General features: G+C 44.9%; 7 protein-coding genes, 1 long non-coding RNA gene and 2 pseudogenes across 9 annotated transcripts; 6 read left to right on the forward strand and 4 right to left on the reverse strand.

The window, feature by feature from the left end:
• Positions 1-869: 869 nt before the first annotated feature.
• LOC132897429 (zinc finger protein 503-like) lies at positions 870-4,164 on the reverse strand. Its single transcript, XM_060938703.1, has 2 exons — positions 3,992-4,164; positions 870-2,860 (listed from the first exon to the last, which is right to left on the reverse strand). Exons 1-2 carry the CDS (start codon positions 4,076-4,078, stop codon positions 1,946-1,948), a joined length of 1,002 nt encoding a protein of 333 aa, XP_060794686.1. The 5' UTR covers positions 4,079-4,164; the 3' UTR covers positions 870-1,945.
• A 35,132-nt stretch (positions 4,165-39,296) lies between these two features.
• Positions 39,297-44,974, forward strand: LOC132897882 (catechol O-methyltransferase domain-containing protein 1-like). Its single transcript, XM_060939142.1, has 7 exons — positions 39,297-39,990; positions 41,731-41,861; positions 41,993-42,098; positions 42,511-42,629; positions 42,755-42,809; positions 42,961-43,094; positions 44,275-44,974. Exons 1-7 carry the CDS (start codon positions 39,957-39,959, stop codon positions 44,425-44,427), a joined length of 732 nt encoding a protein of 243 aa, XP_060795125.1. The 5' UTR covers positions 39,297-39,956; the 3' UTR covers positions 44,428-44,974.
• Positions 44,975-55,863, reverse strand: LOC132897881 (voltage-dependent anion-selective channel protein 2-like). Its single transcript, XM_060939141.1, has 9 exons — positions 55,759-55,863; positions 52,642-52,712; positions 52,488-52,537; positions 48,270-48,422; positions 48,096-48,148; positions 47,719-47,946; positions 47,484-47,634; positions 47,341-47,398; positions 44,975-45,648 (listed from the first exon to the last, which is right to left on the reverse strand). Exons 2-9 carry the CDS (start codon positions 52,706-52,708, stop codon positions 45,557-45,559), a joined length of 852 nt encoding a protein of 283 aa, XP_060795124.1. The 5' UTR covers positions 52,709-52,712; positions 55,759-55,863; the 3' UTR covers positions 44,975-45,556.
• A 4,986-nt stretch (positions 55,864-60,849) lies between these two features.
• On the reverse strand, positions 60,850-76,733 carry samd8 (sterile alpha motif domain containing 8). 2 transcript variants are annotated; one of them, XM_060939144.1, is made up of 7 exons: positions 76,174-76,733; positions 74,379-74,678; positions 69,522-69,780; positions 69,183-69,278; positions 65,316-65,433; positions 65,029-65,179; positions 60,850-64,530 (listed from the first exon to the last, which is right to left on the reverse strand). In XM_060939144.1, exons 2-7 carry the CDS (start codon positions 74,662-74,664, stop codon positions 64,226-64,228), a joined length of 1,215 nt encoding a protein of 404 aa, XP_060795127.1. In that variant the 5' UTR covers positions 74,665-74,678; positions 76,174-76,733; the 3' UTR covers positions 60,850-64,225. The 2 variants fall into 2 exon arrangements, with proteins under 2 accessions (XP_060795127.1, XP_060795126.1); XM_060939143.1 differs by having other exon boundaries at positions 76,169-76,732.
• Positions 76,734-78,686: 1,953 nt separating this feature from the next.
• On the forward strand, positions 78,687-79,840 carry LOC132897431 (dual specificity protein phosphatase 13A-like). The gene is made up of 3 exons (XM_060938705.1): positions 78,687-78,848; positions 79,098-79,315; positions 79,632-79,840. The coding sequence occupies exons 1-3, from the start codon at positions 78,733-78,735 to the stop codon at positions 79,838-79,840; spliced, it is 543 nt and encodes a 180-aa protein (XP_060794688.1). The 5' UTR covers positions 78,687-78,732.
• Positions 79,841-79,876: 36 nt separating this feature from the next.
• Positions 79,877-82,289, forward strand: LOC132897430 (dual specificity protein phosphatase 13A-like). Its single transcript, XM_060938704.1, has 4 exons — positions 79,877-79,968; positions 80,141-80,383; positions 80,889-81,106; positions 81,945-82,289. The coding sequence occupies exons 1-4, from the start codon at positions 79,877-79,879 to the stop codon at positions 82,154-82,156; spliced, it is 765 nt and encodes a 254-aa protein (XP_060794687.1). The 3' UTR covers positions 82,157-82,289.
• A 3,992-nt stretch (positions 82,290-86,281) lies between these two features.
• LOC132898651 (uncharacterized) lies at positions 86,282-87,226 on the forward strand (annotated as a pseudogene).
• Positions 87,227-87,421: 195 nt separating this feature from the next.
• On the reverse strand, positions 87,422-95,926 carry LOC132897888 (uncharacterized). The gene is made up of 3 exons (XR_009656398.1): positions 95,584-95,926; positions 95,099-95,178; positions 87,422-89,280 (listed from the first exon to the last, which is right to left on the reverse strand). It is a non-coding gene; the product is annotated as an uncharacterized LOC132897888 (long non-coding RNA).
• On the forward strand, positions 91,927-99,565 carry LOC132897885 (dual specificity protein phosphatase 13B-like). Its single transcript, XM_060939146.1, has 4 exons — positions 91,927-92,022; positions 97,799-97,955; positions 98,158-98,378; positions 98,775-99,565. The coding sequence occupies exons 2-4, from the start codon at positions 97,801-97,803 to the stop codon at positions 98,978-98,980; spliced, it is 582 nt and encodes a 193-aa protein (XP_060795129.1). The 5' UTR covers positions 91,927-92,022; positions 97,799-97,800; the 3' UTR covers positions 98,981-99,565.
• A 2,435-nt stretch (positions 99,566-102,000) lies between these two features.
• LOC132897887 (dual specificity phosphatase 29-like) lies at positions 102,001-105,289 on the forward strand (annotated as a pseudogene).
• Positions 105,290-125,305: the final 20,016 nt, after the last annotated feature.

A 125,305-nucleotide genomic window follows, 5' to 3' on the forward strand; every position in this document is an offset into this window, starting at 1 on the left:
GCTCGAACCCAGGACCTTCTTGCTGTGAGGCGACAGCGCTAACCACTACACCACCGTGCCGCCCTCATCATGGTTGTAAAGAGTGATTATATGAGTTGCTATATAAGTCCTTCCTGGCAGCTCGCGCCATTCTGTCCATTTCCCTCTGACCCTCTCTTATCAACAAGGCGTTTGTTTCCACCCACAGAACTGTCGCTCACTCACTCAGTGTTTTTTGTTTTCTGCACCATTCTGTGTAAACTCTAGAGACTGTTGTGTGTGAAAACCCCAGGAGGAGATCAGCAGCTTCTGAAATACTCAAACCTCACACTCATCTGGCTCAAACCAACACCCATACCACAGTGAAAGAAAGAAAGAAAGTCACACTTCACTGTGAGATCACAATGTTTCCCATTCGGATGTTTGAACATTGTGAACATTAACTGAAGCTCCTGATTTGTATCTGCGGGATTTGATGTTGAGTGAGCAGCTGATTTAGAGAACTGCACAAAACAGAACAGCAGGAGGATGGATATTTAATACACACACACACACACCGGTATTCCTAATAAAGTGGCCAGTGCGTGTATAAAACATGATTCGAATGCCTTGTGATGCTTTTGGACTTTAATTGTGAAAAATAAAAGTCTTTATTTCCTTTTCCCCTCCGACATGCTGCTGAAGGAGCTCATTAGTTTGTTAATTAATGATGTTGCAATGTTGTAATAAATGTACAATATTTGATCAGACATGAAACGTACACACACACACACACACACACACACACACACACTTTTATAACTCAGATTTTTGATCTGAATTAACTATTGATGAACTTAGATCTCACCTTAAGACCTTTAGGATCTACAGTAACTGCATCTAAAACTCGTGTTGTTGTTTGTACATCATGTGTTTTACACTGAAGGGGATTTACAGTTTGTACAATTTCGTATTTTCATGTGATTGTTTGTTTTAGATTCCTGTATCAGTGTTCCACTGCGATGTCGATGCGTCTTTTTAATCCGAATCCGCTCCTCTGTACAGAACGTCAGTCGGCTTCAGCTGGTTTAAATGTGTTCTAGAAATGAGTTGAATTAAATTGAATTGAAGTGAAGATACCACAATACTTTACAAATCAAACATCTTCATAAAAACCTGCGTTCCTTTTGAGGGGGTGTTTTTAGTACAAAATACAATCATATATAAATAAAAACAGGCGATTAACCACAATAACACCATAAAGAGGAAGTCATTTCATCTCGAGCACACTGCGACGTGTAACTGCGACAGCATCGGGCAGTTAGTGTTTTATAAAAATGTAATATTGGCAAATTATCCCAGTTTATAAAAAGGAACCGATCACTCAGGATCGACTCTGGGTTTTGTTTTTTGTTTGTGATTCATTTCTAACTTCCTGTTTGTCCTGATCGTCCCTCGGGTCTCAGGTGAAGCTTTGATCCCATATCCAGATCTGGTCTCCTTTCTGTCCCTCATTTTTTTGTCCTCAAATCAGTGCCAATTTTCCCAAAAGCATCGTAGCACAAAGATCATCGTTAAGTGGTCGAGCGAGCAGCACAATTAACCCTCTCTCTCTCTCTCTCTCTCTCTCCTACTTAAGATGCTCTTAGCGTTAAGAGGCTTTTGGGAAACCCAGCCCAGTTTGATGCAGAACAGAAGACAAAAATTAAGCAGCTGGACTTTTAGGTGCCTTTAGAAGGTTTATTGCTGGAGCTGAAACAGAGTTTAAACGTTGCCATGATGAGGTTACGCTTTTTCTTTCTGGGTTCCACAGGAGAGTATTATATTTTATTATATTACACTTTATATAATGATATATAAAATGTAAATAATAATTGTGTACATTTTTTATTTTAAAAATTCTTTCTCAGTGGTTTAACTTCCTGTAAATACAATAAGTGAACACCGTCTGTTGTCAGGTTCTACACAGAACCTATAACGTTCCCCTTTAAGGTGCCAGATGGAGCCTTTGTCCATAAAGTCCATGTAGAGAATAATATGAATTTGAAGGTGTTGGGAAAGGGCTTCTGAAGTACGGATGATACCGAGTGCCGAGTCCGAGTGTGTGATGTGGGTTCCTGAGAGTCGGCACTGCGTGTGCATGAGAACCCACTGAGGAAGAAAGACTGGACTCAGAGGAAGAATGAGCTGAAATGCTGTTAAAAACCCAGGACTGGAGCTCATGAGGATGCATCAGCGTTTGTGGAAACATCGTAAATGGAGACATGGAGGAAGAAGGCAGTGAGTGAGAAGGATACAGAAGAGGGAATGTTGATTTCAGAGACGCAGCGCAGCGATAGCCGAGGCAGTACGGGTCTGCACATGGAACTGTGGAAACAATGGAGGTCTCTGGTTTATTGTTCAAAACTGGCTGAGGGAAACTCACACAGCTTCTCAGAAATGGTGGAAGAGGAAGCACAGAAAATGGTGGAACACACAATCCGAGTCCAGAAGAAGTGGAAAACATCTCTGAAGTCTCAGAGCATGAGATGTTTCTTTCAGATTCATGTCTCCTTTTGGTGTCAAGGTCTGAATTTCCATTTCTGATCTCCTCAGAGGTTTCACATGAACCTTTTTGGCCATCTCTGTCTTTCTTCATCATCTCATCTTCATCCTGAACTGTAGAACATACAGCAAATGGTCTGCAGGTGGCGCTCTGTGTCCTCAAAACACCCTGAGCATCAGCTGAAGGTTCAGGATCTTTCTTCTCTGCTGATTTGGAATAAAAGCTGATGTTGCTGATCTTCAGACATCCAGAGTCTTTCAAGTCGTTCGATGAACTGGTGGAAGAAAACGAGTCCGATTTTCCGATTTGCGAACATGTTTGTGCCAGGAGAGCCAGGGGACTCTTCGTGGCATCCAGCTGGAAAAAACAAACAAACAAACAACAAAACCAGAGTGACACAGAGTCTGACATCGAGGTTTTTGTTCAGTAAAGAACATAATGGTAATGTTTCCTAAACTCTACACTGTTTAATTAAACCAGCAAATTCTCTTCTGGGTAAAGAACGAGCATCGAGGAGAAGCTTTTCAATCAGCAGTCAGAAGTTCATCAGACATTAACCTCGATATAACACGTCTTTAGAACACTGTTAATGTAGAACACACCTCTATAAACCTGGTGTTTAACAATTTATCCTCAGGGTTAACAAGATTTTATCTTTCTACAGAGTAATAAAATATCACCAAAATAATTTATACAAATCTTTAGTGTTATATTTCTAACAAAATTTGAACTGTGTGTGTGATATTAGAGAACTCTCTTTCCAACAGGATTTAACTCAGACCCTGAGTGTGTTTAAGGGTTTATTGTTGTGGGGTTTTCCAAGCTAAAGATGATCTTTCTGTAAGAAATAAAATGTTATAAGAGACACAGCTGGACGGCAAATTTATTCTCAGCTCATCACAATCACACAACACTGACTTCAATAACATCTCTGCATTTTTTTATTTACATTTTGCCGAGATAAAATCTTGGATCAGTGTACATTTGTTAGGGAAGAATTAAAGGTTCTATAGAGAACCTCACAACAACAACAACAGAGGGTCTCCTTTACAGAACATCAGAACAGCTTCAGGTTAGAACCCCTTTAGAAAGCTAAAACCTTTAAAGAACCGGTCCGACCCGCTCCACTTTCACACAGTGATCAGAGAAGAAAGGTTTAGGATATTTAGGTGAAAAATTCCATGATGTACATATGTTATGTGTTTATTTACATACAGGAGGATATAAAGAAAATATAAATACCTAAATATAAAACAATAAAAGATTATTAAGTAATGCAGTACATATTTTTTCTTTCCTTCCATTTTGTCAACGCTGTCATTTAAAGATTTTATCATTCTGTCCACTTTATATTTTTTGTCTCCTTTTTTAATGAAAAGAACTTTGAGCTGCAGTTTCTGTACGGAAAAATGCTATATAAATTATTATTATTATTATTATTATTATTATTATTATTATTATGAAAGCATCTCTGAAGATGGACTTTACCTCAATATGGCTGAGAGACGCAGATGGAGTCAGTGGCTGGAGAGAATCCAGGTGGAGAAAATGTTGTCCGCTGTGTGCCGTGATCATTTTCACACTTAAATTAGTGATAAATAAGCGACTGGATTGTTCAGGACTCGTCGTGCGGTTTGGTGAAGCAGGTCCCGGAGACGAGGAGCTCCTGAGCTGCTTCTCATTTAATCCACGGGAAACTCTTTTATAACCCACAGGAAGAAAACACATCATCTCTCCAGAGCCGTGTGTGTGTGTGTGTGTGTGTGTGTGTGTGTGTGTGTGTGTGTGCGCGCTACACCATTAAATTTAAACATGTGGCTGCACAGGTGCCAGGATTAAAAAGTCCCTGCTTTACCATCAAAAGCCAAAAGGGACGAATGGAGTCATGTTAAAGTGCAGTGGGATGTGATTTGACTTTTAAACAATATTTCATTCTTTAAAAAAGTGAACTTTTGTTTCCTGAGATTGCACTTCAACATTAATTTCTTTCTACATCTCATTCATTTTAATATACACTCACTGGCCACTTTATTAGGAACACCCCTCCATCTGTTTTCTGCAGTTCTGTAATCAGCCGAGCCCTCGACAGCAGAAAATCACGATGCATCAAATCCCGCAGATACAAATCAGGAGCTTCAGTTAATGTTCACGATGTTCAAACATCCGAATGGGAAAAATTGTGATCTCACAGTGAAGTGTGATTTTCTTTCTTTCTTTCACTGTGGTATGGGTGTTGGTTTGAGCCAGATGAGTATTTTTGGTTTGAGTATTTCAGAAACTGCTGATCTCCTCCTGGGATTTTCACACACAACAGTCTCTAGAGTTTACACAGAATGGTGCGGAAAACAAAAATCACTGAGTGAGTGAGCGACAGTTCTGTGGGTGGAAACAAAACAAACGCCTTGTTGATAAGAGAGGGTCAGAGGGAAATGGACAGATTGGTTTGAGCTTTTTTGCCAGGAAGGATATAGTAACTCATATAATCACTCTTTACAACCGTGGTGAGCAGAAAAGCATCTCAGCATGCAACAGCAGAACAGAAGAACACACTGGGTTCCACTCCTGCAGCCAAGAACAGGGATCTTAGAACCAACAACACGTTCCTATTAAAGTGGCCGGTGTGTGTAAGTGACGAAGGACAAATTTTATAAAACCCAAACATAAATTGTATTAATCAGGTGATGAGCTGCCACAGCAGCTTCAGTGCTTGGAAGAGACCACGCCCATCAGGATAAAGGTTCTTCATTGTTGGGGATTAGTCAGAAGACCACTGTATTGATTTACAGTGACGTTTCTCTCAATGGGGACAAGTGGACCCAAACCATGACCGCAAAATGCCGTGTTCTGTTCAGCTTAAACACCATTGTGACTTTTAGCTGTACTATCAATCAAGGCAGTACGAGGTTGAGCACCACTCTTCACCTGCGACTCTCTCCATTCATGATTGCCCTCACTGAAAGAACGCCTTCATCTGCCTGGGCTATACCATGGGGCAGTGAAGGCACTTTTGAGATGTTGTATGTCCAGAGGAGTGGCATCTGCCCTGTGAAGTGTTAGCCCATGTTTGTGAAAGGTCTGGTGAGATTCCAAGTCAACCCATTCCCCAGTGTGGTTCTCCATTACAGAACTGGACAGGACTGTTGTGTACCACTACTAATCTTCCCAACAGTACAAGATTCAACAAAATCAGCCCTTATCCTGCTTGAATCTTGGTTCCCACACTCTGGAACACCCTGTGCTCACAGGTACCTCCTTGAACAGGATCATTTGGCACCAAGATTTGGCAACCCTCCAGGAAACATTTCTAAACATAAGCACACCTTCAAGTGGAAGATGTTCTGCAAGCGGTGTTCACTTCAATGCATTGCTCAATTCCCAAGACCCTGACTTTCCTTCAGGAACTGCTATGCAGTGACACGTCCTCATCTTACCTTTTTAAGGTTTTGTCACATGAACCTTATTCCAGCTAATGTATTGGGATCAAAGCACAGGGCCAGCCATGATGCGGTGCCCCTGGAACATGGATGGTTAAGGACCCAACAAAGGCAGCGTGACAGTGCTGGGGATTGAACCCCAGCCTTCTGATCCATAACCCCTCTGCTGACCAGCCTAGTGCTACTACTGGGGGGCTTTTCTTCTTACCTCTGGACTGTGAGTGGCATCTCTTTATGGACTCTTGGGTATATTATTACCTTTCCACCAAAGGAACCTAAACCCACCATGTCCTCTATAAGCCCCGGATGGGATCTTGTGTAGGAATAAACCTATACAGGGTGATAACTTCAAATGGGTATATTTGACAACTGCCCTTTTGCTAACATCTACTTAAGCTGCCTGCTCTGGCCATAAACTGACCTTGCATACATTGAAAGTCAAATGACTCGGAAGTGACGTTGTTAAATCCTGGAACGTGTGGCTCTTTTGAGGATGAGTCTGCAGAAAATTACCTACTATGAACAAAACACATGAGGGCTCTCTTTTGTGGAAGTTGAGGATACTGTTGCTCACTGGGATCACCACTGTGGCCTGTAGATGGGTGGATGGGATAGGACGAGTAGGGTGCATCAGTTGCCCCCTAAAAATGAAAAGTTCCTCCGATCATGATGCATTTTTGTTTTTATGTTCCTTTTGGTAAGAAAACACACTGGGTGAAATATTTTGACAAAATTCAAAAGTTTAATGGCGGCACCAGGAGCTCAAAGTTATGGAAAAAGCTGCTATTTTACGACTTTTATGACAAAATTTTGATCACTTTTCATGAAACATTATGGCACCTTATAGAGCCCCCATACTCAAATAGCGGCCCCCGGGCCATTTTAGGCCCCCGGGGGGTCTATTTCTGGCCCGCGAGCTGTTCTGTGTTTTCTTTTTTTTAATTCGTTTTTTTTTTCAATCGCGCTGTCCGCTCTTATTTTGAAAGAGCGCCCCTCGCTCTGCGACGAGATGTGAGGATTGCCTCCATGGCAACGATAAACAAATAGCAAGGCTAATCTAAGCCCTCGCAAAACTCCAGACAGTCAGTTTACCGGCCGTAGCCACAATGGCATGCTCGAAGTTTGCACCAAAAATAAAACTGGACAGCGAGAACCGCCAATTCCAACCAGAATGGACAGAAAGGTTTGCGTTCTTTCTTCCACCGTCCAGCACTCGACCTTTGTGTTTAATCTGCCAAGAAAGTGTCGCGGCAATAAAAATGTAAAAATAAAATAAAAATGCGGTATTGCAACCGGCTCACTAATGAACATACACATCAGTGTGTCTCCCTGGCTATCACACCATTCAAACCAAGGTTCCAAACATTGGCCAAAGACACACGAGGCCATTTCTCCCATTAAGCAATATTGAGACAGGGATGTGATTTTTCCGCGAATTCGCGGAATTCCGCTTTTTTCACCTCAAAACTTGAAGAAATTTTTTTTCCGATTTTTCCCTCATCCACATTCGTATCCTATTCGTTCCGACTTTGTTTGAAAGATGGCAGCCTCGGATTTACATCTTTACGCTCGATCATGGAGGCTGCCATCTTTCAACTCTTTGTTTGAAGCGAGCTTACGTACAGCTATCTAACAAGCGCATTCACTGGTTGTTACAGAGCGATGAGCCAATCACGTACCTCGTTTCATCTCAATGACATAATTGCGTAAATGATGTAATTACGTCAATGAGATGAAACGAGGTACGTGATTGGCTCATCGCTCTGTAACAACCAATGAACGCACTTGTTAGATAGCTGTACGTAACTCGCTTCAAACAGAGTTGAAAGATGGCAGCCTCCGTGATCGAGGCGTAAAGATGCAAATCGAGTTAAAGAAATCGACAGAATAATGAAAAAAAGTTCCGCTGGGAATGGTTGGAGAAAAACCGCGGCTTGCCTCGGGGCGATTTACGTCACAAGGCGCAGGGCTAGCGGGCCCTGCTCGCGCTGGTTCTTTGGGGTGTGTGTGTGTGTGTGTGTGTGTGTGTGTGTGTGTGTGTGTGAGAGAGAGAGAGAGAGAGAGAGAGAGTGTGAGTGAGTGAGCGAGCGAGAGTGTGTGTGTGAGTGAGAGTGAGAGAGTGTGTGTGAGCGAGAGTGAGAGAGTGTGTGAGAGTGAGCGAGAGTGTGTGTGTGTCAGAGTTGCATGTTGACCATTAAATTGGCTTGAATTTGTTAATCATGACAAGTTTTTTCTTGTGTGTTTGCTTGCCATTTTAGTACAATTTTTAAGTCAGAAAACGCCAGAACCCAGGAGCTTCGGGGGGCTTCCCCCCTTGTCCCCCCACCAGGCCGCTGCCCTGGACCAGCTGGGGGCCTGCGGCCCCCAGCCCCCCGGCTAAAATTTTCAGATAATTTCACCAGCCCCAAATCACATCCCTGTTGAGAGTGTGAGTTAGTTCTTGAGTTTGTTAACCAAAGCACAGAAAATGGGCAGCTTGAAGGGTATTTGTTTTGGATTATTAACAGGGTAATGTTTTATTCAGTTATTTATTTGTTTTATTTATTTTATTCAGTTATTTATGCCCAAATGAAAAATATATTTTTATTTTAGGTAGGCCCTAATACTGTTGTGTTCAATGACAAGGAAATGTTAAAATAAATGCGTTACATTATTATGGCATGTATCATACACATTCTCAATAAATGGCCCTTTGAGTAAATGGAAAAAAAAAATGTGGCCCCTCATCATTTCTATTTGAGTACCCCTGTTATAGAGTATACCAAATATCTTAGATACACATTTTTAGTCCATATTCTAAATATATTATCAAGCACAGTTTGAGTTTTAGCTGCTCATTGAATCATTGTTCAACTACTTTTAAACAATACAAATGTATTATGAATCACATTAACGCTTCTCAATCCCTTGCAAAGGTTCTTAACATCATCTCTGGCTCACAAGAAATCAATAAATGGAGTCCAACATTGTGATTCAAACCTTACGCGAAAACATAAAATAAGCGTTTTTTGGCAAAAAATGAACCTCGTGGTGCCACCATTAGACTTTTGAATATGGTCAAAACATTTTACAGGATGTCTTTATTGGTGAAAAGGAACACCCAAACAAAAACGCATCAGATTTTATGAAAGTGAGGGCAACTGATGCACCCTAAGGACGAGCCCCGACCCTTTCCACCTCATGGACCAGGAAGTCTGTACTGCTGCTGCTCGGGCATCACCTTATGCTTGTTTGTTTGTTTGTTTGTTTGTTTGTTCGTTCCAGGTTCTACAAGATTAGCAGTGGCATTCATCTCTGAGTCCTCTTGTGGTCTTCATTATCCAGGTGTTCCACACCATACCTGCTGGTTAGGAGGGTAAGTAGTATTATGTATTTTTACCCAAACAGAACAGTTTCCAAGAATTTCAGAGTCCCTGTCAGACGGAAAAGCTTTAACAGAGAACACTTACCTCCATAATCTCACTCACAAGACATGAGTTCCTGACGTTCTTGCGTGTGTTGAATAAAAAAATGGAGCTGGCATGCAGCAGATGATCCACTATGAAACATGCAGTGGAGTTTCATGACAGAGCGAAGTTGGGTTTGACGGCTTGCTAATGTTGTCTGTGATGGGCGTGTGTGTCTGTAAATGTGAGAGTTTAACACAAAGCTGGTAGAACGTTTCAGCTTGAAGGACAGGAAGTGTCAGTTGTGGAGAAATCTGAGACAACGATTCGGCCGAACAGTGTCAGAAAACCTTAGCGTTAATACTTAGCACTCAGATATTTAGCATCAAGTGCACTTCAAGGTTTTTTTTCCTAAATATTTTTAATTTGCCACGTCTTCTGTCTCATGATTTATTCCTACAGAACATTTAGTCATCTTTACGCCTTCTTTATGTTTCCGAACAAACTTATTTCTCACACACTCTTAGTCTAATGCTGCTCTCAGGAAACTTTTAGCAGTTGAGAGAAATTATAGCCAGAGTGATAAAAGTGGTGTTTAAAATTATTCCTAAGCTCCTTCAGACAGGTGCTAAACTGATCAAACTCGAGCGAATGTCAGAGAATTATCTCACAGATGTGCAGTAGTTCAGGGAGTTTAGCGATGTTAGCGTGGGCTAATCTGCCTAAAGCTGGGACAGTTAGAAAGCATGAAGTGCAGTTAGTAGTCTTTTAGCAGTACTTGCTAACACTCATGACAATATTACAGCGACAATTTAGCATCAAAGTTTTTCAAAAGCTGACACATTACTGTTTAATTGGACAAAACGTGTGTGAAAGGTGAAGCATGAACGGCAAACATTTAGCGGGCGAATAATTTCAGCATGTAACTGACATCAAGATGGGAAAATAGTAACACAGCATGTGTGTGTGTGTGTGTGTGTGTGTGTGTGTGTGTGTGTGTGTGTGTGTAGCAAATAAGTGCCTGCAACTTTGTGTAGATATGCTATGGTTGTAATTTCTCTGACAGCTTGAGCATCATCAAGTCCATGCTAACATTCCTCAGAACTTTTGGCAGTTTGGAAAAAAGACAGCCATACTGTAAAAAAAAAAGGGAATACTGGTGCTTTCTTAGCATTCGTGATTTCACCTACAGGGTCATTTTTAACGCTAACATTGTGCTTGTAATTTCTTTTGACACTATTAGCATGATGCTAACATCATTAGACTTTGGTACAGCGCAGGATGAGCAGCGAGAGAGAGAGAGAGAGAGAGAGAGCGCTGAAAGCTTATCCGCCAATTTCTTCTTGTTCATGGTGTCTCAGTAATTAGCTAAACCTGTGGGTTGCTGCACCTCAGGATATTAATCAGGGCTGAGGATTATGGGACGATTTAACCTTAAGAACTAAAGGATGACGTTCTCCTTCCTGACAGCTGCTATGATTTTGTGTGTAGAAGTTTCTGGAAGCTGATGATATGCTGAGATGCTGAGATACCTGTCTCTTTCTCTAACCGTCTTACAGAGGATCATGGAGCTGTTACAGGAAACTGCAGGTGATTTTCAGATTCTGAGGACACGTACAGGCAAAGTAATCGAGGTCAAAAACGATTAGTCTTGCAAAGCCTGATATTCCGAGCATCTGCTCAGGATTCTGTGAGGTTCTTTCACAGAAAGAGACCATTTTAGTTCACATCGTTTTGTCAAACTGCAGCAAAAACAGCGAATCTATGATTCTCAGAACACTCACTCCCGTGTGATACTGGGCGTTACAGTGGTGCTGCTGTATAGTAACTCAATTCATATAATCACTCTTTACAACCGTGGTGAGCAGAAAAGCATCAACAACACATTCCTTTTAAAGTGGCCGGTCAGAGAGTGTCTCAACATGAGCTACAGTAGTTGGACAGGACTAAAAAACATCTCTGACCAATCAAAGGACATCTACATATCCCCCACACCCCAGATAGCCACGCCCATCTCCAGGCTCAAACACACTGTCATTAGCATATTAATGAGCTAATTTAAATGAATTGGGTTGTTTAAAGTGTTTGACCTGTAACAGAGCAAGACTAAGAGCTTTTTACTTCCCACAGCTCCGTGAGGTGTGTGTGTGTGTGTGTGTGTGTGTGTGTGTGTGTGTGTGTGTGTGTGTGTGTGTGTGCTCACTGATGATGGAGTGTGTGAAACAGGATTAGTGTCAGAGGAGTGACTCGTCCCGTCTCAGTGTGTCAGAGTGAATAGTGTACGAGTGCGTTAGGGATTTAGCTGCTGGGGCGTGTCCATCAGGATCATGGCGACGCCCTGCAGGTGGGGAAGAAACTCTCTCTGCTTCACTCAAATCAACGTCAGAAATTATTATTATAAATGTTATATTTTTATAACAAAGATGATGTTCAGGTCATTTTAAGCATGCACACAGGGGGTTAATACGTGTGTGTGTTAGTAAATGTGAAGGTGAAAAATAATAGTACCCCGGATCACTTCATTACGATCATCACTTCACTCAGACCTGCTACCGTTTACACATTTCACACACAAACTCCACATTAACATCATTTTTCTTCATAAAAACAACAATCAACATATGAATCTGAAATGACTGACAATTCCGTAGGTGTTTTAAAATATCCAATATTAACTGACACCCTGGAAGCCCCGCCCCCTTCCCCCATCTCACATTAGTAATGTTTGTGTGGTAAACGGAGAATGTTTTGAGTTCGTTAATGTTAAATAAAATCTAGCAGTGTGTGTTCTACATCCGTGAGATTTATTAGGGAAGTTTCTGGAAAGTTTCTTCTCTGAGGGGTCAAAAAAACAGCACAGCGGAAAACGCAGGAAGCCACAACATTCTGACTGAAAAAGGATTAAACAGTCCTGTGAGATGTGTAAGGTGTAACAGTTTATATATTCCATCCATCCATCCTCTGTAGCTGCTTATCCTGTACAGGGTCGCAGGCAAGCTGGAGCCTATCCCAGCTGACTACGGGCGAAAGGCGGGGTTCACCCTGGACAAGTCGCCAGGTCATCACAGGGCTGACACATAGACACAGACAACCATTCACACTCACATTCACACCTACGCTCAATTTAGAGTCACCAGTTAACCTAACCTGCATGTCTTTGGACTGTGGGGGAAACCGGAGCACCCGGAGGAAACCCACGCGGACACGGGGAGAACATGCAAACTCCGCACAGAAAGGCCCTCGCCGGCCACGGGGCTCGAACCCGGACCTTCTTGCTGTGAGGTGACAGCGCTAACCACTACACCACCGTACCACCCTCAGTTTATATTTTTTAGCGTTTTAATGGAAATGAGAATTAGAAAGTGGTTTAAAACAATTAAAATATTTCAAGCAGCAGATTGATGTGAAAACATTCGACGTTTTCAACAAGAGGCACTGGACCAGTGATACAAAGAGGAATAAACTGAGAGGGTTGAACTGATCACCGGCGCTCTGAGGATGGGTTTCATTTTCAGTCTGATTCCTCTCGAGATTTCTTCCTCATTTCATCACAGGGACTGAGGGTTCTGACTCGATCACTGGGGACAAATTCAAATGGAGCAACTTTTCATTCACATTCAGATGTTTTGTGTTTAACATTCTCAAGACCGGCAAGCTGAGAGAGAGACCAGAGAGAGAGAGAGATAGAGAGAGAGAGAGAGAGAGAGAGAGAGAGAGAGAGAGCGGAGAGAGACCAGAGAGAGAGAGGAGAGAGACCAGAGAGAGGAGAGAGATCAGAGAGAGAGAGAGAGAGAGAGACCAGAGAAAGAGAGAGAGAGAGGGACCAGAGAGAGAGGAGAAAGATCAGAGAGAGAGAGAGAGAGAGAGAGAGACCAGAGAGAGAGGAGAAAGATCAGAGAGAGAGAGAGAGAGAGAGAGAGAGACCAGAGAGAGAGAGGAGAGAGAGCAGAGAGACCAGAGAGAGAGAGAGATCAGAGAGAGACCAGAGAGAGAGAGAGAGAGAGAGAGAGACAGAGAGGAGAGAGAGACCAGAGAGAGAGAGGAGAGAGACCAGAGAGAGGAGAGAGATCAGAGAGAGAGAGACCAGAGAGAGAGGAGAGAGACCAGAGAGAGAAAGAGAGAGAGAGACCAGAGAGAAGAGAGAGATCAGAGAGAGAGGAGAGAGACCAGAGAGAGAAAGAGAGAGAGAGACCAGAGAGAGAGAGAGGAGAGAGACCAGAGAGAGAGAGAGAGAGAGAGAGAGAGACCAGAGAGAAGAGAGAGATCAGAGAGAGAGAGACCAGAGAGAGAGACCAGAGAGAGAGGAGAGAGACCAGAGAGGGAAAGAAAGAGAGAGAGACCAGAGAGAGAGAGAGAGGAGAGAGACCAGAGAGGGAGAGAGAGACTAGAAAGAGAGGAGAGAGACCAGAGAGAGAGAGAGAGAGAGAGAGAGAGAGAGACCAGAGAGAGGAGAGAGATCAGAGAGAGAGAGACCAGAGAGAGAGACCAGAGAGAGAGGAGAGAGACCAGAGAGAGAGAGAGAGAGAGAGACCAGAGAGAGAGAGAGACAGAGAGGAGAGAGAGACCAGAGAGAGAGAGGAGAGACTAGAAAGAGAGGAGAGAGACTAGAGAGAGAGAGAGAGAGAGAGAGAGACACCAGAGAGAGAGAGAGAGGAGAGAGAGAGACCAGAGAGAGGAGAGAGACCAGAGAGGGAGAGAGAGACTAGAAAGAGAGGAGAGAGACCAGAGAGAGAGAGAGAGAGAGACCAGAGAGAGAGAAAGAGGGAGAGAGAGAGAGAGAGCAAGAGGGAGAGAGAGACACCAGAGAGAGAGAGAGAGAGACAGCAAGAGGGAGAGACAGGGAGAGGGAGAGAGAGACACCAGAGAGAGAGGGAGGGAGAGAGACACCAGAGAGAGAGAGAGAGAGAGAGAGACACCAGAGAGAGAGAGGGAGACACCAGAGGGAGAGAGAGAGAGAGACAAGAGAGAGAGACAGCAAGAGGGAGAGACAGGGAGAGAGAGAGAGGTTTTAATGAAGGACAGACGCTGAGAGTTCAGGAGAATAAAGCCGTCACACTACACTTTATTTCCAAAAAAGCTCTCGGAGAAAAAAAATCTCATGTTTTTAGTGAAAGCTGTAAAAGCTGTTGTGAAAGCTGATGGTGTAAGCGTGCGAAAACTCTTTACACCAGGAACTGTCTGCATTTGTAAAGGAAGCGCACTAGATACACTTAACAGAACCAGAACCTACAGTGCGGTTCTGTGTGGTGCAGTTTTCCCGTCTCTCGAAGATGATGTCACTCAGCTGAGTGTGTTCCAGTCAGTAACCTGTGTGTGTGTGTGTGAGAGAGAGAGAGAGTGTTCAATATTAAAGTGTCCCTGTGTGAGTAACTCGATGCTAAATATGGCTCGAACTGAAGATCAGAAACGGGTTGTTATGACCCGAACAGAACAGACGACCTTAACACGTGTTCTTCTCAGAACTCACGCTATTGTTCACGTCTGCACCTGAGCTGCTCTTGCTGCCAAATCAGATTTTCCCACAAACGCTTTGCCAAATAACACGTCAGAGGTCACACACTGCACTTCCTCTCTGCACAGGAAGTACGAGAAGGGCTTTAAAAAAGAAAATGGCCTTCAGAAATAGATCTAAGAAAAGGCAGAGATGTGAGAAACGGTGTGAGAAACGGTGCTTAAGTTTGGCTCGCGTGTGTTTCCATGGACTTGATGTTTTTATAGCAATCTGAGCAAAATGAATTAAAACTTCTAGAAAAAAGGGTTAATGTTACAAATCTGGTGTCTGAATAAAGAAAGACGTGATAATATTTGCTGCTGATCTCCTGATGTTTTCACACACAACAGTCTGTAGAGTTTACACAGAGTGGTGCGGAAAACAAAAAACACTGAGTGAGTGAGCAACTCAAAGAACTCATGCCTTGTTGATAAGAGAGCTCAGAGGAACATGGACAGACTCAAGGCGGTGTTTGATCGTGTTTGATTAACAGACGCTGTTTGTGGTGAAAAGTGTAAATGCGAACAGGATTGTAGAGTGGTTTTTTTTTTTGAGTGTGAAGGATTGGTTTAAGATTTTTTTTTCTTTTTAATGCCAGAATCAGACTTCTTAAATTTTCTTCTTCTTTCGGCTGTTCCCGTTAGGGGTCTCCACAGCGGATAATGTCCCTCCATCTTCCCCTGTCCTCTGTATCTTCTTCTGTCACACCAACTGTCCTCATGTCCTCCTTCACCACATCCATAAATCTCATTTTTGCTCTTCCTTATTTCCTTCTACCTGCAACTCCATCTCCGTCTCCATCTCCAGTGTTCTTTTCCAATATCCCCCTGGATCTCTCCTCTGTACGTGTCCAAACCATCTCAATCTCTCCTCTCTCACTTTGTCTCCAAGCCGCCCTACACGTCCCTCTGTCCCTCTAATATTCTCATTTCTAATCCTGTCCACCTTTGTCTCTCCCAGTGAACATCTCAACATCTTCAGCTCTGCTCCGTCCAGTTCAGCCTCCTGTCTTTTTGTCTCCAAACCGAACACCATCGCTGCTCTGACTGCTGTCTTCTACACTTTCACTCTTCTGTCACAGATCACTCCTGACGCTTTCCTCCATCCATCCCAACCTGCTCTCACTCGCACTCTTCTTCACTTCTTCTTTACATTTGCCATCACTTTCTACAGATTTCTTCAATACTGAAAGTAAAATGTTAAACAGGGTTTAAATGGAGCATCTGATGTTTCAGAAACTCTGGGGTTCAGTGCCACAGAGGAGCATCACATGCTGCATGATGTAAATGTAATATGTTGATCTTTACATCAGTTTTAAATCAATTTAAATAATTAGAAGTCAGATTTAAACTGGGCAGCACGGTGGTGTAGTGGTTAGCGCTGTCACCTCACAGCAAGAAGGTTCTGGGTTCAAGCCCAGCGGCCAGCGAGGGCCTTTCTGTGCGGAGTTTGCATGTTCTCCCCGTGTCTGCGTGGGTTTCCTCCGGGTGCTCCGGTTTCCCCCACAGTCCAAAGACATGCGGTTAGGTTAATATGGGACGACCTTGGGCTGAGGTGCCCTTGAGCGAGGCACCGAACTCCCGACTGCTCCCCGGGCACTGTTAGCATGGCTGCCCACTGCTCTGGGTGTGTGTGTGTGTGTGTGTGCGTGTGTGTGTGTTTACTGCTTCAGATGGGTTAAATGCAGAAAGGAATTTCACAAGTGTGCGATGAATAAAGTTGTGCTTTTAAACGTGTGTGTTTTAGATAAGAGTCAGTGGCGTGTGTTAATTTCTGTTTCCTGCTGTATGACCTCCGGTAACCCCAGATATAACCTGAAGAACTCTTTCACAACTTCTCTGGATTAATCATTTTAATCATTTATTGGTTACTTCCTGTGTCGCTAATTTATTTAACACACACACACGCACGCACACACGCATGTCCATATGAGTTTCGTGAACAATAACAGAGTCTAATCTATATAATCTCTGGCTCTGGCTCACACAGCATAGCTCAGGAGAACACTCCATAAACACACACACACACACACCTGCAAGAACAATACCTAAAACACACACACCAGGTGGAAACCTTTTAATCAGCTCTAATTAGATTTGCAGACAGCGTACTGGGGTGTGTAAGGATTTGTGCGAGTGTGTGAGAGATGAAAGAGTGTGTTTTTAAACCTCACTGGGAGTACTGTGTGTGTGTGTGTGTGTGTGTGTGTGTGTGTGTGTGTGTGTGTGTGTGTGTGTGTGTAGGTTGGGGGTTAACAGGACCCAGGAGAGATCAGTCAGGAGGTCACGACATGAATCTATTCTTTTCTTCACATTGAGCAGCTGCTGCTTTTCCAATTAACCCGTTAGCGCTGCAGCAGAGCCTCAGTGGAGACACACCGGGACCAGAGGGGTGTTAGTTCTCATTCACACAACAACAATGTTAAAGCTACTGTATGCGGTGCTACAGATACACTCACTCACACTCTTCTGGAGCATTCGACTCGTGTTGGAGACAAGACCACGTTAACCGAGACCGAGTCATGACCGAGACCAAGGCAGGGCGAGACCGAGTCAAGACCAGGACCGGTGTGTGTGAAGGGGTGATGGCCGTTAACAGGAAGAAAAGTTTCGAATTAGCACTGAATCACGTTACTGGTTTCATTTGAAGCAGGAAGTTTTACATCCAATCACAGTAACAATGTTCACAAATAAATCAGACAATACACAGGCAGTTTAGTGAAAGCTGTGGTCTCGACCGGTCATGAAATAAAATCCAGAGTCCTCTACGTCCGAGACCATCATAAAGTGGTCCTGAGACCAGACTCGAGTTCTGCAGCACTAGGTTCAACATGAACAGCCGACTCTTGTGGTTTTAATAACTTCAGGACTATTTTATGAATTGTGGCTCGTTGTTTTCTGTGCGTCTGTCTGAGATTCTCGATGACGTGATCTCTCAAGTGTCTGAGTGTCTGTAGGATCGATACAGAATTATCATTTTACCCAGAAGATGAACTGATTAGATTGTTGAATTGATCCAAACAAGGTCAAGGTCTGAAATCACAGGGAAGTAACGATCTAATGGTTAGAGAAGCAGGTTTGGGACCAAAAGGTCACCGGTTCAATTCCCTGGACCAGCATGGAATAAGAGTACCGAACCCCCACCCACTCCCCAGGCTGCTCTGGGTTTACTGTACATCCCTCTGGAAAAGAGAATCTGCTAAACATCTGAAAAGCTTTTCTTCAACAGCTTCCTTCCTGTTTTTCATGCAAAGATTTGTACAGATTAATGTTCGAGAGCAGGAGCTCAAAGCCCATGTTCTGGTGATCTCAGATCTCTTCTGTCACAGTTAAATGGTTAAACGTCAGATTCATACAGAATCATCAATGCTACCATCAGATGAAGTGTGTTCCTGCTCCACACACACTCACGGTGTAGTTTAGAGGTGCAGCATTTCAGCCAGATAAATTAATAACCATCATCACTCGACCTGTTGGAGGCAGAGGAACCACCCCGAGCACCATCACTGTCACCTTCTACTTAGTCCAGCTGTTGTCGTCCAAATTGTTCATTTTGATGATAAAAGCATGAAACTTTGCATGATTACTAAGTTTGCCGAGGTGAATAATTCTAGATATGGAGCCAACCAAATTTCGCACTCGGGGCTGAGTTATGAGCATGCTCAAAATCCCCAAGCATGAAAATGAGGCTCTCCATAAAAAAACTTGTAAACCACCTGATTTGTAGCATTTTGGACAAAAAACTGCACAGAATTAATTTTCCAGTTAGGGTTAGGGTTAATCTAACCCTAACCCTAACCCTAGCTAGAGCAAAAAGAGGTTGGTCAAGCGCTATAACAGGAACTTGTGTCGGGTTCACATGTTTGACTGCTGATTGTATGACTTTCATTGAGTGTTGAATCATCGCTAGGGAGTGAGCATTTTCAGTAAACATTGGAAGGAGTGAAATAATAGCGGGTTGATAGCTTGTCAGTGTAGAATGAGATGCCCGATAAGCAGCCCATGAGATCCATTCATCTTCAGCTCTTCCTTTGAAAAAAGTTGATTAGTATTCTCTAGCCAATCTGCTTCAGTATCATGTTCTTGACTTGACTGAGTAAACTCTGCAGTAGTGGCATTTGCAGGAGCAGGAAAGATGTCTTTCGGGGGCTCAGCCACTGGATGTACCTCACTGTAGAAAGAAGGAAGGTGATTTAGCTTTTTGGATCCAGTTTGCAAATTTGGATCGAACGTGTCAACAGGTCTTTCTTGACCCATTTTTGCATTGGTTGGGTGCTGCACTAAGGAAATTGCAGTTCCATGAAAGGAATCTCGAGCACAAGTGGAGCTGGTATTGTGGTCAACATTGTCGACAGCACCAGTAGTAAACAAACCATTTTTGAGTTTGGCAGGACAGACTGTCTTTTCTCTTTCATATCTTTCTATTACACTGTTCGCCGTTTCGGTGGTAATGGAAAGAACTCTGTCATACGAGATACAAAGTCCTAGTCTGTAAAAAGCCTCGGTTAAAGATTTATCCCTAGTTGCACCATGGATTTTTAAAGCAGTATACAGAGGAAGTGGACATTCTCTGAACTTCACTTGATGGGTACTTCCTTTGGACTCAGCTCGCTGACCTCGATATTTTGTAACACAGTTGAAAAGGATAAGTTGTGAAACTGTAACGCATGCTTGGCTGTCATTCGGATCAAACTCGGTGGTTGGACCTTTCAAAAGCAAGCCAACAAGGGTTTTCAACGACGCTGGTACAGAATCTTTTTGACAATCTTCAGCAAATGTTCCATTAAATGAATTCTTGGTTTTTAACATGTCCTTCCTTATAATGTTTGCCGCTTTAGCTAGATGCCATGCATGTGAATCTTTTCTCTTTGCTTCCTTCAAGACCCCAGCTATTTCATGTTTCAATGCAAACAAGACTTGTCTTCCTTCTGTATGCGCTGTCAAGTCTGGAAATACCTCTAAAATTCACTCCTTCAGTCTTTTGTTGACTGTTGCTTGTTCCATACCAAGCTCCTGTTATTTCAGACAATAAAAGCTGGCTAGATCAGCAAGTTTTAGAATAGCCAGTTCCTCAGACTCGAGAAAATCATCAATATATGCAATTAGCTCAGCAAAAGCAAGTTCTTCAAGCTCTATGTCTGTTGCTGAATTATCATCCATATGTTTAGTTGTAGACAATTTCACTTTTCTTGCTTTATTGTATAGACTGACGAGGCACTTGGCATGATATATTGCTTCAATAGCTATCATATTACCTTCAGACAGTTTAGCTATAAGTTTGTTGTCTTTCAAAAGACTTGTACATTCACGAACTTTTTGATCAACTTCAAATGTGGAAGCAGCATGAAGACTTGATGCGGTGTCAGACTGTTCGCAAAAGAACCAATAGTACTCTGCTATTGACACTTCTCTGGCAATAATGGAACTGCGGCGAGACTTCATAGGGCTAAACGTTGCTTTATCCTGGGAAGCAGAATTTTCACTAGCATTATCCTGATCTACTTCATTGAATTTCCTTTTCTTGGCTCGTTCAAGCTTACTATTGCCGAAAAGCAATCTACACGATTTATGCCACATAGCCTTGTTACTGTACAATGTCTCCACAATTCCACTTCCATCATCCAATAGGGAAATTTCAAGACCACCAGGAAGTTTCCCAAGCTTTTGGAACTCCTCTACATTGGAGGCAAACGAAGAATAACCAGCACCAACATCTTTCCTCTTCGTGTTTGCTGGACATTGTAGTTCGTCTTTTGAGTCTTTCTGACAAATAATACACAGTCTCCAGTCCATAATTAGAAAAGTGTATACTAACAAAACTAGCAAACTATACATTTAACAATTTTCTTTGAAAAAATTATCACAAATTGTAAATAAGTCACTCTTTTCACACACTGCAAGTCTTCAACATGTAAGCAGCCATATTGAAAACCGTGGAGGCCTGGGCTCTAACCTTGGAGAATATATTAGTTTTATTAACATTTCTGCCTAAATTACAAATATTTTGAGTAAATATCATGAGAATAATATCTATTAACAATGTCATTTTCATTTCTTTTCTTTCCAGGCACAAATATAAAACTTTTGGTTGAAAAATTAACACATTTGTAATTTTTGACACAGGAAGCCCACAAATTTAAAATAAACTTGCATTTAATGTACTACATTGTAAATTAGAAGTCCCAATCAATAACATAGAAACACTGTTGTGCAGTTTTTTGTCCAAAATGCTACAAATCAGGTGGTTTACAAGTTTTTTTTATGGAGAGCCTCGTTTTCATGCTTGGGGATTTTGAGCATGCTCATAACTCAGCCCCGAGTGCGAAATTTGGTTGGCTCCATATCTAGAATTATTCACCTCGGCAAACTTAGTAATCATGCAAAGTTTCGTGCTTTTATCATCAAAATGAACAATTCAGCATATTTTTGGACGATAACAGCTGGACTAACTGGGTTCTATTAACACATGGAATTTGTTCAGCCGTCGATTCTCAGTATATTTACTGTTTAATTTAGATTGTTCATCATAAATAGTGATATTTCTTTCCCATTAGTTCAGTCTCACTACTATTCTCACTACACTCACTGGCCACTTTATTAGGAACACCCCTACATCCACCTGCTGTTCTGTTTTGTGCAGTTCTCTAATCAGCCGCTCACTCGACGTCAGATCACGCAGATACAAATCCAGAGCTTCAGTTAATGTTCACAATGTTCAAACATCCGAATGGGAAAACTGATCTCACAGTGAAGTGTGACTTTCTTTCTCTCACTGTGGTATGGGTGTTGGTTTGAGCCAGACGGACTGGTGTGTGTGTAAAATTAACCTTTCTGAATAAAATCACATTAAATGTAATGTACATTGCGTTTTCATCTTCAGCTGAGTGGCCAAATACAGACTTAAACACTACCGAAGTTACGTAAAAGTTACACATGTGGGGGCGGAGTTTAGCTAAAACAGAGGCGTGTCTCAGTTACACTCGATCCTGATCCTGATCCATGTTTCTTACACGCTCTTGGCTCCAGGGAGAAGCAGTTTGAGAGAGTCTGAGTTCAGTCTGAGAGAGTCTGAGAGAGTCGGCGTTCAGTCTGAGAGAGTCTGAGCTCAGTCTGAGAGAGTCTGAGCTCAGTCTGAGAGAGTCTGAGAGAGTCTGAGCTCAGTCTGAGATTGTCTGAGAGAGTCTGAGCTCAGTCTGAGAGAGTCTGAGCTCAGTCTGAGAGAGTCTGAGATTGTCTGAGCTCAGTCTGAGAGAGTCTGAGCTCAGTCTGAGAGAGTCTGAGAGAGTCTGAGCTCAGTCTGAGAGAGTCTGAGCTCAGTCTGAGAGAGTCTGAGATTGTCTGAGAGAGTCTGAGCTCAGTCTGAGAGAGTCTGAGAGAGTCTGAGAGAGTCTGAGCTCAATCTGAGAGAGTCTGAGATTGAGAGAGTCTGAGCTCAGTCTGAGAGAGTCTGAGAGAGTCTGAGAGAGTCTGAGCTCAGTCTGAGAGAGTCTGAGATTGTCTGAGCTCAGTCTGAGAGAGTCTGAGCTCAGTCTGAGAGAGTCTGAGCTCAGTCTGAGAGAGTCTGAGAGAGTCTGATCTCAGTCTGAGAGAGTCTGAGATTGTCTGAGAGAGTCTGATCTCAGTCTGAGAGAGTCTGAGAGAGTCTGAGCTCAGTCTGAGAGAGTCTGAGATTGTCTGAGAGAGTCTGATCTCAGTCTGAGAGAGTCTGAGATTGTCTGAGCTCAGTCTGAGAGAGTCTGAGAGAGTCTGAGCTCAGTCTGAGAGAGTCCTTCACCACAGACACCAGAGATGCATCGATTTAACACTGGAATTATTTTACTACTGGAATTAGATTCAATTTAGAGAATTACAAGTGTGATTTTTTAAATCTCTCTCTCACACACACACACACACACACACACACACACACACACACACACACACACTATGATTTCATGACCTTGATTTAGTATCATGTGACTTCATTAAGTTGTTGCGCATGAGTAACTATCTGAGTGTGGTACAGAAAAATAAATACATACACAGTTCTCTTATTAACCTGCAGAGAACACACACACACACACACACACACACACACACACACACACACACACACACACACACACACACACACACAGCATTATGTTCACACAAACAATTAGTGTAATAAAGGGCAGGAGATAATTACACTGAACACAACAACTCATCAGGATGGATTTCCAGATGTGTGTGTGTGTGTGTGTGTGTGTGTGTCCTCAAACTACTAGTAAAAAAATAAATCAGCACCTGCAGATAGAAATGAGCCACTCGTACACATGGTGGGACCAAAATATTCAAAGCTGATTCAGTAATTAATAGTAATCATTTTTTAAAGTGCATCACAGTGAAAACAACAACAACAAACAGACAAATAAGACTCAGGTTCTTCTGAACAACAAGAGAAGGTAATTATTATCTCATTCTCATCTCATTATCTGTAGCCGCTTTATCCTTCTACAGGGTCGCAGGCGAGCTGGATCCTATCCCAGCTGACTACGGGCGAAAGGCGGGGTTCACCCTGGACAAGTCGCCAGGTCATCACAGGGCTGACACATAGACACAGACAACCATTCACACTCACATTCACACCTACGCTCAATTTAGAGTCACCAGTTAACCTAACCTGCATGTCTTTGGACTGTGGGGGAAACCGGAGCACCCGGAGGAAACCCACGCGGACACGGGGAGAACATGCAAACTCCGCACAGAAAGGCCCTCGCCGGCCACGGGGCTTGAACCCGGACCTTCTTGCTGTGAGGCGACAGCGCTAACCACTACACCACCGTGCCACCGGTAATTATTATATTATATGCTAATTTAAGCACTGGGTTCTGTCAGTAAAGTCAGAATCCAGAAGAACTCGGACATTTCCAGATCGATCTTCCTGAGCTCTGATCTAAAAGTGTTCCATTACTTTAGCTCAGAAAAACAGATGTCCTGAACAAGGTCATATTTTTACGGACGGTCTCTGTAGAGCTACTTGAAGTATTTCTGCAGGAGTAATGAAGAGAACTGTTCGGTTTCGATTGTAAACATGAGGTCACACTGGGCTTACTGGGCCAGTACACTCTGGACTTATTGGGCCAGTACACTGGGCTTATGGGGCCAGTACACTCTGGGCTTATTGGGCCAGTACACTGGGCTTATGGGGCCACTACACTGGGCTTACTGGGCCAGTACACTCTGGACTTACTGGGCCAGTACACTGGGCTTATGGGGCCAGCACACTGGCTTACTGGGCCAGTACACTCTGGACTTATTGGTCCAGTACACTGGGCTTACTGGGCCAGTACACTCTGGGCTTCTGGGACCAGTACACTGGGCTTATGGGGCCAGCACACTCTGGGCTTACTGGGCCAGCACACTCTGGGCTTATGGGGCCAGCACACTCTGGGCTTATGGGGCCAGCACACTCTGGGCTTATGGGGCCAGCACACTCTGGGCTTATGGGGCCAGTACACTGGGCTTATGGGGCCAGCACACTCTGGGCTTATGGGGCCAGCACACTCTGGGCTTATGGGGCCAGCACACTCTGGGCTTATGGGGCCAGCACACTCTGGGCTTATGGGGCCAGTACACTCTGGGCTTATGGGGCCAGTACACTCTGGGTTTATGGGGCCAGTACACTGGGCTTATGGGGCCAGCACACTCTGGGCTTATGGGGCCAGCACACTCTGGGCTTATGGGGCCAGTACACTCTGGACTTATGGGACCAGTACACTCTGGGCTTATGGGGCCAGCACACTCTGGGCTTATGGGGCCAGTACACTCTGGGCTTATGGGGCCAGCACACTCTGGGCTTATGGGGCCAGTACACTCTGGGCTTATGGGGCCAGTACACTCTGGGCTTATGGGGCCAGCACACTCTGGGCTTATGGGGCCAGTACACTCTGGGCTTATGGGGCCAGCACACTCTGGGCTTATGGGGCCAGTACACTCTGGGCTTATGGGGCCAGCACACTCTGGGCTTATGGGGCCAGTACACTCTGGGCTTATGGGGCCAGCACACTCTGGGCTTATGGGGCCAGTACACTCTGGGCTTATGGGGCCAGTACACTCTGGGCTTATGGGGCCAGCACACTCTGGGCTGAAGTCAACAGAATTACAAATTTACAAATCTGAACTTCTTACAAAAAAAAAAACAATTTTTCACAACACAATGTGTTGGGTTTTTTTTAATGTTGGAAATGACGTGAACATGTTTTTCCATCCAAGATGGCGCCGCAGATGGCTGCCACGGGACTTTACTCTCTCGTACTTTCTATGTTTTTTTTTTCCTATACTTTTTTCTGTCTGTACTATGAAAGCTAAGTCGAACCGGAGTAAAATTCCTCGTGTGTGTAACATACCTGGCAATAAAGTGCTTCTGATTCTGATGTTGACAGTTGACTGTGTATCCGCTGCCATGTTGTTTTGATGTTTTGTGTGTTTGTGTCAGTGAACTGGTGCTGCGTGGAGGCGTTTGTGTCAGTGAACTGGCGCTGCGTGGACGAGTTTGTGTCAGTGAACTGGCGCTGCGTGGACGCGTTTGTGTCAGTGAACTGGCGCTGCGTGGACGCGTTTGTGTCAGTGAACTGGCGCTGCGTGGACGCGTTTGTGTCAGTGAACTGGCGCTGCGTGGACGCGTTTGTGTCAGTGAACTGGCGCTGCGTGGACGCGTTTGTGTCAGTGAACTGGCGCTGCGTGGACGCGTTTGTGTCAGTGAACTGGCGCTGCGTGGACGCGTTTGTGTCAGTGAACTGGCGCTGCGTGGACGCGTTTGTGTCAGTGAACTGGCGCTGCGTGGACGCGTTTGTGTCAGTGAACTGGCGCTGCGTGGACGCGTTTGTGTCAGTGAACTGGCGCTGCGTGGACGCGTTTGTGTCAGTGAACTGGCGCTGCGTGGACGCGTTTGTGTCAGTGAACTTGTGCTGCGTGGACGCGTTTGTGTCAGTGAACTGGTGCTGCGTGGACGCGTTTGTGTCAGTGAACTGGTGCTGCGTGGACGCGTTTGTGTCAGTGAACTGGTGCTGCGTGGACGCGTTTGTGTCAGTGAACTGGTGCTGCGTGGACGCGTTTGTGTCAGTGAACTGGTGCTGCGTGGACGCGTTTGTGTCAGTGAACTGGTGCTGCGTGGACGCGTTTGTGTCAGTGAACTGGTGCTGCGTGGACGCGTTTGTGTCAGTGAACTGGTGCTGCATGGACGCGTTTGTGTCAGTGAACTGGTGCTGCGTGGACGCGTTTGTGTCAGTGAACTGGTGCTGCGTGGACGCGTTTGTGTCAGTGAACTTGTGCTGCGTGGACGCGTTTGTGTCAGTGAACTGGAGCTGCGTGGACGCGTTTGTGTCAGTGAACTGGCGCTGCGTGGACGCGTTTGTGTCAGTGAACTGGCGCTGCGTGGAGGCGTTTGTGTCAGTGAACTGGCGCTGCGTGGAAGCGTTTGTGTCAGTGAACTGGTGCTGCGTGGACGCGTTTGTGTCAGTGAACTGGTGCTGCGTGGACGCGTTTGTGTCAGTGAACTGGCGCTGCGTGGACGCGTTTGTGTCAGTGAACTTGTGCTGCGTGGACGCGTTTGTGTCAGTGAACTGGCGCTGCGTGGAGGCGTTTGTGTCAGTGAACTGGTGCTGCATGGACGCGTTTGTGTCAGTGAACTGGTGCTGCGTGGACGCGTTTGTGTCAGTGAACTGGTGCTGCGTGGACGCGTTTGTGTCAGTGAACTGGTGCTGCGTGGAGGCGTTTGTGTCAGTGAACTGGTGCTGCGTGGAGGCGTTTGTGTCAGTGAACTGGTGCTGCGTGGACGCGTTTGTGTCAGTGAACTGGCGCTGCGTGGAGGCGTTTGTGTCAGTGAACTGGTGCTGCGTGGAGGCGTTTGTGTCAGTGAACTGGTGCTGCGTGGAGGCGTTTGTGTCAGTGAACTGGTGCTGCGTGGACGCGTTTGTGTCAGTGAACTGGTGCTGCGTGGACGCGTTTGTGTCAGTGAACTGGTGCTGCGTGGACGCGTTTGTGTCAGTGAACTGGTGCTGCGTGGACGCGTTTGTGTCAGTGAACTGGTGCTGCGTGGACGCGTTTGTGTCAGTGAACTGGTGCTGCGTGGACGCGTTTGTGTCAGTGAACTGGTGCTGCGTGGACGCGTTTGTGTCAGTGAACTTGTGCTGCGTGGACGCGTTTGTGTCAGTGAACTCGTGCTGCGTGGATGTTCCTGAGTCCTGAGTGACGCTCCATCGCCCGTCTGTTCCGAGTCCACTTGACTGCACAATCACACCTTGATTCATTAAAGATTTAGAAACAGACACTGTGTGGAAATCAGTCTCATTGAAGGGCAGGGAATACATGTGCAAAAAAAAAAAAACTTTTTCTGTTAATCAAAGACAGAATTATATAGTTTATAAGTTGAGTGTAATTACGTCAAATGAAAATGATTTGGTTTTTATTTGATATTCACCACATGTTAAAAAATAAATACATGAATTAGTGCTGATATTCTCATGCCCATTCCTACTGTTTATATATTTATGATGTTGATTTGTGTGGAATTGCAGCGCCCTCTTCTGGCTGAACGACAGTATTACACACTCCAGATCACCACTGATTCAGGAAAACACTCAGCAAATTCTTTATTCATCTCATCTCATCTCATCTCATCTCATTATCTGTAGCCGCTTTATCCTGTTCTACAGGGTCGCAGGCAAGCTGGAGCCTATCCCAGCTGACTATGGGCGAAATATTCATTCATTTTAGTTTTATTAATAATAATAATAATAATAATGTCACTTTACACCTGATGTGTGACACAAGGCCACTGTATGTTTACACACTCACAGGCCACTTTATTAGGAACACCCATCCATCCCCCTGCTGGTTGGTGCAGTTCTGTCATCAGTAGGCCATCAGACCTTCATCTGAGTTTCCAAACCTGTCATTGCTTAACTCTTGAATATTTTCTCATCTCGTCTCGATCCGCTTATCCGGGGCCGGGTCGCAGAGGCAGCAGTCTGAGCATGGAAGCCCAAACTTCCCTTTCCCCAGACACCTCGGCCAGCTCCTCGGGAAGAACACCGAGGCGTTCCCAGGCCAGCCGAGAGACATAGTCCCTCCAGCGTGTCCTGGGTCTTCCCCAGGGCCTCCTCCCAGGGGGACATGCCTGGAACACCTCCCCAGGGAGGCGTCCAGGAGGCATCCGAAAGAGATGCCTGAGCCACCTCAGCTGATTCCTCTCGATGTGGAGGAGCAGCAGCTCTACTCCGAGCTCCTCCCGAGTGACTGTGCTTCTCACCCTATCTCTAAGGGAGCGCCCAGCCACCCTGCGAAGGAAACTCATTTCAGCCGCTTGTATCCGCGATCTTGTTCTTACCCAAAGCTCATGACCATAGCTGAGAGTCGGAACGTAGATCAACCAGTAAATTGAGAGCTTCACCTTTTGGCTCAGCTCCTTCTTCACCATGACGGACCGGTAAAGCGACCGCATCACTGCGGAAGCCGCACCAATCCGCCTGTCGATCTCACGCTCTATCCTTCCCTCACTTGTGAACAAGATCCTGAGACACTTAAACTCCTCCACTTGAGGCAGGACTTCTCCACCAACCTGGAGAGGGCAAGCCACCCTTTTCCGGTCGAGAACCATGGCCTCGGACTTGGAGGTGCTGATTCTCATCCCAGCCGCTTCACACTCGACTGCAAACTGCCCCAGTGCATGCTGAAGGTCCTGGTTTGAAGAAGCCAACAGGACAACATCATCTGCAAAAAGCAAAGATGAAATCCTGTGGTTCCCAAACAGGATTCCTTCCGGCCCCTGGCTGCGCCTAGAAATTCTGTCCATAAAAATTATGAACAGAACCGGTGACAAAGGGCAGCCCTGCTGGAGTCCAACATGCACTGGGAACAGGTCTGACTTACTGCCGGCAATGCGAACCAGACTCCTGCTCCATTCGTACAGAGACCGGACAGCCCTTAGCAAAGAGCCCCGAACCCCATACTCCCGAAGCACCCCCCACAGAATACCATGAGGGACACGGTCGAATGCCTTCTCCAAATCCACAAAGCACATGTGGACTGGTTGGGCAAACTCCCGTGAACCCTCGAGCACCCTATGAAGGGTATAGAGCTGATCCAGTGTTCCGCGACCAGGACAAAAACCGCATTGTTCCTCCTGGATCCGAGGTTCGACTATTGGCCGAATTCTCCTCTCCAGTACCCTGGAGTAAACCTTCCCAGGGAGGCTGAGAAGTGTGATTCCACTATAATTGGAGCACACTCTCCAGTCCCCTTTCTTAAAAAGAGGGACCACCACCCCAGTCTGCCACTCCAGAGGCACTATCCCCGACCGCCATGCAATGTTGCAGAGGTGTGTCAGCCAAGACAGCCCCACAACATCCAGAGACTTGAGATACTCAGGGTGGATCTCATCCACCCCCGGTGTCTTGCCACCGAGGAGCTTGCAAACCACCTCAGTGACTTTGGCTTGGGTAATGGACGAGTCCACCTCTGAGTCATCAGTCTCCGCTTCCTCAATGGAAGATGTGACGGTGGGATTGAGGAGATCCTCGAAGTATTCCTTCCACCGCCCGACAATGTCCCCAGTCGAGGTCAACAGCTCCCCACCCGCACTGTAAACAGTGATGGCAGAGTACTGCTTCCAACTCCTGAGGTGCTGGACAGTTTGCCAGAATTTCTTTGAGGCCGACCGATAGTCCTCCTCCATGGCCTCACCGAACTCCTCCCAGTTCCGAGTTTTTGCCTCCGCAACTGCCCGAGCTGCGGCATGCCTGGCCTGCTGATACCTGTCAGCTGCCTCAGGAGTCCCAGAGGCCAACATGGCCCAATAGGACTCCTTCTTCAGCTTGACGGCATCCCTTACTTCCGGTGTCCACCACCGGATTCGGGGATTGCCGCCACAACAGGCACCAGAGACCTTGCGGCCACAGCTCTGAACAGCCACGTATACAACGGAGGTAGAGAACATGGTCCACTCAGACTCAATGTCCCCTGCCTCCCTCGGAAGCTGGGAGAAGCTCTCACGGAGGGGGGAGTTAAAGACCTCCCCGACAGAGTGCTTGGCCAGACGTTTCCAGCAGACCCTCACCATACGTTTGGGCCTGCCAGGTCTGTCTGGCTTCCTCCTCCGCCAGCGGATCCAACTCACCACCAGGTGGTGATCAGTTGACAGCTCAGCTCCTCTCTTCACCCGAGTGCCCAAGACATAGGGCCGGAGATACGATGAAACAACAACAAAGTCGGTCATCGACCTCCGACCTAAGGTGTCCTGGTGCCACGTGCACTTATGGACACCCCTATGCTCGAACATGGTGTTCATTATGGACAAACTGTGACTAGCACAGAAGTCCAATAACAAAACACCACTTGGTTTCAGATCGGGGAGGCCGTTCCTCCCAATCACGCCCCTCCAGGTGTCACTGTCGTCACCCACGTGAGCGTTGAAGTCCCCCAGTAGAACAGTGGAGTCCCCAGTCTGAGCACCTCTCAGTACCTCTCCCAGGGACTCCAAGAAGGCCCTGCTATTCGGCTCATAGGCACAAATAACAGCAAGAGCCCTATCCCTGATCCGACGGCGCAGAGAGGCGACCCTCTCGTTCACTGGGGTAAACTCCAACACATGGTGGCTGAGCTGGGGAGCTATAAGCAAGCCCACACCAGCCTGCCACCGCTCACCATGGACGACTCCAGAGAAGTGGAGAGTCCAGCCCCTCTCGAGGATTTTGGTTCCGGAGCCCAAGCTGTGCATGGAGGTGAGCCCAACTATCTCTAGCCGGTACCTTTCAACCTCCCACACAAGCTCAGGCTCTTTCCCCCCCAGTGAAGTGACATTCCATGTCCCAACAGCTAGCCGCTGTGTTCGGGGATCAGGTCGTCGAGGCCCCTGCCTTTGACTGCCACCCAATCCACACTGCACCGGCCCCCTACGGCTACCTCTGTGGGTGGTGAACCCACAGGAGGTCGGGCCCACGTCACTGCTTCGGGCTGAGCCCGGCCGGGCCCCGTGGGCAAAGGCCCGGCTACCAAGCGCTCGCATACGAGCCCCAACCCCGGGCCTGGTTCCAGGGTGGGGCCCTGGCTGCGCCATACTGGGCGACGTCACAGTCCTTGATCGATTATTATCCATAAGGGGTTTGGTGAACTGATCTTGGTCTGGCCTGTCACCTAGGACCTGTCTGCCTTGGGAGACCCTAACAGGGGCGTAATGCCCCTGACAGCATAGCTCCTAGGATCATTCAAGCACACAAACCCCTCCACCACAATAAGGTGGCAGTTCTAGGAGGAGTGAATATTTGAATATTTTCTATCATGAATAATCTCATTAAAAAGCTTATAATCTCTGATTACTCGTCAATATCAATCAGATCACTTTTATAAGGATGTTCTCTCACTGTTTCTGATGAAGGATTCAGCAAAATTTTCCCTCTGATAATTTTGATGTTCTGATTCACAGGAGACTTTGAAGTGAGTTTTCAGAGCTTTACTTACTTGTTTTTTCAAATCAAATTGATTCCTGTAAATAAATAACTATTTTAGAATATAATTGGAGTTGTTTTGATAAAAAAAATATTGAGGTCTTAGTGGTCAGAATGAGATTTAAAAAAAAAAAAACTGAAGTCAGAAACATGAGTGTGGATTTCAGTTGAGTTAATGTGAATTGTTTATTGGATGTGGATCAGACAGTTTTTTCGAGGTTCGCCTTGAAAGCTGTGAATATTAATAGAAATAATCATTTATATTCTGTCATAAAAACACTGCTCAGCTCTACTGAGAAATACAAAGGCCTACAGAGCACAAAGAGGGGATTAGAAATAATCTTTTATTCCTTTTTTATTTGGATAGAGAATGGTAGATGTGAGACATTCAGTGTTTATTTGTGTATACACTAAAACCTTTCAGTGTGAATTCACAGTAATTAACTGGCAGCAGCTTCACCTACAAAGTCCTGTGTTGTTGTTGTTTACAGTTCTTTACTGTATTTTAGACTCACAGTGTTTTACTAGAAACAAATGTACAGTTCTTTACTGTATTCCTGTACATTTACAGCACAATACTGGTCACAGTTTTGTCAGTAAATTACTGTGGATTTACAGGACGTAAGCTGTATTTGAATCTACTGTAAATACACAATAATTTACTGACAAAACTATCAGTAAATGTATAATAATAATAATAATAATAATAATAATAATAATAATAATAATAATAATGACGCAGCTCCTTCTCAAATGTTTACTGGGGGGAAAAAGCCCAGTGCAATAAGCGATACCTGAATAAACCTGAACTTCCTGCCTGTTATCTTTTTTGTTTGCTTTATTCTTTTAAAATATTTACAATTTTTTATCTAAATGACAGTGCATATAATATTTGGTAACTCACAGTGACATTTTTTTTTCAACATTAAACTAGCTGTTTTTAATTAACCTGCTGCAGAACAGCAGTGGTCCAGTCTGCATGAGTGTTACAGCTGGGACGTGAACACAAAACAATCACACGGTTTGGGATGTAAAACTAGACCTCCAACAATCTGAATAAGAAAAGACACTGGGTTTAGTCACTGAATGAGTGGGTGAGAGAGTAAATAAGTGAACACATGGCTGGGTGAAACTCTCTCTCTCTCTCTCTCTCTGTGTGTGTGTGTGTGTGTGTGTGGTGAAGATCATATCAAGTTCAATTTAAAGTCACTGAGGTGGTGTTTACATTAGACCGTATCCGTATCGTTGTCGTTGCGGATGCACTGCCTGTGCACATTAAAACGCCGGGAAACAACTCCACAGGCGGAACAGTTTGAATCCGCCAGGGCCCACGTATTCAACCCAGTACGTATCTGATCCGGTGCTGTGTAAACATTGAGGAACGAGGATACGCAGTGCTGAGCTCTAGCTGACGTCGTCATTGGACAACGTCACTGTGACATCCACCTTCCTGATTCGCTGGCGTTGGTCATGCCACGTTGGTCATGTGACGCGACTGCTGAAAAACCTTCTCCTCTTTAGTCCCAATGACACGGCGTCCCTGATTTCCATAAAGAACTTCAAATTTTGATTCTTATGCTCTCTCACACTCTTTTGTTCACTTGCTCTCTCTTTCTTTCTCTCTCACACTCTCTTGCTCACTCTCTCTCTCTCACTCGCTCACTCAATCTCTCACACACTTTATGTGCTTGCAAGTGGTGAGTGACTTGCGCATGCCCGATATGCACTGGGATCATGTGACGTGCCGTCTAATTAGTCATGTGATTAGCGTATCCGTGTATTGGCGTTGCTGTGTGCACGGGGAACAGTTTTGTTGTGGGCACAGAAATTTTGTGTGTGTACGCGAATCGTTTTAAAAACGTTAATCTGATGATCCGCTGATTCGAAATAATGTAAACAGGGCCTGAGCTTCTTGATAAGTTTGCAGACGTGTGGATTCACTGATGTTGCCTTCTTTGACTCTCTTCCTGAATGTGGTATAACAGTAAACTTTACTGTAAACAGCTGGGCATCTGGGAAAGGTGAAAGAAAAGTGCGGGATCAAAAAAAATGGCATAAGATCTTTTTGTTTCCTTGTAAAAGGTGGTTTTGCAGCCTGTGTTGATTTCAGTCTTGGAGCTCAGCCAGTTTCCGTCACCACAAAGCCACTGCCGCACCACAACCTGCTCAGCTTTCTCTCACAGACGCCCAGAGCTGCACGGGCCCCTCAGCCTCCTGTCAGTAAGTCACTATTTTTATTTTTTATTTTTGCCATCATCCTTATCATTGATGCAAAAAATAATTGTGACTTTCTCCAATTTAATTTTCTGTTATTTAGAACCCTGTTATCACACAGCCGCTGAAAAGCTTCGTATTTGCAGCGTTCTCACTAAATTTAGCACGTCGGTCTCAGTTTACAACATTAAAACAACTCTGTTGCTTTTGCTGGAAGATAGTTTTATCAATCTGATTAACGTGGTGAGTCGAGTGCTTTGTGTTTTTCAGATTAGCAAAAAGAATTATCTAACATTAAAATTAGCTCAGTAAGTTAGCGTTAACTAAAATGAGTTCATGTTAGCATTCTGTCTCAGTTTACATTAATGTTAAAACCACACTGTTTGTTTTGCTAGAAGATAACCGTAATGTATCGAGGCAGTACAGCTAAGTGTTTTATCTTCCACAATTGCCAATCAGAGCCAGACAGAACATTTTTTTCTCTGACCTTTCTCCAACCATGCTCTAATTATTGTACTATTTCTGTTCTTTGTGCCTCTGTTGCAGACAGTTAGCTAATGTTAACTTTATTATAAAGTACATTACAGTTATCACCAAGTCAGGTTTGTTGGCCACATAATTTCTTCCCCAAAAAAGGAAAAAAGTTTTTACTGTTATATATCCTACAATTGGCGGCATGGTGGTGTAGTGGTTAGTGCTGTTGCCTCACAGCAAGAAGGTTCTGGGTTCGAGCCCCGTGGCCGGCGAGGGCCTTTCTGTGTGGAGTTTGCATGTTCTCGCCGTGTCCGCGTGGGTTTCCTCCGGGTGCTCCGGTTTCCCCCACAGTCCAAAGACATGCAGGTTAGGTTAACTGGTGACTCTAAATTGAGCGTAGGTGTGAATGTGAGTGTGAATGGTTGTCTGTGTCTATGTGTCAGCCCTGTGATGACCTGGCGACTTGTCCAGGGTGTACCCCGCCTTCCGCCCATAGTCAGCTGGGATAGGATCCAGCTTGCCTGCGACCCTGTAGAACAGGATAAAGCAGCTAGAGATAATGAGATGAGATGAATTAATGAATTTATCTCCATGTGGCCCTAAATTCTCCACTATTTTTTCCTGCTTCCCCATGACCCAATACAAGATACTAAGTCATGCATCATGTGATCTTTCCCTGTTCATGCAAGGCATTGTGGGATACAAGTTTGAAACAGGAGAGAAAAATGGAGGACGTGAGTGTGCGAATGAAACGTGAAAGAGCGACTACAGTAACGGAAAGAAAGCGAGAAGAAAAGACGTTGTGTTCTATACGAAGGAAAGGAAACGCAGGACCAGACTAATAAATATGGGTGCTCAGCGAGCACCTCGGAGTGATCAGCTGTTCGTTTAGTGACAGAATGTAATGAGATAATCAATGTTATTCACTTCTTCACCTCTCAGTGGGTTTAATGTTATGGCTGATTACGTGTGAAAGTTATGAAGGTTCATCATCAAAAAGCTGATCGTGTTTCATTTCACACTCCCTCTCACACTCTCTCTCACACACACTCTGTAAGAGCCATTCTTTTCATTTTAGTGTTATTATAAGAGCTCCTGAAAATCTGTGTTACTTTAGATTTGGATTAGACTTTGTGTTTCAAACTGACATTACAACACATTGTGTATGGTGTGAGGGTGTTGTTGTGATTGTCCCCTGTAGGTGGCGGTAATACTTTCTCTGTAAGCCGGTGTGGTGACGCGGCCTGGAGGCGTGCACGCGCAACAGTCGGTGAGCGTGACCGAGCGCGCGCCTGTGCGGCGGCCTGTTGCGTCATGCCGCTCAGTGAAACGCACGCCGCGCTTCCCTGCTTTAGAGTTTTACACGTTTCTGTTGCCCCTCTTTACTTTAATAAACAACTCATCGTAAAGGAAAACCGTATCCTCATCCGTCCACGCGTCACACTCCTGCACCCTTTACAAACAAGGAAGTGAACACAAGGGGAAGAGTTTAAAGATCTCTGGGAACAAAGGAAAATGGAAAACTTCACCTGTTTTAATCACTACACTCTCTCTCACACACACACACTCTCTCTCACACACACACACACACACAGAGGCAGGGAAAGTTATTCACAAACATTGTGGGGGATCATGTGACTGCCACGCCCTGTGTGTAAGGGAGCAGTGTGTGTGAGTCTCCCCGGTGAGCGGCTCAGTGTCGGGGTTGTTGGGGTTATAGCCGGTGTGTGTGTGTGAGTCTCTTCGGTGAGCGGCTCAGTGTCGGGGTTGTTGGGGTTATAGCCGGTGTGTGTGTGTGAGTCTCTTCGGTGAGCGGCTCAGTGTCGGGGTTGTTGGGCCGGTGAGTGTGTGAGTCTCCCCGGTGAGCGGCTCAGTGTCGGGGTTGTTGGGCCGGTGAGTGTGTGAGTCTCCCCGGTGAGCGGCTCAGTGTCGGGGTTGTTGGGTTTACAGCCGCTTGTTACTCCGGTAAGTGACAGTAAACAAAACCCTTCCTGTCTTTAAAAACATCCGCCAAAAGACTGTTTCAGCGGGTTAATAAACTCCACTGCGCAGCTCGCATTATTCAGGTTTTATATTCATTAATCACGCTGTTTCTGTTTAAATCTACATATTTTCATGTTGTAGCCGTTTCTGAGGAAGTTTATTCGGCGGTTAGAAAACCTCACTCCCCCTCACCCACTGCCTCACAGGATAATGCTAATGCTAGCCCACTTAAAGCTAACTGTTTATAACACGCTCTACTTTATTATTATTATTATTATTATTAAGCCTGTTATTTTTACCTATGAAATTGCTAACTGTCGGAATTTAATCGAAACACAGAGCTGAGCTAATTCGCTAACTAAGAAGCTGTTCTATTAGCCAGCGGGCCGTGCAGCGTGAGTTCCCGGATGTGAAGCTGATCTCTGATTGGTCAGGATTACTTCCGCGTTGATCGCCTTTCATTTCCTCTCTCTCTCACACCCACTCTCTCACTCACCCACCCACACTCTCTCACTCCCACCCACCCACTCTCACACACTCCCACTCACCCACCCACTCACACACACACTCACCCCCACACTCACTCACTCACCCACCCACACACACTCACCCCCACACTCTCACTCACTCACCCACCCACACACACTCACCCACCCACTCCCACTCTCACCCACACTCTCACACCCACACACTCTCACACACTCGCCCACACCCACCCACCCACACACACACTCGCCCACACCCACCCACCCACTCGCCCACACCCACCCACCCACTCGCCCACACCCACCCACCCACACTCTCACACACACACTCGCCCACACCCACCCACCCACACTCTCACACACCCACCCACCCACACTCTCTCTCTCTCACACACCCACCCACCCACACTCTCACACACACACACTCTCACACCCACCCACCCACTCACACTCTCTCACACCCACCCACCTACTCACACTCTCTCACACCCACTCACCCACTCACACTCTCTCACACCCACTCACCCACCCACCCACTCACACTCTCTCTCACCCACACACTCTCACCCCACACACCCACACACTCTCTCTCACTCACACACACCCCCACACACTCTCACCCCCACTCACCCACACACACTCACTCACCCACACACACACACACACTCACTCTCACACCCACCCACCCGCCCACACACTCACACACCCACCCGCCCGCCCACACACCCACCCACCCGCCCGCCCACACACTCACACATCCACCCACCCGCCCGCCCACACACTCACACATCCACCCACCCGCCCGCCCACACACTCACACATCCACCCACCCGCCCGCCCACACACTCACACATCCACCCACCCGCCCGCCCACACACTCACACATCCACCCACCCGCCCGCCCACACACTCACACATCCACCCGCCCGCCCACACACTCACACATCCACCCACCCGCCCACACACTCACACATCCACCCACACACTCACACCCACTCACACCCGCCCACACACACACACACTCTCACTCACACACAATCACACACTCACCCACACACAATCACACACTCACCCACACACTCACTCACTCACTCACCCACACACACCCACACACTCTCGCCCACACTCACACACACACACTCTCACACCCACCCACACACACTCCCACCCACCCACACACACTCTCACCCACCCACACTCTCTCACACACTCACCCACCCACACTCTCTCACTCACACACACACACTCACCCACCCACTCTCACACCCACCCACCCACACAAACACACTCTCACACCCACTCACACCCACCCACTCTCACACCCACCCACACACACACCCACCCACACACAAACACACTCTCACACCCACTCACACACACAAACACACTCTCACACCCACTCACACCCACCCACCCATCCACTCACACTCTCTCTCACCCACACACACACTCACTCACACTCTCTCACCCACACACTCTCTCACCCACACACACACACTCACCCACCCACTCTCACACCCACCCACACACACACACACACACACACTCTCACACCCACCCACCCACTCACCCACTCACACACACTCACCCACCCACTCACACCACCCACACACACTCTCTCACTCCCACCCACCCACTCTCACTCCCACCCACCCACTCTCACTCCCACTCTCACTCCCACACACACACACCCACACACTCTCACTCCCACCCACCCACACACTCTCACACACACACACCCACTCACCCACACACACACTCACCCACACACTCTCACCCACACACACACTCACCCACCTACTCTCACACCCACCCCCACACACACACTCTCACACTCACCCACCCACTCACACCACCCACACACACTCTCTCACTCCCACCCACCCACCCACTCTCACTCCCACCCACACACACACACACACACACCCACACACACTCCCACACACACACACACACACACTCCCACCCACACACACACACACACACACACACTCACTCACACACTCCCACCCACACACACACACACACACACACACACACTCCCACCCACACACACACACACACACACACACACTCACTCACACACTCCCACCCACACACACACACACTCACTCACACACTCCCACCCACACACACACACACTCACTCACACACTCCCACCCACACACACACACACACACACACCCACACACTCACTCACCCACACACTCTCACCCACACTCACCCACACACACACTCTCACACCCACCCACACTCTCTCACACCCACCCACACACACTCTCACCCACACACCCTCTCGCGCACACTCTCTCACTCCCACCCACTCACCCACACTCACCCACTCACACTCTCACCCACACACACGCTCGCTCACTCACTCTCACTCACTCACTCACACCCACCCACACTCTCACTCACTCACTCACGCACACACACTCTCACACTCACCCACCCACACTCTCACTCACACTCTCACTCACTCACCCACACACACACTCACTCACCCACACACACTCTCACACTCACCCTCTCACACTCTCACACCCACCCACCCACCCACACTCTCACACTCACCCACCCACACACACTCTCACACTCACCCACCCACCCACCCACACTCTCACTCACTCACTCACTCACTCACTCACTCACACACACACTCACACTCACCCTCTCACCCACACACACACACACCCACACACTCACACCCACCCACACTCTCACTCACCCACACACACACTCTCACACCCACCCACACACTCTCACGGCGTGACAGGTAGGAGATGGAGATGTTTATGTTTGGGAGATGTTTGGGTGAGGTTTGGAGCTGTTTGGGAGATGTTTGGGTGAGACGGCTGTGGAGTTCCTAACAAGATTGTTTTTGTTTGTTTGTTTAATAAGATCCTAGAGAATGAGAAGATGCCAAATGAATGGAGAAAGAGTGTGCTCGTCCCAATATACAAGAATAAGGGAGATGTGCAGAGCCGCAGTAATTACAGAGGAATGAAACTGATGAGCCACACCATGAAGCTATGGGAAAGGGTATTGGAGGCGAGATTGAGAAGAGAGGTAGCAATCTGTGAACAGCAGTACGGGTTTATGCCAAGGAAGAGCACGTCGGATGCAATTTTTGCTTTAAGAACGTTAATGGAGACGTACAGGGAAGACCAGAGTAAGCTACATTGTGTGTTTGTAGACCTGGAGAAGGCATACGATAGAGTGCCGAGAGATGAGTTATGGTATTGTATGAGAAAGAGTGGAGTGAATGAGAAGTATATCAGAGTGGTGCAGGACATGTATGAGAACAGTGAAACAGCAGTGAGGTGTGCAGCTGGAACGACTGAATGGTTCAAGGTGAAGGTGGGACTCCATCAAGGATCTGCTTTGAGTCCTTTCTTGTTTGCCATAGTGATGGATAGCTTGACGGATGAAGTGAGGCAAGAGTCACCATGGAACATGATGTTTGCGGATGATGTTGTGATATGTGGTGAAAGTAGAAAGGAGGTTGAGTTGGGTTTGGAGAGATGGAGGGATGCATTGGAACGAAGAGGAATGAAGGTGAGCAGGAGCAAAACAGAATACATGTGCATCAGTGAGAATGGGGATGAGTGTACTGAAGATGCAAGGAGCAGACGTAAAGAAAGTTCAGGGATCAAAACGGGCGGTCGCCCACTCGCCAGTGTGAGTTGGAAAGGGTACGGGCGACTAGTGACAACATGTACTCGACCGAGTGGGCGACTGGCTCGCCACGCTATATATATCAAACTACTCACTGCCTCGATGATTTCTATCAACGATTCTCGCCCATTTTAAGCAGAACTTGGTCTATTTTACCGTTTTTTACGATAATTTCAATAGATTTTGTGAGACATTTGTCAAGTTGGCATAGACGCGGGCGCCGCCATATTGTTTATGTGCACAGTATACACCGCTACATGCAGCATGGCTGCGTGAAGTTTCGTTTCTTCCCGTTCATTTTCGTTGCTGCCCGTGAAGACAAATGTAACTTGAACCGCTATTGGTCAGATAGATTAGACCCCCACGAAGTTTAAAAGTCCTCGGCTTGACGTTTCTGACAGCTGTCAAAACAAACGGATATCGCTCAACAAGTCTGATGAGGCAGAGCAGCCTGCAGGTGAGGAGAGGGAGTATGTGGCAGGAGATGTCGAGCCCCAGGAGAGACAGAATGAGGAGGTGGAAGATGACGAGGAGGCGCAGCATGATGTGGTGTATGACCCGATAGACGATGATGATCTGGATGAGGGTTTCGAAGATTGTGATGATAATGAGATGACTGAGGAAGAAGTTTATAGACAGTTGAAATTGATCACTCATGTATAATATGGTTGTATTATATGAATAAATATATAAAATCGGCTTGAAATTTGTAATTATAAATACGGACCAGTGCTACTCCATTTGGACCAGTGCTCCCAAATTCCCATTTCGATCCCTGAAGTTGGTGAATTCAAGTCCCTGGGGTCAACTGTGCAGGAAAATGTGGGCTGCGATAGTGAGGTGAGAAAGAGTGCAGGCAGGGTGGAGCAGGTGGAGAAGGATTTCGGGAGTCATTTGTGATAGGAAAGTCCCAGCAGAAGTGAAAGGTAAGCTGTATAAGACAGTGAGACCAGCTGTGATGTACAGTATGGATTGGAGACCGTACCCTTAACGAAGAGACAGGAGGCAAAGTTGGAGGTGGCGGAGTTGAGGATGTTAAGGTTTGTGATGGGAGTGACGAGGTTGGACAGGATAAGGAACGAGCACATCAGAGGGACATCACATGTGGAGAGCTTGGGAATGAAGCTAAGAGAGATGAGACTGAGATGGTACGGGCACATCCTGAGAAGAGATGCAGAGCATGTGGGAAGGAGAATGTTGAGGATGGAGCTGCCAGGCAAACGAAAATGAGGAAGGCCAAAGAGGAGATACATGGATGTGGTGAGAGAGGACATGAAAGTGGTAGAGAAGGATGCGGAAGACAGGGAGCAACGGAGACTAAAGATCTGCTGTGGCGGCCGCTAATCGGGAGCAGCCAAAAGAAGAAGACTTCCGCATTGATCTGACGGATTTCACGAAAATATAATAATTTTTATTTGCTTTTTTAATTACTTTTTAATTTTTTTTGCCAAAAACTAATCGGATATATACGCATGACGACAAATTGCATAAATAATATTCTTAATATATTTTTGTGTTCTGTATAATTAGTGTGTGTATGTTTTAAAATGGCCAGGGTTAACCCATTGAATGGATTAATTTTAAACGTAATATTTGTGTAAATGTTTTCTCTCTGTGAAGGTAAACGCCGGAGCAGGCGGGTCAGAATGAGTAACTTGAAGAGCCATGTGGCGGGGAAGGACGACCCTCTGATACAGTACATCCTCGAGCACTCGCTGAGGGAACACCCGGCTCTGAAGAAGCTCCGACTCGTAATCACACCGTTTCCTTTTTATCAGCACACACACACACTCACCTCACACACCACGATTTCACCGCCCGCCTGGGTGCAATCAGCTGCACTGCCAGTGTTTAATACTCGTCTGGTGTGTGTGTTGTGCAGAAAACCATGGAGCACAAGTGGAGCGTAATGATGGTGGCGTGTGAACAGTCTCAGTTCATGGCAAACCTGGTGAGACTCATCAAAGCCAAGAAGGCCATCGAGATCGGTGCGACACACACACACACACACACTGGGCCTCATTTATCAGTCTTTCAGTAAAGCTGTGTGTAAATGTTTGTGTAAGCTACACTTAACCAAAAACTTTCCTCAAGATGTACAAAAGTTTCATAAACGCTGATTTCTGTTGTGTGTTGATGAACCATAAAGTGCAGAGCACGTTCCTCAGACGGCTCATTTGCATGTAGTGACGCCCACGAAACTCCATAAAAGGTCGAGTGCACAGACCGCTGGATAGCACGACACAAACGTTTCACAGAATGTCGAGGATTTCCATGAATATCAGAGATCCTGTGTAACGTTTTCGACAAGAGATTTCTGAATCAATCTGTTCGTATCCAGGTTGATAAATGAGGTCCACTGTACAGCGCATCAGACTGTGTGTGTGTGTGTGTGTGTAGGTGTGTATACAGGCTATAACACCCTGAGCATTGCGCTGGCGTTACCTGGCGATGGTACGGTGGTGGCGTGTGATGTGAGTGAAGAATACACCAACATCGGAAAGCCCTTCTGGAAAGAGGTGAGAGACTCGTGTGGAGCTGCGTGCTAACGCTTGTTTGTGTGTCTTTTCTGCTCCAACACACCTGACGCAAGGTCATCTGCGATACCTGATGACGCAAGGTCATTTCCTTCTCCGTGTTCTAGGCCGGCGTTGAACAAAAAATCGACCTGCGCTTGCAGCCGGCGCTCAAAACTCTGGGTACGAACTCCGTTCAGAATGCTGATGTCACTTCCTGTGCATCATCACAGCAAATGTTTCTCATGATTCTCTAAAACACACACCTCCACATCTAAACAACAGAGTACGCTCATGAATTCTCTCTCAGAAATGTGTGTGTGTGTGTGCTCAGATGATCTCTTGGCTGCAGGAGAGGCTGAAACGTTTGACTTTGTGTTTATTGATGCCGATAAGGAAAATTACGACAATTATTACGAGAAATCACTGCAGCTGTTGAGGAAAGGAGGAATCATCGCCATCGACAACGTGAGTATCAGCATCACGGTCTGTAGCAGCGTCCACTCGGGTGGGGCTGTGGGTTAACGTCACACATCTGATATCGTATTAAAATAAACAAGGCTTGGGCTCGTTATCTTAAAAAGGTAAATAAGTTCGGTCATGTGACCAGCTTTATCTGAACCAGGAAAAAAGGTAACACAAGTTAAAGGCGCTGACTGCAGTGTCATCTGAAATTTTTCTTTATTGTGCGTGGCGGTTTCCTCCGTCCCACAAGAACAGCATCATGCGGATGAATGGGATGTGATCGTTCTGAGATCCTGAGGGTCGCTTTCCTCCCTCCTGAGGTGAACAGTACGACCCGACAGAAACGAGTTGCTGTAACTAATTGGCGTAACTCTGGAACTGCGTCACACCAAGACGGCGACGCGCAGAAAACACGGTGACTCCGCATCGACCCTCGGAGAGTTCTGAGTCGCAGGGATTTGTGGTTGATGTTTGCGAATAGATCCGTGAAACAAAAGATGAATATTTTCTCTGTTCCTGCTTTTTGTGTTCTCGTTTCTTTCTGTGTAAGATCAGGACATTAGGTGTGTAACCCCGTACTCGCTACCGTGGAGTCGAGCCCATGGGTTCTAATACTAAGATAGCTAAGCGCTAGCTAGAATGATTTAGTTTTCTGTCCAGAAAAATGACACGTCATCTCTCTAACCTCGCTCTGTCTCGCAGTAACACTCACTAGACAGCTTTCCTTTTCCGCTGGAGGGAGAGCCGAGTCCGCCGTGTTCGCCCGCACTGACTTGGTTTGGTTAAAAGTAGCTCAGACACGCCCCCACGGTGGTCACGTGACATCGTTGCTCGCTTGCTTCAGTGATCTCCGGAATCGTAGAACACAGGACACTTATCTCGCCAAAACGTTTACACGCAGGATACAGTGTGTGGAGCAGTGAAACATCTCCAAACTCCAACAGAAACGCAACATTTTACCCAGAATTCAACTCTGCACTCAACGCCTTTAACACTCGTGTCACATGACCTGTACGCCGACTCAAGGCTTCAAACTGAACTGTTTGTTACCCAGCATGCTTCACTCTGGAAGACGTTCAGGGTCACAATCACGCGTTCTGTTAAAACCGCTCATAAGCGCTGAATAAGACTTTCGGTGTTCCTGTTGTCGCAGGATGTTATGGTTAATGACCTTTGACCCCAGGTGCTGTGGAGCGGGAAGGTGCTGAGTCCTGCAGAAGGCGACGCGGAGACGCAGAGCATCGCGGCGCTGAACAAGAAGCTGCACAGAGACGCGCGAGTGGACCTGAGCATGCTGATGATGGGGGACGGAGTCTCACTCGCCTTTAAACTGTAACACGCTGCAGCTTCAGGCGGAGACACGCTAACGTACGTGTGTGTGTGTGTGTGTGCGTGTCCTGCTCTGAACACACCTGACACAAGGTCATGAGTGAAGGAGCACAGCTTATACAAACTACGCCCCAACTATTGCTTACCCATAATGCATCAGTGACCTGCAGGTCTCTTACTTAATTCTGTACCCTTAGAGGCGGGGCTTCATTTATTTCTTGATCGCAGTCTCAGGACTGACACAATGAGGCATCAGTTAAAATAATTTAAAAGCCGGCACCGACGTCCTGTGTTCTCGAGGTGTGTTAGAGCGGACTGAGAAGCGTTAGCGTGTCTCTCATGACCATCAGCTGTGTTTTAACGATAGAAAGACGAGGAAAGGGCCTGATGTTTAAATAAGAAACACTCGTGTACCGTGGTGTCGCTTTTTAGATCACATCAGGCCCTCAGATTAAAAAAATCGCCACTAACAGGTTTAGCGTTGCGTAAATGGCACGTGGAGCCGCTGTATGTCAGTCATACGTGACTAAATAAAGAGACAGGAAGCAGCAGAATACCAGCTTCAGTGTGATTTATTCAGTAACTCAGTATTCAGTCACAAGAGCTTAGTGTTTACCGTATTCTCCAGACTATAAGTGTAAAAATAGTTTGGTGTCTTATTTCAGAAAAAAGTGCTTCAGCGCCCCCTACTGCCGCAGCACAGTTTAGTGTTTGTCCTGTTAGTGTTGCCTGTTCCTTATTCGGTCTTTAAGAATTACAATAACGCTAATCATCACAGCGACATGTTAACACAAAGCTAATAAATAGGACGATCAGGCTAGCGAACCAGCCGTGCACTTTAACGCAACGACTTCATAATTTCAACATCTGAGAAGCACATAAAGGCAGAGAACTACCGTAATTCCTGGAGCAGCAGGGCTACTGTAAACACCAGCACACAGGCATGTCGGAGAAATATCACATTCGGAGGAGGAAAAAAACATTTTATACTCGGGAGAATATGGTAAAGATGAACCCAGGTCCTGTGTGTGTGAAGGAAATAAATAAATATAGGAGGAATAACTAAAGTGCTGAGAGGAATGATGGCGTGTGTGTGTGAGGATGTTCTGCTTCTGCATAGTACACACAGAGGACATTTAAGCCTCCAGTTCGAAACCCAGGCCCAGTTTATGACCTCCAGCGTTGACGCTCTTCCCATCAACCAGCGCAGAGAGAATCAGCTTCACCCCTACACACACACACGCATTACTGATAACATAAAGCTCACATACAGTGGGGCAAAAAAGTATTTAGTCAGCCACCAATTGTGCAAGTTCTCCCACTTAAAAAGATGAGAGAGGCCTGTAATTTTCATCATAGGTACACTTCAACTATGAGAGACAGAATGGGGGGAAAGAATCCAGGAAATCACATTGTAGGATTTTTAATGAATTAATTGGTAAATTCCTCGGTAAAATAAGTATTTGGTCACCTACAAACAAGCAAGATTTCTGGCTCTCACAGACCTGTAACAACTTCTTTAAGAGGCTCCTCTGTCCTCCACTCATTACCTGTATTAATGGCACCTGTTTGAACTCGTTATCAGTATAAATGACACCTGTCCACAGTCACACTCCAAACTCCACTATGGCCAAGACCAAAGAGCTGTCAAAGGACACCAGAAACAAAATTGTAGACCTGCACCAGGCTGGGAAGACTGAATCTGCAATAGGTAAGCAGCTTGGTGTGAAGAAATCAACTGTGGGAGCAATTATTAGAAAATGGAAGACATACAAGACCACTGATAATCTCCCTCGATCTGGGGCTCCACGCAAGATCTCACCCCGTGGGGTCAAAATGATCACAAGAACGGTGAGCAAAAATCCCAGAACCACACGGGGGGACCTAGTGAATGACCTGCAGAGAGCTGGGACCAAAGTAACAAAGGCTACCATCAGTAACGCACTACGCCGCCAGGGACTCAAATCCTGCAGTGCCAGACGTGTCCCCCTGCTTAAGCCAGTACATGTCCAGGCCCGTCTGAAGTCTGCTAGAGAGCATTTGGATGATCCAGAAGAGGATTGGGAGAATGTCATATGGTCAGATGAAACCAAAATAGAACTTTTTGGTAAAAACTCAACTTGTCGTGTTTGGAGGAGAAAGAATGCTGAGTTGCATCCAAAGAACACCATACCTACTGTGAAGCATGGGGGTGGAAACATCATGCTTTGGGGCTGTTTTTCTGCAAAGGGACCAGGACGACTGATCCGTGTAAAGGAAAGAATGAATGGGGCCATGGATCGTGAGATTTTGAGTGAAAACCTCCTTCCATCAGCAAGGGCATTGAAGATGAAACGTGGCTGGGTCTTTCAGCATGACAATGATCCCAAACACACCGCCCGGACAACGAAGGAGTGGCTTCGTAAGAAGCGTTTCAAGGTCCTGGAGTGGCCTAGCCAGTCTCCAGATCTCAACCCCATAGAAAATCTTTGGAGGGAGTTGAAAGTCCGTGTTGCCCAGCGACAGCCCCAAAACATCACTGCTCTAGAGGAGATCTGCATGGAGGAATGGGCCAAAATACCAGCAACAGTGTGTGAAAACCTTGCGAAGACTTACAGAAAACGTTTAACCTCTGTCATTGCCAACAAAGGGTATATAACAAAGTATTGAGATGAACTTTTGTTATTGACCAAATACTTATTTTCCACCATAATTTGCAAATAAATTCTTTAAAAATCAGACAATGTGATTTTCTGGATTTTTTTTCTCTCATTCTGTCTCTCATAGTTGAAGTGTATCTATGATGAAAATTACAGGCCTCTCTCATCTTTTTAAGTGGGAGAACTTGCACAATTGGTGACTGACTAAATACTTTTTTGCCCCACTGTACCTTTAACGATTAGCTGTAGTAATATAAACATGTAGAGAAACCCACACACACCTGGTCTGAGAGTCTGTGTGTATCCCACTCCAACCAGACTGGAGTTATTCACCTTAACCTGAGGACAAAACCATCACAGTGTTAAGGGTTTACTACGTGACCCAGTGCTAATCAGGTGGTGTGTGCGCGCGTTTCTGACTCACGTTGACAGAAGAGTTGGAGTCGAGTGTGTACTTGGCGGCGATGCCAAAGCGCGTGTTGGTGCTCCCGGCTGTCCAGGCCAGATTCACCGCCGTCTCCAGATTATCACTCAGCTTCTGATACACAGAGCCTCCAAACTCAGAGCCGTCGTTTCTACACACACACACACACACACGTGATTAAAGAACTAAGACCTGAGTGAGGGAGGAGTGTGCTGTAGATTATAAACACACTCACACGTGCGTGTGTAACTGGAAGTCTCGCGCCCGGTATCCGATGGCAAAGTTGTTGCGGGTGATTTTGGACTTGGTGGGGTCAAAGGTCGCCTGGAAGCCGGCGAGCCAGGAGTCGTAGCCCAGAACAGCGGCGGCATTAACCACCGCACCGGAGAAATCGAAATCCACATCGCAGCCCATGTTGACGTACTCGCACTTATACGCCGTCTGCACTTTCCCGCTCTTCTTCCTGCACACAGAGGGGGAAGGGGGCGGGGCTTACATAATAAATATGTACTCGTATACTTACTGACCCAGACAGAGAATATTCAAACCATAATAAAATATGATATGAGAAATTATTATTATTATTGAGGAGAAAAGAATTGAGTTTCTCACCCTGTGTTTGGAGAGAACGACGTGTCGAACATCACCTTCAGTCCTTTAACGATCTGTAAAACCACATCACACACCGACCAATCAGAACACTAGCACACCTGCCCCACTCCCACACTCTACATCACAGTTACTACCTTACTATAACACCACCTGTGTGTGTGTGTGTGTGTGTACCTGGTCCTCGACGCTGATCTCAGTCCCGAGTGTGTTGTTCGTGCTCCATTTCTCAGTGAAGGTCACTCCGTATTCGTCCCATTTGTACTTGGTCTCCAGATTTGCACTCACTTTTCCTGTCTCGGTGTTGGACGAGCCGCTCGTCTTGAACTCCTGAACACACAGATTGCACTCAGATATGATCCATCAGTTTTCACTAATTTCTTCATTAAATCATCGACTTGTGTACTGGATCCCTCACCTGCACATCTCTTCAAACAGATAATACCAGAAGCGATTGAACCTCTTCTAAAAATAATCAATTCTTCCCTTAACTAGCAGTTATCAAACCCCTGATTAAAAACCTGACCTTGATCCCTGTCAGCTGTCCAGTTATCGGCCAATATCAAACCTCCCCTTTATCTCCAAGATCCTTGAAAAAGCTGTGGCACAGCAGTTATGCTCATATTTACACAGGAATAACATCCATGAAATGCATCAGTCAGGATTTAGACCTCATCATAGCACAGAGACAGCTCTGGTTAAAGTAGTAAACGACCTACTACACTGGGATATAAAGGAGGTCTTTCCAAAGCCATTTTTTCAATATTCTGATCTTAAAATGAGAAAATAAGCTTGTTTTGTCAGCAGTTACATACATAAATATATTTATGTGATAATTGTTATTATAACATGTTTGTTTCTGGACATTTTCTTTAGGCCTTTATAGCAGGGCTCAAAATTCATTTTTTTTTTTTTCACCAGCCAGCCGGACTAGTTCCCTTCCAAAGTAACTCGCCAAACAGAAAATCAACTCGCCAAAATTTGTTCATGTATGAATTTTACTTCTGTCAAAAATAACGCAAAAGAGAGTAGTTACCATTGTTCATGACTAATGTGCATTTATTTCAAGACCCGAGTATTTTGATACTGCTTTTTTTTTTTTTGCACACTTTACAAACTGGCATTTGCTGTTCCACGTCCTCCTCGCGATATCCAAAAAAATGCCAGATGACTGACCCCTTACTAGTTCTTTTAGGAACCGATTCGTCCACTTCCATTTTTAATTTGTCACTGAAATTGACAGAGCTTACACTGTAGCCTATGCAACACCAGCGATTGCACGAACCGAGTCAGCGCTGTAAACCGAAACTAGGAAATCTTCCCGCCGGCAGTGTTGCCAGATACTGCTGATGTTTTCCGGCCCAAAATGTGTTCAAAACCCGCCAAAATGCACTTAAAACCACCCAATCTGGCAACACTGCCCGCAAGTTCCTTTCAGCACCGAGATGTCGCCCGGGATTGGTTGGCGAGTGCGTGACGTTATTGTTTTTTTACCCTTAGGCAGCCTCTCACATTACTGCCTGAGGGACAGGGAGAAAACCACCGGGAAAGGTTTTAAACAAACATGAAACAAACGCAAGTCGGCAGATGACCATAAAATACTCGATAGTTACGATATAATAATTTTATGTATCTCACACAGAATTATCAGAGATATATCGAGTATATTCGATATATCGCACAGCCCTAGTCTGAATCTTTGCTTCATATATATTTATTTTCAACTAGCCAGCCGGGCTGCCTAGTGACAGGAATTACCCGCCAAATGACAAATTAAGTCGCCTCGGGTGACCGGACCACCGCCAATTTCAAGCCCTGATATATATATATATATATATATACACACATACACACACACACACAGTTAGGTCCATAAATATTTGGACAGAGACAACATTTTTCTAATTTTGGTTCTGTACATTACCACAATGAATTTTGAACAAAACAATTCAGATGCAGTTGAAGTTCAGACTTTCAGCTTTAATTCAGTGGGTTGAACAAAATGATTGCATAAAAATGTGAGGAACTAAAGCATTTTTTAACACAATTCCTTCATTTCAGGGGCTCAGAAGTAACTGGACAAATTAAATAATTGTAAATAAAATGTTCATTTCTAATACTTGGTTGAAAACCCTTTGTTGGCAATGACTGCCTGAAGTCTTGAACTCATGGACATCACCAGACGCTGTGTTTCCTCCTTTTTAATGCTCTGCCAGGCCTTTACTGCAGAGCAATTCCAGCGTTATGGACGTGACACTTGAACTCAAAATGGCAACAAATGACCCAGTGCATGTTTTATTGTCTCCCAGTATTTAAACAGGTGTTGCATATTTTAAGGCTGTACCATACTGGAGAAGTGATAGAACAAGAACAATTCCCATAGTACATCTAGGGCATGCCAGAAAACGCCAATAAAAGATGCGTTATGGATGTGACAGAAAAAGTATCACTTTTCTTGGGTGACTGTACATTTTTATCAAACTCTGTGAAATTGTAAACCTAATGTCGAAATGGAGAGATCCATTTGATAGAGGGGTCCAAGGTGAATATTAAAAAATCTTTGTTTAAAATATTTTGTATTTCATGCAGAGTTTCAGAAGGAAAAGTCAGCGTTATGGATGTGACGAAATTCCGTTATGGATGTGACACGTCTGAAATAGACATGGCGTATGTTTAGAAAATCAGCAATTTAACCACCATAACCCTTTGAAAAACTCTCTAAATATCAGGTAAAACTATCAAAGTTCTTAAATAATATTTAGGATGGCTATTGTTTTGCTGTTTTGTGGATTTTAGCATACATTTCTGTGGCTTGTGGCAATAATATAGAATTGTACATGATCAAAGTTGATTTTAGCTTGGGGTTTACATTATAAGAAAGAAAGACTGACAGTGACATATTAGGTTGGTTACAAATTGGTTCAGCTTATTTACATCTGTAAAATACAGGCCTAGGTGAGATCTCTGGGAGTGGTTTTGATGTATTACATGTTGCTTTATTTTTGCATGGTGAGGTTGACATTTACATGGAATTGCCCTGCAGCGGTTTTCAGTTGCTGTTTGTTTGTGGGCCTTTCTGTCTGAAGTTTAGTCTTTAACAAGTGAAATGCTGCTCAATTGGGTTGAGATCAGGTGACTGACTTGGCCATTCAAGAATATTCCACTTCTTTGCTTTAATAAACTCCTGGGTTGCTTTGGCTTTATGTTTTGGGTCATTGTCCATCTGTATTATGAAACTCCGACCAATCAGTTTGGCTGCATTTGAGCACACAGTATGTCTCTGAATACCTCAGAATTCATCCGGCTGCTTCTGTCCTGTGTCACATCATCAATAAACACTAGTGACCCAGTGCCACTGGCAGCCATGCATGCCCAAGCCATCACACTGCCTCTGCCATGTTTTACAGATGTGGTGGTATGCTTTGGATCATGAGCTGTACCACGCCTTCGCCATACTTTTTTCTTTCCATCATTCTGGTAGAGGTTGATCTTGGTTTCATCTGTCCAAAGAATGTTCTTCCAGAACTGTGCTGGCTTTTTAGATGTTTTTAGCAAAGTCCAATCTAGCCTTTTTATTCTTGAGGCTTATGAGTGGCTTGCACCGTGCAGTGAACCCTCTGTATTTACTTTCATGCAGTCTTCTCTTTATGGTAGATTTGGATATTGATATGCCTACCTCCTGGAGAGTGTTGTTCACTTGGTTGGCTGTTGTGAAGGGGTTTCTCTTCACCATGGAAATTATTCTGCCATCATCCACCACTGTTGTCTTCTGTGGGCGTCCAGGTCTTTTTGCATTGATGAGTTCACCAGTGCTTTCTTTCTTTCTCAGGATGGACCAAACTGTAGAGTTTGCCACTCCTAATATTGTAGCAATTTCTCGGATGGTTTTTTTCTGTTTTCGCAGCTTAAGGATGGCTTGTTTCACCTGCATGGAGAGCTCCTTTGACCGCATGTTTTCTTCACAGCAAAATCTTCCAAATGCAAGCACCACACCTCAAATCAACTCCAGGCCTTTTATCTGCTTAATTGAGAATGACATAACGAAGGAATTGCCCACACCTGCCCATGAAATAGCCTTTGAGTCAATTGTCCAATTACTTTTGGTCCCTTTAAAAACAGGGTGGCACATGTTAAGGAGCTGAAACTCCTAAACCCTTCATCCAATTTTAATGTGGATCCCCTCAAATGAAAGCTGAAAGTCTGGACTTTATGTCCATTATATAACTATAACTTGAATATGTTTCAGTAAACAGGTAAAAAAACAAAATGTGTGTCAGTGTCCAAATATATATGGACCTAACTGTATATATAATGAGAGAGAGATCATGAGAATTGGCCAGGACTGAACGGGGGAGGAAAAGAAAAGTTTGTGTTGACAAAACAAAAGGTACATACCACACCATTGGCTGACTTGGTCTTCAGATCTAGCTTCACCAGCCCAAACCCTGACACACACACACACACACACACACAGGATTACAGAACTGGAAAAGGCACTGCATTTGTACTGAAAATGTGTTAACAGAGAGACAGACTCTGTGTGTCTCACCGTATCCCTTGTTAAAGACGTCCTTCGCTGCTTTGCCGAGATCAGCATATGATGGAGGGGCGGCCATATTTCTGCAGGAGAGATCAAGTCATAACTAAATATGCTCTGAACTCATAACCCATAATCACACACACCATCATTAGTGCTGTGGGACATCTAAAAATAATCATAATTCTATCCTGTTCTAAAAACAACAACAACAGAAGACAGAATAACTGATTACATCATCCCACATCCATGTGCAAGTCTGTTTACAGCAGCGTTGTCATGGTAACCTGTTTCTCACAGAATACACTGGATTTCTGTCCCACACACATTTTATAAGTTAAAATGTTAAGCACTATTTTTGAACTTTTAAAGACAAGCCCACTGATCTTCCCGCCTGTGGGGGGCGTCGTGGTCTCTCACACACACAGGAGGAAGACGATGTACGGTGAAGGGCACAGCTATGAGCTACGTGTTTGCATTTTGTCTGATTTTCTACATCAAAACATCTGAATTGGGGATGATCTCAGGGATGTAAACAGGTTTCAGAGAGAGAGGAAACCTGCCGGGGGCGGGGTGTGTGTGTGTTATAGCTCTGGGTGCAAGTTAAGGTCAGAAATATCTCATCTCATCATCTCTCGCCGCTTTATCCTGTTCTACAGGGTCGCAGGGGTCAGAAATATTTTCACTGCAAACTTTTAAAGCCAGTTCATCATCATCATCATGTAGTGTATTTGAAGACCCTCAGGCCTGTTACTGTACAGTGACCTCACCATAAAGATCTAACCCTCACATTGATTACTGTATTATTAACAACAGAACCATTTAACATTCAATTAAATGGCTGCAATCCAGCTGCAATTAGCTCTGACCAGGTCTAACATGAGTGAATACTAATCATGTTAATATTAATCTGGGATGTTAATGTTAGATTAGATCGAGTCCAACATGTTAACGTTAGTTTAAGATTTTCTGTAGATCTATATCTCCAGTCTCGATCGATCAGTCCTGACTTCTGATCAAATTTATTTCGCCCTCAACGTCTCGATCTCCTGAAGTTCTAACAGACAGAGACGCTCGCTTCTGCGAGCCGCTTACCGATTTACCCTTTCTCTCCTCTTTCACACATTTACCAACATCACAGCGTTTCAAACGCTCCTCACTACACCCACTCATTACTGTAATGAGAGACAGGGAGGGAGAGAGAGAGACAGACAGAGACAGACTGAGAGTGATACAGACAGAGTGAGAGAGAGAGACAGGGAGAGATAGACAGACAGGGGAGAGATAGACAGAGACACAAACAGATGGGGAAAGAGAGACAGACAGAGAGAGAGAGTGAGAGAGACAGACAGACAGAGAGTGAGAGACAGACAGAGAGTGAGAGCTGCATTCCCCGGTGTGTGTGTGAAGTCACTGAAAAGTGAAAGTAAAAAGAGAAATAAAACGCACCTTAAACTGTGATGCCCGTCTCCCAGACCCTCATTACATACCGTTAACCAGTTTTTTAAATTATTTTAGTTATTTAAATGATTGTGTGCTTTAATTTATTTTTATTCTGATATTGGACAGCGGGTGAAGTGCGTTCTCGTTGCAGTTTCAGTGTGTTTGGAGCGAACGGGAGACAGAAATAAAAACCGTCTTCTAGAGCGTCATCAACCTTCATTTCGTGCTTCAGGTATCGGTTCAGGAAGTGTTTCAGCGCCGGTACCAGAAAAAACCCAAACGATACCCGGCCCTATTCATCACTCACTAACAGAAAAAACACCAGAACCACCTGTACATCCAATTTAACAAAGATCAAACTGATTTCATTGGCTTTTCCATTCAGGTTTCATCATAAATTTGCATAACGATCAATCTGATAAAAGGTTGACAGCAGACTTTTGAGCGACCAACGAAAAACCCAAACACTCAAAAAATAAAATAAAACAAATATAACCGAGTTCCATTTTACAGTATTTATTAAAGGAAAGCGTAACTTCCCGTTTCTGAGCATCTGAAACTTCAAAATGCTCCATTTTTAAATAATTCACGGTCACACGATCACACCGGCACAGTGACCGCACGTCATAAAGCGTTACGTCAAACGCCTCAAGAACATCACTGAGAGAAGACTGAAAAGCGCCGGGCCCCGGAGCGGTGCGTCTCCAATCAGCCCGTCTCCTCCGGGTGAAGGTTTCATCACAACACAACGTCAAATTAAAGCGACAAAAGAAACTACACAGCGCAGAGTAACGACTTGATTGGCCGCCGAGTCTGAGCACGCTCATAACACAAACACACGTGACGGGCGTGACGTTTACGCGCCGCTTTACGCCGTTATGATTTTTCACGTCCAGGGTGGAAATTTCAAAACCCTTCCGAGTGTTTTGACTCTAATCTTCTGATGTTTCTTTCCGGTGGAGATCAGGTCCTTGTGGACAAATCGCAGAGGGAAAAGATCTACATTTTCAATAATATAGCTGTGTTCATGTGGGCGGAGCCTCAGACACAAAGTAATGTGCTCATTAATATTAACGCTTGGAAATTCTGTCCCTGTTTATACAGCATACAGTGTAGAGATCTCCAGCCCAGTGTAATAACAGCTGGAGATACAAACATTTATACACTGGACAGTAAACATCTGCATTTAAAACTTTATTATTATAATATTTTATAAAATAATAATAATAATAATGTCTGCAAACAAATCTCCCAATCAGAGCACCTATTAAGCAGCTACATAATGCTGTGTGGGTGATGAAGCACTCAAAAATAAATAAAATATCTACAATTATAAAGAGTTTATTGAAAGTGCTGTCGAGTCTGACCCGGGCCTCAGCTCCACTTCCGGCCTGCAGCTCCACTTCCGGCCTGCTCATTACATCACTGCACTCTTTACACTCTCCACAGCATCAATATGTAATATTCATCACAACAAAGATATATTTTTCCAAAATATTAATCCTTTAATCCTGTTTTAAACAGAGAGGCTCGGCAGCTGAGAGGAGCTTCATGCTAACACGACAGCTAGCTTCATGCTAACTGCAACAAAACCTGTTCATCCGACACTGCAACTGAAATATAAAGCTATTAAGCACGATATAAAGATATTTATTAATAAAATAAAGATTATTAAAAAGGTTTTACCTCAGTACTCCGGGCTGCCGGTTTGACCGCAGAGACAGAAGGAGACTAGGAGGGGAGAGTCAGCAGTGTGGAAGGCCAAAGGGCTCACAAAGCCGAACCCAGCCTCTCATATGGAAATCGAAAAGGGTCATAAAGCAACGGGACACGTGATACAGAGGAACCACATACAGTGGGGCAAAAGAGTATTTAGTCAGTCACCAATTGTGCAAGTTCTCCCACTTAAAAAGATGAGAGAGGCCTGCAATTTTCATCATAGGTACACTTCAACTATGAGAGACAGAATGAGAAAAAAATCCAGAAAATCACATTGTCTGATTTTTAAAGAATTTATTTGCAAATTATGGTGGAAAATAAGTATTTGGTCAATAACAAAAGTTCATGTCAGTACTTTGTTATATACCCTTTGTTGGCAATGACAGAGGTCAAACGTTTTCTGTAAGTCTTCACAAGGTTTTCACACACTGTTGCTGGTATTTTGGCCCATTCCTCCATGCAGATCTCCTCTAGAGCAGTGATGTTTTGGGGCTGTCGCTGGGCAACACGGACTTTCAACTCCCTCCAAAGATTTTCTATGGGGTTGAGATCAGGAGACTGGCTAGGCTACTCCAGGACCTTGAAATGCTTCTTACGAAGCCACTCCTTCGTTGCCCGGGCGGTGTGTTTGGGATCATTGTCATGCTGAAAGACCCAGCCACGTTTCATCTTCAATGCCCTTGTTGATGGAAGGTTTTCACTCAAAATCTCACGATACATGGCCCCATTCATTCTTTCCTTTACACGGATCAGTCGTCCTGGTCCCTTTGCAGAAAAACAGCTCCAAAGCATGATGTTTCCACCCCCATGCTTCACAGTAGGTATGGTGTTCTTTGGATGCAACTCAGCATTCTTTCTCCTCCAAACACGACAAGTTGAGTTTTTACCAAAAAGTTCTATTTTGGTTTCATCTGACCATATGACATTCTCCCAATCCTCTTCTGGATCATCCAAACGCTCTCTAGCAAACTTCAGACGGGCCTGGACATGTACTGGCTTAAGCAGGGGGACACGTCTGGCACTGCAGGATTTGAGTCCCTGGCGGCGTAGTGTGTTACTGATGGTAGCCTTTGTTACTTTGGTCCCAGCTCTCTGCAGGTCATTCACTAGGTCCCCCCGTGTGGTTCTGGGATTTTTGCTCACCGTTCTTGTGATCATTTTGACCCCACGGGGTGAGATCTTGCGTGGAGCCCCAGATCGAGGGAGATTATCAGTGGTCTTGTATGTCTTACATTTTCTAACAGTTGCTCCCACAGTTGATTTCTTCACACCAAGCTGCTTACCTATTGCAGATTCAGTCTTCCCAGCCTGGTGCAGGTCTACAATTTTGTTTCTGGTGTCTTTTGACAGCTCTTTGGTCTTGGCCATAGTGGAGTTTGGAGTGTGACTGTCTGAGGTTGTGGACAGGTGTCTTTTATACTGATAACGAGTTCAAACAGGTGCCATTAATACAGGTAACGAGTGGAGGACAGAGGAGCCTCTTAAAGAAGTTGTTACAGGTCTGTGAGAGCCAGAAATCTTGCTCGTTTGTAGGTGACCAAATACTTATTTTACCGAGGAATTTACCAATTAATTCATTAAAAATCCTACAATGTGATTTCCTGGATTCTTTCCCCCCATTTTGTCTCTCATAGTTGAAGTGTACCTATGATGAAAATTACAGGCCTCTCTCATCTTTTTAAGTGGGAGAACTTGCACAATTGGTGGCTGACTAAATACTTTTTTGCCCCACTGTACTTGCCAACCCCCACAGAATGAAAACAAGAGGTTGATCAGATTGCGTAACACACACCTGCTCCTCAGGACAATTTTGGAAGAAAAAAAATGAAATGGTGCATCGTCTTGCATTCTGAATGCCATATTTGAAGAAACTTGATCGGGAAATCAACATACTTCACAAAATTACATTACATTAATGGTGTTTAGCAGATGCTCTTATCCAGAGCGACCTGGAGAGCAGTTGGGGGTTAGGTGCCTTGCTCAAGGGCACTTTGAATTACATGTCAATCCTGGGATCAAGAAGTTGAACCTCTTCTGCTCCTCGGACCTGCCTGATCCATCCTGGTGCCCTGTGTCTGGTTGGAGTCTCATCGCATCGCTCCTGTGGAGGACGGCCCCATGAGGACAGTTGAAAGTCACACCTGGAAGACGCTCTGGACTCTTATGGCCCTTTTCCACTACCCTTTTTCAGCTCACTTCAGCCCGACACGGCTCGCGTTTCGACTATCTCAGAGCAGCACGACTCAGCTCGCTTCAGCCCTGCTTAGCACCCAAAACTCGCACGGTTTTGGAGTGGGGCTGAAGCGAGCCAAACCGAGCCGAGTGGGGCTAGGGGCGTGAGGAGACACTCCCCTGTGCACTGATTGGTGAGGAGGAGTGTCCTCACATGCCCACGCACGCCCTGCGAGCACACTGGGATCTGTAAACCCGGAAGAAGAATTACGAATTACGAGAATTATGAAGCCTTATGTGCCTCGCCTCATCTATACGCTCTTGCCAGTATCTGTTGGCGTTGTTGGTGACAACAAGCCACAGCACCAAGACCAGCAACACTAACGACTCCATGTCCTCCATGTTTATTGTTTACTATCCGGGTCATGAGACTACCGCTTAAAAGATCACTGATGTCACTGTTTGCGCCGCCTAACGACTTCACGTGATGTCCACCCACTTTCGCTAACTCCACCCAATGTGTCCACCCACTTCCAGCCAGCACGGTTCAGCGCGGTTGTAGTCGAAATGCAACTCCAACAGCCCCGCTCAGCTCGACTCAGCACGGCACGGCTCAGCCCGACTCAGCCGCGTTTGTAGTGGAAAAGCAGCATTACAGTAAAGCTTTTATGGCTGAGGACTACAGTTGACTTGCTAACTTTAGGACTGCAGTTGTCATGAACAGTTTTGCACTCAAGTTTCCATCAATGAAGAGTTTATAACATCAACGAAACTGTATTCATGTTAAAACTGTTAATGTTATAGTCATGCTGTCTGTTGTTGCCCAAATGAGGATGGGTTCCCTTTTGAGTCTGGTTCCTCTCGAGGTTTCTTCCTCATGTCGTCTGAGGGAGTTTTTCCTTGCCACCGTCGCCACAGCCTTCATCATTGGGGATAGATTAGGGATAAAATTAGCTCATGTTTTAAGTCGTCAAAATTCTGTAAAGCTGCTTTGCAACAATGTTTATTGTTAAAAGCGCTTTACAAATAAACTTGACTTGACACTTCAGCTATTCCTGCTGGTCCAGGGACTCAAACCAGATGGTCCTGAATCTGCTTCTCTAACCATTAAGCCACGGCTTCCGCATGGATTCCCCAAAATGCTGCTTCTCACCTCACCTTGACGCTTTGATGCTGGACAACCAAGTCGCCTTGAACTTCTTGTCATAACAAATCTTTCTTTCTCCGGCGTTTTCATTGTTCGTGATCTCCAGAGTGTGTTCAGTTTTTACAAACACTTGCACAATTTGTTGTAATGCGAGCTAGAACCATAACAAGAACCAATGGAACAGTGCGATAGGCCAATACAATTTAAATTCAATATCATTATCATTATTGCGCCATTCCATTGGCTCTGGGCTTCACTTAATATGACTATTTGACGCTGTATACTTGTATCCTCTCTCCCGAAAACAGCTGAAGTGAGATCAGAAGAGCGAATCCAACAGTGTTCACGGGTTATTTTGTAACGTAGTAGTTTTTAGAACTAAAATCAGTAGGCGGTATTCGCCTGTCAGAATCAGTAGAGTAGGTATGGAGGAGTACAGAACTGGGGCTTGTTTCATGGTCACAAACACACCATTTTGACAGGTGTGTATCAGATTAAGCGGAGGATGTGTGATGCTTTAAAACTCTCTGAAAGAACAGAAAATTGTTCAGAGGTTTGGCCAAAAGCTGGTGATGGCAAAATGCTTTCCGAAGCTTCATGTTCAAGTCTGTCGAAGAACAGTTCACGACTCAGAGCGTTTAGAAATGAACATGAGTGACACCTGGCGGTCAAACAAGTAAAAAGCGGTTCATTTTGACGGGGTGAGTTTGATACAAGAATCCATGCGAATAAACTTACAGGCAAAAATACACGTGGTCTTTAGCCTTTAGCGTGATGATGAACATGACTGTACTGGTTATGTTGGACGGAGCAAGTGCTTGTAGACTGTGCAGCCTTTGAATTAACTGGGAAAGGGCAGTTGTGTAACTAAAGAGGAGCCATTTATGTTACGTGTTCAATAGTTTGTGTTCTGCAACATAATCGGCCATTTGCAGGAATTGGTCACGTGTCAGTTTTCCCCATAGCAACAAGCCTGTGGTGGACAAGCTAACTTGACATTCCTTGACAACCATAAGAGTTTGACTGGCGATGCGAAGCAATCCATTTCTATAATGGTGGTCTTTACCTTTTCTACTGTCTTTTTTGACCCGAATTTTCATGTGTACTTGGAAAAAGTTTATGGTTTTAACTTCTGTCGTAAGTTAAAGCGAATCATTGGCCATAAAAGAGAGTTTTTTGGACTCAAGTTGGTCGCCGCTGAAAGAAATTCACGTGCGAAATGGCAGATTTCTCAGGTATGTTTATAACTTATAATTTCTCCTTTTCTACCTTTATCATTCACTTAATGTGTGAAGATTCTTGAAAATAAATACAGATATATCCGCCATTTTGCACATGAATTTCTTTCGGCGGCGACCAGCTTGAATCCAAAAAACTCTCTTTTACGGCCAATGATTCGCTTTAACTTACGACAGAAGTTAAAACCATAAACTTTTTCCAAGTACACATGAAAATTCGGGTCAAAAAAGACAGTAGAAAAGGTAAAGACCACCATTATAGAAATGGATTGCTTCGCATCGCCAGTCAAACTCTTATGGTTGTCAAGGAATGTCAAGTTAGCTTGTCCACCACAGGCTTGTTGCTATGGGGAAAATTGACACGTGACCAATTCCTGCAAATGGCCGATTGACCGAAGCTTGTGTGGAACGAAGCTTGTGACGTCGCTGATCATGTTTAAGATGAAAAAGCTTGAGACGTCAGTGATGATGTGTTTAAGAATGAAGACGCAAGCCTGGACGTTGTGCTTCAGAATACAGTATGTTGTTTTATTTGCCACATATCCCTCAGAGATTCAGCTTCACGCTTAACATCACTACCAGAAACAAAACACAGGTGGAGCTGGTCAAACTGGGAGACCATCTTTACCAGCTCTAAATAAACGATGGATAAATGATTGTCCCGTCATCCCTGGATCACAAACACTCCTTATAAATAATACAGATTGTTAATACATAGAAACCCTTGATCTCTTTAATCATTATTAAAAAACCCTAGTTAATACTTAGCAGTGGCTGCTTATTTATTTTTATGACAATTATTTGATCATTACGTACATATTTACAAGCACAGAAAAGACTCATGCAGGACAAAAGTGTCAGATGAACAAGATTTGGCGAATGAAACCAAATTAATTACTACAAACACATCACTTATTAAGTTCTAGGATCAGAACCACATTGTAAAAAGCTACCATTTTACTGAAAAAGGTGCGAAAGTAAAGACACCCAGGCTGAATCACTGCGAAAGATGGCGTGCTGTGGAACTGAAACTCAACCGTTCTGTTCGTTATAAACAATGAGAACTGTGAGGGGACGATGGCACGTTATCGCAAGACATGATGACGAGATTAATTACTTCCTGAAAACAACTTGAACAATAAAGATATTGAGAGCGAGATATTTAGTCAAGATGTAAACATTAGTAAACTCTATGAAATAAACACAACCATAAGTATTCACATAACGTTTTAAACATGAAATAGCGCGCTATGGGCACCTGCGATGAAAATTTAGACAAAAATTCACCTCTCTTTTTCCCACATTTTGGCAAATTTTCATTTTCACCCAAGTTTGATGACAGCAAAGCGAGAAAATGTATATAAATTAAAAAAAAAAAAAAAGACATGCAATACTATTAGTTTACATACATTTGGTCACCCAGCTTTAAAAAAAAAAGAAAAAAGAAAGAAAAAAGGAAAAATTCATAATAAACACCAAAGAGCATTTTTGGTCTGTGTATGTTGCCTGAATACATTTTGCATTTTTAAGAATTAAAAATAATAATTAATTCTACTTGAAAATGAGATGTTGAACACAGTCCCGGCTCTAAAACTACAAATATCAGCAAAGAAAGCATTCATCTATCTATCTATCTATCTATCTATCTATCTATCTATCTATCTATCTATCTATCTATCTATGTTTGTTTCTCATCGTGTCAGATTTATTTCTGAGGCTCTGTTTGTGCTGAAGTGTTCTGACGTGGCAGTTTCTGCCGATGTGAACTCAGGAAAATCATTCACGAGTCACGATTTTATCATCAATCGAAGGTGAATTTAGTATTTTTGTAACCAAGAAAAAAAAATAAACAAAAACCTTTCTGCGACTTTAAAATGAAAAAACGAACACTGCTGTGGTGGTTTTTTTTTGCACAAATGACACGCATGGCAATAAAAACGACCCTCAGCCGAGTGTGAAAGTGTAAACTAGTCGAGGAAGCATTGTTTCATATTGCTTTAGGAAGTTTGTTCTTATTTATACACATTTACATTAAAGAGCGGAAGCTGAACTCTCACTGCGAGTTACAGCTTCTATTAAAGGTGCAATCAGTACAATATTCAACATGTAAACCGCTGCGTCCGAGTCCAGAAAAATAAAATCAGTAGAACGGTAAATTCACATGATTCATTTTATAACTCAAACAAATAAGTAGGACTGTTACTGTTATTATTATGTGTTAATGCTTTTATCTCAAAAATATTTCTGAACCTTTCTTTTGGAAATATTTAGTTCTACACTCACCGGCCACTTTATTAAGAACACCCATCCATCCTCCTGCTGTTCTGTTTTGTGCAGTTCTCTAAATCAGCCGCTCGCTCGACATCAAATCCCGCAGATACAAATCAGGAGCTTCAGTTAATGTTCACAATGTTCAAACATCCGAATGGGAAAACTGTGATCTCACAGTGAAGTGTGACTTTCTTTCTTTCTTTCACTGTGGTATGGGTGTTGGTTTGAGCCAGATGAGTGTGAGGTTTGAGTATTTCAGAAGCTGCTGATCTCCTCCTGGGGTTTTCACACACAACAGTCTCTAGAGTTTACACAGAATGGTGCGGAAAACAAAAAACACCATCGAGTGAGTGAGCGACAGTTCTGTGGGTGGAAACAAACGCCTTGTTGATAAGAGAGGGTCAGAGGGAAATGGACAGATTGGTTTGAGCTTTTTTTCCAGGAAGGATATAGTAACTCATATAATCACTCTTTACAACCGTGGTGAGCAGAAAAGCATCTCAGCATGCAACAGCAGAAAGAAGAACACACTGGGTTCCACTCCTGCAGCCAAGAACAGCGATCTTAGAACCAACAACACGTTCCTATTAAAGTGGCCAGGGAGTGTAGATTTATTAAGTAAGGAATAAAACACTTGGTGCCGTGCTGATAAAGGAAAATAATCCCAGACGGTGTGGTGTGACGCGACCGGATGCAGTGGAGTTATTTTTTCCACCCCACAGTTGATGATTTTCCTTAAACAGCAGGTCCCACAGTGCTTTATTCCTCCTGTACCGCAGCAATATTCCAACAATTATACATTTTTACTTATTAAAGAACGACGCGTCTGAAACTCCTCCCTCCTGAAACGGATTAAAGCTGCAGTGACCCCTCCGTTTCGTCATGGACCATTATAGTTTTGGATTACTTTCTGTATTTATGTTTTAATTATTATTATTATTTTGATTGGTCTTGGAATTTTGTTAAACTGTCACCACAAACTCAAAGTTTTGGACACAAAACTGACGTCATCACGCCGAGCTGCTGAGCGCAGCTTTAATATTTCTTCTAGTTTAAGCAATTATTATACACTGTACATAATTATTCTTACTGCACCTTTAATCCTGAGCAATCTGGAAAAAAAAAGGCATGCAGCACAAACTAAACCAGTACGGGCTTTAGAATACGAACCCACAGGGGGAGTGACTTAATGGACTATATGGTGAAAAGAGCGTGTGGTTTGAGACACGCCCACAGTGTACTGATAGTGGTGTAGTAAATAGTGTGTGTGGTTTGAGACACGCCCACAGTGTACCCATAGTGTTGTAAATAGAGCATGTGGTTTGAGACACGCCCACAGTGTACTGATAGTGGTGTAGTAAATAGTGTGTGTGGTTTGAGACACGCCCACAGTGTACCCATAGTGTCGTAAATAGAGCGTGTGGTTTGAGACACGCCCACAGTGTACTGATAGTGGTGAGTCTGTAGCCTACATGGTGAACATGGCGTGTGGTTTGGGACAGAATGCAGACGAGCTTGTAAACACAGTTTCAGTGTCTTATGTACATCATCACTATTTACACACTGCGCACGTGTGTGTGTGTGTGTGTGTGTGTGTGTGTGTGTGCTATCGGATGAGTCTCCTGAGCAGGGCGGGTCTGGAGAAGGGCCAGCAGTACTCATTAGGGACGGGGCCGTTGACGTTGCACTCGAAGAAGGAGAACATGGGGAACCAGATGCGGGCACGGCGGCTGTGCTGGTAGGCACGCGTGTTAGCGAGGGTGTGGTAATACAGGAAGAGACGCGTGGTGATGTAGAACGCGATGAAGACGTCGATGGAGTAATGCTCGTGAGCTGCCAGGATGAAGAAGATCCCGAAAAGATTCAACACCCACGACAGAGTGTGGATGAAGTTCCAGCTCCGGGGAGTGTCTACAGAACACACACACACACACACACACACACACACACACACACACACACCATTACTGGACACATCACAGCTCGCTGACTGAGGTCTGGAAAAAACACTGCAGCACAGACAGTAAACATATGGAGAAAAAAAATCTCTCTATTTGTCTAAAACATGATCCATCCCGGGTTCTGGAGCCGATCAGATTGTGTTTATCAAATCACGCACACATATGTGCATTATTCAGCTGAACGCAGCTCAGAGATGAGTGAGAGAGGACGTTTAGCCGCTCTGCTCCGAGCTGTGACGTGACCACGTGATGAAAACAGAAGGATGAAAGAGGAACTGATATTCTGATTTTCTCCTCCCTTCATGTTCAGAACAGAGGTGTGTGTCGTCACTAACGAGTCACGGTATAAATCAGCTACTGCAGTTAAATAACTGCTGGACAAGACAGACAGGAATATACACAAACAGAAACTGACCGTGTGTGTGTGTGTGTGTGTGTGTACACTCACACTCAGTGACGAAGAAGTTGAGCATGGTGAGGACGACGGTGTGTCCACTGAACATATAATCACCACAGGTGTGAACTCCAGTCAGAGTCATCCCGAACCCACTCCATATCGCCACCGCTCTCCGCAGCTTTGCCCACACGTCACCATACACCTGTACACACACACACACACACACACACACACACACACTCCACATCACCACCGCTCTCCGCAGCTTCAGAGACCGAGAGAGAGAGAGAGACAGACAGGTGTAGTATGTGTGTGTGTGTGTGTGTGTGTGTGCCTACCTTGCCGGTACACTGCAGGTGTTGTCCTGGTACTGACAGTGAGGTGACAAACATTGTGACACAGCGCAGCATGAACACTGTTCCCATCAGACTACACATCCTCCTCACCAAGATAGACCTACACACACACACACACACACACACACACACCTTTATAATTATTTCTCAGCACATTATTTATAATGAGGCACTTAACATTACAAAAATAAACTTTAATAAGAAATAAAATAAAAATTAAAAATTTTCATTCTGTGCCGTTTATCCACTGTGGCTCACGAGGAAGCTGGAGCCAATCCCAGCTGCCATCAGGTGAGACGGCGGGGTTTACCCTGAACAGATCACCAATCTATTCATCTAACGGGTGATTTAGAGTCACCAGATGACCTAAAGCACATGTCTTTGGACTGTGGGAGGAAACCAGAACACCTGGAGAAAACCTAGAGACAGACACGAGGAGAGAACATGCAAACTCCACACAGGAAGAACCCCAGTCGGCCACGGGACTCAAACCCAGAACCTCCTTGTTGTGAGGCAGCGGTGCTAATCACTGCACCACTGTGCTGCCCTTAAAAATACAACCCCGATTCCAAAAAAGTTGGGACAAAGTACAAATTGTAAATAAAAACGGAATGCAATAATTTACAAATCTCAAAAACTGATATTGTATTCACAATAGAACATAGACAACATATCAAATGTCGAAGGTGAGACATTTTGAAATTTCATGCCAAATATTGGCTCATTTGAAATTTCATGACAGCAACACATCTCAAAAAAGTTGGGACAGGGGCAATAAGAGGCTGGAAAAGTTAAAGGTACAAAAAAGGAACAGCTGGAGGACCAAACTGCAACTCATTAGGTCAATTGGCAATAGGTCATTAACATGACTGGGTATAAAAAGAGCATCTTGGAGTGGCAGCAGCTCTCAGAAGTAAAGATGGGAAGAGGATCACCAATCCCCCTAATTCTGCACCGACAAATAGTGGAGCAATATCAGAAAGGAGTTCGACAGTGTAAAATTGCAAAGAGTTTGAACATATCATCATCTACAGTGCATAATATCATCAAAAGATTCAGAGAATCTGGAAGAATCTCTGTGCGTAAGGGTCAAGGCCGGAAAACCATACTGGGTGCCCGTGATCTTCGGGCCCTTAGACGGCACTGCATCACATACAGGCATGCTTCTGTATTGGAAATCACAAAATGGGCTCAGGAATATTTCCAGAGAACATTATCTGTGAACACAATTCACCGTGCCATCCGCTGTTGCCAGCTAAAACTCTATAGTTCAAAGAAGAATCCGTATCTAAACATGATCCAGAAGCGCAGACGTCTTCTCTGGGCCAAGGCTCATTTAAAATGGACTGTGGCAAAGTGGAAAACTGTTCTGTGGTCAGACGAATCAAAATTTGAAGTTCTTTATGGAAATCAGGGACACCGTGTCATTCGGACTAAAGAGGAGAAGGACGACCCGAGTTGTTATCAGCGCTCAGTTCAGAAGCCTGCATCTCTGATGGTATGGGGTTCCATTAGTGCGTGTGGCATGGGCAGCTTACACATCTGGAAAGACACCATCAATGCTGAAAGGTATATCCAGGTTCTAGAGCAACATATGCTCCCATCCAGACGACGTCTCTTTCAGGGAAGACCTTGCATTTTCCAACATGACAATGCCAAACCACATACTGCATCAATTACAGCATCATGGCTGCGTAGAAGAAGGGTCCGGGTACTGAACTGGCCAGCCTGCAGTCCAGATCTTTCACCCATAGAAAACATTTGGCGCATCATAAAACGGAAGATACGACAAAAAAGACCTAAGACAGTTGAGCAACTAGAATCCTACATTAGACAAGAATGGGTTAACATTCCTCTCCCTAAACTTGAGCAACTTGTCTCCTCAGTCCCCAGACGTTTACAGACTGTTGTAAAGAGAAAAGGGGATGTCTCACAGTGGGAAACATGGCCTTGTCCCAACTTTTTTGAGATGTGTTGTTGTCATGAAATTTAAAATCACCTAATTTTTCTCTTTAAATGATACGTTTTCTCAGTTTAAACATTTGATATGTCATCTATGTTCTATTCTGAATAAAATATGGAATTTTGAAACTTCCACATCATTGCATTCCGTTTTTATTTACAATTTGTACTTTGTCCCAATTTTTTTGGAATCGGGGCTGTAATTTAAACAATTTAAAAAAGGTCAGAATGATACAGGGACAGTTTTTATTCCTCTGTAATCAGTATTAACAGTATTTATGTCTAATTTCATTACAGTATTTTATAATTAATACAACATTAAAAGTGTTTATAATAATTTCAATTAACAGCATCATAAAACAGCCTGAATCACCTTACAATAAATCCAAAGTTAATTATCTTAAATCTTTTTTTTTTTTTAAATATTCTGACGACATGGCTCTCAATAATTATTGGCACCCCTTGTAAAGATCAGTAAAAAGAGCTAGGGGGAAAAAATCCACCTTTTGGTGAAGTCGCTTAGTCTCACACTGAAAACATGAGAAAATCCAGCCTTTAATTGAAATAAATTTATTCACAGAAAAACAAATCCCTCATCAACAAATATATTTTCAATAAAAATACATGTGCCACTATTATTGGCACCCCTGGAAATGGAAATGATGGTGAACATACTGTACCTGAAGCGTGTCTCCATTTAAATTGTCCATGTGTGAGTTGATTGGAGTGTGTAGGAACTTTCATGCTGTAATCCATGAGTTCCTGATTAACTGGGGAACAAATATGAGGCGACACAGAGGCCAAATTCCCTCAACATCACCATGGGAAAGATAAGAGACCCACAAACCCAGTGAGGGAGAAGGGTGTTGACCTTCATCAGTCAGAGAATGGGGATAAAAAACAACTCTTCTCCTGAAAATGTCCATTTCTACTGTTAGGGCAAAAATTAAAAAAGGTGGACACCAACTGGAACTGTTCCACACTCACCTGGAAGAGGAGCCGAGTTTATTTTACCACACGGACAGTGCGGAGGGAAAGAGAGGCAAAAAATAATAATCCCCAAGAATCACTGTTGGTGGATTAAAAGAAAAAGTAAAATCTTGGGGTTTCCGAGTCTCCAAACCCCCATCAGACTCCACCTCCATACCAACAGATTATTTGGAAGGTTCCAGAAAAAGCCTCTTCTGTCAGTTAACCACAAACATAAGCACCTCAAGTTTGTGAAACGCTACGACAACTTTGACCGGAACCGTGTTCTCTGGTCTGATGGAACAGAAATGGAACTTTTTTTTGTCAATAAACACTCGCGGTGGGTTTGGAGTAAACAGAAGGACGGCTATAATGAAAAGAACCTGATCCCAACGGTAAAATATGGAGGAGGTTCTGTGATGTTTTGGGGCTGTTTTTCCTCCAAAGGCCCTGAAACCTTGTTAGGGTCCACAGCATCATGGACTCCATGAAACACCAGGACATTTTAAATTAGAATCCGGCTCCTCTGTCAGGAAACTAAAACCGGGTCGTTGTTGGATCTTCCAGCAGGACGATGATCTGAAGTCCAAATCAACACTAAAATGGTTCACTGAGAATCACAGAATCGAGCTTCTGCCCTGAACGTCTCAGTCCCCTGAGCTGAACCCCAGTGAAAACCTGTGGGCGGAGCTGAAGAGGAGCGAGCACTAGAGAGGGTCGAGACCCTGGATGATCTGAAGAGATTGTGTAAAGAGGAATGGGCTCAATGCCCCGCTCTGGATCTCCAACCTTATAAAATGTTAGAGGAGAGACTCAGGGCTGCTTTACTGATAAAGGGGATGTACAGAGGACTACATGCAGGGGTGCCAATAATAATGGGAGGCGCTGTATATTTGTATGTGTGTGAGAGAGAGAGACCTGTGTTTGTGTAGCAGCAGTACGAGTAGCCAGACGCTACACAGGACGACTCCACACGCCTCAGCCATGGCGAAGGCCCAGGGGATTCTGGGTACACTGCAGAAACACACAATAAATCACACTGACTGATTTCTATGTCAAATAAGATCATAAATACAGTTCTTTAATAAATATAAAACGTTAATTTGTGTGATTTTAGATTTACACACACACTACATATTACAGAAGGGAAATAATAATAAATATCATCGTCAGATCATCCAGCTGTAATGAAGCCGTTTATACGAAATATTAAAAATAAAATAAAATTTGAGGTTTCTCACACACACACACACACACCTGTCCAGGAAGATGTCGGGCAGTGGAGGGTAGGTGCGCATGTCAGGTACACGCTCGTGAACGATCACCATGACGAAGGAGGTGAAGCCGAAGACGAGTGTGACGTAGACGGAGCTGAGCGTTGTTTTCCAGTACTCCGGGTCCAAACGCCGATTCTGCTGTTTGTGTTTTCCGTTACTGTAGAACTGTTCACCTCCGAGAACGTCGCTCACGCTGTCCCGGTTCCGCACAGAGTCCCCGTTACACAGCCACTCCACCCCTAAACGCAGAGTGGAAACATTGCCATAGTAACCACTCGCGCACTGCAACTATAATAAAGTGCTACTTATATCACACAGTACGCAAAGAGTTTCAGAGTAATCAGAACAAACGGTAAAGCTCGTAATGTGATTGGCTGATCGTCTGTGCTAAGCTCAGCCCCTCCCCCGACACACTGCAGGCAGTTCAGCCCCTCATGGGGGTTGGACAGCGCCTGAATCTACGCCAAGTTATTTTTATACCACTAGAGTGTGTGTTATTACCAGCGCCCCCCCGTGGTGCGCGTTATTGCCAGCGCCCCCCCGTGGTGCGCGTTATTGCCAGCGCCCCCCCCGTGGTGCGCGTTATTGCCAGCGCCCCCCCGTGGTGCGCGTTATTGCCAGCGCCCCCCCCGTGGTGCGCGTTATTGCCAGCGCCCCCCCGTGGTGCGCGTTATTGCCAGCGCCCCCCCCCGTGGTGCGCGTTATTGCCAGCGCCCCCCCCCGTGGTGCGCGTTATTGCCAGCGCCCCCCCCGTGGTGCGCGTTATTGCCAGCGCCCCCCCGTGGTGCGCGTTATTGCCAGCGCCCCCCCGTGGTGCGCGTTATTGCCAGCGCCCCCCCGTGGTGCGCGTTATTGCCAGCGCCCCCCCGTGGTGCGCGTTATTGCCAGCGCCCCCCCCGTGGTGCGTGTTATTGCCAGCGCCCCCCCCCGTGGTGCGTGTTATTGCCAGCGCCCCCCCCGTGGTGCGTGTTATTGCCAGCGCCCCCCCGTGGTGCGTGTTATTGCCAGCGCCCCCCCGTGGTGTGTGTTATTGCCAGCGCCCCCCCGTGGTGTGTGTTATTGCCAGCGCCCCCCCGTGGTGTGTGTTATTGCCAGCGCCCCCCCGTGGTGTGTGTTATTGCCAGCGCCCCCCCGTGGTGTGTGTTATTGCCAGCGCCCCCCCGTGGTGTGTGTTATTGCCAGCGCCCCCCCGTGGTGTGTGTTATTGCCAGCGCCCCCCCGTGGTGTGTGTTATTGCCAGCGCCCCCCCGTGGTGTGTGTTATTGCCAGCGCCCCCCCGTGGTGTGTGTTATTGCCAGCGCCCCCCCGTGGTGTGTGTTATTGCCAGCGCCCCCCCGTGGTGTGTGTTATTGCCAGCGCCCCCCCGTGGTGTGTGTTATTGCCAGCGCCCCCCCGTGGTGTGTGTTATTGCCAGCGCCCCCCCGTGGTGTGTGTTATTGCCAGCGCCCCCCCGTGGTGTGTGTTATTGCCAGCGCCCCCCCGTGGTGTGTGTTATTGCCAGCGCCCCCCCGTGGTGTGTGTTATTGCCAGCGCCCCCCCGTGGTGTGTGTTATTGCCAGCGCCCCCCCGTGGTGTGTGTTATTGCCAGCGCCCCCCCGTGGTGTGTGTTATTGCCAGCGCCCCCCCGTGGTGTGTGTTATTGCCAGCGCCCCCCCGTGGTGTGTGTTATTGCCAGCGCCCCCCCGTGGTGTGTGTTATTGCCAGCGCCCCCCCGTGGTGTGTGTTATTACCAGCGCCCCCCTGTGGGGTGTGTGTGTTTGTGTGTTATTACCAGCGCCCCCCTGTGGGGTGTGTTGTGTTATTACCAGCGCCCCCTGTGGGGAGTCTGTGTGTGCGTTACGACCCTGGTGCCAGGGGTCGTGTGTGTGGTTATGTGTGGGTGCGTGTGTGTTTTCTCTCTCTCTCTCTCTCTCTCTCAGGTAGATGCCCCTTCCTCTTATACGCAGCTGTTCCCACTCACCTCGTTGAGGGGCCAAGTTAAAAGTGAGAGGGAGACGCCTTTCGAGAGAGTGTGTGAGCCGGTGGGCTGTGGCGGTGACAGTTAGGAGAGAGAGTTGTGAGCTGCATCTAGAGAGAGTGTGCTGCTCCTTTAAGGGGAAAGGAGCGTGCGTAATCCCGGACCTGTTTGGTTGTGGTACGTTTGTTGTAGTTTTGGTGAGAAAACCTGGCTCTTGTGTTTGTTTTTCCTTTGTTTGAAGACCAGTGACTTTAGTTGTTTTTTTTTATATTTTGTGAATAAAAACGGTTTCCGTTTTGGCCCTGAGTCCGCCTCCTTGTCCTCTTTTTCCTCCCGGGGTCTTTTTGGTTTATCTCTGTTGCTTTCCCCATCCCCTATTTGCCGCGGGGAACGTAACAAGCGGGGGCTCGTCCGGGAGATCTCCATCGAAGGAGAGGGTTTTGGTTGTGGATCACCGGCGTGTGTGTGGTTTTTGACAGTCTCCCTGGTTCAGATAGGTGAGTGTCCAGCTAGGCTGAGTTCAGTCTTTCCATCAGGCACTCGTTTATTATTTTGCCTTTTTTGTTTCTGGAGTAATCCTGTGTGTGTGTGTGTTACTACCAGTGCCCCCCTGTGGGGAGTGTGTGTGTCTGTGTGTGTGTGCGTGCGTGTGTTATTACCAGTGCTCCCCTGTGGGGAGTGTGTGTTATTACCAGTGCCCCCCTGTGGGGAGTGTGTGTGTGTGTGTGTGTGTGTGTGTTATTACCAGTGCCCCCCTGTGGTGTGTGTGTTACTACCAGTGCCCCCCTGTGGGGAGTGTGTGTGTCTGTGTGTGTGTGCGTGCGTGTGTTATTACCAGTGCTCCCCTGTGGGGAGTGTGTGTGTGTGTGTGTGTGTGTGTTATTACCAGTGCCCCCCTGTGGTGTGTGTGTGTGTGTGTGTGTGTGTGTTATTACCAGTGCCCCCCTGTGGTGTGTGTGTGTGTGTGTGTGTGTGTGTTATTACCAGTGCCCCCCCTGTGGGGAGTGTGTGTGTGTTATTACCAGTGCCCCCCTGTGTTGTGTGTGTGTGTGTTATTACCAGTGCCCCCCTGTGGTGTGTGTGTGTGTGTGTGTGTGTGTGTTATTACCAGTGCCCCCCTGTGGTGTGTGTGTGTGTGTTATTACCAGTGCCCCCCCTGTGGTGTGTGTGTGTGTGTTATTACCAGTGCCCCCCCTGTGGGGAGTGTGTGTGTGTTATTACCAGTGCCCCCCTGTGATGTGTGTGTTGTGTGTGTTATTACCAGTGCCCCCCTGTGGTGTGTGTGTGTGTGTGTTATTACCAGTGCCCCCCTGTGGTGTGTGTGTGTGTGTTATTACCAGTGCCCCCCCTGTGGGGAGTGTGTGTGTGTTATTACCAGTGCCCCCCTGTGATGTGTGTGTTGTGTGTGTTATTACCAGTGCCCCCCTGTGGTGTGTGTGTGTGTGTGTTATTACCAGTGCCCCCCTGTGGTGTGTGTGTGTGTGTGTGTGTTATTACCAGTGCCCCCCTGTGGTGTGTGTGTGTGTGTGTGTGTTATTACCAGTGCCCCCCTGTGGTGTGTGTGTGTGTGTGTGTGTGTGTGTGTGTGTGTGTGTTATTACCAGTGCCCCCCTGTGGTGTGTGTGTGTGTGTGTGTGTGTTATTACCAGTGCCCCCCTGTGGTGTGTGTGTGTGTGTGTGTGTTATTACCAGTGCCCCCCTGTGGTGTGTGTGTTACTACCAGTGCCCCCCTGTGGGGAGTGTGTGTGTCTGTGTGTGTGTGCGTGCGTGTGTTATTACCAGTGCCCCCCTGTGGGGAGTGTGTGTTATTACCAGTGCCCCCCTGTGGTGTGTGTGTGTGTGTGTGTGTGTGTTATTACCAGTGCCCCCCCTGTGGGGAGTGTGTGTGTGTTATTACCAGTGCCCCCCCTGTGGGGAGTGTGTGTGTGTTATTACCAGTGCCCCCCTGTGATGTGTGTGTTGTGTGTGTGTGTGTTATTACCAGTGCCCCCCTGTGGTGTGTGTGTGTGTGTGTGTGTTATTACCAGTGCCCCCCTGTGGTGTGTGTGTGTGTGTGTGTGTGTGTGTGTGTGTGTGTTATTACCAGTGCCCCCCTGTGGTGTGTGTGTGTGCGTGCGTGTGTTATTACCAGTGCTCCCCTGTGGGGAGTGTGTGTTATTACCAGTGCCCCCCTGTGGTGTGTGTGTGTGTGTGTGTGTGTGTGTTATTACCAGTGCCCCCCCTGTGGGGAGTGTGTGTGTGTTATTACCAGTGCCCCCCTGTGGTGTGTGTGTGTGTGTTATTACCAGTGCCCCCCTGTGGTGTGTGTGTGTGTGTTATTACCAGTGCCCCCCTGTGGTGTGTGTGTGTGTGTTATTACCAGTGCCCCCCTGTGGTGTGTGTGTGTGTGTTATTACCAGTGCCCCCCTGTGGTGTGTGTGTGTGTGTTATTACCAGTGCCCCCCTGTGGTGTGTGTGTGTGTGTTATTACCAGTGCCCCCCTGTGGTGTGTGTGTGTGTGTGTGTGTGTGTGTTATTACCAGTGCCCCCCTGTGGTGTGTGTGTGTGTGTTATTACCAGTGCCCCCCTGTGGTGTGTGTGTGTGTGTGTGTGTGTTATTACCAGTGCCCCCCTGTGGTGTGGTGTGTGTGTGTGTGTGTGTGTGTGTGTGTTATTACCAGTGCCCCCCTGTGGTGTGTGTGTGTGTTATTACCAGTGCCCCCCTGTGGTGTGTGTGTGTGTGTGTGTGTGTGTGTGTGTGTGTGTTATTACCAGTGCCCCCCTGTGGTGTGTGTGTGTGTTATTACCAGTGCCCCCCTGTGGTGTGTGTGTGTGTGTTATTACCAGTGCCCCCCTGTGGTGTGTGTGTGTGTGTGTGTGTGTGTGTGTGTGTGTTATTACCAGTGCCCCCCTGTGGGGAGTGTGTGTCCTGGCCGAAGCCGAGCTCCTCCAGCACGTTGGCGTTTTGTTTCTGTAGCTTGCGAACACACAGCATGAGCCTCTTGATGTCTCCGAGCACTTTGAGCTCGAGCGGCGGCGAGCGCAGGTCAAACTCAGTCAGCGTGAGCAGGCTGGTGCCGTCCAGGCGGTGTTTATTACACAGCAGCTCCACGTAGTCGCTGAAGCCCTCATCACGCAGCCAGCGGCCCACGTGCTTCACCGTCCAGGAGCGCACGTTCCCCGCCATCACGCTGCACTATGCTGCACTCACACACACGGCAACAGAAACACACAGTGTACTGTAAAAACACACTGTATAAAAAAACTAATTTAAACACAGTTACAGGATACAGTTGAGTTCACAGAATGAGAGCGAGAGAGCATGAGAGAAGGAGAGAGGGAAAGAGAGAGAATGTTCTTCAAAAGATTCTTTTCCTCTCAGTCCTTAATAAATTATTTCTCACACACACTTCCAGTTTAACCACAGTAAAGTGTCTCTCAGCTCGGTTTGTGTGATATTGATTTTTCCCTGATCACAATGTATTTTTTAGAAAAGTCACATTTAATTGATTTAAGCGTCCAGATCTGTTAAACGATATTAAAAGACATGAACCGAACATTTCCACCTCGTCGTGTCAGGAGAGGAGGAGTATGATTACATTACAGCTGTGAAACCTCAGCTGGATTTTTCAATGACTCTCTGATAAAAATAAAACCATTAGAGCACATTTAGATCTCATATTGTTACAGATCAGCTGTCCAACGTCCACATGGATCACGTTCTCAGCGTGCTGCTGCTCAGACTGATAACAACATCGACTGAACTCATTCACAAACCCTTTCAGTCCCAAATGAGAGAGAGAGAGACGGAGGAATGGGCGGGGCTTACTGTGGAGAAAATTATTATAACGGCTTATTATTAATAATAATAATAATAATAATAATAATAATAATACGTATTGATTGTTAATATTAACCTGTATCTCCTATACATACATAAATATATCCTGACATAATTATTAATATTAAACCTATTAACTCATTAATTTATTACAAAAATATTTTATTTTACTGTCAGTGCTTGATAGTTAGTCACTCATGAATATTAATTCTATTATCATCATTTTAATATTTTTTACTCAAACATAATTTAACTGATGTTAAAGAAGCTAATAGTAATCAGCTGGTTAAATATTTATTATAAACATAATATTTATAATGTCAGGTTTGTATTTTCCCTGCAGCATAACTCACATGAATTAATGAAGTAAAACAAAACATTTCTGCTTACTGTGGTTTTCTACAGGAAGTGGATGAGCTGCTAAACTGGGACAAATAGCACTCAACATTATTATTATTATTATAAACCCACCGGAAGCTGGTCTACACCTAAATCTTGTTCCTTTTAAACCATGACACTTAATTATTTCTTTGTTCTAACCAGTTATTTATCATTATCATCTGCATGAAGCTAACAGTCTATGAGAAGGTTAGCCTAGCATTAGCTTAGCGTTAGCATAGTGTTAGCATAGTGTTAGCTAGTTAGTGTAGTTCGATAAAACACTGTTATTAGTTGATGTGAGTGTTCAGGAGCCCAGGCTGTCTGATGCTCCAGCGGAATGCCCACTGACACAAAGCGGAGGGGCCAATTTTTCTGTTTTAACTGAAAAATAAAACGAATTAAAACCTTAATCTAGCAGAAAATCACAGCTAACAGGCTAACGCTAACTCAGAGAGAGAGAGAGACTCACCTCACCTCAGGTCTGCTGAGTTCAGAGGAGCTTCAGAGGAGCTTCAGGACTCATCGCAGTCTGACTGACCTCAACACACACTGTGATAGTGAGTTTCACACCTATTCTCACTGCTTCCTGGGTGTGTGTGTGTGTGTGTGTGTTCTTCTGTGTCTTCAGGTTGCCAGAGTGCACTAAACTCTACCAAGTTGTTCCCAACCCTGATCCTGACTCCATCACTGCTCCAAACATCTCAGAGACTCAGAATGTTCCCCTTCACACCAGCAGGCGATGGGTTCTGAAACCAGTTCCGTTCAGGATTCTTTGAACCTTGGTGCCTGGTAGTGAAGCAGCCCATATTTTCATCTGAACTAGTTTTGATCGGAACCGTCGTAATCAAGGATGTGTGCAGAACGGAGGGCGTGGCACAATAGGAGTGAACAGTAGTCACAGGTGCGCGTTGATTACCTCCGAGCTTTCATTGTTATTACAGATATTTGTTTTCCTTCCGTTATTTCTGAAGATGTATCTTTTCCATTGCGTTCTCCATCGCCACACTTCACTTCAACACTCCGCTTTGTGTCAGTGGGCATTCCGCTGGAGCATCAGCTAGTCTGGTCTCCTGAAGACTCACATCAACTAATAACAGTGTTTGCATTTCAGTTCCAGTAAAGGAGGCGTGGCCTCTGTGTGACAGTTACAGTAAAGGAGGCGTGGCCTCTGTGTGACAGTTACAGTAAAGGAGGCGTGGCCTCTGTGTGACAGTTACAGTGGAGGCATGGCCTCTGCGTGACAGTTACAGTAAAGGAGGCGTGGCCTCTGTGTGACAGTTACAGTGAAGGAGGCGTGGCTCTGTGTGACAGTTACAGTGAAGGAGGCATCACATCAGCTAATAACATTGCATTTCAGTTCCAGTAAAGGAGGCATGGCCAATGTATAAGTCACAGTAAAGGAGGCATGGCCTCTGTGTGACAGTTACAGTGAAGGAGGCGTGGCCTCTGTGTGACAGTTACAGTGAAGGAGGCATCACATCAGCTAATAACATTGCATTTCAGTTCCAGTAAAGGAGGCATGGCCAATGTATAAGTCACAGTAAAGGAGGCATGGCCTCTGTGTGACAGTTACAGTGAAGGAGGCGTGGCCTCTGTGTGACAGTTACAGTGAAGGAGGCATCACATCAACTAATAACATTGCATTTCAGTTCCAGTAAAGGAGGCATGGCCAATGTATAAGTCACAGTAAAGGAGGCGTGGCCTCTGTGTGACAGTTACAGTGAAGGAGGCGTGGCCTCTGTGTGACAGTTACAGTAAAGGAGGTGTGGCCTCTGTGTGACAGTTACAGTGAAGGAGGCATCACATCAACTAAGAACATTGCATTTCAGTTCCAGTAAAGGAGGCGTGGCCAATGTGTAAGTCACAGTAAAGGAGGCGTGGCCTCTGTGTGACAGTTACCGTGAAGGAGGCATCATATCAACTAATAACATTGCATTTCAGTTCCAGTAAAAGAGGCGTGGCCAATGTATAAGTCACAGTAAAGGAGGCGTGGCCTCTGTGTGACAGTTACAGTGAAGGAGGCGTGGCCTCTGTGTGACAGTTACAGTAAAGGAGGCGTGGCCTCTGTGTGACAGTTACAGTAAAGGAGGCGTGGCCTCTGTGTGACAGTTACAGTGAAGGAGGCATCACATCAACTAATAACATTGCATTTCAGTTCCAGTAAAGGAGGCGTGGCCAATGTATAAGTCACAGTAAAGGAGGCGTGGACTCTGTGTGACAGCTACAGTGAAGGAGGTGTGGCCACTGTGTGACAGTTACAGTGAAGGAGGTGTGGCCACTGTGTGACAGTTACAGTGAAGGAGGTGTGGCCTCTGTATGACAGTTACAGTGAAGGAGGTGTGGCCACTGTGTGACAGTAAAGGAGGTGGGGTCTCTGTGTGACAGTTACAGTGAAGGAGTTGTGGCCTCAACGTCAGTCACAGTGAAGGGGGTGTGGCCTTTGCATTTCAGTTCCAGTAAAGGAGGCATGGCCAATGTATAAGTCACAGTAAAGGGGGTGTGCCATCTGTGTGACGGTCAAGGAGGTGTGGCATCTGTGTTTCAGTTCCAGTGAAGGAGGTGTGGCCAATGTATAAGTCACAGTAAAGGGGGTGTGCCATCTGTGTGATGGTCAAGGAGGTGTGGCATTTGTGTTTCAGTTCCAGTGAAGGAGGTGTGGCCAATGTATAAGTCACAGTAAAGGGGGTGTGCCATCTGTGTGACGGTCAAGGAGGTGTGGCATCTGTGTTTCAGTTCCAGTGAAGGAGGTGTGGCTTCTTTGTCTCAGTCTTAATGAAGGAGGCGTGGCCTCTATGTCTGTGATGAACAACAACCCTGTGGGGGATTAAAACCAAATCTGGCAACACTGTGTTTATTTGATATAAATGTGGATTTATAATAATCAAGCCAAAGGCAATATATTATATTTTAGTGTTTTAATTTTAGAACAGAGGTCTGCACCTGCCACTGTCACTGCACACACACACACACACACACACACACCGACCTGAGAGCAAGTGTGTGTGTGTGTGTGTGTGTGTGTGTGTGTGTGTGATGGACACACAGTGTGAAACCCCCTCAGTTAAGGAGCTGGAACGGATCCTGTATGGAGGGAAACGAAGCGGAAACCATGTGGACGAGGTCTGGCCCAACCTGTTCCTGGGAGACATGTGAGTTCAGTGTGGATTAAAGGAGAAAATATTTAAAGCAGCCATATGGGCAAAAATAAACGGTTCACTCTTGTTAGTTTAATTAATTTACCAACACATCTTAAAGAAATGTTGACCTTCCTGAGAGTTCTGGATCATTTCCACTCTCGCTGTCCACACGTAGCTGATGCCTGGCGTCCATGTTGCTGAGAAACCCTCGGCTAGTCGCTCACGCCTTGGTTATTCTCAGACTCTTGGTCCTGTGTGTAGGTCGATAGCTAACGATCGCTACAGCCTGTGGAAGCTCGGGATCTCGCACGTGCTGAACGCTGCTCACGGGAAACCGCACTGCCACGGCAGCCACGAGTTTTACGGCTCATCTGTGGAGTACTACGGCGTTCCTGCAGACGATTCGCCGTCCTTTAATCTCACTCCTTACTTCCAGCTGTGTGCAGACTACATCCATCAGGTGCTGAATTCTCCCGGAGGTAAAGTTTCACCACCATCCCAGACCCACACAACCACCTTAATTCATCTTCAAGGTGTCAAACACAGGTTTGGTTGTATTTCCAGAGCGCCACTGTATGTTCTCAGGTTTGTATTTGTTACAGGATCCAGTGTTCTCATTGGTCTCGGTTTCAAAAGTCCAACCTTCACAAGGTTCTAGGTTTCAGGGCCAAGATCCTACAGTATAAAATAATATTCAGCTTCATCGATATTTGGCATGTTTTATTCCTTTTATTGAAATTTAATGCTGTTATAGTGTGTGTGTGCGTGTGTGTGTGTGTGTGTGTGTGTGTGTAGCACGGTTGCTGGTGCACTGTGCAGTAGGTGTGAGTCGTTCTGCTTCGTTGGTTCTCGCCTACCTGATGATCCACCACCAGTTCCCCCTGCTGGACGCCATCAACACGGTGAAACAGTGCCGATGGATTTTCCCGAACCGCGGATTTCTCCGGCAGCTTCGAGCGCTCGATATCAGACTGCACAGCACACGGAGTCACACAACGGCATGAAGAGGAGCTTACACTTCACTGCGGTTTCTCAGTCACATGACAAGCTGCGTTTTTTTGTGTCGTATTAACTTAAAGAGAGAGAATACAGCGAGGCTAGCGAGGGAAAGACTGTTTATAGCTGCTCTAATGTAAGAGACAACAGGAACCAACTCACTTCACTGATGTTCCACAACATTAAATATAACTGTAAATGGATTAAAAGTATGACTTTATTCTTTAAAAAATGCAAATGTGTGTGTGCGTGTGTGTGTGTGTGTGTGTGTGTGTGTGTGTGTGTGTGTGTGTAACACAATCCTGAAGACCTAAATGTGGGCACAGTGATCTCCACCTGCTCTTTCTAATCACTGGCACGGCACACACACACACACACACACACACACACACACACACACACACACACACACACGAAAAAAAAATGGCAGCTGGAAGAAACAAGATGAAGGAGTATCTGTCAGTAAAGGACCTGGAGAAAGTTTTGGACTCCTGCACTCTGGATCTTCACCAAATAGACGAAGTCTGGCCAAATCTGTACATCAGTAACGTGTATGTACACACACACACACACACACACACACACACACACACACACACACACACACACACACCTATACACACAGCACTTCCACTTTATGAATAATCAGTATATTCTATGCTTATCATAGAATTATAATGTATATTAATAATCATTATATTGTTCAGTGGCTTATTAAACTTTTTTTTAACAGTCTTTAGTCAGATTTAGTCATTAACACAAACATGGGACTACTATTCTTAAAGAACGAAAAAGATAAATTTAGAGCTTATAATGTTAATTTAAACTGATTTGCAGGTTTATATATTAATTTATTATTAGTAGTATTAGTAGTAGCAGCGTTAAAGTTGTTAGGTTCAAGTCAAGTCAGTTTATTTGCATCACGTTTTTACCAACAGATATCATCGCAAAGCAGCTTTACAGAAAAATAAAGACTTTAAACACATGAACTCATAAATTAGTTTATAAAACAGATCCAGTATGTGGAATTTTGACTCGGTGTCGCTCGCTTGTCAGGAGAATCGCTCAGAACAGGACGACGCTGCAGCAGCTCGGCATCACACACATCCTGAACGCCGCACACTCCAAACGCGGCAGCATCGGGGACCAAAACTTCTACGGCACCAGCTTTGTTTACTGCGGGATCCCGGCGGACGACTCGACTCATTTCGACCTGGACGTTTACTTCAGATCTGCTGCGGATTTTATACACAAAGGCCTAAAAACTGTGGACGGTGAGATTTATTACAGGATGAGGGGCGGGGCTTTCAGGATGAAGGCATTACCAATTTGCATACTTGTAACCACTACTGAGACGGGATTAGTGTGTGTTCAGTGATGTCCAGAGATGCTTCAGCATGATCACTCCATGTGTACAACACACACCTCATTTTAATACGCACTGATTGCTCTGATCTTTATTATAAATGCTTGTTATAGGGGGCGTGGCCACATTTGATCGTTAGTGGGTCACATGACTGTAACATGTCTGTAGGAACTCTGTCAGTCGGGTTCAATGCCCAAACTGATAATCACATCATCAGCTTTTCGCTGGCTAATCAGACACAAGGTACGCCACCACTCTTGCCTTGCTCAGTCCTGCTGGTCCAGGGAATCGAACCAGCAACCTTCTGGTCCCAAAGCTGTTTCTCTGACCATTAGGCCATGGCTTCCCCTTGGAACTCAGTAACTTCCCTAAATCAACTAAAAAGTGTCTCTTTTTTAATGACGCCCTTTTAAACCTCGTCTATAGTTTATTTTTCTGCTTTATTTTTTAATTTCTGGTTTCGGAGACTGACGAAAAAACACTAAAGCGCTTTCCCCTCACGATAAAACACAATCTTTACTGACAAACTGTCGGTTCAGGCGAGTTATATCTACTGTGGAGTTTATAAAAGAGAAAATAAGCCGTGATCTTTCCAAAGATTCTGAGTAAAATCTCGGCGAGACTCTGGGAATAATTCCAGTACACACCTCTACATGAGAAACTCATCCCGTCTGAATAGGGCTCTATATTTACAGAAGTTGCAGATGAGTGAAAAGAGTCTGATCTGTGTTTCTTTCCGTTTGTAGGGAAGGTGCTGGTGCACTGCATCATGGGTATGAGCCGCTCGTCCTCGTTGGTGCTGGCGTACCTGATGCTGTATCACCACATGTCTCTGCGCTCAGCCATCCAGCGCATCGTCCAGAAACGCGCCATCTACCCCAACAGGAACTTCCTGGCTCTGCTGCTCGACCTCGACCTGCAGCTGAAGAGGAAACGCAAAACCTGCATCCTGCTGTAAACAAATAAACAACACACTCGAGCTGGTCCACATGGTAACGGGACACTGAGGAACATGGAACCGGAGTGTGTGGGATTGTGGAGCAGTCACATGGGAAATCTGGGCCAATCAATTAAAAGCATCAAATAATTAAGGCTGTGTTCCAGCACTGTTTTTAACACCCCTTTGTCCACTTTCTTACAGTGAAGTTTGTTAAACGGCCATCTGAAAGCCAGCTCAAGTCAGAAGGCACTTTATCAAACGAGCTAAGAACACAACACGGACATCTCGGTGCAGAACGTTCTCCTGGTAGAGAATCAGCAACACACTTCTTCCCTTTATCCTGAGAAGTGCACACACTTCCAGATTTGAAGGATAAGTGGACGAGGGCGTGTTGAAAACCGTGTTAAAGGGCGAAGGCGAGCTGAGAGAGGGCATGACTCATAGCATCATCAAACTCTAAACCAATAGAATTAAGGTTTGTGATTCTGAGCTGAACCAATAGGGTTCTGGTACAGAATAATAAAGACATCCCATAATTTACACCGCAGGCCTTCAGACCTAGACAAAATGCTGACCATATAAGGAAAAGGGTCCGGAAGATGCTGAGTACGCTGGGCAAACCGGGACAAAATCGTATGAGGGTTCAGTGGGAAAAACTTTAATCTTAATCATATTATAGGCATCATTTTTTTATCATATGGCACAAAATTTTCATACATTTAACGTCTCATCTCGTCTCGTCTCGTCTTCTTCCACTTTATCCAGGACCGGGTCACGGAGGCAGCAGTCTAAGCATGGAAGCCCAAACTTCCCTTTCCCCAGACACCTCGGCCAGCTCCTCGGGAAGAACACCGAGGCGTTCCCAGGCCAGCTGAGAGACATAGTCCCTCCAGCGTGTCCTGGGTCTTCCCCGGGGCCTCCTCCCGGGGGGACATGCCTGGAACACCTCCCCAGGGAGGCGTCCAGGAGGCATCCGAAAAAGATGCCCGAGCCACCTCAGCTGGTTCCTCTCGATGTGGAGGAGCAGCGGCTCTACTCCGAGCTCCTCCCGAGTGACTGTGCTTCTCACCCTATCTCTAAGGGAGCGCCCAGCCACCCTGCGAAGGAAACTCATTTCGGCCGCTTGTATCCGCGATCTTGTTCTTTCGGTCATTACCCAAAGCTCATGACCATAGGTGAGAGTCAGAACGTAGATCGACCGGTAAATTGAGAGCTTCGCCTTTTGGCTCAGCTCCTTCTTCACCACGACGGACCGGTAAAGCGACCGCATCACTGCGGAGGCTGCACCGATCCGCCTGTCGATCTCACGCTCCATCCTTCCCTCACTCGTGAACAAGATCCCGAGATACTTAAACTCCTCCACTTGAGGCAGGACTTCTCCACCACATTTAACGATAAATTCATTTTTAAAAACAGTGTTCTGTTTCCTCACATTAATTTTCTGTGTAAAATAACTTTAAAATGTCGTTATTTGTAAACATGAATAATGTGTTTATATGTAAACGTTAACGTAAACGTTTTGTTCGCATGCTAATTGACCCCGCCCACTTCACTGAGAAAACATGGCAGCAGTAGGGTTGCCAGATTGACATCATGACATACTGTGGTTGATTAGGACCAACACAGACTAATTTAAGGATTTAACGATTATCCTGATGACATCACAACCCTAAACGCGTCTCGATATCCGAATAAACACCACCAACAACTGTGGACTCGCACTTCACACCGGCTGCATTGTTCCTCATCAAGAATAGTACGATGACAAGCTTTTTTTGCAGAAATTTCTCTCTAAATGTATGAAAATTATGATAATTGATGAAAAATGACACCCATAAAAACATTTGTACAAACGACGCTCCGGAGAGTCGGGATGGAGATAAACTCTGATCCTGACACAAACAGGAAACTAGATAAGGACCATATAAGGAAAAAGGATGCAGAAGAAAAAACAGGACACATAAATCACAGAGCCCAAAGTGGGAACAGGGACAGAATCAGAAAAATAATGAGCAGAAGAAGACGACGACAGGAAATCAAATCAAATCAAATCAAATCAAGTTTATTTGTACAGCGCTTTTAACAATAAACATTGTCGCAAAGCAGCTTTACAGAATTTGAACGACTTAAAACATGAGCTAATTTTATCCCTAATCTATCCCCAATGAGCAAGCCTGTGGCGACGGTGGCAAGGAAAAACTCCCTCAGACGACATGAGGAAGAAACCTCGAGAGGAACCAGACTCAAAAGGGAACCCATCCTCATTTGGGCAACAAATAGGGCTCGAAATGTTCATATAAGGAAGGAGAAGTGCAAAGAATGTGATGTGACAACAATCGGAGAGGACGTGTTCGTATTCTATCAGTGTACAGTAAACATAAACGCTGCTATCACATCACAGCACACACACACACACACACACACACACACAGATATCAAGACTCCTTCAGTTGATTATTTAATTACTGAATGTATCATTACTCATAGGACCAAAGAGTTAAAGATTATTTTCAGTTCACTAACAGAAAGTGTGTTAAAATATCCGTTTTGTTTGGGAAACTAATAAATAATCTATAATAAATAATAATAAAGGGAAAAATTAAATTCTGTTTCCTTTCTCTTTACTGAAGTGTACACAGCGTCCCATGTTTTGTACAGATCATATTAACATCTCCATGTGACACTCAGCACCACTCTGATTGGCCTCAAGCCCTATTCAGACTGGATAAGTTTCTCATGTAGAGGTGTGTAATGTGATCATTCACAGACTAAAAGTATGTGCACTCCAACCATCACACCCCATATGTGATTCTTCTCCAAACTGTTACCACAAAGTCTGAAGCACACAGCTGTTTAGAATGTTGTTTTAGTCTGAATCCGTAAAGTCAGTAAAGATTGAAAGATTGTGTTTTATCGTGAGGGAAAAGAGCTTTAGCGTTTTTTCTTCAGTCTCTGAAACCAGAAGTTAAAAAATAAAGCAGAACAATAAAATATAGGAAGGGTGGCACGGTGGTGTAGTGGTTAGCGCTGTCGCCTCACAGCAAGAAGGTCCTGGGTTCGAGCCCCGTGGCCGGCGAGGTCCTTTCTGTGTGGAGTTTGCATGTTCTCCCCGTGTCCGCGTGGGTTTCCTCCGGGTGCTCCGGTTTCCCCCACAGTCCAAAGACATGCAGGTTAGGTTAACTGGTGACTCTAAATTGAGCGTAGGTGTGAATGTGAGTGTGAATGGTTGTCTGTGTCTATGTGTCAGCCCTGTGATGACCTGGCGACTTGTCCAGGGTGAACCCCGCCTTTCGCCCGTAGTCAGCTGGGATAGGCTCCAGCTCGCCTGCGACCCTGTAGAACAGGATAAAGCGGCTACAGATAATGAGATGAATAAAATATAGACGAAGTTTAAAAGGGCGTGTCTGAGAAGAAGAGACACTTTTTAGGAGTTTTAGGGAAAGTACTGAGTTCTAACAGACACGTTATGGTCATGTGACCTACTAATGACCAAATGTGGTCACGCCCCCATAACAATCTCTAATAATAAAGATCAGAACAATCAGTGTGTATTAAAATGAGGTGTGTGTTGTACACAGAGTGTTTTGTGTTCATAGTGAAGACACGCCCACCTCTGTGAGTCATACTGTACATGCACATCCATCAGAACTATGCTGCCTTCACATGGTCTGGGAAAGATGATCCTTTCCACTTGTGAAGTGGAAATTATGAGTGCATTGTGTTCAAGTGCTTTTGTTGTCGTAGTTAAGTGAAACATGGCAGACCCAGAGTTTACCCTGACCTGTTTCTTGGGTAAAACAGTTTTAGATTTGTTAATTCATCTGCTACTGCAGGAAGAGGATGCAGCAAAACGTAGACGATAAATAATATGCTGTATTGCATTGATCATGTATAGTAGGCTAGATAATTTTTAAAGGACAATGGTTCTGCATTAGCTAGCCTATATACTGTAAGTAAAGCCACAATCTTACCATACCAACTCAAAAACAGCATTGTTGCAATAGTACATGGGCCTACGTACATATACAAACTGAATAGCTGACCCTGGATTTTGTTGTCTATAGGCTTATCATACTGCACTGCCTGGACCATAGTAATCCGGCTGTCTTAAAAACTGGAACTGCCTGGAGGACCCTTTTGGATATGCAGGACAGCACATTTAAGAGTCATCTGAGGCTCACCAGAGAGCAGTTCAACCTCTTCTGTGATCAACTAAGGCAACATGGGATGACTGATGACCAACCATCTGGAGGTCCTCCAAGAATTCCTGTACAAAAAAAAGGGATGATGCTGCTTTGGTATCTCGCTAATCAGAACTCATTTCGTGAGATCTCTGACAAGTTTGATGTACAGTAAGTCAAGGATCAGCACATAAAGTTATCATGGAAATGCTCGACCATACCGTACATGTGCCATTGCAGAACGCTACATTGTCTGGCCAAATGACTGTCAGAAGACTGTCCAAGCAGCCCTATTCGGAAGGGCGTGCGGAATAGATGGAATAGTTGGCGCAATAGATGGGTGCCATTTCAGAATCCTGCGGCCACCTGTTGGGGGGGGGGGGGGGGGGGGGGGGTTATCTGAACAGGAAGGCCTACTATTCAGTGCTGCTGCAAGGAACCTAGGAAGATTCACAGACATTTTGCTGGACCTCCTGGAAGAGTGCATGATGCCCGTATGCTTAGGGTATCACCATTCTTCAATAGTTGGAGACAGAAGTTGGGAGACTACCAATTATTAGGGGATAGTGCATATATTAGCAACAGCTTCCCTTTCATGGTCACTCCGAAACGTGACAATGGAGCCTTGAGTGAAGATGATTTGCGCAAAAATGCAATGATCAGCAAAGGGAGGGTAGTAGTTGAGCAAGCTTTTGGCCGCCTAAAATGTAAGTGGAGACGACTTCGTGAACTACAAAACTCTCGTGTAGATGTGGTGGTGAAAGTCATTGTAGCAGCATGTGCACCTCACAATATGTGTATTGGGGAGTGTGAGAACACATGTGAGGAGCACCCACTTGGGTGCCCTCGTGAAGAGGATGACAATGAGTGACCATGTAGGCTATTCCTCAATATTTAAATGTTACTCAAGCAACTTATTTTTTACACTTTTACTAACATCAGAGTGTGAGTGCAAGTGAAATCAATGCTAAACAAGTGTACAAATATAATTTATAGTTAAAGATATTACTGTCTAACAAAGAGGAAGTTAACAAAAAAACAGACCTTGTGGTTCCTTTTAGTGGTCATTTTATTTCAAAACACACTTTTCCATGTTAAAGCAGAACACCATCTTCAAAAAGATTTGTCTATCATTTCAACACTATTATTTGTACATATTCTTTATAAGTTTTTGTTACTGGAAATGTATGAAAACAAAAATGTAATGTGCAAAACCACATCTGTAATAAAACTCTTTTGTGAACTAAAGTCTCTTCTGTAAACATAAAACATACCTCTCCATTTTCAGGCATCATAAAAAGGAAATTAAAGTCTGCTTCTTCATTCCTGCTGGCGTGATTGCAACAACTTTTCAAACATAGCATTTGCTGTTTTAATTTGGCTCATGACTTCTTCGTGTCTCTGTTGAGAGGGTACCTCACATCCTTTTAGAAAACCTATAACTTCGGTTTTATCTTCTTGCCATTTCCTTTTACGCTTGAAGACCGCAGTGGTATGGGCAGGTGCTTGTGATGGCCCTGAGGACTCAGAATCAGAAGACTGCGCAGTATCACAACTGGAGTTAGGAGAAGACACACCTTCTTCTGTGGAAGAGTGAGCGAACTGGGGTGTTTGATTGGTTTGCTTGATGACCTCTGGCCGCCTGACAATTACTCCTTTTGCAGTCCCGATAACGTGAAAATCCACGTCATGGTTTCCTCCAATCAGTTCACCCAGTTCTTTCAGAAACTGGAACTTTGTGGGTGCTTTCCCTGTTGAGGCATTGTTATCTATTGCTTTCTTATAGGCATTTTTCAGGGTTGTCCACTTTCTGGACACTTTCAATTTCAAAATTTTGATGGAACTGTTGCCCCTTTTCCACCAAAGCAGTTCCAGGGCTGGTTCGGGGCCAGTGCTTAGTTTGGAACCGGGTTTTCTGTTTCCACTGACAAAGAACTGGCTCTGGGGCCAGAAAAACCGGTTCCAGGCTAGCACCAACTCTCTGCTGGGCCAGAGGAAAGAACCGCTTACGTCAGCGGGGGGGCGGAGTTGTTAAGACCAATAACAATAACAAGACCGCAAAAGATCGCCATTTTTAAGCGACGAGAAGCAGCAGCTGTACAAACGCGAAGTCATCCATTATTATTATTATTGTTGTTGCTGCTGCTGCTTCTTCCGCATTGTTTTTGCTTTGATATTCGCGCCAAGGTTTATGCAAACGTAGTGACGTAACTGACGTATACAGCGACGTAACTGACGTATACAGCGACGTAACTGACGTGGCTCCCCTTAGCACCGCGAGCTATGGAAAAGCAAACTGGTTCTCAGCTGGCTCGCAAGTTGAACGAGTTGTGAACCAGCACTGGCCCCGAACCAGCCCTGGAACTGATTTGGTGGAAAAGGGGTATAAGTAGACAATTTAGCTGCAATATCCTGCCAAAACAGCCTCTTTTTCCCCCTGCCCATTCTGATCCTTGAGTTGAGTTCTGCCAGATTGCGTGGGAGCTCAGAGTTGTCTTTCAGTAAATGCTGGCGCATGAGGTCAATCAAAAACAAGGTCTGGTCTCTAGTGAAGACCTGATTCTGAGGAAGCTCTTCTGTAGTGTGGTCACCTAAATAAATGGAAAAAACAAATTATTCAAGAGAAAATGCAAGTTATTTTGTTAGCAAGCATGTTTGAAATTGCCAAACATATTTCTAATCATTTTGTGATTCATATTTGATGGCTTTGTGCTTTTTAGCATAGCCTAATACAATAAATATTGCAAACAATGAGAGTCCTCAAATCAGCTGGCTGCAACTGCATCTCTTTGTGCGAACGGGCACTCATCTGATTCAGCAGATCTGGGTGGAACTATTGCAGAGCAGTGGTGAAATCCTGATCCATGAACAGCCTGCCATCTCCTTCCCGTTGATACAGAGTTTGGGCTATGGGCTGGGTCATGTCCTGGTCCCAGTACAACATACTGTCACTGGCGTACACTACAGACCAAATAAAGTCACATGAGAAAACTGCATTCGAGCGTGGCCCGCACAGTACTAGCCTACGGGAGGCTATAACGTTATCCTCGACTGACTGCTAGCTTGCATCTGCTTTTTAAAACCAAATAACAGTATTTTTAAAGACGGCAACAAGTATAAATAGCGATGTTATTACAATTGTGTATGCCAGAGCATTATGTAGGCTACAAACTAACCAACTAACAGCAGTAGAGGATGTTTAACAATGCAATGCTTACCATTCACGAAACTTTCGCTACTCTCCGCCATGTTGAAAGGTCAAAGTTTATCTCATCTTGGCAGCTCGTGTATCAAAAAATTCTTCCAGCTTTCCAGTGGAAATTACAACCCCGATTCCAAAAAAGTTGGGACAAAGTACAAATTGTAAATAAAAACAGAATGCAATAATTTACAAATCTCAAAAACTGATATTGTATTCACAATAGAACATAGACAACATATCAAATGTCGAAAGTGAGACATTTTGAAATTTCATGCCAAATATTGGCTCATTTGAAATTTCATGACAGCAACACATCTCAAAAAAGTTGGGACAGGGGCAATAAGAGGCTGGAAAAGTTAAAGGTACAAAAAAGGAACAGCTGGAGGAGCAAATTGCAACTCATTAGGTCAATTGGCAATAGGTCATTAACATGACTGGGTATAAAAAGAGCATCTTGGAGTGGCAGCGGCTCTCAGAAGTAAAGATGGGAAGAGAGAGGATCACCAATCCCCCTAATTCTGCGCCGACAAATAGTGGAGCAATATCAGAAAGGAGTTCGACAGTGTAAAATTGCAAAGAGTTTGAACATATCATCATCTACAGTGCATAATATCATCAAAAGATTCAGAGAATCTGGAAGAATCTCTGTGCGTAAGGGTCAAGGCCGGAAAACCATACTGGGTGCCCGTGATCTTTGGGCCCTTAGACGGCACTGCATCACATACAGGCATGCTTCTGTATTGGAAATCACAAAATGGGCTCAGGAATATTTCCAGAGAACATTATCTGTGAACACAATTCACCGTGCCATCCGCCGTTGCCAGCTAAAACTCTATAGTTCAAAGAAGAAGCCGTATCTGAACACGATCCAGAAGCGCAGACGTCTTCTCTGGGCCAAGGCTCATTTAAAATGGACTGTGGCAAAGTGGGAAACTGTTCTGTGGTCAGACGAATCAAAATTTGAAGTTCTTTATGGAAATCAGGGACGCCGTGTCATTCGGACTAAAGAGGAGAAGGACGACCCGAGTTGTTATCAGCGTTCAGTTCAGAAGCCTGCATCTCTGATGGTATGGGGTTGCATTAGTGCGTGTGGCATGGGCAGCTTACACATCTGGAAAGACACCATCAATGCTGAAAGGTATATCCAGGTTCTAGAGCAACATATGCTCCCATCCAGACGACGTCTCTTTCAGGGAAGACCTTGCATTTTCCAACATGACAATGCCAAACCACATACTGCATCAATTACAGCATCATGGCTGCGTAGAAGAAGGGTCCGGGTACTGAACTGGCCAGCCTGCAGTCCAGATCTTTCACCCATAGAAAACATTTGGCGCATCATAAAACGGAAGATACGACAAAAAAGACCTAAGACAGTTGAGCAACTAGAATCCTACATTAGACAAGAATGGGTTAACATTCCTCTCCCTAAACTTGAGCAACTTGTCTCCTCAGTCCCCAGACGTTTACAGACTGTTGTAAAGAGAAAAGGGGATGTCTCACAGTGGGAAACATGGCCTTGTCCCAACCTTTTTGAGATGTGTTGTTGTCATGAAATTTAAAATCACCTAATTTTTCTCTTTAAATGATACATTTTCTCAGTTTAAACATTTGATATGTCATCTATGTTCTATTCTGAATAAAATATGGAATTTTGAAACTTCCACATCATTGCATTCCATTTTTATTTACAATTTGTACTTTGTCCCAGGGGCGGCACGGTGGTGTAGTGGTTAGCGCTGTCGCCTCACAGCAAGAAGGTCCTGGGTTCGAGCCCCGGGGCCGGCGAGGGCCTTTCTGTGTGGAGTTTGCATGTTCTCCCCGTGTCCGCGTGGGTTTCCTCCGGGTGCTCCGGTTTCCCCCACAGTCCAAAGACATGCAGGTTAGGTTAACTGGTGACTCTAAATTGACCGTAGGTGTGAGTGTGAATGGTTGTCTGTGTCTATGTGTCAGCCCTGTGATGACCTGGCGACTTGTCCAGGGTGTACCCCGCCTTTCGCCCGTAGTCAGCTGGGATAGGCTCCAGCTTGCCTGCGACCCTGTAGAAGGATAAAGCGGCTACAGATAATGAGATGAGACTTTGTCCCAACTTTTTTGGAATCGGGGTTGTACGATGTGAATGGGTGTTCATGTGCAATTTTGACGTCGGTTTTTGGTATTTACTATAATTACCAGAGGACGTGAAGACACCATTACTGCACACGTCCTCCATCACTGAACACACGCTAATCCCGTCTCAGTAGTGGTTACGTCTCTGGTGTTTAACTCTGTGGTTTGTTCACAACACCTGGAGTCAGAACACTGCTGGCTGTTTATGGGAAGTTAATTGTGGTGATGTGATATTTTCAGTATGTAATGAGAGCTCTTGGATTTATAAATATCCCCTGTGCGCACGCACACACACACACATACACACACACACACACGCACGATCAGCTTTGACCTGCAGTTTGGGAATGGACTTCATTTCAGTCATGTATTCTGGAGTTTGAGAAAATCAGGTAACACACACACACACACACACACACACACACACACACACACACCATTATAGAAAATGAATCATTGCAATACTATCATTCATCAAGATTTGCTAACATTATCTAGCTAACACAAGCTCACTGTGTATTCGACTGTGAGTTACTTTTTAAAACCGAATCTAAAAATGTGAATCTGAAAGAGACTCGTTACTCAGAGATTTTTACTTCAATTTAAAAATATTGAAGGATGAATCGTGTTATGGCTTCACTGTGAAAGGTGCAGCAGCAGTTAGATATTTTTCAACTGTGCAGTGCCTTGCAAAAGTATTCATCCCCCTTGGTGTTTGTCCTGTTTTGTCGCATTACAACCTGGAATTAAAAGGGATTTTGGAGGGTTAGCACCACTTGATTTACACAACATGCCGACCACTTTAAAGGTGCACATTGTTTTTTTTTTTTGACACAAACAGTAATTAAGATGAAAAAACAGAAATCTGGAGTGTGCATAAGTATTCCCCCCCAAGTCAATACTTTGTAGAGCCACCTTTTGCTGCAATTCCAGCTGCAAGTCTCTTTGGGTATGTCTCTATTAGCTTAGCACATCTAGCCACTGGGATTTTTGCCCTTTCCTCAAGGCAAAACTGTTCCAACTCCTTCAAGTTAGATGGGCTGCGTTGGCGTACAGCAATCTTCAAGTTATGCCACAGATTCTCAATTGGATTGAGGTCTGGGCTTTGACTCGGCCATTCCAAGACATTTAAATGTTTCCCTTTAAACCACTCCAGTGTAGCTTTAGCAGGATGTTCAGGGTCATTGTCCTGCTGGAATGTGAACCTTCATCCCAGTCTCAAACCTCTGGCTGACTCAAACAGGTTTTCCTCCAGAGTTGCCCTGTATTTAGTGCCATCCATCTTTCCTTCAGTCCTGACCAGCTTTCCTGTCCATACAGATGAAAAATATCCCCACAGCATGATGCTGCCACCACCATGCTTCACTGTAGGAATGGTGTTCTCAGGGTGTTGGGTTTGTGCCACACATGGCATTTCTCATGATGGCCAACAAGATCAATTTTAGTCTCATTTGACCAGAGAATCTTCTTCCATGTGTTTGGGGAGTCTGCCACATGCTGTTGGACAAACTCCAAATGTGTTTTCTTAAGCAATTACTTTTTTCTGGCCATTCTTCCATAAAGCCCTGCCCACTCTGTGGAGTGTACGGCTTAAAGTGGTCCTATGGACAGATACTCCCATCTCCCTTGTGGATCTTTGCAGATCCTTCAGTATTATCTTTGGTGTCTTTGTTGCATCTCTGATTAATGCCCTCCTTGCCCGCTCTGTGAGTTTTGGTGGGCGGGGCCTTCTCTTGTCAGGTTTATAGTGGTGCCATATTCTTTCCATTTTGCTGTAATGGATTTAATGGTGCTCCATGGGATATTTAAAGTTTGGGATATTTATGTGTCAGCCCTGTGATGACCTGGCGACTTGTCCAGGGTGTACCCTGCCTTTCGCCCGTAGTCAGCTGGGATAGGCTCCAGCTTGCCTGCGACCCTGTAGAACAGGATAAAGCGGCTAGAGATAATGAGATTAGATGAGAATCCTAATCTATATCATGTGACAGATCATGTGACACTTTGCACACAGGAGGATCTTAATCAACAAATTATGTGACTTATGAAGTGAATTGGTTGGACCAGCTCTTATTTAGGGGTTTCATATGAAAGGGGTTGAATACCTATTTGTGTGTCAGGTCAGTTCAGTGCACCTGATACTGCTACTGGTAAATATGTAAACCAGTACAACCTGTGCATGGTCGGGTCATGAGGAAGGTGACATTGGACACCCAGCAGAACAAAAAACAAAATATGTTAAAGGTCTATTGGCCAATCCAGTACCAGGTGCTCCGTGGCATCACCTTAATGGGCGGAGATTAACAGACCTATATACCAGCCAGCAGCTGCAGTAACAATAGTGCCAGTTTGTTTCAGCTAGTCCTTACCCACTGGACCACACTATTGTCTTACTGAGAGAGTGCTTCTAGTAATGCAAAATCTAGTAGTACTTTAATCCATTTGCAAGCAGTTTCATGAAGTGGTAAAGAGGTAAATAAAGAACCATACCGACTCGATTGTCGTCCGGGCAAACAAGCCTCATGCTGGCCACCTCTTGCTCCAGAGGCCAGTGAAAAATTTGTTAGGAAGCCATAGAAGACATCTGAACCGAGCAGCATGGAATGTCAGAACACTTTTAGACCATGATGGCTCAAATATATCAAAATGGCAAACTGCTCTGGTAGCAATGGAATTAAACAGATACAACATTAACATAGCAATTCTGAGTGAAACCTGACTGACAGAATATGATAGCCTAGTTGACCAAGGTTACACGTTCTTCTGGAGTGGCAGAAGAGCAGATGAATGACAAGAATCAGGAGTTGGGTTTGCTATAAGAAATAGCATTGCCAGTAATCTGGATCAAAACCTGACACCAATCAGTGACTCACATCGTGACCATGAGGCTTCCATTAAAGAAGGTATCCACAACACTAGTCAGCGTTTATGCACCCACCATGACCAACTCAGATGACATGAAGAATGACTTCGATAACACTCTTGGTGACACCTTAAAAAAGGTCCCTAGAAGCGATAATCTGATTGTTGCTGGAGACTTCAACGCCCGAGTAGGAGTTGATGCAGACAAATGGCCTGGGGTCACTGGGACTCATGGCACCAGCAAGTGTAACTCAAATGGGGAGCTTCTACTTACCTTTTGTTCGGACAATGAACTTGTCATCACAAACACAATATTTAAGCACAAAGAGCAGCACAAGGTCACATGGATGCACCCAAGCTCTAAACACTGGCATCTGTTAGATTATATAATCACCAGACAGAGAGATAGAAATGACATCCTGAATACTAGAGTAGACTAATGAGAGGAGCAAATTGCTCCACCAACCACCAAATGTTAAGATTTGCCTTCACTTTTAGGAAGCAACATAATAAAACAGGAGCTCAACATCCAAAGAAATTAACAGCCAGCAAATTAGTAGACAAGGATATGAGAAAACAACTGGAAACAGAATTGGAGAAAGCTCTTACCAACTGGGAATACCTTGAAAGTGCAGACAACCTAGAAGACAATTGGTCCAGGTTCTGATCCACTGTATATGGCACTGCAACTAAGATATTAGGAAAGCCAGAACATAAACACCAAGATTGGTTTAATGACAAGGATGAGAACTTAAAAAGACTTGTTGAAAAGCGAAATACCACCACAACCAAATTACTGCAACATAGCACTAGAGCCAACAAATCAAGACACCTTGAAGCAAGGAGGCAATTACAACTGTACACAAGGAAGATGAAATCTGATTGGTGGGAGAAGAAAGCTATGGAGATACAGCAAGCAGCTAATGTCCTATAAAGGAAGACTTGAATGATCAGCCAGAACTGAAAGAACTTCTTGAGGCTATCAAATCTACTGCAGAAGTAAAGGCTCCAGGAAAGGATGGGATACCATCAGAAATCTGGAAGCATGGAGGGATACATCTGGCTAACTGCCTTCACAAACTTATATTACAAACCTGGGTTACAGAAGAGGTCCCACAAGATTGGAAGGATGCTAGCATTGTTCCAATTTTCAAAAAAGGAAATAGGAAAGACTGGAAATTACAGAGGTATATCCCTCCTTGCTATAGTTGGTAAAATTCTCTCATGCATACTCCTAAACAGGATTAATAAGTACCTAGCTCCTGATGTACTACCTGAAACTCAGTTCCACGACATGGGAAAGTTCTGCAGAAATACGGCTGCCCAAACAAGTTTACCAGCATTATTTGCGCATTACATACCAACATGCAGGCACATGTATCGATGAGTAACTCTTGATCCTAAGAGTTTGGAGTGACAACTGGAGTGAAACAAGGCTGTGTGTTGGCTCCAACTCTCTTCTCGCTGTACCTCTCAGCCATACTGGAAGTGGCTTTTGATGAGAGTGTGGTTGAAGGAGTCTACATACAAACACGACACAAGGCAGATCTCTTCAATGTAGCTTACTTTAAAGCTAGAACCAAAACATCAAAAGTGGTAGTGAGAGAATTGCTCTTTGCAGATGACTGTGCCATAGTAGTGCATAGTGCGGCCGCTATCCAGAGGCTTGTGGACAAGTTTGCAAGAGCAGCTATTCAGTTCAGCTTGAAAGTCAGCATCAAGAAAACAGAATATCTTTACCAATCTGTGATAAACAACATCATTGGCACTCTGCTTACAGCAATTAAAACTGATAATGATGACCTTAAGCAATGTAAAAACTTTACATACTTATGAAGCACCATCTCAGAGTCTGGTAGGCTAGACGAGGAAATCATCTGCAGGTTGGGCAAAGCAAGTGCTGCTTTTAGCAAGCTTCAGGAGCAACTGTGGAAAAATCACAATGTATCAATTGCAGTGAAATGTAAGGTGTACAGGGCAGTGGTGTTGTCCACCCGAGTCCATGGTGCAGAAACATGGACTATGTATGGCTCACAGGTTAAAAAACTCCATGCCTATATGATGAGGCACTTGAGACAGATTATGAATATTACATGGAAGTATAAAATCAGGAATTCAGAGATCCTAAGGCGTGGCCATCTACAGTTCGTAGAAGAGATCATGATGCAAAAGAATCTTAGATGGCTCGGACATGTTGAAAGGATGGAAGGGACAAGACTACCTAGGCAGCTCCTCTATTCACAACTGGATGGTGGCACCAGAAGCAAGGGAAGACCTAGGCTAAGGTTCAAAGACACAGTCAAACAATTTGAAACAACAAGACATTCTCATCTCATCTCATTATCTCTAGCCACTTTATCCTTCTACAGGGTCGCAGGCGAGCTGGAGCCTATCCCAGCTGACTACGGGCGAAAGGCGGGGTACACCCTGGACAAGTCGCCAGGTCATCACAGGGCTGACACATAGACACAGACAACCATTCACACTCACATTCACACCTACGCTCAATTTAGAGTCACCAGTTAACCTAACCTGCATGTCTTTGGACTGTGGGGGAAACCGGAGCACCCGGAGGAAACCCACGCGGACACGGGGAGAACATGCAAACTCCACACAGAAAGGCCCTCGCCGGCCCCGGGGCTCGAACCCGGACCTTCTTGCTGTGAGGCGACAGTGCTAACCACTACACCACCATGCCGCCCAACAAGACATTGATATTAAAAATTGGCAACAACTGGCTGGGAACAAGCAGAGTTAGCGGGACAAACTTTCCCTCACTAGACCTAAATGAAACAGTCATCGTCGTTTCGACAGACTGCATGATGATGATGATGATGACCTATGCACACTCCAGATTTCTGTTTTTTCATCTTAATTATTGTTTGTGACATAATAAAACAACAAATTTGCCCCTTTAAAGTGGTCGGCATGTTGTGTAAATCAAATGGTGCTAAGCCCCCCAAAAATCCATTTTAATTCCAGCTTATAATGTGACAAAACAGGACAAACACCAAGGGGGATGAATACTTTTGCAAGACACTGTGTGTGCGCACACAAGAGGTGCTCAAAATTAATATCCATCCAGGTAACATGAAGGAATAAAACACTTTGGGACATGCTGTTACAGTAAACTAATCAACCTGTGATGTGTAGCTGCACAGCTGTCAGAGCTGCTGTTATAGAAAATTAATCAGCACCTTCTGACCAATCAGAATGCAGGATTTGACAGCATAACACGTAATAGTACTTATATTGGATATTCTGTGTGTGTGTGTGTGTGTGTGTGTGTGTGTGTGTGTGTGTGTGAAGAAATGCACCGGAGCAGAGTCTCTCTTACTGACCAGGTAAGAGAAAAGGGCCAGTATGAGACTCCGCCCACCTCCGAGCTCCACAGGTTATTGTGGATCAAACCGGGCACAAGCAGCCATCTTGATGAGGTCAGACCGGGCATCTACATCGGAGACCTGTAAGAAACCTGAAATACAGAAGCCAATAGGAACTTCAAGCAGGAGAGCCAGAGCCAATAGGAATGCAGCTTTTTAAAGCAGAGCCAATAGGAATGCAGCTTTATATACAGCAGAGCCAATAGGAATGTTGCTTTAAATTGTATTACAGAATAGTTCATCACTAAGGACTTGCTGCTGCTGGTGTGTGTGTGTGTGTTTCAGGTATGCAGCGAAAGATAGATCCCTGTTACAGGCGCTGAACATCAGTCATGTTTTGAACGCAGCTCACGGTAAATTCAACGTGAACACGGGAGCGAGTTTCTACAGAGGCACCAACATCACGTACCACGGAGTGGAGGCCTTCGACATGCCCACCTTTGACATGAGTCCCTTCTTCTACAGCGCTGCCAAATTCATCAAGACCGCAGTGAACAATCCTGGAGGTGAGGAGGGGAAGTGCGTTCAGAGCACGAGTCTAACTGTGACTCTGCATTCACACTAGCAAGTGACCACTCGCTCGCTTGGAGTTGGTCTCTTGTGTACAAGTAGCAATCATTATGAGACAGCCCTAGCAGAACCAAAAGTCCAGGGGGTGGAGCTTGAGCTACTCTAGCTCCTCCTCCTATAACCCTTCCCTGCCTAATGCTGTACAATATACAACACATTTATCCAGCCTCCAGACTTATCCCCTGGACTTGGCTCGACTCTCAGGTAGAAGGAGTTAGAGCAGGTCTGACTCCACCCCATGGGCTTTTTATTCTGCAGCAAGGAGTATTGTTGTGTAACAGACTGATGAATTTGTAGTGTGTGTGGTGTGTGATTTGTGTTGTGTTTTATAGGTAAGGTGTTTGTGCACTGTGCGATGGGTCTGAGTCGCTCGGCCACGCTGGTCCTCGCCTACCTGATGATCGAGGAGAAGATGACGCTGGTGGAGGCAATTAGTGCTGTAGCTCAAAACAGGAACATCTGCCCCAACACGGGCTTCCTGGAGCAGCTACGCACACTCGACACACAACTGCAGCGCCGACACAGCACCACCTACTGATATGCTAAAATGTATCATAGTGAGAACTAGAACATTTCTGGAGCGTCGCTTGTACAAGTCCCAGTGAATGAGCTGTTACTATGGAAACGGTGACTTTTATTATAATGAAGGCATTAATATAAACCTGTGATATTGCAGCTGCACTACTGTCAGAGCTGCTGTTATACACTTCCACTGTTACATTCACTCGTCCCACATTATAATGCAACATATGCCAATAGAGAGGCAATGTCAGACAGCAGAGCCGATAGAGAGGCAGTATCAGACAGCAGAGCCGATAGAGAGGCAATGTCAGACAGCAGAGCCGATAGAGAGGCAATGTCAGACAGCAGAGCCGATAGAGAGGCAGTACCAGACAGCAGAGCCGATAGAGAGGCAGTACCAGACAGCAGAGCCGATAGAGAGGCAGTACCAGACAGCAGAGCCGATAGAGAGGCAGTACCAGACAGCAGAGCCGATAGAGAGGCAGTGTCAGACAGCAGAGCCGATAGAGAGGCAGTGTCAGACAGCAGAGCCGATAGAGAGGCAGTACCAGACAGCAGAGCCGATAGAGAGGCAGTATCAGACAGCAGAGCCGATAGAGAGGCAGTATCAGACAGCAGAGCCGATAGAGAGGCAGTATGAGACAGCAGAGCCGATAGAAAGGCAGTATCAGACAGCAGAGCCGATAGAGAGGCAGTATCAGACAGCAGAGCCGATAGAGAGGCAGTATCAGACAGCAGAGCCGATAGAGAGGCAGTATGAGACAGCAGAGCCGATAGAGAGGCAGTATCAGACAGCAGAGCCGATAGAGAGGCAGTATCAGACAGCAGAGCCGATAGAGAGGCAGTATCAGACAGCAGAGCCGATAGAGAGGCAGTATCAGACAGCAGAGCCGATAGAGAGGCAGTATCAGACAGCAGAGCCGATAGAGAGGCAGTATCAGACAGCAGAGCCGATAGAGAGGCAGTATCAGACAGCAGAGCCGATAGAAAGGCAGTATCAAACAGCAGAGCCGATAGAAAGGCAGTATCAGACACCAGAGCCGATAGAAAGGCAGTATCAAACAGCAGAGCCGATAGAGAGGCAGTATCAGACAGCAGAGCCGATAGAGAGGCAGTATCAGACAGCAGAGCCGATAGAGAGGCAGTATCAGACAGCAGAGCCGATAGAGAGGCAGTATCAGACAGCAGAGCCGATAGAGAGGCAGTATCAGACAGCAGAGCCGATAGAAAGGCAGTATCAAACAGCAGAGCCGATAGAAAGGCAGTATCAGACACCAGAGCCGATAGAAAGGCAGTATCAAACAGCAGAGCCGATAGAGAGGCAGTATCAGACAGCAGAGCCGATAGAGAGGCAGTATCAGACAGCAGAGCCGATAGAGAGGCAGTATCAGACAGCAGAGCCGATAGAGAGGCAGTATGAGACAGCAGAGCCGATAGAGAGGCAGTATGAGACAGCAGAGCCGATAGAGAGGCAGTATGAGACAGCAGAGCCGATAGAGAGGCAGTATGAGACAGCAGAGCCGATAGAGAGGCAGTATCAGACAGCAGAGCCGATAGAGAGGCAGTGTCAGACAGCAGAGCCGATAGAGAGGCAGTATCAGACAGCAGAGCCGATAGAGAGGCAGTATCAGACAGCAGAGCCGATAGAGAGGCAGTATCAGACAGCAGAGCCGATAGAGAGGCAGTATCAGACAGCAGAGCCGATAGAGAGGCAGTATCAGACAGCAGAGCCGATAGAGAGGCAGTATCAGACAGCAGAGCCGATAGAGAGGCAGTATCAGACAGCAGAGCCGATAGAGAGGCAGTATCAGACAGCAGAGCCGATAGAGAGGCAGTATCAGACAGCAGAGCCGATAGAGAGGCAGTATCAGACAGCAGAGCCGATAGAGAGGCAGTATCAGACAGCAGAGCCGATAGAGAGGCAGTATCAGACAGCAGAGCCGATAGAGAGGCAGTATCAAACAGCAGAGCCGATAGAAAGGCAGTATCAAACAGCAGAGCCGATAGAAAGGCAGTATCAAACAGCAGAGCCGATAGAAAGGCAGTATCAAACAGCAGAGCCGATAGAAAGGCAGTATCAGACACCAGAGCCGATAGAAAGGCAGTATCAAACAGCAGAGCCGATAGAAAGGCAGTATCAGACAGCAGAGCCGATAGAAAGGCAGCATCAAACAGCAGAGCCGATAGAGAGGCAGTATCAGACAGCAGAGCCGATAGAAAGGCAGTATCAGACAGCAGAGCCGATAGAAAGGCAGTATCAGACAGCAGAGCCGATAGAAAGGCAGTATCAAACAGCAGAGCCGATAGAAAGGCAGTATCAGACACCAGAGCCGATAGAAAGGCAGTATCAAACAGCAGAGCCGATAGAAAGGCAGTATCAGACAGCAGAGCCGATAGAAAGGCAGTATCAAACAGCAGAGCCGATAGAAAGGCAGTATCAGACACCAGAGCCGATAGAGAGGCAGTATCAAACAGCAGAGCCGATAGAAAGGCAGTATCAGACAGCAGAGCTGATAGAAAGGCAGTATCAAACAGCAGAGCAGATAGAAAGGCAGTATCAGACACCAGAGCCGATAGAGAGGCAGTATCAAACAGCAGAGCCGATAGAAAGGCAATATCAGACAGCAGAGCCGATAGAAAGGCAGTATCAGACAGCAGAGCCGATAGAAAGGCAGTATCAGACAGCAGAGCCGATAGAAAGGCAGTATCAAACAGCAGAGCCGATAGAAAGGCAGTATCAAACAGCAGAGCCGATAGAAAGGCAGTATCAGACACCAGAGCCGATAGAAAGGCAGTATCAAACAGCAGAGCCGATAGAAAGGCAGTATCAGACAGCAGAGCTGATAGAAAGGCAGTATCAAACAGCAGAGCCGATAGAGAGGCAGTATCAGACACCAGAGCCGATAGAGAGGCAGTATCAAACAGCAGAGCCGATAGAAAGGCAGTATCAGACAGCAGAGCCGATAGAAAGGCAGTATCAGACAGCAGAGCCGATAGAAAGGCAGTATCAGACAGCAGAGCCGATAGAAAGGCAGTATCAGACACCAGAGCCGATAGAAAGGCAGTATCAAACAGCAGAGCCGATAGGAACACAGATTGAAAGAGTCGGTTTGATACGAATATAGCAGTGCCACTAGGAATTCAGTCACTCTGACATTTACTCCTCCCATTCTGATATCTCCTCCCCCTTTTAATCATAACTTCTTCAGCTGTATTTTTTGCCTCCTGACATTCGTAACTCCTGCCACTTTATTTTGCTCCTCCTATTCTGAATGCAATCCCGCCCACTCTGAAGAAAACTGTCGCTGTTTGCTCCTCCCATTTTGAACACAAAGCCCACCCACGCTGAGTGTTTAATTGAGTCCACCACTAGAAGTTTCACCTTTCCCAACTCTGGAACACTCTCCTCGCAATCAGATATTAGCCCCGCCCACGCGGGTATTCATTACTCCACTGGGAAACTGAGCGACGTGTAGCACACCAGTGACAGGTGATGCATTAAAAACATTTAGTGAGGAGCTTCGACACTTTGACACTCAGTGGTCGTAACCTGCTCTGTGTAGCAGAAGGGGCGGGGCCAACAGGCAGTGACGCATTTTGGAGAAAAAATGAAAAGGTAAATGTTTAAAGGTGATATTTAGTAGTTCAGTAAGATGAGGCAGGGGACTGCAAAACATCATTACAGTTGATCCTTCTGCTCTGTGTTTAGCTCCTCCCACTCTCACTTCACTGGCTGAGCTTGAGCTTTAAATATATCTTGCTGACAGAAACAAGCTTGAAATCGTGTCGGTGCAACACACACACACACACACACACACACACCAGCTGGTTGTGAATGAGTGAAGGGTTCAACTAAAAGTGAACTAATGGATGGAGGCCCAGCGAATGAAAAAGCAGAGTCTGGGTATGAGACTCCAGCCACATGTATCCTACTGGACCTCTTGCTGAAAAGCCGCCGCCCTTTGGGCTCGTTTAACAAAGTATAGCCCAACATCATCTCTGATTCATAGGTAAAAAGCACTTATTAAACAAATGAAGCCAATTAACCACTCAAACGATGAGGCTAATGTTACTAACAAGTAGCTTTGACGCTAATGGCTCACAGTTTAGCATGATGCACTAAATAATTTTGTGTTCGTCAGACGTACAGAAACCGATCTAGCGCTGCTGAAGACTCGGAGAGTGGCTCATGTAGTGAATGCTGCACATGGCCCCATCTACATCAACACAAGCTCTGCCTTTTACTCCGACACTCACATCCAGTATCATGGTGTCGAGGCTCCAGACAGCAGAACCTTTGAGTTGTCAGTTTTCTTCCACACTACAGCTGACTTCATGTAAACGTCTCTCAGCCGGGACTGTAAGAACACCTCGTCAAGTGTGTGCTGATAAATCAGCCGGACCACACATGACAGTGTTGAATATTTACTGAAGTTAGCTTTAGAAAAAAAATGTGTGTTCGTTTATACACCGTGTCTTTAACATGTGTATATGTGATCTTCAGCAAGTAAGTGCTCAGGGAGTTAGCCACTCAGCTACGCTAATGTTAGCATACCTTATGCTGTACAAGCGACTCATGGTTGCCGAGGCAATCGAGGCTGTGCGAGGTTACCGGACCGTTCTGCCCAATGTTGGATTTCTGGAACAACTACAAGACCTGGATGCTAGATTTACTCTGCAGAGAAAAGACATAAAGACAGACAATGTTTTGTCTAAATTCACCTCTAAGTAGAGCTGTAATTAGAAGGTTTGTAGAGCTGCTCATACGGTTTGAACTGCTCAACATCAAACCCAGATTCTTGTTTCTATTTCTAGTCAGTCCCTTAAAGGTCCTGAGTGTTGGTGATCTACGCAATTTGAGATTTCTCCAACAGGAAGTTGGTTAATTTGAATATGACCACAAACTGTTAAACAGTTTGCTTCTTCGCCAACAAATTTTGTTGAATTACCATGAAATTTGGAAGAGAGCATCAGGAGATCAACCCCAGCAAAATGTTTCTCAGATTTATTATTATTTTTTTAAATATGATGGACAAATTGTCAATAACGCAACATGCAAGTGAACTTGACGGTTGCCAAACAGGAAGTGAAGGGATGTCTCGGCAATGCTGTAATAGATTTTGACAAAACGTTCTAGATGAGTAGATCACCTTATCTGAAGGGACTCGTCTAAACACCCTGTAGGGGGCGCTAAATGAATCAAACTGCTGATCATTTTTGTTCATGATTCTTCTATCTTTTGATTTCTCAGAAGGTGACAAGACTTTCGACACTTCAGAATAACGTATACAAACAAACGACATCATGATAAATCTTCCACATCAGGTATAACTTACAGAGTTCACCTGCAAATATATATATCTTGGAAATATTCTCACAGCAATCAGACCCTTACAGCAAAAACATCTAAACCATGACTTCAACTCATATTTCAACAAATAATCTCCATCACCAAATTACAGAAACATGCACTAACCCTAACACAACCTCTCCTTCAATGTAGAACCCAAACGATCACATCAACACAACACATTTCAACACAAACTCCAAAAACAACATCGTTTCTATAGTAACAGCGCATTCACAGGGATCGCCTCGTCATAAACGGATTAAAATAACGTGATGATAACTGCTGATTTTAGATTTGGGTCATATTATAATTTTAAAATCAAAATGAACAGATTTTGTTGTACACTCCCCGGCCACTTTAATAGGAACGTGTTGTTGGTTCTAAGATCCCTGTTCTTGGCTGCAGGAGTGGAACCCAGTGTGTTCTTCTGTTCTGCTGTTGCATGCTGAGATGCTTTTCTGCTCACCACGGTTGTAAAGAGTGATTATATGAGTTACTGTATCCTTCCTGGAAAAAAAAAATCTTGGACCAATCTGTCCATGTTCCTCTGACCCTGTCTTATCAACAAGGCGTTTGTTTCCACCCACAGAACTGTCGCTCACTCACTCAGTGTTTTTTGTTTTCCGCACCATTCTGTGTAAACTCTAGAGACTGTTGTGTGTGAAAACCCCAGGAGGAGATCAGCAGTTTCTGAAATACTCAAACCTCATACTCATCTGGCTCGAACCAACACCCATACCACAGTGAAAGAAAGAAAGAAAGAAAGAAAGAAAGAAAGAAAGAAAGAAAGAAAGAAAGAAAGTCACACTTCACTGTGAGATCACAGTTTTTCCCATTCGGATGTTTGAACATTGTGAACATTAACTGAAGCTCCTGATTTGTATCTGCGGGATTTGATGCATTGTGCTGGTGAGTGTATATTAAAATACTGTAAAGTAAATTATGAGCCACATATCTGGAAGGAGTCTCCAGTGTCACTGCTTTGTATCGCATATAAATAAAGCTGTTTCAGTCTTCAGGACTCCAGACCTCTTTAAGGGTGTATTCAGACCAGGATAGTTCGATAGTTCACTTGCTTTGGTCCGAACCAAATGTTTTTTTTATTTTTTCATTTTGGTGCGGTTCGCTTTCACACTGTACATTTTAGTAAGCGGACCAAAATCTGTCAACAAAGCCACGCGCCCTGAGGTCGTTCAGCTATTGGTCAGAGACGACACGCACACAAAGCGTTAAGTTCAAAAGTAGTCACGGAGGATAGCGCTGATGAGCGCACATCATGTTGTGACAGTTCTGGCTCTTCACGCAAGTCGCTAGTACCGCCACTTTTTGAAAGAATGTCCCTGATTTTAATGTAGGTCTGACGGAGTTTCTTCACTTTTAGCCGACATTGTTCTGGGGAGCGCGTGAACCCCTTCTCCTTCATTTTCTCACTGAATACAGCAAACACGTTGGCATTTTTGTGTGTTCTCTCCAAAAGCTCAGATATGTGGACATCTGCCCATATATCCACAAGGGTGCGCGTTTCTTCCTCGGCCCACGTTTGCCCCCTACTCATTTTTTGTACTCTGTAGTCTAGCCTGAATGACTGAACGACTGTTGTAAGGTTCCCTTGACAACCGAAACAGTGTTTGCACTTTGCGGTGGAGTGTCAAGACTCTGTTTCCCATAATGCTCGACAAACGACGGAAGCTCCCGAGGTACAAAAAAAGCAAAATTGTCGGATTAGGTCCGGTCTGCTTTCACACCTCCAAAAGGTCCGCACCAGGGTTCCTTTGGTCCGGACCGAGTCCGACCTTGCAGCTCGGTCTCGGTCCGCTTGTTTGGTCCGGACCAGAGTTCGGTGGTTTGTATTCAGACCAACCCAAAAGGTCCGGACCAAGGGAAATTTGGTTCGTTTGGTCGTTTGGTCCGGACCAAACAACGTAGGTGTGAATACGCCCTAAGACATGCTGATATAGAAAAATAATCGACTTTAATGTCGAAGTTCCTTGAGTTCTTCACATGACATCACAATATTGTTGATTATTTTCCTATTACAGCAGCTTTATTATTTATTTTTAAATATAGGAATGCATTTTTGATCGTTATTTTGCCACTGCTATAGCAAGTTCTGAGTGTTTGAAATATGCTCTGTAATATATCAGTCCATATGTCAAAGCAATGGCCGTAAACAAGATTCACTGAGACCTGTGCGAGACATCGTAGGACGGAAGTAAAACATACAGCGGAAATCAAAGTGACCAACATCTGCCAACGTTGTCAAAAGACGCGCACGCCCTCTTTCGAACGCTGACGTAATCCAGCCGGAAGTTTTCCCTGTGTCCGAAATCGCTCCCTACTCACTATATAGGGCACGATATAGTGGGGACGCCATGTTGTAGTGCGGTCCGAAACCTCAGTGAGGATTATGTGGGAAATGCGCTCAGTATAATATGTATTTATCACAAAAATACATCTCATCTCATCTCATTATCTGTAGCCGCTTTATCCTGTTCTACAGGGTCGCAGGCGAGCTGGAGCCTATCCCAGCTGACTACGGGCGAAAGGCGGGGTTCACCCTGGACAAGTCACCAGGTCATCACAGGGCTGACACATAGACACAGACAACCATTCACACTCACATTCACACCTACGGTCAATTTATAGTCACCAGTTAACCTAACCTGCATGTCTTTGGACTGTGGGGGAAACCGGAGCACCCGGAGGAAACCCACGCAGACACGGGGAGAACATGCAAACTCTGCACAGAAAGGCCCTCGCCGGCCCCGGGGCTCGAACCCGGACCTTCTTGCTGTGAGGCGACAGCGCTAACCACTACACCACCGTGCCGCCTACAAAAATACATGCCTATATTTATTATTTTGAAAACCCACCAGCCGCCTGATCTGGCACGTTTTAATTGTGAGACAGTAATGAAGTAAATACCAGCGTGACGACTCGTCCTTATCCTGTCGTCTTTCCAACTCTTCTCTGCTCCACGTTGGTTTGAAGTCATATGGAATAATCTCCATCACTGATGAAGCTGGCAAATCTCAAAATTAATCTGAATCGGAATGATATGGCGATCTGGCCGCTGTGTAAACAGTTTTCAAAATGGCGGTGCTGACACTTCACGTTTGAAGTCTTGCACAAGTCTTGTGAAGATCGCGCGGATAAGTGACGCCTGCCGTGGATGAGTCACGATATAAGGTTAATAAAACGTAATTGAATAACACATTAATTAAGAAATAAAGCAAGTTTAAAAATGACTTCAGTTCCCCTTTAATCACAGACCATAACATACGGTATACCACTCCTTTATTTCTGTTCTTTCCTGTTTAAGTTCCTTCTGAGTGCCTGTTGGCTTCACCGTGGCTTCCCTCACTGGCCTCCGTCATGTTTTTGTGCTGAGTTTTGCCAGAGGTCCTGGTCTACGTCACTGTCATGGAGGTTCCACTTCCTCATTATTGATCCAGCAGTGCTTCCTGGGAGGTCTAACCTCCTGGATATAGTGTAGGTTTACAACCTAGTCCTTCTTTCGTTATCTTTAATTGCTCTTTACTCTTCATTTCAGACTGACTGTCTCTTCGATGATGTTTCCACTGAGGTGGATTTTTTTTGTCCAGAAAATGCAGAATATTTTCTTTGAAATTCTTCCCTAACAATAATTGATTTTGACTTTGAAGATGTACTGTAAGAGAATACGAGCTTGTGATAAAAATATTGACAGGAAGAATACGTGTATTTATCATTTATTGTTCAGACAAATCTTCCAGGGGAGGGGGTGAATACTTTTGAATACTCTTCTGACTGCATCAGTTGTATCAATCAGCCCATAATATGGCAAGGTTGAAGAGTGCAGCATTATTTTGGACTAATTTTCACAAAAAACTTCGATGTAGTCATCTGAGATTGACTATAATATATGTGTTTGTGTTTGTGGAAGCACTGCCTGATAAAAGTGTCTTTACTTTTCCTTTTGGCTCCAGAACCTCCATCACTGCACCTTGTGTCTGTCAGATTGTTGTAAAGTGTGTACATGTCCTTGCGTGTACTTTTACGGTTATTTGGGTCGACTCTCAGGAGAACCACTGAAGGATCTCAGTAAATGTGTTGAAAGAGTTCCAAGTAAAACCTCTTCAACTCGGAACCATGAACTACACAGTGAATTCTTAGAGGAACCTTTTCTTCTGAGGTTTAACCAGTCAATCCTCACTAAGTGTCTGTTTATTCACCAAGGTTATTCACAGTAAACCTCACTGAGGCACATCGTTAAGGCATTACACTTCCACAGGGGAGTTTTTCGCTGCCCATAGAACACTTCATCAAATACTTTTCATGATATTTGGGACAGTGATAGAGGACGGTCTCTGCTGCCTTCACAGAAATTTTCGTCTGTACTACTCAGGCTGTTGGTCTAGCGCCACCAGTAGGGGAAATGTGGGCATAGATTTATAGTAATAAGTCCACAACACAGTGTCATAGAAACGTGACTCCACTTTCTTCTGATTATTTGGATCAAGTCGAGTTCAACAGACACCACAATATAAAGCCCTGGTCACACTACAGCTCACGATGGAACTGCAAATACTTGGCGATGAAAAAATGGTAGCATCGCCACCAATCATGTGATGCACAGTGAATGTTCTCCAAGCTTCGCAAGTTGTTTTTAGTCGTGTCTCCACGTCGTGAGTGGCCAAAAACGTTGCAAAAATTTTCAGTACATGCATTGAAATTTGGTGGTGATGTTTTCTTTGGCAAACTAAGCGGTGAATAATCGCAGATGGGTTTGGGAAGACTTCCTGAAGCTCAGGGAAGCATCACCACTAAATGTCTCTGTGGCAGCGGGGTGTGGTCAAGCATTGGCTCTGAACGGCAAGGAGTCAGGTTGAACCAGTAGGTAAAATGTGACGAATTACTGGCTGTCTATTAACCTGTGTCTCAGTGTGTCTTTCAGACAGCCAGGAATGAGAGAGACCTGTGACACCCCGTCACATGTGTGTGTGATGTGGTCATGTTTCGATTAATAGTCACTGAAAAGTGTGAACAATAAAAAGAACACACCTGTTCTGAAGCCTACTCCCAGTTCCTCTGTTTCCCAACAAAAGAGAGCTGTAACACTGGTGCCGAAACCCAGGACTGAGGAACGAATGCAGCCATGTAGTCCAAACCAGTCAGAGAGCTCCTCCAGAAACTCGCCAGTGACCTCCAGCACCAGCATCACACCCTTGTTGTACTGTCAGTGGATCAGATGTGGCGCTTCCAGGCTCTACTCGAAGCCCAGGCAGAAGACCGGCAGGTGATCCGGAGCTGGGTCCAGTCAACGGGTGCTCCAGCGGTCATCCCTCTGAAGCCTTCCTCGAGCATGTCGCAGAGGCGAGCTCGTGGCCAAGCTCACAGTGGGTGACTTGCCTATTGCCGCTCCTGTTGAAGGAAGCCCAGCTCCCAGCCTCCAGCATGCTGGAGTACCCCAACCTGAAGCAGGCCATCCAACAGCAGATCAGCCACAGCCCGGAAGAGCAGCACCAGCACTTCCACTCGCTGGCATATGGTGAAGTGAGCCAGCCATTAATGTTCGCGCAACAGCTCCGGGACGCTTGCAGACAGTGGCTGCTGGCAGGTGAATGCGACATTGAGACCATCCTCGAGTGAGTGAGTTGTTTTTTTGGTGTGTCTCTGCCTCGTGAGTGGCCAAAAACATCACAAAAAGTTTCAATGCACGCATTGACAAAGCAGCGAATCCTCGCAGATGGGTTTGGGAATACTTCCTAAAGCTCAAGCAAGCATCACCACCAAACACCTCACTTTCATCAGCAACTCATCGCAAGCTGTAGTGTGACTATAGCCTTAATTTCCACCATATTGATTTTTTTCAAAAACAAGATTTTTCACTTCTTCTACAACTTGCTTCCGATCATCACCACATTTAGCATGCAGCATTGTGAGACCGCCCAAAAAAAGGCTGTTTCTCTGATTTTTTCATCCTCAGACAAAGTGATGGTGAAGCTGCCAAACAGGAAGTGAGGGCATAGCTCAGCAAACTTGTGATGTATTTTGACCAAACTTGGTAGATGAGTGAAGGACCTCATTCAAACAGTATCCAAGATGTTTTATCTCATTTCTAATAATTTCAGTATGAGGTTAAATAAATGAACCTCTTCCGAATGGTATCCAAGATGTTTTGTCTAAATCCCATCTCAGTGGTGCTATAAATTACAAATTAGTAAAACTGTTCATAATTTCTGAACCACTAAACCTGCACTCATGGTGTGCCTTAATTCCTGAATCTGTCTCTTGATTCCTTGGAATGTGCTGAGAGATGGATGTGTAAGGAAGCTGTGATCTGCTCAGCAGGAAGTTGGTCATGATGAAATTTGAAATTCAATAAAAAGTGAGGGTTTTTTTTTGTTGCTTCACTTGCAAATTTTGCCTAATCATCACAAAATTTGGATCATAGCATCGGGTGATTGTAATATCTGTGATGTTTCATCCTGTGGTGGAAATTCACCTGAATAATCCTCAAGCAAATATTTATTTGTTCAGAGTAAAATCCCAAGCTCGGGTCGTCACCAGAGGACATCTCAGTTAGTACGTCAGTAATGCATACAGAGTTAAACAAAGCATGAGATATGTGACTGATTAGCATAGGTCCTCCCATAGCTACGTCTAAATATGGTCAGCTTCCTGTATTACACAAGATATTCTTCACTGTCGTGGAATATAATAGTTTGTTTCTCACCTGCAGCTAAGAAAAGCTCATATTAATTTAACCTCGAGAGCCACAATAACACAGGAGCTTCTTCTTACAGACATGGAGAACTTATTCACTCGCTCTCGTAGCTCGTTCAGGATAAACAGAGAAGCATGACACAAAAGCAGGATTTGAAGAGATCTTTTTCACAATAGTTAATTCTAAAGAAGTTAATATAAAACTCATGACCACAATCCATAACCTGAAAATGACTTTGATGGCCAAGTTGCCAAACAGGAAGTGAGGGCAATACTTAGCAACACTTGTTTCTCGACATTAAACTTGTGTCATACTGTACGTTTAGCAACATGAGATAAAGTTACAAAACAATTTTGGCATCATTTGTAACTTGGATTGGAAGAGCGACAGAAACAGTTAGTGAGGCAATGTCTCAGTTTGACCTTTCACCTTCAAATTTAACAGATCTCATTTAGAGCAAGCGCTGATGGCTTCTGGGTTTCCTCCATTGCCAAGGGGTGGGGACAGAAAATGCTTGGCCCCCAGGAATCGGTGCTTGTGGCAATATTTGTGTTCAAAGTTTGTTCTGTAGAGAATAGATGACTGGTCAGTCTCTTATTTAGTACTCTCACTTAGCCTAGTAAACTAGACCCACCCGCCTAGCAGCCAAAAATATTTTTGCCTACGAGTAGGTCTAGCCTCGGACCATATCAACACACCCTGGGCATCAAATCGTGCCCGCCAATCACAACGCAAGGTTTTTGTTAGGATTCTTTGGGCGGGCTTTTGCAGGAGTGACGACAAGGCTGCGTGACGCTGGAGACAGCGCTAGTGAACAGCGCTCGTTTGACTCCGCTTTGGAATCAGTTTTAGAAGAATTAGACTTGGAGTTTTCGTTGAAACATGAGCAGGAAGAGGCTCTCCGCTCATTCCATGATCACTGAATCTTTACCAAAACACTCGACGCTCCAATGGTGTCTCTCTCCACATGCTGTTTGTTTACCCCATAGACATATAAACATAGACGCCGCATTGAGCTGGTGGCCCGTTGCTGGGATACGTCAGAGTGTCCGCCATATTTGATGTGGCAAATCTTCCCCATAAACCAATGCAAGTAAATGGACTGAACTTCATAAAGCCCCTTTCTACAATAATATTTAACTCAATGCCTTTTATTCACCCATTAAGACACACACGTATATATTTGGGAAACAAACAGGCATCAAAACAACACATATAACTTTTAATGTGATGGTTATAAATAGTGTGCGAAATACCCTGTACACTGCAAACTAGCGACAGATCCGCGATAGATAGCTCAGGTAAGCTAATCAGTCAGCATACCGTAGCAAGCTACCAAAACCTGAGGCCACAATAACCAACCTACAAGACTGAATATGATAAATGATGGAAATAGTGGAAAAACTGGAAATAGTGAATGAAAATAAAAATGTACTGTTTTATTTATTGAGTCACCACACAGACCTGCTCTCGCTGAATAAAGTGAGCTGAATGAGCGCCAAACTGAGTTCGGCCAGGTTCGAACGTCATACCAAAACAAAATACATCACTGATTCCTTCACATTCAGAAAGGTTAAAAACATTCATCATACGTTCAAAAACGCTCATCATAGTGTGGCACTGTATTCTCTAATTCTCACTGCTTATAACTCTACACCCCCCGGTGGAGATGAGCTGGGAAACTGAAGACTGAAGGAACAGTATTGAAAAGTATTTTTCCAGTCTCACCTGTGAAAAGTAATCCCATGTGATCTCGTTTGGACGGTAAACCTGTTGGTACAGTTAAACGCAGCACATGAATGAGGCATCTTTATTCTCGGCTACTGTCTAGACGCTATACCAGAGACGGTTGAAGAATCTCCACTTTGCCACATCCAATATGGCGGCGAGGATGACGTATGATTCTACGCAGAATGCGGCGTCTATGTTTATATGTCTATGGTTTACCCTCCCCCACTGCTTTCTGTCACTCTGACTACGTCACAGTCACTGTTGCGCTGATTGGTCAGAGTGTTGGCCTATACGCACAGAGACAGTTTGAAAGACAACGGGTTGTTCCTACCCACACCCTTCGGAAATGTCTACGACCGAGACCAGACTAAATATTGCCAGGCTAACTCTCACTGTCATTCTCCTCTGAAAACTCCTCCAAATCATTAGTTTCACACTCATCTAGAACTCCTTTCAATCCATGATCGCACCCCAGTCCACCAAACGCCAGTTGCACTGAATCTGGCGGCTCTTCCGCATTCCCAGAAGCACTCATCGCACCCCCTCTCCTCTCAATCCTTCTCCCCCTGGCAAAGTCTTCTTCTTCTTCTTCTTCTTCAGTCAGGTTTATGTGGCGGTTGGCAAACGCAGTGCATTACCGCCATCTACAGGACTGGGGTGTGTACACTTGAATTAATTACTTGCACTATTCATAATGTGCTATGAAAGAGGGCAAAGTCTTCTTCTGAGAACGGCCTTTTTATGCAGAGCAGAACAACCAGGAAGTGAATGCCGGCAGGATGGAAGTCCTGTCCCGGATCCGGATTAGCGCTGAACTAGGAGATAATAAATCTCCGGAGTGGAAGTCCGGGGCAGAGCATGACATTTTGTTTGCTTGTTTTTTGCATCTGCATTTCGTCTGCATTTATTGCCTGCTCGTCTTTAAGTTTATGTTCTCTTGAATGAGATAATGAAACGAAGTTCCGTTGGTGGAAATGGCGAAAGCCAAACTATGAAGAAAAAATATTACTGTACATGGCAGAGGGAATGGTTCCTTTCAGGTCGGTTCGCTAGGCTTCATGGGGTTGAGGGACCAGAGGGTGACCGGTCTCGTGTAGATTGCACATACTGCAATCTATCGGTTTCTGTGAAACACGGGGGAATCAACGACCTCAAGAAACATGTCGCCTCAGAAAATCACCAAGATAAAGTTCGGCTCGCCTGTCGCGATGGTCGCCAGGGATGAATGGCGGACGATTTTGGACGGCAGCAAGACGACCCTATATCTACAGTGGTGCTTGAAAGTTTGTGAACCCTTTAGAATTTTCTATATTTCTGCATAAATATGACCTAAAACATCATCAGATTTTCACACAAGTCCTAAAAGTAGATAAAGAGAACCCAGTTAAACAAATGAGACAAAACTATTATACTTGGTCATTTATTTATTGAGGAAAATGATCCAATAGTACATATCTGTGAGTGGCAAAAGTATGTGAACCTTTGCTTTCAGTATCTGGTGTGACCCCCTTGTGCAGCAATAACTGCAACTAAACGTTTGCGGTAACTGTTGATCAGTCCTGCACACCGGCTTGGAGGAATTTTAGCCCGTTCCTCCGTACAGAACAGCTTCAACTCTGGGATGTTGGTGGGTTTCCTCACATGAACTGCTCGCTTCAGGTCCTTCCACAACATTTCCATTGGATTAAGGTCAGGACTTTGACTTGGCCATTCCAAAACATTCACTTTATTCTTCTTTAACCATTCTTTGGTAGAACGACTTGTGTGCTTAGGGTCGTTGTCTTGCTGCATGACCCACCTTCTCTTGACATTAGGTTCATGGACAGATGTCCTGACATTTTCCTTTAGAATTTGCTGGTATAATTCAGAATTCGTTGGTCCATCAATGATGGCAAGCCGTCCTGGCCCAGATGCAGCAAAACAGGCCCAAACCATGATACTACCACCACCATGTTTCACAGATGGGATAAGGTTCTTATGCTGGAATGCAGTGTTTTCCTTTCTCCAAACATAACACTTCTCATTTAAACCAAAAAGTTCTATTTTGGTCTCATCCATCTACAAAACATTTTTCCAGTAGCCTTCTGGCTTGTCCACATGATCTTCAGCAAACTGCAGACGAGCAGCAATGTTCTTTTTGGAGAGCAGTGGCTTTCTCCTTGCGACCCTGCCATGCACACCATTGTTGTTCAGTGTTCTCCTGATGGTGGACTCATGAACATGAATATTAGCCAATGTGAGAGAGGCCTTCAGTTGCTTAGAAGTTACCCTGGGGTCCTTTGTGACCTCGCTGACTATTACACGCCTTGCTCTTGGAGTGATCTTAGTTGATCGACCACCCCTGGGGAGGGTAACAATGGTCTTGAATTTCCTCCATTTGTACACAATCTGTCTGACTGTGGATTGGTGGAGTCCAAACTCTTTAGAGATGGTTTTGTAACCTTTTCCAGCCTGATGAGCATCAACAACGCTTTTTCTGAGGTCCTCAGAAATCTCCTTTGTTTGTGCCATGATACACTTCCACAAACGTGTTGTGAAGCTCAGACTTTGATAGATCCCTGTTCTTTAAATAAAACAGGGTGCCCACTCACACCTGATTGTCATCCCATTGATTGAAAACACCTGACTCTAATTTCACCTTCAAATTAACTGCTAATCCTAGAGGTTCACATACTTTTGCCACTCACAGTTATGTAATATTGGATCATTTTCCAAAGCACCAATACCATGACAGGCATAGTATGGTCACCATAAGGATGTTGCGTAATGCCCTTCAAGGTTGCATTGTATTACAAGGTTGGCATGATGCTTTTTCTTTTAGGCACCAAACTAGTGGCCACATCCTTGTCCTGAGACTTGTTCAAAGCAAGTAACAAGTTTTATTGTGACATAAATTTTTGGACTCAGAAACAAAAACAGACTCAAAGCACATTGAGTTCCATCCGCTTGCAATGTTTTAGTAATTAGGATGACACACTGTGTTGTATAGGAGGACCTGCAAAAAAGTAGAGAGTCACCACCACTGGATCAGTGGAAGGGTCAGTCCTGATTGTACGAGCCCCAGCAAGCAAGTCTACTGAACAAGAAAACTGAGCAAGGCACCCACAACAACTTGGTACTTTTTCATCTCTCAGCAACATGACATTTGAGGACATCCCTATTGGTCAAGGCTACAAACCTTGTTTTTTTTTTACCAGCCTGTGTCAAATTACCACAAAGATGTGCCTCATAGCTCCACGGTACCTGGTTCGCCCCTCCCAAAAACATGCTGCAAGATGGATTGATGACTGTAAATTTCCCCCAGGCATGAAAGCATGTGTGCATGGTGTCCTGAAATGGACTGGTGTCATGCCCAGTGTTCCTGGGACAGGCTTGGGTGTCATGTAAAACATGCAGTGATATTACCAGTGTCGGTATGTATAACATTACTAATTATCCTCATAATTTAATTGGCAATGCTGTGAACGCACTGCTTCTTTGGCATAACTGAGTATCCCAAGTTCCTCGACCCCTCTTTCCCTTCAAAGCATCTGTGTTTATTACCTTGGAGTGTGTCAGCCTATATTATGGGCTTGAAAGTACAATGTTCATCAGGGGGATGTTTTGGTGTCCTTCAGACAGCTGTCCAAGTCTGACTTGCCACCTTGAATGCATTTCATGTCCCATTCTCAACGATTGCTCTGAACAATTTGTGACCTAAATGGCACCATAGTCCGTAATCGAGTATAAAGGCCAGGCAGGAGGTGAGAGATGAGATGGTATGAGCCACTTTGAATTATTTTACAGAAGTAAGATATATTTCTGGGCGGCACGGTGGTGTAGTGGTTAGCGCTGTCGCCTCACAGCAAGAAGGTCCTGGGTTCGAGCCCCGTGGCCGGCGAGGGCCTTTCTGTGTGGAGTTTGCATGTTCTCCCCGTGTCCGCGTGGGTTTCCTCCGGGTGCTCCGGTTTCCCCCACAGTCCAAAGACATGCAGGTTAGGTTAACTGGTGACTCTAAATTGAGCGTAGGTGTGAATGTGAGTGTGAATGGTTGTCTGTGTCTATGTGTCAGCCCTGTGATGACCTGGCGACTTGTCCAGGGTGTACCCCGCCTTTCGCCCGTAGTCAGCTGGGATAGGATCCAGCTTGCCTGCAACCCTGTAGAAGGATAAAGTGGCTAGAGATAATGAGATGAGATGAGAAGATATATTTCTGCAAAACACTTATAGGGATTTGTAATAGACTTCAATTGCACAGGTTACAAGGGTTTTCAGCAGAGTTTAAGTAGGAAAAGATAACACAGCCTTACCTGCCTTTAGTGAACTACTGTATTTACCAGTATTTTATGCAGTGAAACAAAAATAGAAATAAGAAAAACAAGAAATGCTAAATGTCTAAAAGGAAAGTATAAATCATGTAGTGTGTCTTCTACATACATGCTTTAGCATTACTTGGAACAAGCATGTAGATCATGATGTTTTGACAGCGTTGAAGTGGTTAGCACTGTCACCTCACAGCAAGAAGGTTTCAGGTTCAGGCCCTGCAGCTGATCTTTCTGTGTGGAGTTTGCAAGCTGTGTGTGGAATAAGTCAACTGGCTACTCTAAATTACCCATGAGTGTGAATGGTTGGTTGTCTCTGTGTTAGCCCTGTCATAGATTGGTGCCCTGCTCAGGGTGCCCCACCTCTTACCTGAAGTTAGCTGGGATTGGCTCCAGCTTGCCCACAACCCTGCACAGGATAAGCGGTTATGGATAATGGATGGATATTCACAATGAATATAAGGTTTGGTTTTGTTCTGTTTAATGCTGGGCAGCACGGTGGTGCAGTGGTCACCAAGAAGGTTCTGGGTTTGAACCATGCAGCCAGCTGGAGCCTTTCTATGTGGAGTTTGCATATTCTCCCTGTGACTGCGTGGGTTTCCTCCAGGTGCTCTGGTTCCCTCCTACAGTCCAAAGACATGCAGATGAAGTCGACTGAGTGTGAATGGTTGTTAGTGTCTGTGTAAGCCATGTGATAGATTGGTGACCTGCCCAGACTGTACCCCACCTCTCACCCGAAGTCAGCCATGTCCAGCTTCCCTGTGACCCTGAAGAATTCATATGATGGATGGATGGATGTTTAGTGCCTTTTGAGAATCCTATTCGTAGGCTGAAGGTGAGAATGTGCTAATTTGTTGATCATTAACAAAAATACTGTAAAGAAAATCTATAATGCAACTGTGGTCTTGTTTCAGAAGCAATCAGTATTGCATATTTTTGTAAACACCTCCAATGACTTCGCCCATCTTTTACTCATCAAAAAAACAGTTTTTACTGTTGCTAATTATATTCAGTCCAGTCAATTAACCTGCTTTTCTTATAAGGTCATAGTCATTTCTAACTCAAGAAAAAAAAGTGATTTACTTTTTTCACAGCAATTCTTTTAATTTTTTCCCCTTCGTATGCTTCCCCATTCGTAGCAATCCAATTAACAATTGCACTTGGAGCATTGGAAGAAGACACTCTTAAGCTTATCATTCAGCATATAGTGTCGTGGCTGATGGGATTACATCCGAGCACTGTATTTAAACTCAGACAAAACCATCCAGAAAGAAGTGATTGCAAATTACAACACGGTACATCCAAATTACCTTGTTAAAATATGCGAAGTATATTGGAATGCAATATGCTGCACTTGCCTCTCTGATCAGTGGAGGGAGCTGTTGTCATTTCATAAAACACTGTCGAAGGAAACAGCTTGGGGGGAAACCAGAGTCTCGAATCATAAACATTACGTTATGATATATTCGTATAGATTAGGAATAGTGGATGCAACCCAGCTCTTCAAATTCCATTTAGCATTTGACTTAAGTAATATAGATGTCTTCTGATTATTATTATTATTATTATTATTATTATTATTCCACACTTGGCCATTTTTGAGGTGGTTCTCATGGGTGAAAACTGGTAGACACATCAGTCCTGGCCATCACTACTCAGGGATCGAGGTGTGGCCCTGGGCATGTCGGGGGCACTCCAAAGTGCCTCAACATGTCATTGAGACTTTTGCTTGGTATATAGTTTCACCTATCCGTGTCAAATTTGATACGTGTGTAGGGTGCTCCAAGATGAACAAAACTGTGGTGTACATTGTATTAGCCATACTCAACAGGAAGTGAATTATTTTTGATTTTGTGCATTTTGACACACATTACATTTTGATGTTCTCCTCCTAGGCAGTTTGTTGGAATCATGCCACATTTGGTATACATGATGCCAAGATGCTGCTGATTTTGAATTGCAAAGGGATTTGCGATATCTTGAAAGATGTTGAAAAGGTGAAACAATAAATTAAGCCATGCAAACAGGAAATGTGTGCCTAAAAACTCATCACTAGTGATGCTCATAACAGATACCCACCCAGACTTTTGTCGCACATCTCAGATGCATGTGCATTGTATGATGACCACATGTGACGGGTCGCGGAACCAGAGGTGCTCGGGCCCTTCATCGCCGCTTGCAGCTATATTGGTATTTGTGGCACAAATAGCTAGAGAGACGGAGTAACCCTTTACATAAGAACAGTATTCATAGGGCTACATAACACTAACATAAGCCTGTTAACTGACATAAAATGGTGGTGTCGTGGTTAGCACTGTCGCCTCACAGCAAGAAGGTTCTGGGTTCGAGCCCAGTGACTGACAGGAGCCTTTCTGTGTGGAGTTTGCATGTTCTCCCCGTGTCCGCGTGGGTTTCCTCCGGGTGCTCCGGTTTCCCCCACAGTCCAAAGACATGCAGGTTAGGTTAACTGGTGACTCTAAATTGAGCGTAGGTGTGAATGTGAGTGTGAATGGTTGTGTGTCTCTGTGTGTTGCCCTGTGATGACCTGGTGACTTGTCCAGGGTGTACCCCGCCTCTTGCCCAGAGTCAGCTGGGATAGGATCCAGCTTGCCTGCAACCCTGTACAGGATAAGCGGTTACAGATGATGGATGGATTCAGAAAAAGGCTTAAAATCAGCTATCATAAAAACGGATTGTCAATTCTGATACTGAAGTGACATACTGTATTTTTTTCTTTTCTCCATAAAATTCTGTTATAACACTTTACAGGATAGTGGTCATGTGGCTAATGTACATACTGTCTAAAACCTACATAATCCCATCCTTACCACTAACATAACTTTAAAAAAATTTATATATATATATGCCTATAAAAAAATATAAATGCCTATTCCAACAGGCATCAGCTGTCATGATGACATGATCTGAAGTTGACATAATAACACCTGAATTAAATGGCAAATTCATTTTGACTTGACACTTTCCATACTGATTTACTTTAGAGCTGACTTTGGCGCTCACTTTTGCTATATTAGATTCGTGTAATGGTGATAAGACAGCACATCAAACTTCAAAATCCACCCAATTTATGGTCAAAGAAAATATGCATAACTGTCATAAGTGTCATAAATCTTACAGCACTATAATTCATAGCCAGACAAAATATGCAAAATGGTGCTTATAATATATATCTTTGTCATTTGGTAATGATGCCCTGTAAGCATTTTGTAAGCATAAAATATACGGTATATCTACTCATTATAATAACATGTAGCATACTGCAAAGCCTGTCTAATTATTAAGGATTTGTGAACAATTATAAAGAGCAATATCGGTCATCACGATAATAAACACATCGGTTTATTACTGAAGTATTAAGTTTCTTAAATCTGACACTTGTTGGAATGAGCCTTTATTAATGTTTATGGAGATTTAAGTCATGAAGGGTTTATGTAGGTGCCATGTAAAACTATTAACACCACCCTGAAGTCAAGTTTCATGAGTTAACATAAAACAGATAACATGGTAATTCGGTTTACACTTTATTTGAATTATGAACATTGGGCCTTCATGATACATCCATAAACACAGCATAAATCTTATATTGTGAAGGATTTATGTCAAATTTGTGAACTGATGTGAAAGGTATAATGTAGTACACCTTTGTTATTAGATGAAGTCTTGGACTTTGTTTTTTCCAAGTCCAATGCACTTGGAGCATTGGAAGAAGACACGGTTAAGCTTATCATTCAGCATATAGTGTCGTGGCTGATGGGATTACATCCGAGCACTGTATTTAAACTCAGACAAAACCATCCAGAAAGAAGTCTGTGAAGATTCTCAGTCATCCAGGTCATAGTAAACTGTGGGTGGTAAAAGAGAGCAGCTGGACTTGCTTGAAGATTCTTGAAGACGTTTCACCTCTCATCCGAAAGGATTCTTCAGTTCTGTCTGACTAATAAGGAGTATCAGGTATTTATCCTCTCATGGATGAAAAGCTCATCTAAGGTGTCATTGCGTCATCCTGTTGGTGTGGGTCAACTGGGGGCTGGTTGTGAATGGCCTCGAGAGTCGTTAGGATGATCAATGGATTGCCCGTTAGGGTGATCAATGGAATGCTGATTCTCTCTGTCCTCCTGTGAGCCACTGAAAACAGCTGGGTTTTGGTGTGCATTCAGTTGTCTGGGAAGTGTGCCAAAGACTGCATTGTAGGTGGTGATGTCTTAGACCCCCACCTCTGTTCAGTGATGGCCGTTCCAGGTTGACAAAAATGGCTTCTTTAACTCCTCGCTCATACCAACGATCCTCTCTGGCTAAAATGCGTATGTTACAATCCTGAAATGAGTGTCCTTTGTTGTTAAGATGAATGTAGACAGCAGAGTCCTGGCCTGAGGAACCGGCTCTCCTGTGTTGAGCCATGCGCCTGTGAAGCGATTGCTTTGTCTCCCCAATATACGAGTCCGTGCATTCCTCACTGCACTGAATGGCATACACTACGTTGTCCTGTTTGTGTCTGGGTATTCTGTCCTTAGGGTGGACCAGTTTCTGCTTCAGGGTGTTACTGGGTCTGAAATGTACGGGAATGTTGTGTTTGTAGAAGATCCTCCTGAGTTTTTCAGATAGACCAGAAATGTAGGGAATGACAATGTTCTTGCGTATGTTCCTGTTATCCTCCTTGTCCATTCTGTTCCTTTTTCTGCTCTTGAGGAAAGACCAGTTGGGATACCCGCAGTTCTGAAGTGCTTTCTTGATGTGATTCCGCTCCTTCTCTTTTCCCTCTATCGTTGTAGGGATATTCTGAGCCCTGTGTTGCAAGGTCCTAATGACCTCCAATTTGTGTTCCAGTGGGTGGTGAGAGTCAAAGAGTAGGTACTGGTTTGTGTGTGTGGGTTTCCGGTAGACCTCGATGCTCAGGCTTCTGTCTTGTCTAATGTGTACATCACAATCCAAGAAGGCTAGATTATTCCCACTGATGTCCTCCCGAGTGAAGTTGATGTTAATATCCACTGCATTGATGTGCTTAGAGAAGGCTTCCACCTCATGGGTTTTGATTTTAACCCAGGTGTCATCCACATATCTGAACCAGTGGCTGGGAGCAACTCCTGAAAAAGTGGTCAAAGCTTTATGTTCCACTCCCTCCATGTAAAGATTGGCCACGATAGGGGACACCGGTGATCCCATGGCGCATCCATGCTTCTGTCTGTAGAAACTTTCATTAAACTGGAAATAAGTGGTAGTCAGGCTGAGGTCAAGCAGGGTGCAAATCTGGTCCGTGGTGAGGGTCGTTCCATCCAATAAGGTGCTGTCTCGAAGGAGTCATTTTCTAACAGATTCAACTGCTTCTGTGGTGGGAATGTAGATGAACAGAGAAGTGACATCGTAGGAAACCATTTGTGAACTGATGTGAAAGGTATAATGTAGTACACCTTTGTTATTAGATGAAGTCTTGGACTTTGTTTTTCACCTGGTGCAGTTTATCCTAATGATGTCGTCTACTCTTTGCCTTTCTCCGTTGGCTTTTAAGTCTGGATTTAGTGTTTGGTGAACAAAAATAAGACAAATACAGGATCCTTGTGCTGGGTCTTTGTATTTTCTGCCCTCTAGTGCTGATGTGAGGTCTATCATTCTCTACTAAACGCACCAGATGTGAACGACAGCAATGCTTATGAAAGTGGTGTTCAAAGCTGCCTTGGACACATTAAAGGCATCATTGCATCGTTTTTTCATTAATTGTGCGGTGGTCTCTAGTATGAATGAATGCCCTGTGAGCCGGTTTTGGTGAAAAAAATGCTGTGGTGTTCCTGTTTCAGGCTGTTCTAGTTTGGTGGAGGAGTGGGTGGGGAGAGAACGACAGGATTTCAGCTCTTACTCATTAATATTCATGACATGTAAACATATCGCTTCTGATTGGCTAACAGCACTGTGACGCTCCCTCCAGTGGGTTATGGGCGAGGCCATGACTACTAATTTTTGAAGTGACGTAAGTTCGTAGGGCTTTTTCTGATTCGCTCATTTTTCCGTCTATTTTCTTTCGTAGGCTGATACAGGGAATGGGGGTAGAAGAACATTTTCTCGTGCAGCATGCATACGCAACTCGGAGTGACCTATGGGATTTCAAAAAGAGCCAGTATTAAACGGTTTGTCGTGGAATGACACCTTTAAAGTGAATTCACATCTAGCAGCAAGCCTGGAGTGTTTTATGAAAGCACCTTTTGATATTGCAAGTTTTACAAGGCATCTATATTCTCAAACAATAATTATCAGATAAGTCTTGAATGATTTATGCAGGAATTATGTGTGAAACATCTGTGATGGAGGAGGAGGAAAGTAAACAAGAGTTGCCTCAGGAGAAAAGTGGATAACAGGCGGTAGCATAATAATAGGAATTTAAAAAAAGTACACAGTAATGTTGTGAATATAGAGAATGTTTTAGTTCCAAGATTTGCAAAGCATTTGATTCAGTAATTAGTATAAATTCTAAACGACAGTGTACATATTAGTAAAATGTATGGGAAGTGTGTATGGAATAAAGAGTGCATGTCTGGACCAACTGAAAACTCCTGAGAGTTTAAGGTGCTAAACTTTAGGCTTAAGGGTTGAAAAAAAAAAGTGAAGGAGTGTTAATGATATTGGTTATTTATGTAGTAGCCTGGGCAAATTTACCTGGGCATAACAAAACATAATCTGACCTCCACTTTAACACACACACACACACACACACACACACACACACACACACACACACACACACACACACACACATATATTAACTAACATGTGAAAGTTTGTGAACCTTTTACAAAGTTAGTGAGACCAAAATGTTATCATTGGTCATTAATTTATTCAGGGAAGTGTGTGTGTGTGTGTGTGTGTGTGTGTGTGTGTACGATAAACCAAAGGATGATAAGAAACCACAATTACTTCTCGTAATGATTTATTATAGAGATCAAAGTTCACACACTGTAATGACTCCAATTCCAACCTGCTCTGTCTTAAAAGCGAAAGTGTCCCAAACATGAGAACTCACACACACACACACACACACACACACACACACACACACACACACACACACACACACACACACACACACACACACTACCTTAAGTGCAGTTTTGTGATGGTCATTATTAATTCCTTATAAAATCTGCACATTTATAAAATGTGTGTGCGTGTGTGTGTGTGTGTGTGTGTGTGCGTGTGTGTGTGTGTGTGTGCGTCTTGTTGGCGTATCTGTAGCTGTCTTCCTATTGGTGGAATTCACATTTTAATTACACATTTCTCACACATGCACACGGACACAGCTCATCATGACTGAGGGAACGTTCACGATTCATCTTTATATTAATGACAGAACGTTCACGATTCATCTTTATATTAATGACAGAACGTTCACGATTCATCTTTATATTAATTGTCTTGGCCAGGCCTAAGGGTCCCATCTGCATCTCATCATTGCTGAGGAGTGTGCTCCCATCACCCAATCAAGCATCCAGCCAGAGCAGGTCATGATATATTTTACCATATTAACATGCCATTGTGTGTTATGCCTGATGTAAAGACTCTCGTCTCTGCGAGCCTACCACACAGGTTTAATACTTGTCATTTTTAGGGCATACCTAATAACGTGTTTTCTTTCTCTCTCTCTCTCTCTCTCTCTCCCCCCCCCCCATCTGTCCCTCTGAGTTACATGTTGATCCTGGGATTGAGATGCTGGCCTCTTCTGCCCCTCGGACCTGCTTGATCCATCCTGGTGCCCTGTGTCTGGTCGGAGTTTTATCGCCCCACTCCTGTGAAGGACGGCCCCATGAGGACAGTTGAGGGTTATACCTGTTAAAACTGTTAATATTATAGTCAGGCTGTCTGTTGTTGCCCAAATGAGGATGGGTTCCCTTTTGAGTCTGGTTCCTCTCGAGGTTTCTTCCTCATGTCGTCTGAGGGAGTTTTTCCTTGCCACCGTCGCCACAGGCTTGCTCATTGGGGATAGATTAGGGATAAAATTAGCTCATGTTTTAAGTCGTTCAAATTCTGTAAAGCTGCTTTGCGACAATGTTTATTGTTAAAAGCGCGATACAAATAAACTTGATTTGATTTGATTTGGTATTAATAACAGAACCCTCACGATTCACCTTTATATTAATTATAGAATGTTCACGATTCATCTTAATATTAATTACAGAACGTTCACGATTCATCTTAATATTAATTACAGAACGTTCACGATTCACCTTTATATTAATTACAGAACGTT

Source organism: Neoarius graeffei, chromosome 14 (assembly GCF_027579695.1).
Source record: "Neoarius graeffei isolate fNeoGra1 chromosome 14, fNeoGra1.pri, whole genome shotgun sequence".
Classification (NCBI taxonomy): Eukaryota; Metazoa; Chordata; class Actinopteri; order Siluriformes; family Ariidae; genus Neoarius; species Neoarius graeffei.

Excerpts from the sequence above, each read along its gene's own strand:
- LOC132897885 (XM_060939146.1), top strand. The coding sequence starts at position 97,801 with ATGCACCGGAGCAGAGTCTCTCTTACTGACCAGGTAAGAGAAAAGGGC. Across the intron at positions 97,956-98,157 it reads GGCATCTACATCGGAGACCT|GTATGCAGCGAAAGATAGAT; the intron begins GTAAGAAACCTG and ends TGTGTGTTTCAG. Across the intron at positions 98,379-98,774 it reads CGCAGTGAACAATCCTGGAG|GTAAGGTGTTTGTGCACTGT; the intron begins GTGAGGAGGGGA and ends TGTGTTTTATAG.
- samd8 (XM_060939144.1), bottom strand. The coding sequence starts at position 74,664 with ATGGCGGGGAACGTGCGCTCCTGGACGGTGAAGCACGTGGGCCGCTGG. Across the intron at positions 69,279-69,521 it reads CCCGACATCTTCCTGGACAG|TGTACCCAGAATCCCCTGGG; the intron begins GTGTGTGTGTGT and ends GTGTTTCTGCAG. Across the intron at positions 64,531-65,028 it reads CAACTTCTTCGTCACTGAGT|ACACTCCCCGGAGCTGGAAC; the intron begins GTGAGTGTACAC and ends TGTGTTCTGTAG.
- LOC132897882 (XM_060939142.1), top strand. The coding sequence starts at position 39,957 with ATGGAGGGATGCATTGGAACGAAGAGGAATGAAG. Across the intron at positions 41,862-41,992 it reads CTCTGAAGAAGCTCCGACTC|AAAACCATGGAGCACAAGTG; the intron begins GTAATCACACCG and ends TGTGTTGTGCAG. Across the intron at positions 42,630-42,754 it reads GAAAGCCCTTCTGGAAAGAG|GCCGGCGTTGAACAAAAAAT; the intron begins GTGAGAGACTCG and ends TCCGTGTTCTAG.
- LOC132897429 (XM_060938703.1), bottom strand. The coding sequence starts at position 4,078 with ATGATCACGGCACACAGCGGACAACATTTTCTCCACCTGGATTCTCTC. Across the intron at positions 2,861-3,991 it reads CGTCTCTCAGCCATATTGAG|CTGGATGCCACGAAGAGTCC; the intron begins GTAAAGTCCATC and ends TGTTTTTTCCAG.
- LOC132897431 (XM_060938705.1), top strand. The coding sequence starts at position 78,733 with ATGGACACACAGTGTGAAACCCCCTCAGTTAAGGAGCTGGAACGGATC. Across the intron at positions 78,849-79,097 it reads AACCTGTTCCTGGGAGACAT|GTCGATAGCTAACGATCGCT; the intron begins GTGAGTTCAGTG and ends TCCTGTGTGTAG. Across the intron at positions 79,316-79,631 it reads GGTGCTGAATTCTCCCGGAG|CACGGTTGCTGGTGCACTGT; the intron begins GTAAAGTTTCAC and ends GTGTGTGTGTAG.
- LOC132897881 (XM_060939141.1), bottom strand. The coding sequence starts at position 52,708 with ATGGCCGCCCCTCCATCATATGCTGATCTCGGCAAAGCAGCGAAGGAC. Across the intron at positions 52,538-52,641 it reads CGTCTTTAACAAGGGATACG|GGTTTGGGCTGGTGAAGCTA; the intron begins GTGAGACACACA and ends TGTGTGTGTCAG. Across the intron at positions 48,149-48,269 it reads AGATCAGCGTCGAGGACCAG|ATCGTTAAAGGACTGAAGGT; the intron begins GTACACACACAC and ends GTGGTTTTACAG.
- LOC132897430 (XM_060938704.1), top strand. The coding sequence starts at position 79,877 with ATGACAAGCTGCGTTTTTTTGTGTCGTATTAACTTAAAGAGAGAGAAT. Across the intron at positions 79,969-80,140 it reads CTGTTTATAGCTGCTCTAAT|ACCTAAATGTGGGCACAGTG; the intron begins GTAAGAGACAAC and ends ACAATCCTGAAG. Across the intron at positions 81,107-81,944 it reads AGGCCTAAAAACTGTGGACG|GGAAGGTGCTGGTGCACTGC; the intron begins GTGAGATTTATT and ends TTCCGTTTGTAG.